Below are 121,896 nucleotides of genomic sequence, written 5' to 3'. Positions count from 1 at the left end.
TTACACCGCCTTTAATTATCAGCAGTGAAGGAATTAAAAACCTTTCAATTATTTAAACAAATTTTTGATGTTACTGGGTGATGTGTAAGTTCTGTTGAAAGGTTTTCTATTTAAAAAAAAAAACATAGCCACAAATACAGGTCTTGTATAAATAAAGATAAAATAACCATATGTACCTGTTAATATTTGAATATCTGTATGACACGGATTCTCGATCAATATCACTATTATGTGAAATATATTCTACATACTTACACAGATTAAATTTCGTCTATATAATTACCTGTAAATAATTACACATGCTTCGCTATGTTTTCTTTATTTATTAAAACCTAGACTTTTTTCTTGTAAAAATTTCTCTATTGTGTATTGATTTCGAGGTGCCGTACGATTTCGGATTGACGTTAGCGCTCCGACAATCAGTGCACGCGGCCGGCTAGGCTAATCGGCTAGCCGTATATAGCGGCGCCCCAACGCACGTCCAGTTTTTGCGTCGCCTCGTTACGTCGGACGACGTACGCGGCTCGCTCTCGCGCAGCCTCGTCCTCCTCCTCTTCCTCTTCCTCCGCCTGCCGCTGGGGCTGATTGACAATAATAGCGACGCGTCCGTCTGGAGTTTCGTGTCAGCGGCGGGGGGGCACTTTTCAGAAGGGTAGCCGGTCCGTGGCGACTTGAGTGCGAGCGGCCTTCGCCGGGCGAGCGTGTAAATGAAGCAGAAATAAGAAAACCTCGCGTTGCTAAAGAGAAACTCGCCTTTTGCGGGGAGCTCGAGGGGGGAAAGGCTCGGTTCCGATGCTGAATTCTGTGGAAAAGCGACATCAATACAAAGATCCTATTACGTACTGGGCCGGTAAGAAAAATTGTGGGTGTGTTTTATTTTTTTTTCCCCAAAAGAAAATAAGCGAATAAACGGCATTTTAAAAAAGCAAATTCGGGTGATATAGACTTGCACCCGTAACGCCGCCTTTAAAAATAACGATTTGTAGCGGGGAAAGTTTGTAGCCGAAAAAAATGCAGACTTTTAGTGCTGGGCGTCAGCCCTACTGACCGCTTTGGAACCGGACCCCCGCCTGTTTAAAGGGACGATCCGCCGAAAAAACAATCCGAATCGTGCAGTCAAAGTTGGATCCATCTGTTGAGTGTTTTTAACTCAATGTGCGAGATCCCGACGGAGATCCCTTGGAAGGCTGCTGCGCCCTTAATTATGTGTCTATCGGCCCCTCTTGCATGTTGGGTTAAGTGGGCATCACTCGTTTACATATATTTGGCAACAAAACGGGGCGATTTTGTGCACCGCCTTATCGATGTGTTGATCTGAATTGTATTTTGATTTTTTTTTATATAAATTGCTTTAATTAAGTCGCAGAATTTCCTTCCCTCTCTGTCTCTCTGTCTAGCCGGACTGCAGAGATCCGACAGGGATTTCTTTTGTGTCCCGTCAACAGCAAGGTGCCAACGGATTTTCTCGACCCCCTTTTCCACCAAAGACTGATAAACGTGCCATTGTCCCCGTAACCCTTGTGGATTACAGATCGATCTGCCATATTTCTGGACCTTCACAACTTTTGACCCGAGTGAAGATTTTTAAAGCTGTTCTCGGACCATCCAGACGAGGAATCGCTGTGCAGGCGGTGTCACGGATCTACTCCACCTGCACAACTGCTAGCTGAGCATCTACCGCTGCTTGTCTGACTCCGCGGGGCGAAAAGCGGCATCATAGCCCGATTAAGCTGGTCTTACCGCCGCGCACTCGCCCGTAAATGACCACCGGCAGAAATAATCGCATCATGATGGAAGGTGTAGGCGCAAGAGTGGTCAGGGGCCCGGACTGGAAATGGGGGAAGCAGGACGGGGGAGAGGGCCACGTCGGCACGGTGCGGAGCTTCGAGAGCCCCGAGGAGGTGGTGGTGGTGTGGGACAACGGCACCGCGGCCAACTACCGCTGCTCCGGCGCCTACGATGTGCGGATTTACGACAGCGCGCCGACCGGTGGGTAAAATCCCCGACACCGCGAGTGCTACTAAGCCGTCAATTTAATGTAAGATCCACCGGATCCGATCTTATTTTATGATTCAAATTATTTTGCGCAAGGTAGTTACATAAAGTAAACGGAGAGGAAAGTTTCAAGTCACTTTCTGTCTGGAATTCAGTCGAATGTCGAAAATACAACTTACGGGTGGAAGAAATGAAACACACAAGGGCCATGTCTGGCTGTGACAAACGAAACTTGGGCAGATGTCGCTGAAATGAAATATCTATTCATGTTCAGGTGAAACTGTTCTGTTTGCGTTAGAAATATCTTTGAGTAGACTACGTTCTTATAATATACAGCGATAATTTTTGATCAAGTTGTAATATTCATGTATCTTTATGCCGTTTTGATGTTTGGAAGGACATTACATTTTTAGTTTTTGATGTAACATCCCAAATTTATCACCCCACCATCGGCAGATAGGCTAAGTAGGCCTTATTATCTCAAATTTTCTTTAAATGCTGAGTGAAATCAGGCTAAAGCACTATGTTGGTACAAAAAATGATCACTTTAATAATTATGTAATGTCAATGATGTGAAATGATCTTTGTTTCCCCAAACTGTCAGTTTTACATTATTTGTGCATATAATAAAACACACTGTGATGTTTGTTTTTTTTTTTTTTTCCTTTTGGTAAGTTTTAGTACCGCACCAGTCGGCATCAGAGAGACCCCCTAACAGAAGCATTCATTTGGTTTTGCTATTATTTCTGCTGATATTTAGGCAAAATCCAAGTCTCTTTCCGCCGTCTGTCGTGTGCTGGTGTACAAGATGCCAAGGGTGTTGTTTCAGAGGCAGACAAAGCGTTGTTTTTGCTAGTTTCCGGATCTGTGCCAGATGCTGGTTCGCTCTGACCGCAGTGTCACTGGTTTAAACCACTTCCTCCCACTATGCCCGCTGTGGCTCTTTTGGCTCTGACCCTGCCGCGTTCTGTTCCTCTCTGACGTGATTGTTGTATCTCTTCTCCCCTTCCTGCATCTGAAGTCTCTGCCTGGGGATGAAACTTCTCTGTAGTCCGTTTAGTAGTGGCTGAGTTTTGGTCGCCGTTATGAGGCATTCAGAATGAGTTCCAACATAACGGTGACGGTGACGATTGCCTGCTCTGAAAATACTTCTGGCTCAAAATGCTTCTCAGTAATGGAGACTGAGACCAGGTCCACTGTGCAATAGCTGGGCAGCTAGTCCTGTGCTAATGGCTAATCCCAAGCCAACAGGCAGAGAGGCAACTTTGCCACTTAGCATTTACGCTATAGAGTGTAGTACTCCTGTGCTATGCCACCACCAACCACCTCGGGGCGCTCTTCCCACTCCTCATCAACTGCTTGATCGTTACTTGCAGCCTCCCTCAATTCCAGCTGTTCTTAGAGTTCCAGTCTGTTACTACGGTCCTGAACAAATCGGATGTAATTTTTATTTTTAGTTTTTTTGTTTTTGTTTTTATCCTGGGTGGTTCCTTTTTTCCTCAGTTGTCTTACCTATTAGCAATATTAATGCTGAGAGTTCGGAAGTTTTGCAGCATGCTTCTTTCTGAATCGTGGTGCTCTGCTGGTCGCTGCCTGTCATCCCTTTCACCTCGACACAGGATCCCCCTCTTCCATGCCGACGTTACCGCGGTGCTGGATTTTTGTGGCCTGGCCCTTTAAGGTGCACCCCGCTCACCTGCTTCAGCTTGCCTTTACTCGTGCAAAAATGCGATGCTGTCAGCCTGGCCGTCGGTGGTCCTTGGCTATCGTCTAAATTAAGTAACGCGGTGGTCGGTTTGTGCATTTTTGCTTCACTCCCCAGCTTCCGTCAGATATTTCTCCTGTCCAGATGTTGGAATCTCTCTCACCTCTGAAGTACAGACGCTCCTCTACTTACGAACTTTCAAACATACGAACGAATAGGACTACAAGTTGGGCTCCCGTTTCCTGTCCGCAACATTATTTTTTTTTTGCGTGCCAATTCCGCCTAGTACGCCTTCCGGCCTCTACTCCCGCCGCGCAGCAGCGTAGCGTGCGTACTCCCAGCATCCTAGTTCTTAGTACTTGCGTATATCCTTAAAATGATGTTGAATAACGCCTTCCGAACATTTGAAGTTACGAACGGCCGTTCGGAACGTGACTCGTTCGTAAGCAGAGGAGCATTTGTACAGTGCAAAGAAATGTCATGCAGCTCTCCTACCATGTAATTAGCTAAAGGTACAGTAGTAGTTCCGCTTTGCCTAATATTCAGCTCTCCCTGCTATTAAAGCAGCTGTTTTCACCCGCCACTGAGCTGTTACTGCCAAAAGTGTAATGTGAGGGGCCCGTTTTGGGCCAGAGAAGTGCACATAAAAGTAAAATAAGTGGGTGCACACATGAGGTCCTGAAATCAGCAAGGCGGCTTGCAGCCTTCTTCCTCCCCCCTTCCTCCTCCCCCCCCACCGGTGCAGGAAAAATGCAGACTGGCGCTTCTGGGTACTTTTAAACGCTGGACTAAATGTTTTGAATCAAGTGAAGGAGATAAGGACAGAGCCTAAAAATAAAGGTGCATGGCAAATACCAGTCATGCTGGATCTGTGGAAATTTCTGTTTTTTTTCTCATTAGCTTCACTGTCTCCCACCCACGCCCCCCTCCGCTGGTCCTCACCTCATGTTTTTGGATGGGCATGCAATGCTCTAACCCTTCTGCCCCCCCATTCCCCACCTCAGGCATCAAGCACGACGGGACCATGTGTGATACCTGCCGCCAGCAGCCAATCATCGGCATCCGCTGGAAGTGTGCAGAGTGCACCAACTACGACCTGTGCACCACCTGTTACCACGGGGACAAGCACCACCTTCGCCACAGGTTCTACCGCATCACGACGCCGGGAAGCGAGAGGTCAGTCCCGTGCCCCCGCCGCTCTGCGTCTGAGTCCGGCGGTGCTGTTCTATGTTGGCACTCCCCTTAATCCTTTGTCGTTCTGGGTCACTGTGGAATCACGGATGTGTGTTAATCCCCTATCATCTTGGAAAACAAGAGAGCCCAGTACTCCAGGAGTGGTTATGGCTGCCTGCAGGGACCACAGAGATGCTTTAGTAATTAATTAGGATCTCAAGTACTGTTCTTGTGACCGGAACCTGTTTGGCTCTCTGTTTTAGTGCTGAGCTCTGTTTTTCCTGGTCCTGTTTTGTCAGTAGACCCGGTTTCGGGCTATAATGACCACACCTCTGTGTACTTGGATTAGGGGATTATGTGTTAGAATGGGAGGCGTGTGACTGAGCTCGCGAGACGAGTCCCGCCCCTCCCTGCGGCTGCGGAGGGGCCGGTCAACTGTCGCCAGGCAACATCCTGCCTGTGTCTGGCGGCCTCTAGCTGTTTGCTGGAGTGCGTAATTCCGCGGAGAAGAGGCCATTTCCTGCCCCAGTGCCGCTGGCATTGCGTAACGAGGACGAGACTGGCGCTCTGTGTTCTCTGAAGTGTAGCCCCCCCCCCCAGAGCCTGTATTATCTGTATCTCACTGTGGGGGCAGTAGATTCTGGAGGATTGAGCTGCCTGTGGCTCCAGGGAGAGTCTCAGTGGTGCTGGGCTTCTGTTAATTGGTGGGAAAGGGGATGTATTTCAGAGTGCCTGGACTGGGGCTTTTCTGTAACTGTAGATATGAACCAGTAGACTGCGACAGAGCTGACTGTCCTTAGGGCAGACAGTACACATTGCTGCAATTTCTTTACATGCTTAATGCTATTAATATCAGTATTTCATCATGGTCAGTGGTGGGTAGTTCAGGTCCAGGGAGTAAAAATCCAGACCAAGATTTTGTTTCAACCAACCAGTTGAATACTCTGTGACTGACACTTTTTATTTAAACTGGTTGGTTGAAACAAAATCTTGGTCTGGACTTGAATTTACCCACCTCTGTTCATGGTTCATATTAATACCACTTTATGAGTCTTGGATCTGATGATTCTAGTACTTCAGCTGTGTTGTCGGTGTGATGTGGATTAACTCAGATCTAGAGTGAATCTCAAATGCCCTGCTGGGGTGTTTTTGCTGTGTGGACCCAAGCAGTGGCATGTTGGTTACTGTGAAAACGGTCATTGTTATTGCTATTTCCTGTTTTGTCAATTGACCAAAAATAACTTTTTTGTAGTGCTTGGTCTTTTTTTTCCGGAGCTGTTGTGACGGAATGTGTATCAGGGAGATGCTCAATATGAATCTAAGTGTTTTTAATCGTAAGGTTTGATTAATGTTGTTTATTGACGAGTGATGGAACAGCAGTGATTTGGAGTGAAAAGGGAGAGTGATTAACCTGGCTGTTAATAAGATCTTGAATAGAAGCGGAGAAGGATGCCGGTTACGGAATGCAGGCCTCACATTGGTGTTTATGACGGATTTCCCGCACTGACCTGGACGTCTGCTGTTTACATGTAAATATAGACGGATCCATCCGTCAGCTTTCTGTTTGCGCAACACTGCTAATGCTACAGCGTAAGTGTGAAATCATCCATAGCCCTGCGGACGCCTGGGCTGTCGTGGTGTTGAACTGCAAATCCCCCCTCCCTCGGCATAAAATAAAAAACCAACCCTCCCCGGTGACAATAGACCAGAGCAGCAGCTGGTCACCTCACGCCGGCTGCGGCCGTGGGTCTTTGTGGGCCGTTGGTCTTTGTGGGATGACAAATAAAGAGCAGCCCACACGAGCCCCTGGATAATGGCCTCTGAGGGTATTTCCTCGCCCAGCATGCCTGCCTGGGGGCTGGGGGTATCAGAAGCAGACCCAGCTGCCCCGTTTGCCGCATGGGTTTCAGGGGGCTGTGGAGGGAACAGCAGCATAAGATTTTTTTTCCTTGAATCATTTGTTCAGAAGTTACTGCAAGGATCCTCCCCAATAAATTTTAACCGCTCTGCTCCCATCTGCAGAGTCCAGTGTTCAATGCAGAGTGTGTGTCCCTGTACCAGGAACTAGGTCTGGCTCTGAGGAATGTTAGCCTGAAAGCAGCACTAGGTTTCGTTGTCTTGAACCTCTTCTCTTCTGGTGTTCACTATGCACAGTTGCCTCGAACCTCTTCTCTTCTGGTGCTCCCCATGCACATCTGCAGATCTAACGCAACTTTTGAGAAGCCTTTCGATCGAAAAGTTCTGCTTCCCGAGTTGCTGCCAGATATTCTTGGCTGGTTCCAAACGTTGTAAGAAATGGGTCGTCTTCCCTAGCAGATGTGTGGGAAATGCAGCAGAAGCTGCAGTGTGGTCTGTACATGCGCCGATCCGGGCAGAATCCCAAACTCTCTGCTCACCACTGTCACGAAATGCTCCTACTGCATTACTATTTCCAACACCTTTTTATTACGGTTAAATGAAATCCCGACCCAGTGGGCCTAATTAATAATAGACTTTCCAAACGTGTTTCCTGTAAGATTCCCCTCTTGCCCAGTTCCCAGAGTACAGTGATGAAAGGGGTCTAAAGACATTAAGAGTGAATTGGAAGTGGAATCTGGGCTGTATTCCAGACATTCTGAAAAGGGTTTACTGGTTCTTCAAAATGCGTTTGAGTTTCTGTAGGTAAATGTGCTTCTTTATCCTGAATGTTGCACTGCAACACATGCATTGAAGTAGGTTTTCACCTTTAACTGCGGAGGAGAGACTAAGTTCGGTGTTACGGAGCAGGTCGCCTTGGTAGGGGATCGAGTCATGCAGCTGTACACTGTGGAGCGTGCTCAGTGATTGCTGAAGAATTTGCTGATGGATCATTAAATACAGAAAACAAATTACTCAAATTCACTTAAACCCAAAGGTTTACATGAAGTCGTTTTGGTTGTGGTCTCTGTCACACATCGCTAGGTTGCTTCATAGTGCTCTGCTTGTCCGTGCCCATGTCTGTCAAATAAATGTATGTTTCGGGGAATCATCTCCATGTCACCATTGAGGAATGTAGCCTTTGACTCTTCAGCAGTTAATTTGGCGGCAGTTCCTGGACTCTAGGACTGTTATACTTGATCTGGTCTTTTAAGCTCTCATACTATGATAGAAAAGGAAAAGGGGAGAGAGAGAGTAGCATCTCCGGAGTGGAGGAGATGGGCGTGGTTGACTGATGGAGAGGCTAGTTCACTGAGGATAGAGTCCACGTCCCAAATCACACCTTCCATCAGTCATTGTTGATGTCATCCTTTCATTTGCAGTTGCTCCAGTTGCTCCAGTTGCTCTGTGATGGTAGCAATAAGTCTAGGCCTAAAAGCAATGAAACAGCCAAACTTGTCATGCGTTGCATGGGTGTTCACACCTGGATGCAGATGTTTTTGAATGAATAGGCAGACATTACCAATGTTATGGACACCTAGTCTACAGTTTTATCCCAATCTGCATATATTTAATCTTTTTCTACAGCTGTATCTTGTACTGGGCCTGTCTTTGTAGGTGCCATGCTCTTTGCTGTCGTTTGAAACTTTCTTGCCTATTGCTCATCGTTTATTTGGAAAGCCGGGATGCCACTTTGGAAGATGGCGCTCTCTTGCTAAACCTGAATCCTTCGGGGTTCCTGTGTTTCAACAGGGTTCTGCTGGAGTCCAGGAGGAAGTCCAAGAAGATCACAGCGCGAGGTATCTTCGCAGGAGGCCGTGTGGTGAGAGGTGTGGATTGGCAGTGGGAAGACCAAGATGGCGGCAATGGGAGAAGGGGCAAGGTACGTGTTCCGTGTTGCGGGATGGCTGGTGGAGATGTGCCGTGGTGCAGGATGGCTGGTGGAGATGTGCCGTGGTGCGGGATGGCTGGTGGAGATGTGCCGTGGTGCGGGATGGCTGGTGGAGATGTGCCGTGGTGCGGGATGGCTGGTGGAGATGTGCCGTGGTGCGGGATGGCTGGTGGAGATGTGCCGTGCATAAACGCAACCCAGCCTTTCGCTGAACAAAGGCTACAATTTGATCCTTTGTGTCGTGTCATCCCTTGTGGTTTCTGAACGTCAAGAAAGGCGTTTTTCAAGCTGCCCTGTTTTATCTGCATATTGTGTTGCTTGAAACTCGGTCAGCAGGGACACAATGGCCTGGAATGATCATTATCAGCATGTATGACTGGAGAGTCACATCACGTGTTTTTCAGGCAGTAGCCCTCTGCTGGTCTCGCTGGTTATTTATTTTTATTTATCCTTTATTTTACCAGGAAAGTTCCATTGAGATACGATATCTCTTCTTCCTGGTCAAGATGGCAGCAAATAAGAAAAGACAAAAGTTTCATATACATACATACATACATACAGAGATGATTAATAGGAACACAGACTAAAACGTATAGAAATACTCAAACTGTTTTGGGATCCAGCATCTTCAGTAGGAACTCGTACCTGTGGCTCTAAACTGTCAGAGGCCACAAATCTTGTGATTTTTTTTTTTTTTTTTTTTTTGGAGTGTAATATTTCTGGAAGTGTGGTGAAACGATGTGCACAGAAATATTTTTGTATCATTTTAAATATTAAATGTGAGTCAGAATCCTTTAATTCACCAAGTACAAAATGTACAAGGACTTTGTTTTGGTGGCAAGAGGTATGCAGTTGAATTAAAAGAGAGCAGGAACAGAAATGTGAAATAAACGTGCGTAAATAAATGTGTTAGAGGTGAGGCAGTGACTTGAGTGCAGGCCTGCAGCAGTTTGTGTGATCGGGCTCCTGTCTTGTCCGCACAGGTAACAGAGATCCAGGACTGGAGCGCCGCCAGTCCGCACAGCGCCGCCTACGTCCTGTGGGACAATGGAGCAAAGAACCTCTACAGAGTGGGCTTCGAGGGCATGGTGAGGAGGCCCGCGCCGGGGAGGGGCGGAGGGCAGGCCTTTGTCTCCAGTGAAAGAGCGGACCTTTCTGACCGGTGTGGGGCCCTTTGTGGCCGCCTCGTGGAGAGCGTGTGCAAGCAGCTGGATGGGGCGGCCTGGGGAATCCTGGGCCTCCCGCGCATAACAAAGGACATCTGCTCTCAGCCTCCGCCACACAAAGGGGAAGGAGCCAAGGAGGTCATGTGGGGGTGGGGGGGGGGGTACGCTGCGCTCTGATTGGTCGATGGGGAAGCTGGCTTCTTTTGAAAAGTGGCTATTCAGCGTGCTGCCGGAGGCTCTGTTGTGGTATCTTCTGGCACGAGGGCATTATTATTGGGGAGATGATTAACGTGGCGGGTGTGAGCGCAGGGAAAAAAAACACCCAGAGTCTGAGCTCGCAGGGCACCGGTTACGCCTCTGTGGGCCGGCAGTGACGAAGGCCGACATGTTAGCCAGAGTTAACAAGCAGGAAGCCTGCGGCATCACCGGCGGCGTCCCGTCCAATCAGGGTGTCCCTGGGTGGGTCAGGTGACTGCCCATCTGATACGGGCCCCACACATGTTCACACTTTGCCCTCTGTCTCTGCCTCCCCAGTCTGACTTGAAATGTGTCCAGGATGCCAAAGGGGGGAGTTTTTACAGAGACCACTGCCCTGTTCTGGGTGAGTATCGGCGCTGTCATCATCTGCCTCCCATGTCACGCATTTAAAAAATGAATCTGTGCCCATAACAAAACCTTTGTGTTGCTAGTGAGAGCAACTTTAGCTTGCTTCACTGGGATGCTCAGTGCAGTAGCACAGGTCAGCCACTAGAGGTCAGCTCCTGACAGTTGAAACCTTTAATTACCGTATTTTAGTACGCATGTAGATTTTCACTGGAGGTTATACATAATATGTATATTTAGCCAAATATAGAACTTGATATTTAAAAGTCATTGAGCTTAATTACCTTAAATAAGTTAATGGTCTAACTGGTAGGTTTGCGATATGAGTGAGATTTTTAGCCTCTATTGCACCATGTACTGCATCACTGACCCGAAACGCATTACTAGGTATTTTAAAGAGGCCACAGTTATGCCTGAGGCATTATGGGAAGGTGTACACTGGCCTGGAACCATTTTTCAGTGTTTATTTCTGCTATTGGGCTGCAGCGTGTTCCAGATATGTATCTGAGCAGCACTGAGCCCTCGTCTCTGAGAAACCTCAGACGTGACGTACTCCCCTCTCAAGCTGCCACGTGGTCGTCGTTACGATCCGGACATTCTGCCTTTTCCGTCAGGACCCCCGATTGTAAAAGGCTTCACTCCCATATGTCGTTAGTCTTCATGATTTTTGAATCCAGTTGGTCCTTTTCGTCTCATGCTCCGTAAGCTGATTTTTGCCCCAGTAGTCAGTTTTTTTTCTTCTTCCTTTTCTGGAATTGCCACCCCCCCCCCCCCCACACACACACACTAACTGATAGGGTCCTTTGCTCTCACCCCACCAGGTGAGCAAAACGGTAACCGGAACCCGGGTGGGCTGCAGATCAGCGACCTGGTGAACATTGACCTGGACCTAGAGATCGTGCAGTCGCTGCAGCACGGCCACGGCGGCTGGACTGACGGCATGTTCGAGACCCTCACCACCACCGGCACCGTCTGCGGCATCGACGAGGACCACGACATCGTGGTGCAGTACCCCAGCGGAAACCGGTGAGACTTTCCCCATTCCTGTGATTGCGCTGATGAGGGCCTTGTTTTACGCTGTTCTGAAATCCAAGTTCTGTAAAGGACACTGCGGCTTCTGTGCTCAGTTCTGCCCTCTGCTGGTGAGGAGTGGAATGACACCCTTCATGTTTATCCTTTGAAAAGAGGGGAGTATGGAGCAGGTAAAGATGTCAATCAATCCCTTCCCCCAAAGCACATCTTATAATCTCCGATACAGAGAGTCTACGAACTCGTAACCTTGGTTACAAGACTTTGGACCTTTTTTGTCAAGGTTTAGCACGTAGACCCCACCAGAACCATTTAAATACACGTTAACCCTCACCCGGCACTTCTGAGCAAGCACACGCACGTGTCCTCTGTTGACCTCTGGTCTCACAGCTGGCGCGAGGTCGCCGGGCGGCCTCCGTGCCGGCATTCTGAGGGCCGAGGCTGCCATGAGGTCAGGAATGGGCGGCTGTTCCGGCAGCATTCCTTTGAATTAGACCATCCATCAGTGTCCCCTGGGGTCCAGGCGGCAGCTGGCTTCAAAGCCACATGGACGTCGGCTGCCCGCCAACCCCCCCCCCCCCTCGTTGGGGAAACTTTGCGCTAAAGTGCTACTTAAAGGACAGACCCCCCCAGCCCCAAACAATGGGGGCGCGAAGGTCCGGCTGCCAGTCTGTCGTTCGCTCGGCGGGGTGCCTTTGTCCTGCGGAGGCCTGTCACTCTCTGTGGGCAGCCCCTCCAAGGCCAGCTGCTGCGGAGGTCTGCAGAGAAAGTACCGGAAGCTCCGCTTGCTTAACCCAAAGACCCCGGGCTGGGAACCAAACTTTGTGACTTTTTAAATTCAGTCACTTCTGTAAGGTTCAGGCCTAGTGATGGAGCACCAGCCTTTACTTAACTAGTGGCAAGTTAGGGGCATCTTAAAAACAAATATCACTTTGGTAATATGATTTAACCCTGGTTGCATCGTCGGTGGTGGTGTTTATCACTACTCAAACCACGCATCTGCCCCCTGATGGCCATAAACGGTCACTACACTAATTATGAAAGGAACACATTTCTTATTTAGATGCTGAAGTAGTTACCAGCTATGGTCAGCTATGATGGTTGTTTAGAGATCAGGAGAACATAAAAAGAAATAAAGTATTTTGTATAATATACTAGAACAGCACGACATTAGAAAATTTCTAAGTATTGCAATGTGATTTTGTTGTAATACATAATGGGGTAATTATAAAACAAAAAAGGAGTTCAACATGAATTTTTCAAAAACTCTAGGAGTGATTTTAAACGGCAAGGATGAAAATGATTACGATTGTCTCGGAGAACACATGCAGCGTTCGTGCAACGTTGCAGAGGTAAACTTGAAACTGATTTTTAAACATATGCTAGATAATCTTGAAAAGGAATAATTTAAATTGCAAAACTTGATAACCTATGATAGAGTAAAAACATTTTTAGCAAATCTCTCTTAAACTCCCTGCACTATAATAAGAAAAACCATGACTGGCAAAGTAAGAATTGCACAGCACAACATGCGACGTTGGTATTAATATCTCACACCGGCCAGCCATATAATATACTACAGCCATTGTTGAAATTCGGAACAAAATACCCTGCCTCGCGCTGTGATGTCATTCAGCGCCGGTACCGTTTTTTTATGCCAGTTGAAAACCAAGACCTTGAAGTACCGTAGTTTTGGTGCTCTTGAACTACAGAAAATAAGGTAGCTGCTGAGGTGGAAAAGCACCCTTTAAAGAGAATGCAGAATTATGGGATGCCTGAGACTCTCTGGGGAGAAGTAGGAGCGCTTGTTTTGATCCAGCTGATGTAATACAATGCAGAAGAAGCGTTGTACTTTCGAAATGAGATGGCATAGGGGTGTGAATCGAGAGGTTTTTTTTTTACGGTTAATGGTGCAGCCCTACTCCAAAGAGTCTTTTCTGGAGCCCCACTCAAAAAGTCAAACCGCCCCAATGTATCTTACCGTGTCCGTGGGCCTCGTGTGCACCTATAGGTGGACGTTCAACCCGGCTGTGCTGACCAAGGCCAATGTGGTGCGCAGCGGCGACTCGGCAGTGGGGGCCGAGGGCGGCAGCTCCCAGTTCATGGTGGGCGACCTGGTGCAGATCTGCTACGACATCGACCGCATCAAGCTGCTCCAGAGGGGCCACGGGGAGTGGGCCGAGGCCATGCTTCCGGTGAGTGGCTTCGAGCGTATCTCCAGTAGTGTGGTGGAAACGTTATGCACGATATCCGATCAACAACCCTCTGGCGCCCCCACCTGGCACCTCAGAGTACAACATCTGTCAGTGATTTCATTTCCTGGAAAGCGATCAATACTCTATCCTCATTCAGAGTGAATCTAATACTGTGCTGAAATCAATAATGCCCTCAACATAAAGCCAAACAAATGCTATGACTTCAGTGTATGTGCAATGCATACTCTGAGAAAGGGCTGCAATAAGCTGAATGTCCAACCAAGCACTTTCCCTGGGTTTAATTATTTTAGGGAGCAGATTCTTTTGCTGTTGACTTTGAATGAGACCCTTTTTGGGCTTTGAGAGCGTGCTTCATGGGCAAATGGAAGTGGCTGCTTGTGTTGAAGAGCTTGGCATCAGTGTAATGGTGAGATCTAGTATAACGACGCAGTGTGACGGAACCCAGTTGAGTATCGTCTCAGGAAATGACTGCGTAGAGTATGTATTTATCCATTTTTCCTTTAGAAATGGTTATTCTAAAGGAGGGCAGGCTCTGTTTAATTCTGTCTGCTAGCCGTCTCTCCAAACCCAGACAGTTGTCCTCTTTCCAGGGTAGATCCTCTGCTTGAAAGTGGGTCTTTTTCCCTTGATAAAACATGCGAAAGTAACACGCTCTTCCTTCAAGCTGCTTTACGATGCTTTTAGCATGTTATGCTTTGAGACGTGCCCGGCTAGACCACCAGCAGCCCCGGTACAGGCCGCTGACCGCCCTGGCTGGCCTCTCTTCTTGCCACAGACCCTGGGCAAGGTGGGTCGCGTCCAGCAGATCTACTCCGACAACGACCTGAAGGTGGAGGTGTGTGGGACGTCTTGGACATACAATCCTGCCGCCGTCACCAAAGTGGCCCCCGCTGGTTCGGCTGTCAGCAACTCCTCCGGAGGTTCGTAGGCGCGTCTTCAAATCGGAAGGAGCGGTTCTTTACATTGGGGGGGATGGCCATGTCGGGTGACTTTTTTTTTTTTTTTTTTTCTTCCCCCCCCCCCCCCATTCCAGAGCGCTTGTCGCTGCTGCTGAAGAAGCTCTTCGAGACCCAGGAGTCGGGAGACATCAACGAGGAACTTGTGAAGGCAGCAGCCAACGGAGACCTGGCCAAGGTGGAGGACATCATGAGGAGGCCTGACGTAGATGTGAGTGTCTGACGCCGGGCCTTAGCGCCCCCTATGGGTGGGCCGCCGTGTTCGTTTTTGGTTAACGTAGTAGACAACGGAAAACCGAATATTTAGAAATCGTACATAACAGCTTTCATGAGGGCCCGTTCTCCCACATTGGTGTTTGAAGGACGCCCAGTCCACGCCTGCCTGTATCAATCGCAGGACTGGGGCATCCGTCTTATCGCACACGCGAGTGTCCTGCTGTTTGGCGCGGCCTGCCATCTCCGACCCGGGCCCCCTGGGGCTCGTTCCTGTGCCGCCCTCTGTGGGGTCTGGAGTCGAGCCAGGCCGCCCCACCCGCCCTTCGTCTGTCTCCCGCTCCGGCAGCGCTGTCAGCGGCCGGCGCTCCTCGACGTGGCGTCCCCGCTGGCACCGGGCCGCGAGCGGTACAAGGGCAGGTTGGCAGTCCAGCGCTCGGTCACATTTTGGCAGAGTTCCTCAGTCCTATCCCTTCGGATGCCACACGCCGTGATGTGCACTGTGCCTACCCACAAGGAGCATAAAAACCGCAGAATATAAACAAAAGGTTCTGATGATGGAGTACGCACGAGCGTCACCGGTCAGGCCTGCTTTCGAGTAGCCGGCGGTGGTGTATGAAAGGTTTGAAATAGTGAGCATAGTGTACAGTATATGTTGACTTACTGTAAATAACTTGTGCGTCCCTGAAGGCACACACTGCTGTTGATTACCTGATTCTGACCTTCAGCGCTCTTTGACTTTCAGGAATAGCAACTCTTTGGAGGTTTGGTAATTGCTTTCCATTCCTCCGATTATGATTATTAAATCATTCCTGGCCTCCGTATTGGGATTAACCTGTCTGTGACAGAGACCGCAAACCTGGGTGTGTTTCCCAGACCAGGAGAGTGTTTACTGCTGTTTACGTCTCGCATCAAACTCCTGTGGACTTGGGTCTGCCCCCCCCCCCCCCCTGGCCCCACCGCTGTTCATTCAGCCGCGGTGTTCTCTGACAAACAAGGCCTTATTAAGCAATACCGTGGTGTTGGGGAATCGGGGAGAAGCCGTGACTGTGGTGATGATGGCCAGGCACCGTTCTTTCGATGGGGCACCGAGGGGCAGGGGTGTTTGGCGGGGGGGGGGTGGGGGTTGGTTGACGAGGCCTGTGTTGGTTTGGAGAGGTCCTGTTCCAACGTGGGTGGCCAAGTTGCTGATTTAGAAATAAAATTCCTTAAAAATTAAATATCATTAAGGCGTGGGTTCCCAGAGCTTTTCACCATTATGCCAGTCGGGGGGGGGGGCAGCCCGTTTTACAGAAAGTGGGTGTGCAAGTCCTCCGCATGTCTCAAGAGAAAATCAGCAATGAAAATCAATAAAATTTACATGAAAAATCCCCCCCCCCAACCTCGCGGCATGCGTCGAGAGAGCCGTGGCGTGTTAAGGCCGCGGGGGCAGGGCGTACTGGGTGTCCCTGTTGAGTTTGTGATGGGCGAGTCTGGTGAAATGAAAGATGGGGGGGGAGCTCAGACTGCTCATTTCCCATATTCACCCCCCCATTCCCACACACTGTGTGCACACACTGCTAATGCGCAGTGACCTTTGCACGCCTCGTCCTGAGAGTGATTCTACACCTCGCTGATGTGCTCAGCTGCTCAGGGACGCGGCGAACGTCGCTAACAAAAAGCAAGAGGGCAGTTTGAAATGTCACGGCGCGCAGCAGAAATCTTACAGGACGATTCATTCGCCGGGGTAAACAGTCCCGTGCCAAGAGAGACGGCTCACATTTTTACGGTCAGGTGTGATCGCCCCGGATTACGTGGCCAAACCCTGCTTTCTGCCGGGGGAGGGGGGAATGAGCGCAGGTTCGTTTTTGTGTGATCGGCACGCCTGATCGCTAACCCCAATCACGTTTGACCCTACTCTGATGTGGGTTCCCATCTGTTACAGTCTAAACCATCATCCCCCATCTGCTGGCCCCCGCTTACCTTTGCGTAACCTTCCCTTTGCTACAAGGTTCATGAATATCCCCCCCCCACTCAGGTGAATGGGCAGTGTGCTGGTCACACAGCTATGCAGGCTGCCAGCCAGAACGGTCACGTGGATGTCCTGAAGCTGCTGCTGAAGTACAGCGTGGACCTGGAGGCTGAGGTATGAACCACCCCCCACCCCCCCCAGGTTTTGATCTCACCCATTCTCCCACTGGATCGACCCCCCCCCCCCCCCCACCCACCTCCTTTGAAAACCCGGCGAGAGCTATGCTAATGCGCTGTTTATTTAGCCCCCGCCATGCATAATTCAGAACACAAGTAAAGGAACGCCAGACAATATTGTTAAATATTGATTCAATTAAAGGTGAGGGGGGGGGGGGGCTCTTTAAAGGCGCAGCGCCGGAAGTCGGACCAAGCTGCCGCATCTGCCGTGTGACCCGGGCAGGAAGCTGGCAGAAGACAGTCTGTTAGCGTGAACACGCAATTAGCTCGTAACGCTCACAATTATTATTCTACAATTAAATTTCTTTTTGGCGTAGCTTTTGTATTGCCAGTAGGCTGTGGGATTGTGCTGCCTGTGCACTGCCCCAAAGAGCATCTGCCTTATCGTTATCGCACTTACATCTTCCGAACCTTCAGTTTAACGGTACCAGGGTTAACCTATAAGGAAATATTTTCGTAAACTGAAGTAAGATGAGCAGGGATAGACATGACTGGTACGCATGTATGCATTCACCTTTAGAAACGATACGCGCAACAATCGATTGTTTGTAACAGTGTACATGCGTATTTATTATGTGCATTTGTGCTGATATGACAAGAAAATACCTTTCATTTTGACCTCTATACCGCAAATGAAGTAGTTAGCATATAGAGATTACAATGCATTATTTTGTTTTCATATCAGTGCAAATGCACATAAAATAAATACGCATTTACACTGTTACCACAATCGATTGTCGCAGGTATCATTTTTAAAGGTGAATGCGTACAAGCGTACCAGTCATGTCCATCCCAGATAATAAGCAAAAATACATCAGTACATCCAAAAACTATAACTCCACGAAATATTAGTTAAACAAAACTGGAATAAAAACCAACGTCAAATACTTTCCGCTACCATTTTTAAGTAGTATTTAGCCATATTAATGATTTATCTTAAAGTACCATCAATGGCAGCTGGATCAGATTTTGCCCATTTTGAGGACATAATGCTGCATGTTCATGGAACACAGCTCCTCAACTTTCAGTCTATGCCTAGAAATAAAATAACTAAAACATAAACTGCAGATAAAACATATGAAAAATAAACAACTTTAAAAATGAATAAAACAATTGGGCTCCTGCAGTTAACGCTGCTTGGACCCTAAATAGACTGGATGTCAAATGAAAATTTTAAATATATAAAAAAAAGCTAAAAGATCCTAAGTATAATAACACTAAACACTAGAAGATTAGAATGAAAGCAGTTTGGATGATTTTACTCTAAGTAGCATTTATGCTGCTGCCTTTGAGTCCAAGAAGACTGGTGTCCAGTTCCCCTCTGTCTCCTTCGGCGTGTTATGGTGGCGAGCGGTTAGGCTTTCATACACATCGTCGTGGTTCTGGTCCCTTTCCAGGATAAGGATGGTGACCGCGCCGTGCACCACGCAGCCTTTGGGGACGAGGGCTCCGTCATCGAGGTCCTGCAGCGGGGAGGCGCCGACCTGAATGCTCGCAACAAGCGGCGTCAGACTCCACTGCACATCGCCGTCAACAAGGGCCACCTGCAGGTGGTCAAGACGTTGCTGGACCTGGGCTGCCACCCGAGCCTCCAGGTGGGTCTCCCTGGATCACCCCAAAGCGTCCCCAACTCCTGGGACAGCTTATCCGTATCTGAGACATGGAGCCGATAAGTGACATCACCTCTGGGGGCTGCTTCTCCATGCCCCCCCGTGGTCTCTTGCCCTCTTTGTGATTGTCCAGATTGTCCTATGTCAGATTGGAGCTCCAGCTTAGGTTATGTCGCTCCATTAAAACAAAACAATAACAACACAGGGTTTTGCCTCAAGGCTTGTTGAGATCTCCAAGTTTTCCCCCTTCTTGAACCGGCTAGATTCGTTTGGTAGGCATACCTGTCACGGCGCGTCGCCATTTGGTTCGTGGGTTGTACCGTTCCTCATTTGATCATTGTTTGGTCCACATCCTTTTGTCTGCCCGACGGCAGCCCTACCGAGTAGAGTCCTGATGTCAAGCTCTTAAGTGTTCTTAAGGTCTTAAATTCAGTTTTCTCCATAATTATTTGGACAATGACACAATTTTCATAATTTTTGCTCTACATCACCGCAACGATTTTGAAGTTAAGCGATCAAAATGAGATTGAGGTGTGGACTTTCACTTTTAATTCAAGGGGTTTAACAAAAAAATCGCATCAGCTGTTTAGGAATTGCAGCCATTATTTATGCATAATCCCTCCCATTCTCAGGGGTTCAAAAGTAATTGGACAAACGAACAATATAATAACTATAATGATAAATTTTAATACTTGGTTGAATCCTTTGCTGTCAATGACGCCCTGAAGTCTGGAATCCATGCACACCACCAAATGCTGGTTTTTCTCCCTAGTTCCGCCTTGCCAGCCCTTAACTCCAGCTGTCTTCAGTTGCTACTTGGTCGTCTTTCTTTCTTCAGTTTTGCCTTCAGCGAGTGGAGTGCATGCTTAATTTAGCTTTGGTCAGGTGACAGATTCTGCCACTAAAGAATGTTAAACTTCTTTGCCATGTACAGCTCTTGGGTTGCTTTCGTTTTCTGTTTTGGGTCGTCGTCGTCGTCCTATCAGTATAGGACGAATCTTTTGCCGAATCTGAGCAGGTAGTCGAGCGTAATACGCTTCGGAATTCATCCTGGTGCTTCTGTCAGCAGTCATATCAATAAACACTAGTGTCCCACCGCCGTTGGCAGCCACACATGCCATGTCTTGTCATAACACTGCCTCTGCCATGTTTTATACATGATGTGGTCTGCTTTGGATCACAAGCTGTTCCTTCCCTCCTTCATATTCTTTTCATATGTGCAATGAATTTCCCTACAGACCTGAGCTAGCATTTCGAGGTGTTTGGCCTTCATATTCTTCAAGCTTCCCAGTGTTTAGCACTTTGTAGAACGGCTGCCATTAATGACTATTTCCCTATGGATTAATCTGTCGACTATTTTACAGATTGGTCGATTTAATCTGAACGATTCATTTCCCTCCATCAAATCAAATAGACCCTTTTAAGTTAATTTTATTTTGACAACAACAAACTGTACGTTATTGCGGGGCTTCAGATAATGGACGCCGGTTTTTCAGCTCTATTCGGACATCGTTTTCGCCCACAATCCGATAAGCAAATTAGTAGTGTGCCTAAAATACTAATGGGATGCATACCATGATGCCCAGCAGTTCGTAATCGGTAAAAATTCTGCGTATCCTTATGCTTGTTAAACTCTGCTAGCGGAACATGCCACATGCTACTTGGTAAATCATGGAAGAGACGAGCACTTAAAGAAGTGTTGATAAAGAAGACAAAAAGATGGTGGTGCTGTTACTTTGTCTGATTAAAGTCCGTTTTTGTTTTGTAAATATAGTTTTCGTTTCAGGTCACGAATTATTTTCTTTTATTTGGTGTCCGTTTTCGTTTCAGTTTGTTTACGATAACACTGGTCCCAACAAGTCCAATGTGCATGAACACACACTGGCACCATCAATCCATGTAGAATAAGCCCAGATTTTCGCCTAAACCTTTTCTCAAACACTTATTTAATGGAGAATCTAAGGTAGCAGGCAGACTTTATGGCTTTAATACTGAGTGTATTTAGCAGCTGCAAGAACAAAAGATATAAAGAAGCTCTCTATGCTAATGGTAATAAATATGATGGACAGCACTTAATGGAGGTTTTGCTTATTCTGGCGGTCCGGAGTAGCACCTGTGTTCCCTTCAGGCGCTCGTTCGTAGCACTAGTGCAGCCACGGTACGCCAGCGACCTTTGCGCAGTGTAAATCCACCTTTTGTTTTGTGTTAGTTTGAACTATTACCATAATTACGTAGTGATATTAAAGAAACTTTTGTTATCAACTGAAGCATTTTAGAAATCATAATGGTAATTTCATTCAAATAATAATAAAAAAATAAAGCTGCGTCGATTTTTAAAATACTGACGTTGACGCATTTTCAGCGTCGACGTCATCGACTACGCCGATTAATCACGGCAGCCCTATTTTGTAGTAAGCCCTCTGTATTTTAATTTACTTTTGTGAAGTCTTCTCTTGACTGTCGACCAGTAAAGTGTGTTCCTTCCTTTTAAGAATGCAACAGCTGCTCTTTCTGGTCTGTTTTTGTTTTGTTTCCTCAGCCTAACAATGGGCTGCTTTACTGGTGTTGACGGTCCTTTGGCCCTCATACTGGGAGTTCACAGCAGCAGCTTCCAAATGCAAATTGAAAGTCCATACTGTTTACCTCTTTAATTGTTAATAAAATTACCAGGGAACAGCTTACACTCGGTCATGAGACAGTCAGTCAATGGTCCAATTTCGTTTGAGACCCTAAAAATGAGTGGATTTTGTATGCAAATGGCTATAACTTCTAAACGACTGATACAATATTTTTGTTAAACCCCTTGAATTAAAAGTGAAAATCTACATTTCAGTCCATATCCGTCTCCTTTCAAATCAACTGTGGTGGTATACAAATTATGAAAATTGTGTCACTGTCCAAAGCTGTAGTATTTCCATCCTATTTCTCATGTTTTGCTGCCATGTTACGTTGATGGTGGTTCAGTAATGAGTGTTAAGGCTGCAGGGGAGGCTGGACTAGAAGAGAATCCCTGGCAGTCCTGTGTGGGCATCATTGTCTTATGACGGGTCTTGGGTTTGGCGCGGTGGCTCTGTGCCACGGTGCTTCCGGATTCGGAGGATGAGCACAGGAGAGCCAGGAAATCCGTTGTCGCATAGCAGTCGTGTTCAGGGAAAGAGCGTCCTCGCTCGTTTGGGCATGTGGCGGGAAGGGGAAGTGGCGGAGGGGTACCCTGGGTTCCTGACTCGCTGCTGCCCCCCTCAGGATTCTGAAGGAGACACACCGCTCCACGACGCCATCAGCAAGAAGAGGGATGACATGCTGTCGGTCTTGCTGGAGGCGGGCGCTGATGTCACCATCACCAACAACAATGGCTTCAATGCGCTGCACCATGCCGCTCTCCGCGGGAACCCCAGGTACCAGCACCTTCTATGTTTGAGCTTTTGTTTTGCGGTCTGTCTTGGGTGGTCTTGACCCTGCTTAGGCGATTTGGCAAACGGTGTTGAGAGTTTTGAACTATGCTGCACATTTTAACTGTTCAATTATTGGTTCCCCGCTAGTGGAGTGGTCAGTCGATTTGGGGTTGTTACCCGCTGTTGCGTCGGTGTGTGATTAACATGGTCTGGGATTGACTGGGTTGCTCTGATGTGTACCTAAATCAATGGGTTTGAGCGGAGGAATCGGTCCAAGGTGAACTGGAGTCACAAATGCGTTGTTGCTCTCTGGCTGCCTGCAGTGGAAGTTGGGAGCTGTCTCAAGGCCTCAGTTAAAAACAACCTGATTATCCTCTGATAATCAGATTTTTAATACCCACTGTCTTGTCTGTTTTGTTTCTGGAAAGATGATGGGGGCATGGCCTGTGAGCTGATGGGGGAGCCCACATAACATAAGCTTGGGATGGTTCTAAACTGTCAATTAGCTTCACTCGTGATTCAACTTCTCACTGGAGAATTTGAGGGTTTTCCAAGGTCTCGTTGCTGCAAACGCTCAATCTGTTACCCACACGCATATGTGCTGTTCTGGGCAGTGGAGTCAGATCTGGTGTCCTTGATAGCAGTTATTTTTGGCGCATCTTCAGATGGATTAATCGGGTCTGCCAGGCCCGGGCAAACGCTTGGGATGATGATGATTGCTGATCACGTGATTATCTGAGTTTACATTGCTCGTTTTTATTTGAGCCCTGCATTACGCGAGTGATCTGCGCTATGCGGCGCTATGCAGGCCGACATGGGTCACTGGTCTTGTGGTTCCGGGTTCCCTTGGCTGCAGGAAAGCAGAATCGGCGCCGCGGTTCTGTCTGTCACCGGGGCTTCAGTGCGGAAAGGGTTAACTAGTACGCCGAGGTGAACGGTGCTCCCCGTATGACAGCTGCAGGCTGTGCCGCTAATCTGGATGTTTCTGCTCCGATGTGGTCTTTCTATGGCCACGGAAGCCATTGCTTGGAAAACACTGTCAGGTTTGCAGTGTCTGCAGTCTCCGTGGGTCTGATGGCTCCATGCAGTGCTGGGCTTTGGCAGTGCTGACCTCTGAATCACTGCTGTTATATCACCATTCATAAGCTCCCCATGCCCCGCAGTCTCCAGCAATATCCCTCCCGCCCTGTCTCGGTTCTGTCTTGTTACCCGGGTAAGGTCCTCCTTCCCGCTCAGTGTGGAGGTGTCAGTCCTCGGCGTTGCAGCGGTGCCACCCCCTCATCATGCACAAACAAAACCCCCTCGTCATCTCCGCAGGAATGCTGGGAGAGGTATTAACCTGGCCTGAGTTTGCCTCGTGCTGATTGGATGAGAGAGTAGATCTCTGGGTATGAGAGCCTGTAGATCTGCAGGGGTGGGGAATAGCTTTTGCTCTTGGTATAGGGCCTTCTATAAGCTGCAGACTCTAACCTTTAAACTACAGATCTGGCTGGTCATGTATTGGTCAGTCGCTGGATTTACTGTAACCCCTGCCTGGGTGGCTGGTTGTGTATTAGTCAGTTGTTGGTTTTGCTCTGACCCCTGCCTGTGTAGCAGTCTGTTCTGTCCTCGGGCGGATGGCGTTAATTGGGGCTGATGTGGAGATGAATGTCTGTCTGCAGCTCAGCCGGTCACCTCACTGTGTCTCCGTGCTGCGTGAGCCAGGCGCAGTGACTGTAGCCTCGCCCCCGGTATATATGAGTGAGGAATGAGTGGCCTCTGGTCAGGGTAGCAGGGCGCTAATTGCTTCTAGTGAGCTTTTCACGCTGCTCCCAGCTGAAGAGCATGCTGGGAATGTGAGCCCGCCCTGTAACATCCACTAAGGGAAAGGAGTGACTATTGGGCTTTGTAAGCGCAAATGAAATCAAATCTGTACCATCTGGTAGTTTGCCGGGTGTTGTTCCACGTGGCATCTAGCGCCATCCAAGACCCGAGGCAGCACGCTGTTGCTGTGGGCCGGTCGAGCATGCGTGTAGGAGAGCGTCACACGGGCCGAGTACCTCCTGGATCTGCTCATCCACTTAGGCACTCCCCCCTACCTCTCCACAGCCCCTAGACATCCCGTTTCACTGTACAGTTCGGTTGCTCAACTGCTTGCTTTTGATCTTGAATATTAAGTGTCAAAATATGTAAAGGAATAAACTCGGTGCGAGTCAAGGAGCTTAGCCTGTGTGCGTGTGCGTGTGCGTGTGCGTGGTCGCAGGATCGACTTCCGGGTTAGCAGCCATGTGACTAAGCTCCGGCCTGTCCTCTGAACATGGCCCAACTGGACTGTGTGCAGACTTCTGCTGCCCCTTGGTTGGGGGAAGTATCTCCGTAGAGATTGTCACCTCATGCTGTCCCGTGCTGCCGTCTGTGCGTGACGCCGAGTCACGGCGCCGCCGCCCAGGTCCAGGTGTGCGGCCTGCGACCCGCTTAATGCGGCCGCCGCCTCTGCAGCATGATTGCTGCTGCCTGTACTGACTGGGCTGCTGCAGCTTTCCCATGTACCTCGGCGGGACTCTTCCAGCACACAGCTAAGAAATCAGCCGCTGTAATCTGATGACTCGCTTGGAGTTCTGCTAACATCACACCCCCCCCCCCCCCCCCCCCCAACTCCCTGCCTGTTTGGTAGCTGCTATATCATATTTCCATAGTGAGGCTTTGCGGGGGGGTGGGTCTAGTTTAAGGCAGCCCCGATCATCACCTGTCCCAGAAGATCCCGTACCCTCACTCTACGCGTCCGTCCGTGCTGCCTTTCCAAGGGTCATGCATACTGTGACGCAGATGCCCCCCCCCCCCCCGCTAATGCTGTCCTTACTGCCTTTATGAGCTTTTATTTTTATCCCCCGTACTGCCAACAGCTTGTCATGCTGTCACGAGCCCCCCCCCCCCCCCCCCGAGTCCTGACCAGTGTATACGGTTTCTGAGCCCCCCCCCCCCCGTCCCCCATTCATAAACTGCTTATTTCAGCTAGTTTATATTAAGCATGCGATTGGCATTAACACAGGACAGGGGACACGGTTGTGAGTTTTTCAGTCCATCCATCTTTATTCATGGCGAGGTCCCGAGTGGGGCAGTGGGCTGATGCGGGTGGGCCCTGCCTCTGCAGAAAGCCGGCCTTCGTCAGCCCCGTTTCCCGGGGACTGGGCCGTGGGACAGCAGGATTATGGCAGGAGCAAGTAGGTGCCTCGATGCGGGGTGCTGGAGTTCCCCGGGAGGAGCCGGAGGAAGATGGCTGTCGACGGCCGGTTTCCGTGGTGATCAATGCGCAGCTACAGCTGGTTGAAGGGGACCAAATCCATCGAAAAGGTGATTTGGTTCCATTTTACCAGCTTTAGCAAAGCATTGCGCATCGCTGGTCTCTGGGCCCCCTGCCACATGGGGGGGCGCAGCGTGGGGTTCCCTCCATTACTCCCCCCAGGAGAATGCAGAGTGGAGGAGCAGGCTGAGATGGGGGGGGGGGGGCATTAATCTCATCTTTACTGAACCATCTCTTTGTAGAAAAGCTGCTCCCCTGCAGAATGCATGTGCTGCAGACCTTTACCGTCCGAAGGTGCACGGTCGCCCCCCCCCTCCCCGGCCCTCCACCCACTCTCCAGCCTGCCTCCGCCTCTCGCGCATTCATCCACCTTCTGTCGTACGGGCAGCACAGTCGCCGCATGAGTAAAGGCACGTTGATAAATGTCGCAGGGCACTCGTGGTTTTCTCGAGCCCTAGAGTAGAGGGGACGTCTCTGGGTGTGATCGATAGCAAGCCGTCGCTGGGGGGGGGAGCGGAGCAGCGGGCATGAGGTGGCATCTGGTGTGCCCCCAACCCCCTTCCTGTACACCACTGTTTATGGGCCGTTCCCCAGTATCCCCTCTGCTCACTACAGTGCGGCTGGAAACCCCTGTTTGAGGCGGTGAAGGAACAACTCTGCTGCGGAGGACATTAACGCTTGCGGGGGATATTTTTAAGACACCCCCCCCCGCCCCCAGACATGCACACTCACAAACGCGCGCACACACACCCACAGCCATTGGTGGAAGGGCCAGCTTGTCAGCTGTTGGAGGATGTTAGTGTTTCTGGATTCCTTCCCCCCCCCCATCCATGATGGGAAAGCAGGAGGGGGATGAAAGTGGGTCGGGGGCAACAGGACAACAGAGCTTCTTTTTTTTCTTTTTTTTTTTTGGATAATATAAGCATCTGTTGTACTTGACATTCTGGCTGCATGCGGGGTGCATAGGTGGGCTCTCAGATTAAGCCAAGCCCCCCCCCCCACTTCCAAGGACAAATTGCGTGAGGAACATGAGTGGAAGTGTCTATGTGGCCCTGGCTGACAGGTGTCCCTCTCCGCAGACCCCCAGTGGCCCCTCTGCGCTACAGCCAAATGAGGCCACCCTCCATATTCCTTAGCGTAAACTGAACAGCGCCGTGTCGAGATGTGGGGTGCAGTCGAATGGGGGTCAGCTACATGTGAAGCCGCCTCTGCCTGTTTTACTGGCCAATTTTTGCTTTTCTGCTTCTTTATTCCAGGTCTTTGACTTATTTATTAATATTTTTTAAAATTTATTCTTGCCAGTGCAGGATCGCCCGCTTTAAAATTCTGCCCCCGCAGCCTCGGGTTTGATAAGTTTGTGTTCAAACAGCCGGTTTCATTGTAAACACGGGGATTCCGGTAAACGGGCGGCATTTAAATTAGGCGCAGTGAAAAGGTGGAAGCGGAACGGGCCTGAGTCTGAATCTTAAGCAAATAGCCATGCAATAAGGACATGCCCCCACACCCTGACACTGCACGCGCAACATGGTCAAGTTGGCGCGCGGGGTCGCTCTGCGTCCCGTATACTCATATCCTTACTCTTAAAGTAGCAAAAGCATGCGGAACTTTGCGTGGAATTATTGAGGTTTAGTGGAAAGGCGAGAGAGGCAAAGGCAGGAATGTTTGCAGTCACATTCGTGGCCCAACGACAAACAGCTAACGATCACCCTGACCGCCCTGCACCACCGTCCTCCCCCCTCCCCCCACTGGCTTCCGAACAAGCCTCTGCATTGTCCATATTCCCGATTGTTCCGACCTGTCATTCTACAGTTTGCGGCATGTCAAAGGAAAATAATGACGAGGTAGTTTTAGGAGTCGGGGTGGGACACAGTGGCCAGAGTTGAGGGTTAGTTGGGGGGGGGGTGGAGGATTGAAATGTCAGCCGTATGATACAATATTGTGGAACAGCCGGTGCTTTTAATAGCTCACTTTCCTCTGGAAGCTTCTGTAGAACAAGTGGACAGCTAATCAACGCGGCTACCCAAAAGAAAGCCTTTTCTGCTCTCCTGTCTCCTGTAAAAGAGCATTGAAAACCCTTTAGCGGAATGCACTGCAGTTAGGGTGTGATTAGTTAGCAGGAAACCCGCGATAACCTGCAAGTTGTAGTCGTTAGTGAAAAACCAGCCTTTATGCAGTAGTTCTAAGCTGACCTTGATTTTAGTTGCTATTTTGTGAGAGTGCTTTGGCGATCTCACCAGCTCCTTCCATGCTCGCATGCGTACACTCTGACTAGCGCTGCTGCCCGAATCCTGCGAGCGAATGGCGTCGGCTAGTTCTCACCCGCAACATGAAGCATCGCAACTTTCCCCGGCTTCCGTCCCAACAATCCGGGTCGACACCCCCTCACCTCCCCCGCTGCGGCTCCACGTCGACCACACGCCGGCTGCAGATCCCCCCCCCCCCCACCCCCCGCCATCCATGAAGTACGACATCGACACTTGCTCTGTTCAGACCTTAAATAGCAATGCTGTCCTGCGCAGAGGATCTGGACCTGACCAGAAATACATACTTCTTTACATTCCATAGCTGTCATATGTCCATATGGGTACATAAAGAAGTATGTACGTCAAGTAGGCATGGCTGCCGGCTCCAACATGCTTTACGTTTACAAGGCTGTTCTCTGAACCCTCGACTCAGGGTGACTTTTAGCTGAGGGTTTCCCCCTATCCAGAGACGCTAAGAATTTCTCCATGCACGTTCACTTAGTCGAAGTCCATACCATGCACCTTTTTCCATTCGCCCCAGCTTTTTCTCCAAGGAGAAACCCTTGTCCTCTACAGTCTTGCTTGTGGTGTCCTGGGAATAGGAGCATCCTTCAGGCCGAATGGCATCAAAAGGAACCAGTACTTCTCTCTCCCTTGCACTCGCGCTCTCTCTCTCTCTCTCTCTCTCTCTCATTCTCTCTCTCTCTCTCTCTGCACTTTTGCCCACTCCATCGGCAACATGTCAAAATGCTGATGTCCTTTTGGGGTGGGGGGTGGAGTGATTGTACAGGAACAGGAAGCCATTGTGACGAGGCCAGTGGTCACGTGAGAGGGAGTATCCACTGAGCGCTCCTGAATCGAACCTGTTTCTCCCTCCCCTTCTCTTTCCTTCCTCTTTCTCCATAGTTTGGTAACTGCAGGTGTTTATTTTGAGGCCAGACGTCTCGTCCCGGCTGCAGCTGATCAATGACTATTTGCATGGCGACGTGAAATATTCAGTTGGTCTCTAATGAATCTTTACCCCCTCGCCACACATTCCACAAGTCGACACTGCTTCCCCCCCACCCCCCTCCTCCCCCCCACCCCCCTCCTCCCCCCCACCCTGCTTTTCAACGTGATACCAGGCCCAGAGCCTGGGGGGTGGGGGTGAAGGAGATGGAAACGCACTTGCTATTCTAGGCACTTGTGAAGATCCCGGATAATGTTGTTATGAGTGAAAGACTCCAATATTTCTGCAACGGGTCGGTTCGGAGCAAAGAAGTCGAGTGACGGGTTGCACATAGAGGGCATATATATATATATATATTTTTTAAATCGCCACACTTAAAAGGATTGTTCCAGAATGCATCGTGGAGCTCCCTGTGATTATGAGCGTGATATTCTGATGGAGAGTCGGTCTGAGAGGGAAGGACACAAACCGTCTGTGGCACCTTCTGCCGTAGAGCGAGCAGCGCCGTGCTTGGGGTCCTGGACTCGCTCCTGCCACACGCATACCCACCAGGTCCCAGTGGATGCACTGGAGGAAACTGGGTTACTACCCCAGTGCCGAGGGTTCACCGTTGACACACATCCCTGGCCCCGCCCAGGCTTCATGCACCACGACGGCAGTCCGAGTTAAACTCCCCTCCCCCATCCAAACTCACGTCCCGCCGTAATTCCTGTGAGTCCTCGTCTGGCTCCAGTGTGTAGCAGACGGACAAGGCTGAAGCAGTCCCCCTCGCAAACAGGTCAGCTTCAAACTGGCACGGTGCTCAGATCACCGTCAAGACTGTAGCCTTGTCAGCAGGGATTGGCAGCGGGTGAGGGGGGGAGCACGTGGCACTGAGCTTCCTGACACAAAAAAGAAGTCGCATTCCTTCAAATAGAGGGTCGTGGGTATTCCGTGTCCCTGTTTGGGCGAGTTACCAACCCGGTTGCTGGGTAGTAAGTCCAGTGTAGCGGTGAGCTAACGTCACCCCAGGCGTTTCGTAGGCATGGTCTAACCCCGAGCGACGCCTTCAAACTTTCCCATCCCTCCACCTGCTTTCCTTTTGATTTTTCCCTGCCTCCATGATCTCCCCCCACCTTTCTTCCCCGGCACCGTGGGGGGTGGGGAGGGCATTGAGGAGAGAAACACGAATCCCAAGCAGAACAGTAAAATCCACTCACCGCTCTTCCGCGCCTCTATCGCAGTGGAACGAGGAACCGCGTCCGAGGGGCGTTTGCCGTGGAGCTGCCGGCGCCGGTTGTGGTGTCCCCGCCTCCCGAGCGAGCGGCCGCCCCCCTCTCCCCCCCCCCCCCCCGCCTCCTTGTCAGTCGCCTGAGCAGCGGCCGGCCCCTAACCCCCGTGGACAGGAGCGCCGCGATGACCTACAGAGCGCTCCAGCTGCTGCAGCCCGGGTGTTACCGGCGCTACGCCTGACTCGCTGAATCAGCTCCTCTCTCTGCGAGGGGCGGCGGGGCTGGGGGAGGCGGAGGAGGGGGTGGGGAGTGTAAGGGATGGTTCGGAGGGGAAGAAGCTCACTCGCGCCTTACCTCGAGAAGGGGAAAGGCATCGCATAGATGGAGCCGCTAAGTAAGACTGGGTAGGGGGGTGCAGAGGGCGCAGCCTCCGTTAGCCTCCTCGTCTGCGCTCTCTAAGCTGAATCGTGGAGCTTCTGCTCTCTCCGCTCTGGGGAAAAATCTGCAACGCCTAACCCCCCCCCCCCCCCCACTCTCTTCTTCCCCCCCCCCCCCCCCCCCCCCTCATCCCTCACCTCACACGTGCATGCTCAAAGGAGTATATCTTCCATGAGAATCCCTCAGTCTTTAGCACTGGAGCTAAAACCCAGTTCTATGTGCTACTCTTTCGCGATCTTTTGGCCTAGCATAGCCGCAGTCCCGACCGGAGAGATGCTGCGTGTAATTACTTGCTCCCCCAGATTTTTCGACGCCATCCGACGGTGACGCAGTTGAGGAAATGAAGTTTCTCTCAGCCGCAAACTTGTAATTGGGAGTGGGGGTGAGGGGACGTCAAGCCGAAAAGACACGAAAAGCGTCAACGTCTCCTTTTCATTCTCCAGGCGTCGGATGTGTAGTTGCCGGCTTTTCCCCACGCCGAATCTCTCGTCCTCCGCGTTCGGTTTTATCCCGTTATATTTGTTTTTGTTTCTGTAGATTGATTGGAGGAGGGTGTTAATAATAAAGTCGCGTGAAGAAGCGGTAGCTCCAGGTGGGGATGCGGCAGGTAGCCAACGACGGGTACCGTCATCTGCGAGTCATCTCAAGAAGGATCATCTCAAGATTAGTCCTCATGGCTCACACCTGCCCCGCCCCCCAAGGGGAGGAGGTCAAAGGGCATGGGAGGTGGAGGTGGTTTCGAATCTCCACTTCCTCTTCACGCACAGGCTGCTTCTCCATCCCGGTAACCAAGCGCTAAACTGTTAGCTCTTTATAGGCGCTGGAGCATGCCAGGCGCTCTGCTGCAGGCCGCCCCGCCACCGCCGCCGCCGCAGCCGCCGCTCGCCTCCCTGACCATATTTAGTCAACCCCTGCAAAAAATAGTCCCCCCAGCTGTCGGAGGGCCATGGGCTCTGGGACGCTTCAGTCCTCCCCTCTGCTCGCCATTTTTTTTTTTTTATAATTCTTTTACACCCCTTTTTCCCCCCCCCCTCCTCCGTGGCTCACCTCACTGCCTTCGGAGCTATTTATAGATCCACCAAATAAAGTGGTCTCTCATGTTTCCACTTATATTTCCCTGATTCTTCTCTCCTCCCATCTCTCTCTCTCTGTGCTTGCTTGCTCGAGCCGCCCCCCCCCCTCCCCCCCCCCCCCCTCATTTAAATGGAGCTGGAGAGCTGCATATGGTAGAGCTCGCTGCTGTTCAACACTATACTTAGAAACACTGCGGAGTGGGGGTGGGGGGGGGGGGGATAAACTGCTAGTACTGGTGCAAAGTCAGTAGGGTACCAGCGAGCTGCAAAAAAAAACACACACACAGACACATGAAATCCCTGTGCTGCTGTAGACACTAACCTGGTTTGATGATTGGGTGTGAAAGATAAGAGTGCCCCCTGCAGGCTGGTGGTGCGCTGCAAGTTATCACTGTACTGGCAGAGTCAAAGTCCAGGTTGCGGTTTTAGTGCAGTGGATGATTCATGTCCCTGGCCTTAGCCCCTCCCATTATGATCTTTTTTTTATTTTTTTTTTTATTTTAAACCCGGACACACACTCACACACACTCTCCTTAAAGCTCATCTCGCGTGTGAAACATGGTCTGTGTTATGTTGGAGTTCCGGGTGTGGGTGCAGCACCCCCCCCCTCCCCCCCCATGAGGGGTGTCCTTCAATGTCCTTTTCTTGGAGCCCATGATGTCGCATCCCACGCGATGCAGTGTTTGTCTTGGAGTCAGGGGCGCTCGTGCCATTCACCCAACCCCCACCCCCCCCCCGTCCACACTTCAGCTCTTATTCATTAGCCGTGTCCTCATTCGACTTGCTGCTCCCTTACACATTTTAAGCACCTTGACGAAGGGCAAGACAGCAGGACTCCCAGGGACCCAAACCGCCAACTTTTGGGTTACAAGATCGACTTCCTAGCTTGGCGCCGCCCCTGAGCGTCTCCTCAACGCCGTAGCGCCATCGGCTGCAGGCTTCTTTGAGAAGCAGCAGTGATTTGCCCCCCCACCCCCACCCCACACACACACACTGCAGTAAGGATTTTTTATAGAGCACTGGAGCATTGTACAAATTGGAATTTTAATTAAGTTTTATCATGCCGTTTTGATTTGCGGCCAGTGCTGGGTTTACTCTGTAGAATCTCACCTATGGCATTTATTGTTGACATCCTTGTGTCTGCCCTGTAGAAAAGTCTGCTTTTCCCCAGCATACGTCCACCATAAAACCTATTTTTTTTTTTCTTTTGATTGCTTATTTAATTTTTTAGCGCAAAAAAAAACATTGTTCGGTTCGTATGCGTTCACCCAGGATTGTCTAACAGCTGCATCATGCCGTGCATGCGTGCATGCATGCATATCTGTATGCATCTTCCGTATGCACGTTCTGCGTGCGCTTACCCTTGACTCTCTGTGGAGTACCTCGGCATTTCCCTGCTCCCTGCTAGAGTTGCGTCCCGCACACCTTGCAGCATGCGCCCACGGAGAGAAGGCTGCATTAATCTGCTAGAAGTGCATTGGGCCACAAGGTGCTGTAGCACGGTTCGACAACAGAAGTTTGATGTGTGCTCTGGGGTTTTTCCCCTGCTGTCCCCTATTTAACCTTGCTCTGTTTTTATTACTTTAAGTAATGAACGCCTGCCTGCCATAGAATCACGGACATTTTCATGAGTTATGGGCCTGATGACTCAGAGGCAGATCGCTGGAGTTTGCCATCTCACACATTTGGCTTTTTTTTTTTTTTTTTTTTTTTTTAGTGGAATGAAAAGTGGAACTTTTGCAAGAGACGTTACAAATAGGATGTCTGCCGACTGAGGGTTTTGTTAACCTCGAAGCCTTTGGCTTCATGCTTAGGAACGGCACAGCTTCACACACTGCATTTATTTATTGCAGTGGGGAGGCCCCCCAGCCCCCCGGACCTGGACGGCTACAGTCATTTTGCCGCAGATGCGAGTTTTTCTTGCGGGGGGTGTGTCCTCGGTGAGGGGCTGCAACCTCTCGTCACGGTAGCCATTCGCTGGACCGATCTAATTGGTTAAAATCAATGCATGAGATTTTTTTCCCCCCTCTCATGATTGGCCAACTTTATTCAAAGTACAGTCATCAGAAAACTGCTTTGCATTACATTCATTCCATACCCGCATTTATATGTTTAAAGTGCTGACAGACCTGTCGTCTGTCTTTCAGCTTTTCTGAGGTCTGAAACGTTTCGTAAACGAGAAATTGGTAACTGAGGAAAAAGTCCAGAAATTACTGCAGTTAATCCATAAATGCTAACACAGTGGAATTGTTACTGTACTTTGATTACACTACAACATGCTTCATTTTGGGCTAATTATTTGTTGAAATTAATTAACCAGGACTAATCCCCATGCCTGTTTACTCAGTTGGCCCTATTTAACTGATTATGTATCTTGTTAAACTAGCAACGGTTAGCATAAAAATAGCCCTGGATCGTCGCCCAAATACTAAATTGTATTTCCTCGTCTCACTGCCCTGCAAGCCCACATACTGCAGTACGGTGTCATGTGACTGGGTATTAGCAGTGCTAGCGGCCGTATGCGAACTCGTACTTGACTGAGATGTATTTTTTTGGCTGGACTCTGGGGTGTCTTCAGGCTGCGCTGGCCTACGTGCCTCCTAGCTGCTACATAGTCATTTTGGGTGGGGTATCCTGCAGTCCGGGGAATACCTTGACGACGTCGCAGTTGGCACAGAGCGCTGGGAGCAGAGCTGCCCTTAAGTGTGACCCCTAGTCCGTCGCTCCCCCAGGTTTTCCCCATGTTTGGTTGCCCTCAGAGGAACCTCCAGGTTTTCCCCATGTTTGGTTGCCCTCAGAGGAACCTCCAGGTTTTCCCCATGTTTGGTTGCCCTCAGAGGAACCTCCAGGTTTTCCCCATGTTTGGTTGCCCTCAGAGGAACCTCCAGGTTTTCCCCATGTTTGGTTGCCCTCAGGCAGTCCAGGCAGATTGGATGTATTATGAAAGGCATCACTTTCCCATAAAGCTGTGGGGCAAAGGACACCAAAGAAAATTAAACGTGAAACAGCCTCGAGCTCAGGGGAGGAAGTGGACAAAATCCCTTTAAATGCCTTAACCGTGTTTCTGGATCTACTCCGAGTGCCACCTTGGGCCGGGGCGGATTACAGACTATTGGGTCTGTTTTCCGATGTTCCTGTGGTTTTTTGGGGGCGGCCGTATACAGACGTTTCATTGCAGCGTCCGACAGAAGACCGAAGAGCACTGGAAGCTTGGCTGAGGGTGCATATTTACAGAACGGCTGCTTTTGGGTTTAAATCCCTAAAGCCTCTCTCGCTGCAGAAATACGCCAAAGAGAATCCATAATGTACGGCCCAGCTTCTGGCTGCTCATGTACATGCCGCTTCTGATCCTATTGCTTTACCGGAAACGGTGCCATCATTGTGGCGCCGTTAAGTACTAATAAAGATGGCCCTTTTTTGGAGTCTCACATTCCCACATTCCACCGTTCTGCAGATGAAACAGAGGAATAAATGATTAAAGTTGATGGTGGGTGGGGCTGGGCTTGAATTAAAAATCTGCTCGGGTGTTTGGGGCCCCCTACGATAAATTCTGCTGGCCCACAAACCCTTCGGCCCACTGGAAAATGCCCGGTATGCCAGATGGCCGGCCCAAGCCTGATGGCAAGGGTGGGGTGCAATTTTGAGCCCCAACTCATCGACTGCAAGTCTCACCTCTGTAGACACGTCACTTCTACCTCGGCCTTTGGGGACCGGAAGGGGCACTGTGGCCTGCTGTCTTCATTAGCTGCCGGGAACGAGCCTTCAGGCTGATGACGATACCAAGGTTGGAGGCAGGGTGACCCCAGCCCGCTCTTCCAAGTAATCATTTGTTAACTGTCTGTTTGTGCGCGTGATGGATGCGTACTGGTTCCGGGAATCCTTTGAAAGTGTAGATCTGCGAGCCTGGTATTGATTCGGTCATCATAGCGTTGTCCTGCTCGTCACGGGTGATTTGTTACGGTTTAACGGTATAGGAAATGTGGTCGGCGCTCGAAATACACTGATGCGCCACAGTGTGAGGAGGGCGGGGCCACGCTCGATGCGAACCCCTTCCGGGCCGGCTGTGTCTGCATGGATCGTGCCGGGTCACTGTTGGAGCTGATACGTTGGTGGTTCTTCCAGTTATTGTGGCGTTTTCCTCCGCACAAAGCTTGGGAGCGGGCGGGCCTTCCACTCGCGGACCTGTGAAGTCTCCTCCATTAAGCACGCTCTCGCTTAAGTGTCCCTGTGTTCTCATAAAAAAAAAAAAAAGAAAATTATTACAATAATACCCCAGAAAAGGGAGGAGCTTCTGCAAGGGGGAGGGGAGAAGAGTGCGGGTGGCACAGACTGTGACTGGACCAGAAAGCCTTTTTAAAGATTACCATGCTCTCCCCAGACAGTCATGCAGTCACTCTTATTCTATATGTGTATTTTGTGGAGGTGCTATAGATGTAGCGTGTACTTGCTACTTGTATTTCCCACTATTTTATTTACATTATTATGCTGCTGAAAAATGTCTTCGAATCATATTACACATCATATAGGATTTCAGGTAACACTCTTAAGCAGCTTAATCTGCTGTCTTAGGGTGTATTTTTCCCCCCCCCCATGCACACGGGCCTGTAGTTCTTATTGTTTTGCTAATGCCGCAGCGAGGTCAGCTGAGGCGTTCACCGGCACAGAACCCCTCCCCCCAGTTCACGAATAGCCCCGCCTTCCTGTGCCGCATTGGCTGTCCCCTGTCCAGCTCCATGACAGAAACCAATGAGGAAGCATGGACTCAAGGTCGGTCCTCTTCAGGCCCTCGGTGCGCCGTCCACCAGCCGTTCCGAAACTCAGATTACATTTCAACTCCTGTTTTATATGTAATTTTTTTTTTTTAATTGCACTCACTAGGCTAACTCCAGAACCGATAATAGCCGGGAGGCGAGATGTGTGGAACCTTGCAGGATTTTTGTGATCAGCTTGTCATTCTGTCAGCGTCTCGTGATTAAAAAACATTAGCGTAGCCGAGCACAGCCGAATGGAGCTTTCGGCCGCGCTTCTGACGCCTGATGTAGCTTTTTGCCCGACGCACGCGTACGTGATCTCGAAACACTGCGCCAGTGGCGCAGTAGTATCTCAACCGGGAGTTCAGTAGAGGGCAGTTGCCATTTTTATTGCGTCTTTTAAGCAGGTGTACAAAACGTCGTTTAAGGAGGGGGAAAAAAATGTGTAGTCAGCGAGCACGCAGGTATTGAATCTGAAGGTCGAGCTAAAATGCGGGTGGGTGGCCTGATCTGGGGCCTGGGTGGCTCTAACAAGCGTTGGCTTCTCGCCAGGTTCCTGATGGGTTCCCAGGGGGTGCAGGCACTGTGCCGGGGACTTCATCTCCAGACTGAGCTGTTGTCCGGGGGGGCGGGGGTCCAGGTGGTCCGGGTGTCTCCACATGACAGCCGGTGACGGGTGACAGTTGGAGGCTTCGCCGTACCCCTGCCGTGCTCTCTCACTCTTCCCTCTCTTCTTCCGAGTGCTAACGGCACCCTAGCCCTGGGTGGAGCTCTGCAGACTCGACCCGTTGTGTGAGGGAAACCTGGTAACCAGCTCTTGGTGATTATAATCCCTAGCTACAGTTTCTCATGGGGGTCCCTCACTGCCTCCTGAGACAGCCAATGGGCCGTGACGGATCAGGGTCAGCAGAGCCCCGGTTTGCAACGGCACGAGGAGACGACCAGCGCAGCTCTTAGAATCAGAGTCCGTCCCGGAAAACGATCCCCGCATCGCCGCGCCCACGTTGCCGCCGTGATGAATAGTCAGTCAGATTAAGCGACGTAGCAGGTAATCGATCAGCACGATAAAGGGCTTGGGAGCTAATGGATATGTTTTGTTGTGGCACGGCCTAATCTATCATTCAGTTCTCCACACCTTATTTATTCCTTCTTTCGCAGCAATAAATTGTCTGTCAGGTTAGCGTAGGTAAGCTAGCTCTTAAAGGAGCAGCGCGTCCTGCATTCGGCTGTCAGAAAAGCAGCGTAGAGGCTCCTCTATTCTTAGGTGTCAAGTTGGTCAAATTAAATGAGCACCCTCTGGTCACTCACCAGTGTTTCACTGTTTTTTGGAAGCACAAGCAATCCCGCTCCCCCCAATTCACTTTGAGATTCAAGAGCACATGCATAGCGGGCTTCTTGATTTAATTGTGCACATGGATCCACGACTGTGGGCCACCGCTTGAAGCAGAAAATGGGCCCTGGGGGGTGATTTGCAGAGGCCTCGCGTAGCCCTTTTAATCGTCTGCTCCGTCGGTAATGGAGAATGACAAATGGCCAGCTTTTATTGGCTGGAGATTAACTTTAGCGGGAAAGCGAGTGTGTGTGCTGGTCTGCCCCATTTTTAACAAGCCCCAACACAGCTCTCACTAACTCGGGATCTCAAAGAGCAACACGTAGCCAACTAACAGCAAAAAGCCTAAATTGGCGGGAAAGCCTGCTTGTTATATCTGTGCCGCGTTTTGATTGGCAGTTTAGCATGCTATGGTCGTCTAGAGGGATTCTAGAGTGTTGCTTCCGCTGTGCAAACGTTGGGGAGTGAAAAGCAGAGACATATTTAAAACTCAGTGTGCCACATGACTCTGAAAGAGCGTGGCCACATGATGCGACAGAACCCCAATTCACAAGACAAACATTTCAGTAAGCCTTGTGATGTCTGGGAAAACCTAAGCTGATGACAAATGTAGCTTCTGCACACTGGAAAACAGCTGGGTGCATACTTGAGTACCTTTGAGACTATCTTCGGTAGTGGTGCACCGATGTGGAAACTTTGGTTGATACCAATATTTTTGTCTAATATCACCAATACCGATACCCAGCTAAGCTCCACAAATCTGTAGTGAGATATGTCAGTGAAGTTACTTCTTCAGATCCCGTGAATATATGTAGCAACCACAACATATAACGCAGCCAGTGAGACGTCAGTGTTTGTAGGGCCTGCTCTGGTGACTAGCGAGATTCTCAGTGGTGAATGAGCCAACAAAATCCCTCGTCCTTCATTGTGGAAAATGGATGGTCATCCAAGGCAGTTATCTCCGTTTTTAGTAATCATCACTGCTAACTTTGAATATCGACTCAAATCTTAATATGAGTTTGCGATATTGACCAAAACTGACACATCAGGCTGATGTTTTGATTTTTGACAACCATTGGCCAATAAATTCCCAGAATAAAGCAGGTGTGAGCTCTCTGACCTTATTTGGGTAGGGAGTCGTACTTGCACACAATGGCGGTATTGTTTTAGCTCCAGCCCCGAGTGTTTGACTCCAGTAACCTTGCACGTGACGGTACCGTTGGGATGATACTTAGGTCATGGGTGCCGACAATGTGTGGCTCACTGATTGGGAACAGCATCAGTCCGCGTTGGTGTCATTCTCTGAGAGGGAACCTCCCCCATGCATGTCCGGTGTACACTGGCTTCCTGTAACCCTGTCTCATTTGCTTTGTTTGCGGGGGGGGGGGATGCGTGCAGTGTGCTGGGTGCATACAGGCAGGAGAGCTTAGTTCGACAGCTTTGGTCTGACGTCATTCCCCTGGTAGGGGCTCCTGCTGTTAGCCGAACCCACCGCTGCTGGAACATTCCCCGGAGACAGCTGGAAAGTGTTCTTCCTGGGAACGACAGGTGCAGCTGTGGTCGGGGGGGGGGTCCATCACTGGGTGTGCATACCTGTAGCCAGCTTATTGGACTGGTTAGGACTCCTGCTTTGTTTTCCATCAGCCTACATGGGTTTTAGAAAGTTTCTGAAATTATTTTTCGTATTCAAGTTTTTTCTTAGTACCGTCACAAGAAGTGTGCCCGAAGAATAGAAACTTAAGAATGTGTTGTTTTTGCTGACAGGAAAGGGCACACTCAAAGCCAAGAACACCTGTGACACAATGGAACAATTAGTCGTGTAAATGATGCAAACGGCAAACGTTCACCGCGAGCTGCCATGCTCACAAGTCATTCTCTTGCAAGACAAGATCTCTTGAGAGGAATCTAAGGGATTCATCAAAGGTTTAGGAATTTGACTGCTATTCAAGTCCTTGCTCTTTAAATTCCACTCAAAAGCTGGACGGTTGTAGAGCTCAGACTTGAAGGCTAGGAGCCAAGGGCTGCTTTGGAGAACACTGCAGTCTCAATGTGCATCAGCCTTATTCTCTAGCCCACTATTCCCTACCCCTTCTTCCTGGCCCTCTTTCATCCCTCCCTCTCTTTCTCCCTGTCCCCCGTCAACCATTTAGAAGTTCAGTTGCTCAAAGATGCATAAGGCTTTCAAGCGACAGACAAAACGAAGCAATGTATCAATCTGTCAAGGGAAAGTGTTTAAGTCCAGAGCTTCCCTCTCAGTGTCATTCGGTTCCTGAGTCACGCGCAGTCACGGTCATCCACTGAAATACACGTGTACACACACACACACACACACACGCACACACACGCGCTCTGTGGTGAAATGTTCTTCCAGGCTAGTTACAGAAATCTAAAAACAAATCGCAGCCTATTTGTTGGTGATGCAACACCCACCCCCAGTGACCCTGTTTTGAGGTTCAGTTCAGGATATATTCTCCTCAGACCTGTGAACATGAGAACCTTGAGAGCCGGCGATAGATACAGTGTGATCCCGAACATCAGATCCCGGACAGGTGTCTGGATGCCGGGTCCTGCTCGTAATGTTTGTTGAAAGGCGTTGCTGGGAAAGCTGCCTTTAGATCAGCTGCTGCGAGCGAAAATAACCCGAGTGGCCAAAGAATGGGAGGGGCCACCGTGACACCGTTTGCCTGCAGTCTGTGGCTGGTACCAAAAAACCCAAATGCAAATAAAACTCAAAGAACAATCATTACAAATTAAAAGAAGCTTTTTTTTGCGATGTCCATGCCAAATTCAGAAGTTCTTAGACATGGATTCAATCCAAGTGTTTCTGGTATATTCCTCACGAGAGGCTTTGCTGCAGTGGTACTCTGTGAAGAGCTTGCTAGTGAAAGATCTGGCTGTATAATGTGGTAAAAATTGCTGACTTGGGTTGTCCTAAGGACTACATGTGAAGCATTACTCATTATAATGGATTTGTTGCATCCATTGTGGGTTTGTTATGATGAAGTGAATGATATTGAGGTGGTTGACATTACTAAAAAGTGTGGTCAGAGCTGGTTTATAATGACCAGTCAGTAAGCGAGTTGAACTCGTCTGCGTTGACGAGTCCCGTCACCTAAGCGGCCAACATTGAATCTCGTGATTCGGCTCCGCAAAATGACGTTCCTCTCTCTGACTCTTTGCATGCTATAGGTTTCTTCCATTATTTAATTCTAGGCATTGTTTTAATGCCGTCTCTAAGATCTGTGATATCTCTCTTTATGGAGGGACTAGGCTTTAATTCACTGGAACAGGATGCTAACGTCGATAAGGTTGCTGAGGAAGAAGGATAAGTGCTTTGTTGTAATTCATTAAAAGATAAGCAATCTCGAGCAAGTTTAAATAACTTGCGTGATCCTGACAGGCTCTGCCGAGTGCTACCCTTGAGGCCAGCGGTGCTGGCGTGGTCCCATCGCCATGTATGTTGTGATGCCTTCAGGTCATATCTTGTCCTTAAGTGTCAATCGTCAGCTGCTTTTTTTTTTTTTGTTTTTTAAAGGAATGAGACTCTGCATTGAAATCTGGGTCTGTCTGTGACAAATTTTCAATTTTATGTCAATTCTCAGTATGATTGTTAGACGGTTTGTTGACCTTAGAAACACTGCCTTGCTCTGGTTGACCACGCCAGATGTGAATGCTTGTTAAGCTCAACTCATCTGGAGCTGTGTTGGTCTGGGGTCTTATCCACGGTGGGGGTGCTGGCCAACATAGGTCCCGTGTCTGTTGTGTGGTCCCGTGGTTTCTAAAGCCTCTCGGTCTCCTTCCTGCAGGGGCCCCAAGCAGCTCTCTGATCTCTAGCTAAGCACCTGCTGAATGTGCCCGTTGTGTTGCGTTGTCTCTCTGCGGGGGAGCCTAACCCCCTCTCCTGCCTTCAAAAGGCCCGCCCGCAGGCTGTTGTGTTGGATTTATGCCTCGCCTTTAAGTAATTTCTCCACTGCGAATGTCTGCATTTTAGAGAGGTGGTGCAAAGTGTATATAAGCTGGCAAACCTGACGAATTTGATTTAGGTTCGGTTCCCAGAATCTCCGGTCTAGTAATTAGCACATGTACCCAAATCGCCTAGTTACGGGAAGTCGGACTTGATGATAGTGGTGCTGATCACATGACAACTTTTTAAGTCCGTCTGATTGCACTGTAGTACTGTGTCACCACGCTCTGAAGTGGTGCGCTCCTGCTTTACTGGCTAAATTCCTGTTTATCCCGTTTGCAGAACAAGTCAGGAAAGCAAGCACGGGCACCTAATTTAAACATCTCCTTCCAGTCTGGCATGTTTTCCGACAGGAATTTGGGGTTCGTCCAGGACACCAATCAAAGGACAAGCAGAAACAAACCAGGGGCTACGACACCCAATCCGAAGCTGTACATCTCATTACATGGCGCGGACCAAACGGTGGCAATAGCCCAATGGATGAGCTATACTTTGCTTTGGGGTCCTGTCTCTGCTCTGGAATGCCAGCTCTCGGCTGGTGCTCTGCTTTGTCTGGGGTGGGGTGGGGGGGGCACATAGGTTGCCCCTTTCAAGGGCACGTTTTAGGCTTTATGTCATACCTTTGCAGCACTGCGGTGTGCTACTTTATGCCAAAACCTCAAAAGAGGTAAATTTTACTTTTGACCCCCCCCTTCAAAATCAGGGCATTCAGCAATTTCTTTAGTGCAGCAATAATGGTAGATCGTGGAGATAAATGTGATTTACAGCCGCCCAGCGGGCTAGTGGCCCCCGGGGGCTATACAGAACAGATGACGTTAGGAGCAGAACTCCGCTTTATCTACAAGCAGACAAGCGGTTATTAATTCTCATGTTATTCATGTATTTAACAAAGCAGTTATTTATTGCGCGTTCCTTGCTGCAGATGGGTTAACTGCTTGTTCAGCAGGCGCTGGCTTATTAGGGATCCTCCGTTTGGTATAAGTTCTGATTCTCGCTAAACCTCTGCGATCGTTTAATCATCCTAGTAGTGCCACCGCGCATATCTCCCAATTCGGCAGCGCTGTGCTTGTTGGGTGTTGCGATTTCAGCCACGCTGTCACTGGCCACCTGCCGTCAGCATTTGTCAGTATGTCAGAAAAGCCAGTTGACGTGTCTGAGGTTGCCCGTCCAAGGAACTGGGTGTTCTATGGGGGCAGTGGCGGAGCGGGGAGGCCAGGGATCAGGGGCCCAAGCCTTGAGGTCCGTCCCAGAAGATATTTCCTGATGTGTCACGTATTTACTGCCAAATAATGAACAAACCAATAAGGCAGAGAGGGACTGAGGTGCATTGCAAGCCAGAGGGCCAGCTTGGCAGTGATTGCCCAGTGAACGGGCCAGCAGAGGTCGCCGCCATGAAGCTATTAAAAGGATATCAGTGCCGTGGAGCAAATCTCTCTTGTGGTCGTGGCTAAGTCCGTAAAAATGTGTCCCGGGGGCCCGGCCTGTTTCTGTGGTAACGACTCTGTGGTTCAGTCCAGCCCTTAACTGCTTCCAGCGTGCGCATCCCCCAGTTTATTCAGATTTACTAAAACCTAGTTTGGCTCAATTTGAATCCAGAAAAGTGTCTATAGAAGGCGAAGGGTGCCGCACTCCGGCACAGTTCAGTACGGTAAGGGGAGGACAGTCCACGTTTTTGCTTCCTCTCAGCTCCCAGCGCACCTGTACCAGATATTCGGTGTTTCTGATTGGCTGGGAGCTGCGAGGGAGCAAAAATGTGGACAGTCCGGGGTTGGGAAACATTGCTGTAGCCAACATGAGTGACTGACAGCATAATTTGCACATGAAGATGGATAGCCAGGTTCGATGTCAGTCTCGGGAACTGTACGCGAGGGATCGAGCAGCTCCGACATGAACCGGGCCTGTTTTAGCACCGTACGTTCAGGCTCTGTGACACCATTCCGAGGTCAATCGCACATGCAAGCCGTGCTTTTATAGGTACCGTATGCCCTGGGTTGGAAGACGCCAGGAGTGGTGAGGTCCAGAAAGCAGCTCTTATTTGAGCGGCAGATTGTCTTCAAGCTGATTCGAACCCACGCAGCTGCTGGGGGGGCGGAGTCTCAGAGTCCTGTTACAGCTACCCATGCAAAAATATAAAGCACAGCCATGTCGACAAGACCTCTGTCTTTGCGCCGGGAATGAAACATTTAAGGAAAGTGGCGAAGGGGGGGGAGAATAATATGTAGGTCACCCAGAAGGGACGGGATATTAATACACCGCGCCATTGAGCCCCTCCCCCATCATCAAGGCACTCTGCCGTGAGGGAGGAGGGCCTAATGCCTAGTAAATTAAGGTTAATTTTTACGCAAGGGGGTGGCAGATCTTCCACGAAAAGAGGTGCCAGGTGTTGGTCTGAGCCAAGAGCCAAAGACCGTCCCCAGAAAATGGGTGCCCAGAGTTGGGGGGTGTATATTGGGGCCCCAGAAGGAGGCTTCCAGTCACGGCCGCCCCGTGAAACTGGCTGTTTGCTCCTATATACCGGATAACCATCAGTTCCTCTCCATTAGCTCATGTTTGTTTATCGGCAACCTCATGAGCGCCACTGTGGTGAAGGTTGTAGGGGTGCTGGCTCGAGCGATAACGAATGCTGGCTGAAACTTTGGGGGGGTGCAGTCGGGTAACGGCTAATTCAGCCGGCAGCCGATCGGTAAGGCGATGACAGAGAGTCAAAGGTGACTGTGGCGTGTCCCAGTAAAATGTGCACTCTGCCATGAGCAGGGCAGGACCCTAGACCCTCGTTATTGGGATGCAGCCTAGTCTGCGTAAACGCCCAGAATGCACGGTGTATGCTTTTTGTTTTTTTGTTGCAGTGTGTCTTGTGTTCCTGAGACGTATTTCAGTGGAGACCGCAGTTTGATGCCTGATATGCTTTAACTTTGCAATCCCCTGATAGTTAGTGTGTTTAACCAGTCCTGACTAAAGCCCTCATAGTATTCCATAGATGGAGACGCAGTGGGTGGGGTGTGATGCTTTTCACCATTGTCCAATCACAGAAAGCCTCATTTACATAAGTCAACCTCTCTTCCTCCCCGCTTTCTGTTTTTGGTCGTGACCTGGCAAAATGCAGGCTAAAATCTGTGCGGTCTTACGTACCAACGCTAAACGGCCCGTCGCAAATTGTAGGTAATAAATGACTGTCAGTCGTGAGTCTGGCAGCCCCACAAATCACCAGGTTTTCCCGGCTAACTCGGGAGGACATGCCGTAAGCGGGCGCCAGGGAAGAGCCCGGCTCTGTCAGGAGGAGTGAGACGGTGGTGGCCGGAGCGAGAGTCCCGCAGGAGAATTAGCATATCCGCATCCCCGCGCTGTAGGCTCCGTCGCATGCTGGCTGCACATACAGGACGTTCCTCAAATGTGGATGCTTCCCACGTTCAAGTCCTCTGCGGTCGTGCGTCTGGAGGTTTTCCCCGCAGTCGTTTCCGGAGCCGTGCAGCCGCCGTGGCCGTAGCCCTGACGCCGGTGCCGATGTCACGGCCGGTGTAATAGCTGGCATGTAGCCGGCCTGCCGATGCCGCCTCACTGGCTGCTGTTTTGCCGGTTCCCGTCGGACCTCTGGGCAGCATGAATATTGATATTCACTCCCCCTGCTGCCCTCTTTGTCATAAAACACGTAAAAAAAGAAATGTCGTTCCGAATCAACCTTCAGGATAACAGCCCCCTCCCCTGCCTTTCTCGCTGCAGCATGGGTGATGGTAGTATCCGGGCGGGGGGCGTGGTACCCTGTGAGCACCGATGGGCCCCACTGGCCGGCCGGCCTGTGCTCCTTGGGGACCCCGTCTCGCACACAGGGTGACCCAGTTCCATCCCCCTCTCCCCCCCTCTCTCTCTCTCTCCTTCTCCTGCTCTCTCTATCTGCTCCCGTCCTTTTCATTCTCCTCCAGCGTTCCGAGTCCAGCTGTCAGAGATGCCACTGTAGAAAACCACCGTTTTTTTTTTTTTTCTCCCTCCCGATGTATCTACCCGCTGCCCCCGAAATCTACGAACACCGTGTGAATAATTAAGCACCTCAGTGGGCAGGTTGGTGCAGAGGGGCTTGTGCCCCCCCCCCCCCCCCCCGCCCAGATAAGACGTGTTGGCCGGCGTGTGACAGACAGGGGTGGCCGCCTGTCATACCCTCCCGGGTGCGGCGCAACCTGCAATGCAGCAGCGTTAATATGCGAGCCTCCCATGCTACCCGGCATGCGAGGATTCTGGGAATCGGGGGGGTCATGTGATGGGAATCGGGGGGGTCCGCTTGGCGGGTCGCGTTCAGTACGGGCGAGACATCCCAGGAGACTTCTTTGGACGGCATGTCCATCCAGATCCAGCTATTGCCTCCTGTCAAAGGGGCGGAGTTTAGCGGGGTGAGGCTCATACTGAGATGATCCAATCGTGACGTTCGATTGGTGCTGGGGAAGGTTTTCTGGTGTCGACACGCCTTCAGCAGGGTTAGGGTGCTGTCTTGTGGGTGGGATTGGGCTCGGTGGGGTTCCAGGTGAGCGGTTGCCTAAAGCAAAGACCGTGACCAATTGAGGGATCTTCCTCTCTCCCTCTCCTCCTCCTCCTCACGCTCGCACACGTTCTCGCTCTCCACGCTTTGGTTTTTCCGCTGGTCGCTGTCCTGTATCCCTTTTCGTTTTTATTCCTAGGTGTTCGTTTGGCTCGACCCAAAAGCGGAAAGCACAGCTGACAGCTCGCTACAGTCACATACAGCTGGTGCCCCCCCCCCCCCCCCTCGCTCTCAATGTCACCCGCCGTTACCTGTCACCCGCCGTTACCTGTCACCCGCCGCTGCGCGTCTTCGCTCCACTCGCTCACCTGTGCCGCCTGCTGTCGCTGTCTTGACCTCCGCACCACCCCCCCCCCCCCACCCAAAACCACCAGCAGTTCCTGCAGGGCAGTCTGTATCCGCAGTGTCGTTGCTGGTGAAGAGTGGGGGCAGGGTTGACCTTGGTCACGCCCCCGTTGTTGGCCGGGGGGGGGGGGGGGGTAAATCTCACATGGCTTTCACCCCGCCTCTGAGGACACGTGGGCGTAATGGCTCACCTAGGAAAGATTTATCGTTTTAATTAAATGGCCAATTAGACGGTGAGTGGATGGAGGAATTAAGGGGGGGGGCGGTGGCATCACAGAGGGGGCACAGCCACTCGCCCTTTTATCACCCTGATGGGGCAGGGCCTTGATGGGGGGGTGGGGGGCAGTGGCGTTGCCGTGGCAGCACTAACTCTCCCGTTGTCTCATGGGTCGGATGATCAGACCAGCTCCTCCGTCCAGGACCAACTCCCACACTGACAGCTCTCTCCCTCCCTCTCTCTCTCTCTCTCTCTCTCTCAGCGCTATGCGTGTCCTGCTCTCCAAGCTGCCGCGGCCCTGGATCGTGGACGAGAAGAAGGACGACGGTTACACGGCGCTGCACCTAGCGGCCCTCAACAACCACGTGGAGGTGGCTGAGCTGCTGGTGCACCAGGTGGGGCTCGCACCGCTCGCACCGCACGCACCTGCAGCTCCACAGATCTGGCCCCTCTCCCACACCTCCAGCGCTGTGCTGAATCTCTAATGTAGAAATGCTGCAGCAGAGTAGCATCAACCCCCCCCCCCCCACCCCCATCCCATCCCTCTGCTTCCATTTCCTAGGAACGCTGAGTGACAGATTTGCCGATGCTGGGGGGGCGCTGTTCCGCACTCCCCGGGTCTCCAGCCGTCCTTTCCCCATCAGCTGTCTAACTCCCAACGGGAGGAATCAGTCATGTTATTTCACACCAGTCCTGGTTTGATTCATTAATTCTTTGCCCCCCCTTCACCCCCCCCTCCCCCACCATGCTATCATTCCTCTGCCAGTCGGAAGTTCCCGGGTGAGGAGCCATCACCCTCCCCCGCCCTGACCCGAGTTATAAACTGTCTGTCGCTCTCTTTTTGCTCACACTGGTACTGGTCCGGTCCCGTCTGCAGGGCCTGTGACCCTCTTTCAGTTCCCAATCAGAGTTACCAGGGCGCAAAGCACTGGACTGCCAGTACACACACACACACACACACACACACACACGGGGCTCTCCCACACCTTCCCACACACAGTCACACACAGTCGAACATGCTCGCGCTTCAGGCTCCCGCTGGACCGATGTCTCCCAGCTCCCGTTCTGCGCAGAGATCGCGAATCCGGTCCTAGGCGCTCTACCGCTCCCGTGAGACCACGCTGCATCCTTCCTGTTTTTATTTTAAAGGCTGATTTTAGCCGCCCCTGCATCATGCCCGACCCGCGCGTGCCTCAGTGGCGCCGCCATGAGAACCGATGTCACCCTAACCATGTGCGGTTCCCCTGCAGGGCAGCGCCAGCCTGGACATTCAGAACGTCAACCAGCAGACCGCCCTGCACTTGGCAGTGGAGCGACAGCACACCCAGATCGTCAGGGTAAGCTCCCTCGGACCCCCAGCGTTTAATTGAAGATGCTATCTAGTTATCGTCTTATCTATCTCTCCCTGCTCGCTTCTGCAAAGGGGGGGTTGGGGAGGGGGGAGGAGAGGGCACAGGGTTAATTCGGAATCTCTGCACTCCCGCAATGGAATTAGCCCCGCAGATGAAACTGGTGCAGTGCCAGAGAAAATGTTATCCAAAGGGGAAGGCAGTGGAGCCCAGCAGGAAGTCACAGAGAGGTTACCCAGCTGGCGCCATCTTCTGGACGTGAAGGGAACTGCACCTCCCTACCCCTCAGAGGACGGGGCAATATCTCTGTGGCGTCCTGGCATTAGGGAGAGAGGGAGTGCTGTCCTCATGGGTGGAGATTGTCCTCACTGCTCCTCGTGTCGGCGGGTCGTATGAGGGGAGGTGCTCAGGTCGCTGAGCGTGGCCGCAGTGAGGTGTATGCATGTGTGTGCGCTCCTGAATACACTCCACCACGCTGTCCTTCCGGGAGTTTGCCGGAGTCAGGGCTGACTCGTCTCCTTGAGGATCCAGGGGGGCGCTGTCGGGCAAGGCATCCCAGCATGCACCACTGGCGAGTGGGCGGTGCAGTTGCATGCGCGCATCCTTCCGTCCCCGTGGTAACGGTGCAGGCGCAGCTCGGGGTCGGATGCCTTGGCTCTTAACCCCTGCTGCTTCGGGGAGGCTGGCTTCTGCTTCGCTCTGACGTCCGGGTGTTTGGGGGGCGGCCTAAGTGATGCTCGTACAGCGCGTTTAATCCGATCCCCGGCTGAAGGTGGTTCCGGCGCGCGTCTCTGTCTGTCTATTCTGTCTGTCGTCGTGTATTAAGTTGCCATGCCCAGCGCTCAGCACGGAGTGTGGAGACCTGTGCATTCTAGCATGTGCTTTCTTTTCTGTAAATGTAACAAATATATATTATTTTTGTTTGTCTTTAGTCTTTCTAAGGAACTTCTGTCTGCATTGTAAGTAAACTTGAACGCAGTGTTGGGGAAGTTACACAAGTAATCCATTAGACAGTTCAGGTCCAGAAAGTACAAATCCAGACCAAGGTTTTGTTTAAACCAACCAGTTGAGTATAAAGAGTCACAATCACAGAGTACTCAACTGGTTGGTTAAAACAAAACCTTGGTCTGGATTTTTACTTTCTGGATCCGAACTGTCTTTAATGGATTACTTTTGTGAGTGATGTCCCCATCACTGGTTAAAAAAATGGTTTTCTGTGAGTAAACTTGAGAAATGCACCTGTACTCAGAGCTCTGGAGCAGAGTGGCAGAACCCAAAACGCAGAATAGTCACGTTAGAAATGCAACCTGCTTGCTCCGGAGGCCACTGACGTGGTTCTTCAGCGGTTCCTGGTAAATCCCAGGAGAAGCACGTGTTTGAGGACGGAAGCGCTTCCCGAGCGGAGCGTGGGAGTCGGACGGCTCCCCGCCCAGCGCCGTGTCTCAAGCCCCCGTCTCTGTCCCCCAGCTGCTGGTACGGGCCGAGGCCAAGCTGGATGTCCAGGACAAGGACGGGGACACGCCGTTGCATGAAGCCCTGCGCCACCACACACTGTCCCAGCTGCGGCAGCTGCAGGACATGCAGGACGTCAGCAAGGTGGAGCCCTGGGAGCCGTCGAAGAACACGGTGAGCCCTCCCACCGAAACCCCCCCTGTCGAAAACTACCTATGGGCACCTCCCTGTTTCTCCTCGACGTCTCCTTCACTTCCTCGTCCGCCCTTGAACACCTTCTCCATCTCATGGTGTCCATACCACCATCCCTGCCATTTAGGAATCTGCCAGGGGGTGGGGCTTCATCACCGTGGAAACCTAATCCTGTCCCCCGTGTCTCCGCTCCCCTTCTCCTTTGCAGCTGATTATGGGTCTGGGCACCCAGGGGGCTGAGAAGAAGAGCGCCGCCTCGATCGCCTGCTTCCTGGCCGCCAACGGCGCCGATCTCACCATCCGTAACAAGAAGGGTCAGTCACCGCTGGACCTGTGCCCCGACCCGAGCCTCTGCAAGGCTCTGGCCAAGTGCCACAAGGAAAAGAGCAGGTAAGAGGCTCCGCCATCTCACACCGGGCTCCTCCATCCAGCCAGGCTCGCGGCGTCTAACCATCTGGCCCAGAGGGCAGTCGCGTCTTAGAATGCTTGATGCGGGCAGCCATGTTTTAGCGGTCACATGATCCCCTCTAGCGGCTGAGGTTGTCGGCTAGCCACCCCGCTATCCACAGCCAGGAATAGTGGCACGTTCTTCCGAGTTGGCATGACGGGGCCAGTGCCGCAGCCCACAGGAAACCCGCCACGCTAAAGACCAGTCGGCACTCGAGTGCCACGTCGTCTCGCCGGGGGAGGACCGGACCCCGAGCTCAGAGACGATTAGCGGGGACGAGTATCAGCGGATGGAGGCCCTTTTCCGCTCGCTTGCCTCCCTGCTTCTCTCCCCTTACATCCCGTGGCTTCTGCCCAGCCACTGCCAGCATTATCTGCAGCTACATCAGCCAGAGAGCCCTCTCAGGACCGCCGCCAACCTCGCCGTTTATTGCCGTTATTACAATTACGAATCATGATTCCGCTCGTTAGAGCGCGGTCTGTGCCCGAACGACAGATCTCGAGCCGCTTGTTAGGCATTCCCAGCCCTCCGATTTTATATAATCTGTCGCCTGATTTGCCTAATTAAGGTGACGAGTCGATTAGTGGGATCCACAAACCTAGTGGTGCAATTAGAACAAATATGTAGAACGAGCAGCGTGCCGTCTGTAGCGTCCAGGAGAACCGTTTTTTGTGTAACTGGGGATTTCTGTTGTATACCCTTAATCAAAGGTTACAGGGCCATTTATTTCCTTGTAGTTAAGAATGTGTGCAAAAATATCATAGGAATACATCTCGTAGGAATAAATCTCCTGGATTAATATTCAGTTGAGGTGGGTGTTCTTTAATATATATTTTAGCCATTCACCTAGTTTTTAATGCAAGTCAGGGAGTGTGGCAAAGTAAACTTAAAGTGAACATAATTTGCCGATTCTCCACCACAACCACTTTCCGCTTCTTCCCTGATGCCTCCCCCTAGTGGCCAGGTGGGGTCGCGCAGCCCGTCACTAAACAGCACCTGCGAGACACTGGAGGAGTGCATGGTGTGCTCGGACATGAAGCGCGACACACTGTTCGGGCCCTGCGGCCACATCGCCACCTGCTCGCTCTGCTCGCCGCGCGTCAAGAAGTGCCTCATCTGCAAGGAGCAGGTCCAGTCTCGCACCAAGGTATGGCAACCCGATGTCTGTCTGTGTGTCTGTCTGTGGGTTCTGTCGTGTGTCAGACATCTTCAGCGTGTGTTTGTGTATTTGCTGTATTGTGCAGAAGTTATACAAAGTGATGCTTAAACCATCTTCGTGTTGGTGTATTGATGATGAGCCATCAAAGTGTGTTAGCTTAGCCATTTCAAGACCCTTCCTAAATTCACGCCACTTTTTGCAGCAACCACCTAATTAAAAAAGTGTTTTTTTTGACACAACCTCTTGCACACCTCGTATGGCTAATCGATACCTCATTGACATTTTAAACTAGTTGAGTTAAATAAGCAAGCTGAGTTTCATAATGTGACATACATGGAATGATCGGGTGCTTCTGAAGAGAAGTTTGGGAACTGATGTGGTGTTCATCTAGCCATCCAATAGATCAAAGTAATGTTTTTTATGTTATTGTTCATTTGTTCTAGTGCTGAATTACGTTTTTTTTCTGAACAGATATACACGTACTACCCAGATAAATAGCTTCAAACATTTTTTTGTGGGAGTTACTTTTTGTGAATGACTTTTTTTTTGTCTGTTTATACAGGTCTACATGAATTAAGAGTATCATGTATTGATTACTTCTGCTGACAGACCGATATGTGATTGTGTGCGTTATTGTAATTTACGTGATTGGCCGGCGCGTGTATCAGCGCGTAACGTAACGTAACGTGACGTAACGTGCTGTGTCGGCAGATCGAGGAGTGCGTGGTCTGCTCGGATAAGAAGGCGGCCGTTCTCTTTCAGCCCTGTGGCCACATGTGTGCCTGTGAGAGTAAGTATGATGATGTACCCTCCCCTACCCCCCACGTTTTTGTGCTGCCCCACCCTATCTGTGTGCGCTGTTCTTATCCCACATCTGTCTAATAGACGTTCCGGCACCTCGACGAGTGCCACCTCACTCGCTGTCCCACAAGGCGGTGGCCCATCCTTCTCACCCGGCTCCGCGCAGTGCCAGCGGGCACACCTGGCAACCGCGCTGCGTCCTGTGTGTGTCACCCAGGCCGTTTACTGCAAGTTTGTTTTGCAAGCGCTGAATAATATTCTGCTGTTTCAGCTTCAGCTCTAGTGTCCTTTTTTTATTGTCAGATAGTTAAGTGGAGCCGATTCTGAACAGAGAACATGCACGGCGCACGTGGTGGGATTAGGTCTGCCAAGCAGGTGTGCGTTTCATTAGCGCAGCGTTTGTCACCGTGGTCCTCGGAGACCCACAGGCCGTCCATGTTTTTGCTCCCTCCCAGCTCCCTTGGTAGACAGTACACAGGATTTAGGAGGGAGCAAAAATGTGGCCTGTCTGCGGATCCCTGAAGACAAGATTGGGAAACACTGCGCTAGGGACTTCCTCATGCTGCTCTCTTCATTTGACAGTTTCCCAGTCGATTCTCTATTCCTGATGAGCCCTGTCTTCAGATACTCCACCCTCTCACCTGGGCCTTGATTCCCACTAACTGGACTGTCTTCGTTTCTGGTTGGAGGCTGTGGTGGCCTTTCCGGCCTATAGGAAGCCTTTTAAATGACTTGCTTCCCAGTCAACCAATCGGTGTCATCACATGAGGGCAGTCTCCATTTTAAATATTTTGTATGTCTCCACCCAATAAAAGAAAAACCAACAGTGGCTGTCATGTTTGGAGCCAGCTCTGACCTCTCGACATAGGTTAATTTGTTTGTGTACTCATTCCACAGCATGTTTCTAGGAAATAAACCTAGGGCAAGTATTCGGCTGGCCGAAGATAAATCTGTTTAATGTTGCATATCGACCTTTAGCAGCCAGTGCATATCTTCGAAGATGAACTCTGTGTTAAGGAGTCAGCTCCAGGGCAGATGAATGTTCACCAGAGTAGTCTAGCTCAAGTGCTTGCATACGGTACAGCAGACAGCTGAGTCCTCATGGCCAACCATGACCAAGTGAGCTAATGTTCTTGGGTTCTTTTGTAATGGAGTTGGCAGCCAGTGACGTGCAGCGGGATCCTGCCTCAAAAGGAATTGTTGCACTTGATGGTGCACCTGCTATGTTACCTGCTATGGTACCTGCTATGGTACCTGCTATGGTACCTGCTATGGTACCTGCTATGGTACCTGCTATGTTACCTGCTATGTTACCTGCTATGGTACCTGCTATGGTACCTGCTATGGTACCTGCTATGTTACCTGCTACTTGACAGAAATCAGCCCTCAGCACTTCAGCACTCTCCACCCGTATGGAAAGCAGTGCCCTCTGTAACTGACGGCAAATCTATTGCCTTTCCTCACCTGGGAAAATATGCATCTTTTGATCGTTGGACATCGTTACTTGTCTCTTCGTTGTCTGTGTTCTCTATAGGCTCAGTTGTCGAATATATTTTACATGCTCTGTGATCTGACTTACTCTGCCACGTGTTGCGCGATTGGCTGACCCGGCCTGCCACGTGTCGCGCGACTGGCTGACGCTCTCTGTTGCGTGTGGCCCACAGACTGCGCCAGCCTGATGAAGAAGTGCGTGCAGTGTCGTGCCGTAGTGGAACGCCGCACGCCTTTCGTTCTGTGCTGCGGAGGGAAAGGTATGGAGGAGCAGGCCGCTGATGAAGACATTAGTGAGTGAACCTTCCACATGCGCCCTTTACATTCCACCCTCTTCTGTGTATCTGCCCCCTCATTGCACAGCACTTCTCTTGTTATATAGGGTTTGGAGGAATATCACAGTTCTACTGCAATCACTGAAATGTATTTATAGGTCTGTCTGTCTGGAATAAGATCCAAATAAATCAGTACTTCAGGCACACACCTAACCCTAGTTATTGTGCTTTACAAAATCTAAAATACTGGTAAATCATTAGTTTATCCACTTTTATCCACATGCAGATTCAGAGTTGAAGATTATTCTCTAACCCAAACACTGTGGCGAAAAGCTTGTTTAATTGTTTTGATTTATTTTGGGTTTCATTTAATTTTTTTTTCAATGTTTTACGGCTTGGCTTTTCATTTCAGCTGTAACTTCAGGCCTAACCCCTTTTCTCCTGTGATTTCTCTTTAAAAGGGAAGCTGTTGTACGTTCTATCTCTCTCTCTCTCTCTCTTTCTCACACACACACACGTAACCGTGTCCGGTCTGGAACTCGGTCTCCAGTGTTGCCTCCTACAGGCGCGTGATGCTTAACTAAGACGGAGTGCATTCCCGCGCCACGTAAACATGCATCTCATCTGAAACGATGACCTAAGCCACGCAGCGTGTATTAAAAATACCACAGTTTGCGCTGAAAAAAGTCAGGAGCTGATTTGCTGTCTAAGCTTTTCACCACTCTTAGCAGAAGTAATGTATTTGTCCAGTGAGTTTGCTTGTCACAGCAGGAAGTGCCCCCAGCAGCTAGAGGGCGCTATACCTACAGTATCCTTGTGCTTATTGAATGTTATGTCTTTCCCTTTAAGGTATGCACAGGTGAAACATCAGACAGCTTCATTCCATATAAATCAATACTAGTCTATTAACATAAATCGCAACATATCACATTATGCTATAGGAGAATAATTCTGTAATTAAACAACATCTTGGTATTCTTTTAATAGCACAGGGCTGAAGTTTTTACTGTCTCGTGATGCTCTGCGGCCCTGCACTCCTCCATGTTGTCGTGGGTGTTTCCTAGCTCCTGCCGCTGCTCTCTTCTGCCTCCTGGTGGTAAAGCTAGCACACGTCCGGGGAGTTGGCCATCCATCACTCGTGCCGTGTTGCAGTCGGGGCACCACAAGTGTCCCGAGCTCTGTCAGGAATCCAGCTGCTTTTTAACTACTGACGGCCCTTTAAATCCTCCGCCATCTCCTGCTCTCCTCTTTGCTCTAATCGAACCCGAGCCCTCTTCCTCTGCTGAATCCTTTCCGAGCCGCCTCGTCAGCCAGACCTCGGCGAGCTGCAGGGTGGGGGCGGAGTCTGTGGTGTGGAGGCGGGGCTCCTGACCCATGCTGGCATGCTGACGTAACTCTGTAATTGGTTGATTCCCAGCAGGGGGTTCTAGCTCATTGGCAGGGAGCTCGCAGGACCTGCTCCAGCCCAACAATCTGGCCCTGAGTTGGTGTAAGTATTCCCCCTCCCCTGGGCAGAATTTTCCCTGGCCTGGGGGTTTCCAAGACCCCTGCCTTCTATACACACATGTATGCTCTTCCTTGCTTTGCAGGTGAACGTCATTATTTACAAGCACAGTCACAGTTTATTTTTCCAAAACTGTATTTCTTTTGCGCATATGGTCGAGGTTGTGTCTAGATTTTGGACCAGAGGGCTAGATTCAGGAATCTCAGGATGGGCGCTGTTGGGTTTGCGGGTGACGGTCACCGAATCCGTCGGACTCGCACGCGTATCTAAGGTGTCAGTCGGCCTGTGGTTCTGCAGGCACCTGGGCTTGAGAGCCCCAAGTCATCCAACGGCTGATCCTCCTTGGCCGTTGTAGGGGGGAAGGGGTTTAAAATCTCTGGCGGGTGACACTCTGGTCCCAACTCCAGTCTAACAGGCGTCTTCACCCTCCCCCCAGCCAGCGGAAACATCGCTGCCCTGCAGAGAGACAAGGACAACACCAACGTCAACGCAGACGTGCAGAAGCTGCAGCAGCAGCTGCAGGACATCAAAGAGCAGGTAGGCAGGGCAGTGGCTCACGTACAGAAGCAACCGGAAGATCGAGCTTCGTACTCTGGTTGGGGGGGGGGGGGGGGTCGCTAACATGCAGCATCAGTCCATTCAGAGGGTTTAAAATACCTGAATGTGGAATTGCGAGTGCTTTGCGTTTGTGTTTAACGTTCGGAAAAAAATACTAATGACGCTAAATCTAGTGTAAATAAAAAGGTGGGTCCTCTGTGATATTAGTATACTTTAGCAGCCGCTTTTATCCAGAACAGTTTAGAATTTATGCACTTTTATATTACTATTAAAGTAAATATTTTTCCTGGTGAATTTTGAGTTCCGTCAGTCTGCGGCCATCTTGTATGGTGATTCTGACCGTCTCCCCCCCCAGACCATGTGCCCGGTGTGTCTGGACCGGCTGAAGAACATGATCTTCATGTGCGGCCACGGCACCTGTCAGCTGTGCGGGGACCGAATGAGCGAGTGCCCCATCTGCCGGAAGGCCATCGAACGCCGCATCCTGCTGTATTAGAGCGCCACCTCCTAGCCCTCGTCGTCCCGTTCCCTCCCCTCTCCACTGCTAACTGAAAACGAATACGTAAAAACGAACAACCTTCGAGTGTTACGGAGCCGAAAAGCGCTCGGGAGTTCGGAAGTTTCTCTGAGCGTCTCGCTCATGTTAAGTGTTGTCCAGCAGGGGGAGCCGCTGAGCAGGAGAAGCGAGAGTCCCGCTAATATTTCCGTGTATTTGGCGGCCGGCCTCCGCTCCCTTCCGACGGATGCCAGTGTGGGCTTTGCTGTAGACGACCTCTTATCGCAAGGTCATTGTTTCATTTTATTTTTTCGTTATATATTGTTATATATATTCTCTCCGATGGGAACGTTTAATTCGTAGTCAGCCATTCTCTGAGATTCCCCTCCTGTAGCTGCTGTAGTGAGTAAGCCTTCCAGTCCCCGCTTGCTATCGTTAAAGTGCACTCTGGCCGTAGCTATAAAACAAGGGACGATGTAACGCCACTAACGCAGAGTTTCAGGGCACTAATAGACGCCAGCATGAAAAGGGGAACAGGAGGGGAGATTGAGAATGAATCCGACGGCAGACCCCCTTGGGCCTGATATCACATTGGAATACGTTTCCTTGGGCTGGTTGAACCACATGCCTGCCCCCCCCCCCCCCCCCCCCTTAACTGCGGCAAGTGGTCGAATTGATCTTACAGTGCATTCGGGTCACGGTGCTTGAAGTCCACCTCGAGTGCTGATAAGGGGTTGATAGGGTGGCCCGATTGCCCGGGCAGCAGTTTATCGTACCGTTGCCGTGCCCAGATTACCCAAACGCGGGCCCAGTGCGACACAGTAAGGCCTGCCCGCAGAATCTGCACGTGTCTTCACCAGATTTGTTTTTTCACCCCCAGTATTAGTGTTGTGAGCAGTTAGTCACTGAAAGGGATCGATGTTCTCAAACACTGCGGTCACGGGCGGTGGAAAAAGTGTATATGTACATCTTACGGCTGCCATTCTCCAGTAGTATTCACTGCACGAGTGTTTGCACACGGCTACTTGCAGGAAATGGGTGCTTTGTCCGTCTCTCCTGTTAGTCTGAATGACTGTAGTCTTGAAAACGTAACATTTAACACTGTGCTTTTCTTGCAGAAACCGAGCTGTTTCCGCCTTGCTGCTGTCGATACGCTTACTGCCCTTTTAGCACTAAACGTGGCTTTATTTTATTTTACTGTTTTCCTCCCCCAAGTTCTCAGATTAGCTTGTTCTGGCCTGTCTGTGCTACTCGAGTGAGGGCCAGCCATCTCTCAGCATGATTTGAGTTCTCCCTCAACGGCCTTGTTGCTGTAATGACACCAGTCACCGGGGATGAGTTTATGGTCAGTGGGAAGTTCTGTCCTTGTCCTGTAGGCGGAGCCGGTGATCACCGTCTCAGCTTGGCTAACGTTTGCTTCATTGGCCACGTGCGTTGACCTCTTTGTTCGTCTTGTCCGGTCATGTTAACACGTTAAGCTAAGAAGCACTAATGTACTTTAACAGTAATGTTTGTGTTGTACTTCAGTTATTTGATGCCTTTTTTAAACTATCTACAGAATGCACATTGTTTTCAACCTTGGAAGGTCTTAGTAGAATTAATTTTCCCCTGTTGTTTTTTATTATTATTATTATTATTATTATTATAATTATTATTATTCCCATTTGTGCTTGTGAGGCGCTGCTGATCTTGTACACGCTGTCCATTCTGTATTGCTACATGCTTTTAAATGAGATCGAAATAAAAGATCCCTGCAACCCTGTGGCTATGAGAACAAACCATGTGGCTCCCTGGAGTCTTGCCTGGGGGGGGGAGGGGGGGAGTGGACCCGGTGGCGGCGTCACCTCGTCCTTGTGAGTGTTAGAGGCGGGGAGGTCAGGGCTGTAGGGTGAGCCGCCCCCCCCCCCCCCCTGCCGGGGAGGGACGGATACTTAGCATTTTGTTGTTTCTGCCCTGTCGTTTCACACCTCCAGAGCGAACGGGGTCTTTTCAGACCTCGACTTTTAAACACTTGACTTCAAATAACAAGCCCAAAATGTATGGTAATGGAAGCCGGAAGGACAGTAGAGGCGGCTTCTGACCTTATAAAGTTGAATTTCCACTACATTTACACACCTTCGTTCAGCTCATGTAAATATCATACCTTCTTGAACCACCTCCTCTGACCGCGTCTCCTGCTGGTGGGCCCTCTGCCTCCATTCCCCGGCCCTGCCTCCATTCCCCGGCCCTGCCTCAATGCCAGTGAGCTCCCCACCACAACTTTTATTGAAGAGCTCAGCAGTGGAAGGAGCCAAGCAAATCCTTAAAAAAAATACTTTTAGGGTCCCCGGTTCGTGAAGGTTATCTCTCTGCAGCCCAGCTCCCCGATCCGCCGCCGCGGCCCTACAGCCCTGCCGTCCATCACTCTGGGTGACAGCCTCCCCTCACTCGGGGTCCTGGAGACGACACTATCTCTCCCTCCCCCCTTCTCAGCCGGCAGGCCCTGCCTGTTTGTTTTCGGGGTCCTGCGGGTCGTTACGGCTGCTTTCGGTGTCGGCGGAGATCTGGGGCTCCCGCTGTGAGATCGCTGCGGAGCAGAGGGACGCTGACTTTGACCCAAACCTCAACCTGCTCTCCTTAGCTTCAACTTTTGGACCTTTATTGTACTTCAAAGAATCTTTTTTTTTTTTTTTTCGTTTTTGTCCTTCCTGCTACTCTGACGTCTTTAAACATGATGAAGAAAAGCTCTATAAAGGGGAAGAACGTAGCGCAACCTTGTGTGTCGTCGTTTTTACTGTTCAGCCATTTATACCTTATGATATTTGGTAAGAATCTTTTTAAGTGTCAGTTTTGGCAGTTGAGTTCCAGCAAGGTAAGATGTAAGGGCATGAGCACCAGCGCCACCAAGAGGAAGCATGCGGTGTCCCCATTGGAGAAGGCAGGGACACGTCCAATAATGAGCCACTCCGAATCCATATCATGCAGGGATTGGCCGTTCATAGCACATGACCTGAAATGTACGGTTTCCGTAGCAGAAGCAATGCAAGGAAAATGAAATTGATGGAAATGACGACGTATGAGAGGAGTTTGTTATTCCATTAAGGGCCGCAGGCTGTTTAGCTTAAGTCAGATAATTAGATATTTCGGTGCTCTGATGTAGTTTTTATTTTGGTGAGAGCGGCTAATTCCTGCTACAAAGAGCGGGAGAATGAATCACTGCTGGGTGAATCTAACACTGGATCTGGTCCATCCATCCCAGAGAAACGGTCACTGTGATCACCGCAGGGTCCATTCTCAGGGATCATGGAGCCTCTTGTCTGTAAAGTGTCAATGAGGCCTCAGGTCTCTCTCTCTCTCTCTCTCGGCGTGTGTATCTGTACATGTGTGTCCCTGCATGCGTGTGTGTACCTACTTTACTGCAAGCAGGCCAAAGGTCTCCTCACCTGGGCATGGAGAAGGAGAGCTGAGCGTGGAGTTTGGCCCCAAACAGCCACCCCGCCTAGACCCTAAAGCTGTAAAGCCGCCATGTCTGGCCCCGCCCTGCACTAACCCCCACGACAGTACAATGACCCCCCCGCCCCCCCGATTGCTTTATTGGTGTCAATCGGGACAAAGTCCCGGCCATCTCCTCACATTTGACTGAGGCTGGGGCAAAGGAAGCCAGTTTCGCGTTGGGGAGGGCAGTGGGGGGGGGGGGGCAAACATGGCGAGCCTTGATATCCAAGCCCCCCCCCCCCCCCCGCGTCAGTAACTAGCTTCTTTGGAATATTGAATTTGCGTACAGCAAACACTTGCCTAACAGACTTGTTGGCCTTAGGCCGACTCCTCCTTATCACCGTATGCTCTTTGTGTTTCGAGACGGAGAGCAAGACCGTCGGAGGGACTTTTCTTTGAAATGCGGACAATTTTGATGGATTGTGGGGAGGGTTTAAGGTATTTATGAAATGACTCCACCGTTGTTAATGGTTCCAAGAGCAAATAAAGATGGTAAAGCTGAGTTTGGTGCTGGCGCGTTCTCACGGAGGGCACTGCCGTCCTGAGGAGCTCGACATCTGTGGTTGGTTATTGCTAATTAGTTTTGGCTCATCTCACTAATCCAAGGACGTAACTTTGGATGAAGTCCCCCCCCCCCCCTTCCATCATAACAATATGGTTATTTGGGGGCAGTTATATTGGCTGGTTCCCCCCCATCCACCACCCATAATTTACTTCCATGACTTAATCCGATACAATGTAGCCTCAATGTTGTCTACTTTCTGTGAAGACCGTGAACATTTTTGACCATTCGGCTCTCGGGTCTGTCACCGACCCCAAGGCGGAACCTGGGAGATCGTGTCCCTCACAGGGGACGCCGTATATGTTGGTGACGTTAATGTGGCGCACACACAACTTTATCGTTCCCTAATATTTAGTAGTTGTTTGTTTCTCGGTGGCTCGGAATGTTCCGGCGTAATCTCCCATAACGCCACGAGTTTGCAGCGAGCCGACGCCGTATCGGTCAGACCCGACGGCTTTTCGGCGAGAGGATCGCAGCCTTCGCTCCAGGGTTCCGATTGGCCAGCCGGGTAGCTTATCGGCGCGGCAGTGATTCCGCGACCGCGTGCTCGGCCTGCAAGCCTACGGCGACGTTTACAGCGTAAATGTTATCGTACAGATGACACTTTAAACTGCCTTTATCAATATATAGTTATTCAAGGTTTATGAGTTTTGATAAAATGCTACTTGCTAAGTGAGGTAATTGCCAGACCCCTCTCCCCCCCCCCCCCCCCCAAAAAAAAAAAAAAAACACTTATTGCAGCCTGTGAGCCTGAAAGAGGTCTCACTCAAGAGTGGCCAGAAAAAAAGTGAACCCCCTCCCCACTCACTTGGGGAAGTTGACATATAAATAGCTGTAGTATGATTGGCAAAATCTTATCAGCGTATTACCTTTAAAACTGTTGGTTATCATAATTGCCTATTTAATAATCCAGTGAACTTCTCCAAAACTCAGCCTTTTGCTTAGGCAGTGAACTTCTCAATTATTCTCACCCCCCCCCCCCCCCCCCAAAAAAAATCTTGTCATGTTATGCACCCGCATCTTCCACTGTCCCATCCTTATCCCGTAATCTGTCCAGAGATATCAGTAACGAGTACTGCGCTAATAATTTTGTCCATTCTAAATGCTGGGGGGGGGGTGATATTGTCTGTTTTTTGTATTTATACATGTTCATAATATTATATCAACAGAGAAAAAACAGAAGACAGAACTGAACTGTCATTTGCTTCCTCCTCGATACGCTTGTTTGACTTATTTGACTACGTAAAAATTTAACCAGACTTTTTAATATGTTGTCGTTTTGAAGAGACTCTTTCTTTGCTCTTAAAATGTGTGTCCGTAACCCGGGGCGGGGGCATGGGTGTGTTTTGTGGAGTAGGTGCCGAAACCTGGCTCGTAAACGTAAAATGCGTTTCCGGTGGGTCATGGGTTTGAGCGGCCTTGTCCCAGCATGCTCTGGGGTCGCGGCCCGCAGCGAGCCGCCGGTATCCCTGCGCCGCGGCGCTGTTGCACGCCTGTGGACCCCTGCCGTATTTGCTTGCTCTGTTGATTCGGGGTGCAGACTCAGGGCCGTTGAGAGCAGATAAAGAGGTTAGACATTAACTTTCTGCTGGGCCGCTGAGGCCTACAGAAACGGCCCTGGCAGCTCTGGACTCTGGAGTATTGATTTTATCCCCAGCGCCCAACCCCCTGTCGCTTTTCCACCTCCTTTGTAAGGTCTGTATCCCCCCCCCCCTCCAGATAGGGTGCTGGCATTCCGGTAGTTTCCCTAAGTGGCTGACATGCGTCAGGGGTTTGGTGCGTACTGGGCCGTACTCGCCAGGTGGGCGCGCCGTGCCCCAAACCTCTCGGGCCTCGTCTCTTAGGTAGAGAACATCATCCATGTTGTTGACTTCGGCCGGAAGTTTCGATCTGCTTAATTTGCCTCTGCTAGACTTTATCTGTCTGTATTGCTGCTCTGATTAACTCACATCGGCTTCAGTTGCCGTTATCTTAAAGTAATCAGTGCTATGTTATGAAATAATGTTTTGATAGAGGATGTAATCCTTTATAAACAGTCAAGAGTGGTTCAGAAAAAATAAAAAATTATTCTAATCCATTTAAGACTGAAAGCTGGTGTGAGGGGACTTAATTGTTTAACTGTTTTTTTGTTTTTTTCCTTCTCCGTTGCTGTGTATTGTGGGATCCGGGAGCCTCGTTCTTTCCATCCCTTGGGAACGGCCCACCTGGCATCCCAGCAGCCCCTGGCGCGCCCCCCTCTGCACTGCGCTAGAAAAGCCTGACCTCACGATCTCTGGGCGCCACGTGTCCTGTACAGCGGCCGATGCGAGCGCTATGCGGACGGGGGCAGCGTGTGGCTCAGCAGGTTCAGAGACTGTGCCGGAAGGTCACTGGTTCAAATCCCGCGGCTGTTGTAAAATGTGGGACCCCCCGGGTATATCCCTTAGCCCCTGTTTGCTGGGCCTGTTTCTCAGTTGTACCTGGCTTTGGATAGATGTGTCTGCAACATAAATGAAAAGCAAGCAGGACGTGTGAATGGTGGCCTCAGTATCGTTCTGTTTACTTAAATACTCAAATCCTTGAAGTTGCGCTGTATGACAATGCAAGTTATTTTGAGCTAATGTGTTTACCTTACCGGTCAGTACTATGGGCATGTCTCTCTCTGGTGATTTCCAGAAGTAATTTTTCCGTTTTGTCGCTACTGGTGGTTCACTTGAGAATGTGTAGAAACCTTTGCAATGCTGTCAGTGCTGTGGGCCGATTCGTCTGTCCATGCAGGAGATTCTCTGTCAAGAGCGGTGAGGAATAACCCAGACTGCAGTGTCGGAGCCTTCGCTAGGGAGGGACTGTCAGAACATCCAATCCCAGGCACAAGGCCTGAAGAAACTCGAGTGGTGATAAGTTCAGCTCCCGCTGCATTAGAACCCATCATCTGGTCTTGACTACGAGTCTGCCCCCCCCTCCCCACGTGAGAGGTGAAGATTGAGCCATAATGTAAAGCAGGTCCTTGTGGGGGGGGGGGGTGTGTGAGAGACAATGACGTGATGAAGGGATGGGGGGGGGGGGATTGGTCCAGGGACGGCCAGAGACAGCTGCCCCGCAGGGGGTCGGTCCCTTGCTACCCCAGGTGACGTTTACATAAGCCCGGCGCGGCAGAGATGGCTGGGGGGCGTCGGCTAGCGGGGAGACGCGGGGCATCTGACGCCGACGCCCCCCCCAGCCAAGCCGGCTGGCCGCTTCTCCTTTGATCATGTGACTTTCAGGGCCTGATTAGACCACGTCACTTTAGCCTCTCAGCAGACTTAGCTTCTGGACCCTTGGCTATTCGGTCTCAACCCACAGTGGGGGCGGCGATTCCCCCCCCCCTGACCCACCAGTTTGAGAAACACTGCTGTGGATGGTAGCATCGGGCCTCGCGGATACTGTCGCTAACACGTTAGCATGTGGCAGACGCTGGGAGAAGCAGCCGTCCGCCACAGGGCCCGGCTGGGTGTTTCCACACAGGGCCGCATGGGCACTAATCCCCAAATAATATCCTATAAAAAAGCCATTCGTCTGTCCGGCGGCGGACCTAGGCCGCCTATGCGTGTCAGGGTGGGGGCGGGGCCCGCCGCTGTGTACACACCCCCATCTGCCAGGTGTGTCCTCGACACCGTGTCCCGCTGCGCTGCGATTACGCCCAGGTCACATGGCAAATAGCGCGTGGAAAAAAATAAACAGAAAAGCACATTTTGAGCGAACTAAACGTGAATAACAATTCTCTTAAGACGAAAAGCAATATATATGTAGGAATGACAACATTTGCTGGTGGGGGGGGGGTGCATCATCTCAGGGTTAAGCTCACCTACGCTCCAATCCTCCTGGCTCTCTGTAATCAGTAATAAAAAGTAAAGGGGGGGGGGGGGGCGCGACTATGGGGGTTTTGGGATCTGGCAAACGTGTCTGTCAAGGATGGCGCCCCTTTCGCCGGGGGAGGCAAGGCCACAAATGTGTGGCGGTGGGGGGGGGGCGGTGGTGTACGTGGCCCACAATCCTGTCCTGACCTTGAGCCGACGCGCTAACAGCACAGGGCTTCATTTACAGCTCTGGAGGGGCTGCAGACCCCCCCCCCCCCCCCCCCCGGCTCTCCGCACTTCCATCCTTCATGGTGTCTTGTTCGTTAACTCATTTTTAAAAGATCTCCGAGGAGCCAACAAACGATATTGAAAAAGAAGGTGGCTTTTTAAACAGCAGCTGCCGCCTCATCGAAGTACGTTTATTATCGTGTCATTTAAAGGGGGGAAAAAAGAGATATTTCAGTGAGGCCCGAATGAAGGGAATCTGGGGACAGGCAATCTGTGCCATTAAAAGGAGGCATGAAACTGTCCTGCATGGATTGTTAAAAATTCACACAAATATTTACTACCAATAAGTTATACAGGATTAGAAAAATGAAAGAAATCTTGTATCTTGGAGCAAAGGCCTGTAATTAATGATTACCTACCTCTGTGTTTAATTGTCCTGAGTGTTTTCAGGCAAACAGACTCCTAGGTGTGACTGATAAGAAGCAAATTACAGCTGCGTCTCATTTGAATACGTGGCCCCGCCCTCCTTTGTGTGGCGGTGCGGTGCTGTTGCCGGGGTGTTGGGGGTGTGGCTGGGGGGTAAGGTGTTAACCATTAACGTGGCGGTATAACCACATTACTGATTGTTCTTGCGAACTGGACCCGGCCCAGGTGCCCACTCTCTCTCTAGTGAGAACGTGCCGGTCTGGACCCAGCGATACCACAGACACACACACACGATTTTGCCTCTTTCATCCCCCCTGTGTGTGGACCGGCCTTACCAGGTAGCCCATACACCATGAGTCACGCCCATCTCACACCCCCACCCCCGGCCCCCCTCAGCCCCTGACGGCTTGTTCTGCGTCGCCTGGTGTCACTGTGGTCACTGATGCTGAGGGCTGGTCTGTTAGCCATCCCTCCAAGCAAAGCAGCTGAGGTCACCTGGACCACAAGTCTTTCTACGCGCTGTGGATAGAAACTCCCTATGTGATAATATGCAGTGCAGCCTCCTCTGTGTGATATTATGCACTGCAGCTACCTCTATGTGATGATATGCACTGCAGTGCAGCCCTCTGTGATATTACACAGTGCAGACTCCTCTGTGTGATGGTATGCACTGCAGGCCCCTCTGTGTGATAGTATGCACTGCAGATTCCTCTGTGCGATATTTTGCAGCGCACCCCCCTTGTGATATTATGCAGTGCAGCCTCCTCTGTGTGATGATATGCACTGCAGGCCCGTCTGTGTAATATTATGCACTGCCGGCCCCTCTGTGTGATATGCTGTGCACCCCCCCCCCCAACCTGTGATGATGTGCACTGCAGCACCTGTGAAGTAGGCAGAAGGACTATAGACATTGATATAATCAATAGTCAGTATAACCCAGTGATGTTTGGACTGCAATGCAAAGGTTTGATCACAAGGCTGGACAGCAGAACTGAATTGCCATCATTATTATATTTTAACAGTTTAACTCCAAGGCACTTGTGATGGACACATAGTGATGGATGACGTCACTGGACACCGGAACCGCAAATGGCCACTCCAAGGGTGGGATCACATGGGGCAGAGCTTCAGTGAGCTTCTCTCTGGGGTTATTCGTATATATCGGCAAGGTGGGGTGGGGGGAGGAGGGGAATGCTCCGCAAGCGTCGGAGCGAGAAATGGGGCAGATAAGAAGGGATTTGGGGGGGACGTGTGTCGACGATCAGGTGTGTTTGAGCCGTGGTGGAAGGCAGGAGGAGATCCGGAGGGCCTGACTGATCTGAGATCAGATATGGGACGAATAAAAAAAAAAAAAAAGTACATCTTGAATGTATTGCAAAAATCGGGAATGAATTGGTTGAACTCCGTTTCACATTAAAACTATGAGCCATTCCTGCCTGTTTGTATGAGAAGCAGAACATGTCTGTTTCATTCCACCTCTAGAACATCTAGTCACATTAGCTGACAAGCTCGGAAGTTAAACCCGATTGTGTGATGGTTATGAAACAGTGATGTAGTTCGGTTTGGGGTGTACAGTGCTCCTGGTATTATGGCTTGTGGAGAAAACAGCTCAATGGAAAACTCCTCTTGTGTCAAGACTGTTACAACTGTGCCTCATTCATCTGCTACCTGGGCTGTTTAATCCACCTGCCAACGTTCCACTTTGGCAAAATATGTGCTACAAACCAGTCTGATGTGACTCAGATTCTGGGGCCAAGCAGGCGGTCCTAAGGTGACCCAGGCGGGTTGCCGTCGTCGGCAACTCGATCGGAAAACAATCCGTCAAGGGGAACTGGAGGGTACAAGCTGTTTTCTTTTCGTCCTTAAGTCACGTTTTTTTTTTTTATATAGTAGAAGCAAAGCACCAATGTCACACTCCCGCCATGGGTAAACAGCAGCCGGGCAAACACAAAGGAGCCTACCATGGTACGACCTGGTACTGCACATCGGCCCTGACGCTCTGTGGGAGAATGAGTGTGACTCGACTACCCTATGAGGAAAACAAAAGGAGCCAGATTCCCGAAAGGAACGACTTCTGCCCCCCCAGTTCTATGGTCACAGGACGTTCTGAGTGTCCATAACTGATACCCAGAGGTGGTAAATTCAGGTTCCGAAAGTACAAATCAGACCAAAAAGATTTCATTTCAACCAACCTGTTGAGAACAGTCAGAGTCAGAGTCACGGAGTACTCAACAGGTTGGCTGAACAGAGTCTTGGCTTGGATTTGTACTTTCTATCTCTGCAGATGCCCGATGACCTGCAGCTGTGATGATTCAGTTATGATTTCCTCTGTGGCCCTACAGGGTTGTGGGTTCGATTCAAGGCTCCTGCTCTCTCTGTGTGTTTCTTCCGGTGATCACGTGGGTCTATAGACCTCGGGCGAAGAGGCGTCCCTGCTTTGCCTGTAGCCTGTTCTTGTGTCTGTGTGTGTTTTAGCCCTGTGACAGACAGGTGTCCCATCCAAAGTGTCCCCTTCTCTGAGCCCTTGAGACTCCCGGCTCACCGAGGCCCTGATAAGTCGTCATGGGAAACGGATGGAATACTAGCACTTGTCCTAATGCTGTAAGGTCTCAGTCATCTCAGATACATAATATTTGGGCATGATAGCAGAGGGGAAGTGCCCCCCCCCCCCACCAGCCTCGAGCCTGGCAGCAAATCAAATGCTGAGTCCTCTGGAGGCACTTGGGGGGGGGAGGTGACCTTGCTGGTCATCCCGTTACTTTCCCCGTTTAATCAAGTGCCCTTTGTTAACCAGAGGACGGGGGGGGAGGACTTGTTAGTAATAATGAAATCTGCCAAATATCTACAAGATGATATGGAATTGTGGTATTTGACCTTTACTAGTCTCCAAGGAGGAGACCGGCAGGACAAAGGTAGCAGAACACGCGTATGTGGAGATGGCCGCCTGGACCGTGGCCGTAGATGTTGCAGGTACGTCCCAAACGGGGAAAATCCATCCATCTTCCTCCAACTGCTTATCACATGCAGGGTCATAATAATAAATAACAATACAGATGATTTATGTAGTTTTTACCAGAACAAGCACTGCGCTGTTCCGCTGAGACTCGGCTGTGCCTCGGAGCCGGAGACACGAGAGTGAGTTTGCCGTTACTCCCCCGTGCCCCAGCGGGCGGGGTCTCTCCTCTGTGTGCCTCTATTGTAATCGTGCTCCCTCCACCTGCCTACCCCCCCCCCACAAAAAAAAAAAAAAGAAAAACATGCAGGCCTTGGAAGACAGCTGACCGCCCCTGGGTATCAAAGGCTACAGCATCTGCGAAGCCCTGCAGGTTCCCCCCCCCATCCCCACCCGCCCCCCCCACACACCTATCAGTGACGTCACTGGTGCCAAGGCTGCTGCAGCCATTAGGGCTCCCAAACAGCTGAGTCAGGCATAGAAAGTCACAAGATGTACCAGAGGCCTGACCTTCTTCAAACTTCTGTGAGACTAAACATGGTGACGGCGGCACACTATGGGCGCCCCCCCCCCCCTCCCCCCATGAGCCCGATGTGGGAACTTGTTCCGAAGACGAGGCGCCAGACGTCCGCCTTCCACCTCTGACGCGAAAACGAAAGGAAAGGAAGCAGGCGGCAGAACAAGCGGACCTCCCTGCCGCTCCCGGTGACGGATGGGGAATCGAACGCCGAGGAAACCATTCGATAGTGATTCTTTCATAGTCGCAGTCATGATTTCACCTTTTTTTTTCCTGCACATGCATTCCAGAGCTGAAAGAGAAATGGGCCGGGCATTACAGGAACATGGGGGGGCGTGAGAGAACCAAACGTGGTTATCAGAGGTGTTTGCACTCCTTAAACATTACAGCACGGAGATGGAAAAAAAAACATTACAGCACAGACCTCACATCGGCGTTACACAGCGCCGAGCTACATTAAGGCCGGTACTCGGTACGGCACAGACCTCACATCGGCGTTACACAGCGCCGAGCTACATTAAGGCCGGTACTCGGTACGGCACAGACCTCACATCGGCGTTACACAGCGCCGAGCTACATTAAGGCCGGTACTCGGTACGGCACAGACCTCACATCGGCGTTACACAGCGCCGAGCTACATTAAGGCCGGTACTCGGTACGGCACAGACCTCACATAGGCGTTACACAGCGCCGAGCTACATTAAGGCTGGTACTTGGTACGGCACAATGTATTATGATGACTGCTTTTAGTGTTACCTAAATGATTCATTTTTAAGAGTCAACAATAGAACAATATGCATCAATTTAGCATTTTCACATGTTTTCTGGGTTGTAAAGGTTTCAGTGAGTCATCTAAATTTGCCTTCCATAAGGAAATGATGAACAATCAGAGGCGTAGGAAAAAAGACCTGGCAAAGGCATTTAGTCAGAGAGAGTCGACTACACCATTAGCTTCTCGATGGACAGGGGAGTGCAGGCCTGGGGGGGGGTGTCGATGGGTATGTAGCAGAGGAGGGAACAAGTCATTGACTTTCAAGTCTCAAGTCAAGATAGTCTAACATCAAGTCCCAAGTCCTAAGGTACAAGTCCTAAACAAGTCTGAATTAATCCCTTTTTTTCTAATTTAATGCCACAACAAAGCTAAATAGAATATATATGGTTTCTCCCAAAGCCCAGGTCCTTGCTTGAAAGACATGGGTTTGTACAGACACTCCTCTACTTACGAACTTTCAAACATACGAACGAAGGGGACTGTAAGTCCAAATTGTGTTCCTTGGGCTCCCGTTTCCTGTCCGCAACATCAATTTTTTTTCCTGCGCACCAATTCCGCCTCGTACGTCTTCTGGCCGCTACTCCCGCCGCGCAGCAGCGTAGCGTGCGTACTCCCAGCATCCATGTTCTTTGTACTTGCGTAAACCCTTAAAATGATGTTGAATAACGACTTACGAACATTTCAAGTTACGAACGGCCGTTCAGAACGTATCTCGTTCGCAGGCGTCTGTATTATGAGACCAGACACTTCACATCATGTTTCTGCTACCGATGGCAGCCATTAGAAATGGGAAAATTCTTTTGGGAAGATTCTACGCATTAAAATCGAGGCACCCGTTATTAAAGTACTTTTCGCCTGGCGTAATTGTTTTCAAGTTCGTTCAAATTCTCATACTTATTTACGCATAGATTGATGGTTAAACTTTATCCACACGTCATCATCTAGCAGCCTATCCCGATCAGGGTCACAGAGACGTTATTGATTAAATGGAATATCTGGCTGTAAATTCAAAGGAAAATGAAACATAATGACAGACATAATGGTAATCCATTGCAGTGGAAGGTATTTGGGCTGAACAGCCTCAAGCAGACGATTCCCTGTGACGCAGCTGTAAAGCACGTAATACGGAGGCTGAACTCGAAAGACTCCTGGGGAGATGGGAAAAGGCTTTAGCGTGCCATGTTTCATTTGCTGTTCTGTCAGGAGTCACCTACACAGGGCTTGCCCTGTCTTCCTGTATCAGGAGATGTGTGGTTCTGCCAGTTATGGAGCTGGGGCCCATGTCCAGAAGGTTGTGTGTTCGAATCCCGCACCTGGCAGAGTAATCATACTACTGCAAGGCCCTTAATCCTAACTAGTCCCTGACCCCAAATTGCCCTCACTTTAGACAAAAGCCTGTACTAAATAAATGAATGTGTGTGTATATGCTGGCAGATGTTTGTCACGTGTGTCGTAACACGCACCACTCATTACCAAAAAATTCCCAGTGACCCCCAAGTGTGATGAGCACTGGTTTAATCACTGAACATGCCCAGCATAAATGCGTGGATGTTTGGGGCAGGTTGGTGGGTGAGGATGTCAGTCCCAGTCTGTCGGAGACTCTTTGACGCCAGCAGCCACACCTTCCCGCTGGTGTGGCCCAGGAACCGGGGGGAGGGGGGGGGCATCGACCATGAGGATGGCAAAGGTTGCTTTTACACCTGCTGGCCCAAGTTTAATCATCCACTTCTTCGAGTCACACAGACACCAAGAGCTACCCTGTTATCGTGGTGCCTGGCGGAACGCCGTGTCACACGGAAAAGCCCAGCCGCTCGATAGGTGTCGGCGGAGTTTATCAAACGTGGGAAGTGACCTCCGTGATCCCCCGTGACGACAAGTGGCTATATGACATTCACAGGAAAGCAGCAAATTCTGATCATTTTCATTTTCGTATTATCTCACCGACTGATGTCATAGCTCAAGACGTAACCGTGCATTTGTAGTCAGATGGGTATGGATTGTTGTTATTAGACGACAATGTTTTCTCGAGGGACATATGTCCTGAAATTTAAATGATGATGATGTTTAAAGACATCATTGCTCACGTTATTCCTGAAAGGTCTCGCTTCTGCAGCGGATATTCCAGGATCGGGCCAGTGGGAGCCCAGTGCGACATCTGGGCAGCGGCGAATGGGCAGCGATCTCTCTGCCCACCGTGACACTTAAAGACCACCCCCCCCAATATATCATAACCCCAGCCCCCAGGGTTTAATCCGTCCAGACGCACTTACACATATTTCTGCTTTATGAGGCTGTAAATTTCAACTTGTGGGAGGAACAGGAAGGCGAGGGGCAAAGACTGATGCGCAGATTTAACTAAACCCAGGGGTAGCCGGGAGCCCGCAGGACAAAGACCTGACAGAGGATAGGCCGTCTCAAGGCCTTTGTTATCATCCAGCGCTACATTTTCGCCCTGGGGACCGTGCTAATGCAGACGCAGATGGTGCTAGGGGGCGCTGTGTATCTCAGTGGGTAAGGATGCTCTGTCTGTGAGTGGAAGGTTGCTGGCTCAAATCCCCTGATCAGCAGCGCTTATTCGCCGTCGAGTCCTGCAACAAAATCCTTAACGCTCCAGTTGTCGGCCCTGCTTTCTTAAAAACATGTCACTTAGGATAAACATATCTTAAATAAATAAAATGTAAAGCCCCCAATGTACCTTTCGAAGCAGAGTAAGGCGATTCTCCGCAAATACTGAGAGACACTAGCCTGACTTCCTGTACCTGTTGCCTGGGAGACCTTCCCAGCCCCCGCAGTTTTCAGAGGAAGGCAGCACAGCCATTTGCCATCCCTATAAACCCCCCCAGTGGCCAAACAGGTGAGGTCTCAGTAAATCAGGTAAGCCTGCGTTCATTCAGTGTGCTCCCTTTATGTTGGCCCCTCCCAGTGACATAACTGCCAGTGATAATGGACGCGAGACCTAGCTAGCTAGTTGCCGATATCAAAAGGAAACGTGAATTACCTTTAAAACGTAGTCCTAATGCTGTCACAGATACCGTTTTAGCATTCGCATAGAAATCTGAGCAAATCTTTATAGATTAATAACTGATGCCAGCATTTATGATAGACACCCTTAGTCAGAGTTATCACCGACAGGTATTTATTGAAGTTCTGATAAAATGCTTATCAAGGGTGCATCGACGAGTTCTAGGTCCATGCCATTCATTTTTACGCCTCTTCGAGCATCGTCTTACGATTTCGTTACGAAGACGTTGCTGTTTTTTTTTCTTTTGCAATTTGTAATCGTGTGATCCCAAAGGATCTGTTTGATCATAAATAATCCACTGGTTCACCGAATGACAGGCGGTTAAAATCTCTGCCTGCACAGCGCACACTGTCATTTCATATTTTTCGTTTCAGCCGTTATTTGGATTTAATAAAATATTTGTAGCTTGGATTTGCAGGTTCTTGAATCATCAATTAAATGTAATTGCTTATTGATATTGTATTTAGTTGTAATACCGTTAAATTTCATGGGTTTTGTTAAGCACGCTCTAAGGAAATATACACTACTTCGTCATGTAAAGGTTACCCGAACCCCGCGTCATTTGTCTCAACGTAGATATACGTGGAACTGCTATATAAAACCTATTGGATCGGGTAAATGCCGAGTGTAAATGAAAGCGACGATGCTGGCTTGTCTTTAGAGTCAAATGAAAGATTTCCCGCAAGGTCAAGCCTGCTGAATTTCAGTGAGATAAAAACCTCTTTCAATAAAACTCTTGTTTTCGTAATACAATTTAGGCCTACTGTTTGTGGTTTTTTTCTATTTCAGTGAAAACAAAAATATAAAACGCATGATTGTGAATCAGTGACTTTTAAATGTCTATATGCCACAGTTTTCATTCCAGCAGCGGGACCGAAAGAGCGAGCAGGACAAACGGCGTTTATTGTTAATTATTGAACGCGGCAAGGCCAGCGAGTCTGAGCTGACTGTCGTTTAGCTACATTTAGCTTTCAAATTTAATTTCTTTGTATATCATATCTAAGTGAAAATGCAAAATCCCATATTATAAGCATACTAACCGCTTATAAATAAGCCCCGCAATATATTTTGCTTGTATTTAACGAAGTCTTGTCAGAAAAGCACCCTTTTACATTTGCTTTAAAACTTAAATTAAAGTATCGTCACATCAGTAAGCGGTAATTCATATTTCGTTTTGGGTGAATTATAACAGAAACTTGCATTTTACAACGTAATAATAATTATTATTATTAATAATAATAATTTGTCATTAGTCTGCAGTACTAAATGTATGCCGAATTTTTTTTTCTACTATGGAACAAATATTAAAGTGATGTAGGCCTACATGTATTTTGTTAAAAAAAATAGTATTACGCAGCTTCGCAGCAATAATAATAATAATAATAATAATAATAATAATAATAATAATAATAATAGCATTGCATGGAAACAAAGTCTAATGCTGTCTTTGTATGTAGCCCTATTTATATTCCTCAGAAGGAGACCATATTTAATTTGTTTACGCACGGGGGTAGGGTTTCACGTTTGGGAAAGTGTAGCTTTTAAAAGTATTCACGTTGTCTGGTTCCCCTCAAAGCGGTACACGAGGTCTTAATCATCGGTGTCTGGCTACTCAGGGAATTAAAGGTTTGAACTCAGAAGATCTGAAACATTTGCGGGTCTCGAACTTAATCAAGGTTGTTTGACTGCAACCATAAAGCGGGCGAAGGGGCAGAACTACATAAATCACATTCAAAGAAGATCCACTTTAATAATGGCAGTAAATAAGAGCGTCCAGGAATCTAAAAGCCAGTGTACAAGGGTTTTATGACACGTACGTTTAACTATTTTAAAATGTTCGTTAAATTGCCGCCATCTTTGCTTTGCGAAAGCGCGCTAATACTGCTCATTCTCTTTTACTGCAAGTAAAAGCTTTTTACTTTTATTTCGCCGAAAGATTAAACATTTTCGATGTTCACGAAATCGAAGTTCTATACGAAATGTACATTAAAGTTCTTTTTTTATCAATCAGTTTGTGAAAGTGCGTCCTGTTATTTTGCCAATAATTGCGAATCCGTGATTTAAAATCATAAATTTAATTCACGGACAGAGATCGGGCTGATCAAACAGGCCTCCCAGTTAGGCGTCATTGTCAAAATGGAGATTGGCGTCAGTACTCAGACATTACTTACTGATTCGATCCTGTCAATCACAAATCCATATTCGAGTATAAACCTGTGAGCCTCTAACGCTCGACGTTATTATTATTATTATTATTATTGTTGTTGTTATTATTTATGAACAACAATAATTATTATTATAATAATAATAGTTTAAAGAACGTGACTAAAGGAGATCTAAAGTATGTAAAAGAGACTAAAAGATCATTTAGCCTAATGAAATATATTAATTGTTAGATAAATTAATATTTAGGTTTTTTTTGCATTACTAATTATTTGTTTATTAATCAAATACTTTCACTTAATGAGACTTAGCCTACATCAAGAAATATTCATGCAAATTGGATGTGAGACAGTACCTATAATACGGCAACACCTGAATGATCTGTCGGTCTGCATACGCTGTTGTATCTGCATTTAAATTGCATCAAACGGCGTTCATTGTGCTCCACGAGATGGTTAAGTTTACCTGCGTGGAAGAATGGACAGCTAACACACCAGTACAAACCAAAAGGCATTTGAGTAAGCGCTGAAAATAGTCCAGCTTCTGCTTTATAGATTTTAAACTTACAGTTTGCAAGACCGTAGAGTATGACAGTTGACCAACCGACACGAAGAAGGTTAAAATATCCATCTGCGATATTAGCCTTTACTTTCAAACGGACTTTAAATAAGAGTAGCCAGTGCATCACAGAGTGACAGCATAGGTAGGAACCTATTTATATAACGTCGTATATTCGGTGGTTCAGTCTTTTAATAAGCTCTTCTGCAAATATTCTATCTTATCTTAAACCGAACAGCGAAACAGCCTAATTTCTAACACTGGGTGCTGTATAATCGGAAATCCATTTCTGGCATTTCAGTATCACAAAATGCGACTCGGGGAGATAATCATTATCAACTTTGTACATATAGGGCAGTGACATTCGGTGGCTGTGCATGTAGATGCTATTATGTAATGAAAGAGATAGGAGAAATCGTTAGGCCTGTCTTAGGCGTTTCGGTTATTTTGTTGCATGAAAAATACAGTTCTACAATTTTACAGCAAATGTTAAATCATCCTTTATATAATAATACCTATTCATTGAATAATCATTCAAATGTTTACTTGAATCTTGTCAAATGAACATCACACTAACAGCCACCATATTTCATGCATTTTTCCATTTTAATTTCGATTAATTACATTTACTATAAGCATATGGTGATAAGCATAGTTAATTGTGCAAGTGATATTGTTTGGTTTTTTTTTTCTTCCGCACTTTTGCAAACTTTGTCTTTATCCAAACAAACACTTTTTTAAATTTTGAGCGCTACTGAGCAATTATTAATGCTTTTGTATAGTAATATACACATGTCGTTGATGTGTGTAATTCGATGTTCACTGAAAAAACACTATTTCTGTTTATATATATATATATATATATAAAATCATAATATTGTGATGATTATCGCCACTCTTTCCCTTTTATCATTTCTGTAATTGCTACTGTATATCGACGGCTATAGGCCTATTCGGTACCTAAAAATTATTTTATTTATGATGTTTTGCATCCATAAGGATGGATGAGGAATTATAAAAATCACTGTTGTTATTAAAACGAACAACGTATGGCCATTTAAAAACAAAAGAAAAACATTTATAACAATTAGTTCTTTATTTTAAATGACAACCAATAAACGCGTATCGTAATATACATATGCATAGGCTAGTATCGGTAAACTGAAGAAAATTCCGTGTGAAACTAGATCCGCATGTTTACAAATAAAGGTGCCGAAGCAAAGACACAGTTCTGGTCCAAAAATATCTGGATTTCACTTATCCCGTGGATGAACCCCTGCCTGGGTGACTCATTCCTCCTTCCCTGGTTATCTGCTCTGTCGGTGCCAGTCCAGACCGTTCCTGGTTAATGTGAAGATAGCGGGCTGGGAGACAGTGCGGCTCCTTCACTCCGAGCCATTCTTTAACAGTTTTTGTCAAAGAGACACGCCGAACGAAAACACCTCGTTTGTCTCACGGGACAGTGGATGGACAGTGACGCCCGGCCCGTGTATTCCGGACCTACTACAAAAAATAAATTAAATTACATAAAATACACATAGGAATTGTTTATCTGTAACACTGTGTGAATGTTATGTTAGCAAAATATACCATACACGCAATTTCAATGACAACAGAACCTCGCCGATAGTTCATTAATCACTGTATTATTAATGTCATACAATACCCATTAAATGTATCATTAAATAGAAACAAAAGTAGCTTGGAATTAAACTCTTTTTAAATCTTCCTAAGCTTTGGGACCAAAGGCGAAATTGTTCCCATTAGAAATGTCTCAGTCATTCAACTTTTATCTTGTGAATTAGATTATGCCTCTTCTTAAAATGTAAAAGATGGGCCCGTTTAAACCACAATCGCATTGGGAAAAAGGCAAACATCTTGCAAATATTAGCCTCCCGAATCCGAGTCTCTGCTCGGTAATACGGCTAAACTCCGTGACCTGCAGTTTACCCCTAAATGCAGTTATTACGGGACGCACTCCAGTTTGTTTAATAGCCTAAGTGCATGGAGAACAAAGAACAATTCGGTTTTACTCTGCGCAGAGAGGTACGAAATCCAACTTTCCTAAGAGACTGAAAGGGGCGACCGCCGATGGCTTCGCCATGAATAATTTAATTGACACCTCGTCTCTGTTGATCACTTCTGAGTGTAACGCATATTCTAGGTGAATGAATTAGCACCGCGTTCAAAGTCAATACCTTCAAAATACACGCTTCACGCTGAGAGTTGTTGATTCCATGGGTAGAGACCCTTTAAAGTGCTCAGCTTAGGTAAACGAATTAGCGGCACCGTCTTGATTAACATAACGAACCCAAAGAAAGCAAACCCTTTCAGAGTCAACGAATGAATAAGTAAATAAACAATAGAAAAACGACGGAGATTAAATCATAGTTTGATATTAAACTGCATTAAAGCGAAAGGTTTGAAGGCCTTGGCGAAAGTAAATGCTAATTTATATTATTTCGGTAATTATAATCGCATCGTTTATCAAATTCCTTTGCTTCACGTAAATTTTTAATTCTTAATCCTTTTAAAAACGGCGGAATCATTTTATTTGTGTATTTATGTACTCAGAATAAGAGGGCTATACAGGCATATATATGTATGTATATATAGGAATCAGGAAAAGGCTAATATTGTATTATTGTTTGACTTTAATTCTATCCATATTTTATAAATATTGGTTTTGTCTGGAAATTTTGTCACTATCAGGGAGTCGGGTGTTAACATCAGTTTTAGCGCCCGGCCGGCACCCAAAGGCGCCGTTTATACGTAATACAACAGCCAAATCTGTTGTTTTCGCTAAATAACAAAACAACATTATTTTTATGTATAGGTCTATGTAGTTAAAATCCACAGTTGCTATGGTATTTTGTATGCTTTTTAAAGTGCATATATATATTTTTTTACAAATACACTGGCCTATATGTGTGCATGGCGAGGGCCTAATTTATTGTTTTCTGTAATATTAGCATATCTGTGGTTAAGCGAATACGGTTATTTGCAGCCCGGGTACTCTAAATTCCATAATACTTTGGTCCGCAGTTTAACAATGAGAGTTTTTAAAAATGTATCTCCCGTTTCAGACATTTTTAGTGCTGATCGGACCTCGCTCTGCTTTTTCCTTTGATTGATCGCCCAGGCTAGCACCCCCGTCAAGCTGATGTGTTTGCTCAACTTGAATCCAATCAGGGGCCGGCTTGCAGTTTCTAACTGCAGCTACAAGAGGCGCCTCCTCTCTTAAACTCAGTCACGACGGCAGCCGGCCTTTCATTCCGTATCCTCGCGAAGACCAGCTACATCTAAGGGTGGAAATACTTCAAGCAGCCGCTGATGGCACACAACCAATAGGTCTGATGTAGTTTTCTTCTGCACTTCGCTTTTGGTTACGTTTTTTTCCCCTCTTTACGGGTGAAACATCTGGTTTCCTTGACCGCTTAACGAGCCAGCTGCGAAAAAAGCTAAATCATTTCGGGTATTGTTTTGTCACCGTTATCCTGCCTCTCGCTCTTATCTGTTGTGGGTCTTATCACGTGGTTATCTATTTGCTGCAAAGACATATGACATTTTGTTTCCTATCTATACCGCGTTGTGGGTTTTTTGGTAATTATGATGAACCTATCTCAAGAGGGGGGACGGGACTTAAGGCGAAGTTATTCCGCTGGAGATACTTCCAGCGCGGTGTAGTGCGGTGTCACGCCTGTCGGATTCTTGATGAGTTTCAGCGTAGCAAGAAGAGTGTTATCTAAAACTTGTGTATTACGTACGTCGCCGAAAGCAGTTTTATTTTAATAAATCTGCGGGGATAATCATCTTCAAAAGATGAAAGTAAAGCATAGCTTGGCGGGGAACTTAGAAGTTCCTGGGTACGTACAGCTCCAGAAGGTGAGTTTGTCATTGGGCACTAAATCGAAGTGACTGCGGACAGAAACTCGCATTAGCTATACGCGGAGAATGACATTTTGATTGTGATTATTATATGCTTTTAGTGTCATTTTGCTATTATTATTTTTTTTTGTCTGTTTTTTTTTAATTCGGCAAAACATCCGAACTTTTTCATTTTTTTCCCCCAACCTTTTCAGTTCATTAGGGTTTTGCCATATGTGTGACAATGTCTTTTCTAAGAGCGCTCTTTTTATAGTCGGATCTAGGTGATCGGTGTGTTCATCTCTCTCTATCGTGCCATCCGCAGGGTTTTGCTTTCCGATTTCCTGAACCCCAGTGTATAAACCGGTTCCTGAATGGACCTGGGAGAAAACAGCTGGTCAATGGTTAAGCGCGAAGTCTCCAGCAGCCCAGCGTCCCCGGCTGAGCAGAGCTACCTGCACGGTGACAGGAGGGACCGGCACGCCTCGGAGGACCTGAGGTCATCGACGCCAGTTCATCTGGACACCGTGGGAAACCGACGCCCCGAGGGCAGGTCCCTACACTCCTACGTTCACTTCGGACATCCCGGCAACACCCTGCCCGGCTCGGAGGACATTACGCTCTTCACGGATTTAGACCAGGCGAACAAACTCATCATCTCCAGCGCCGGCCACAAGGGTGGTTTAATTGTCGACCCCAGCGACATGTATCAAACGCTCGCCATTGCGGCAGCCCAGACTCAGGTGGGATACGACGCTCCTGCGGCCAGCTACATGCACTCCACCCCCGCGTCCCCGGTGTACGTACCGACGTCCCGGGTGGGACCGATGATGTCCAGCCTGCCTTACATGCAGGGAACCGGGGCATCGCAAACCAGTCACGCGGTCACCAATCACTCAGTCTGGTCTCAACCCGCCCCAGAAAGCCCGTCTTACAGCACCGGGAGCCCGCACGCATCCAACCGGTTTCCCTACTCTCCCAGTCCGCCCATGAACAATGGGACTTCCAGAGACAGCAGCTACGGTAATCATCTGAATGTGAACGGCAGAGACCAGTACAGCCTTACGCGACCTCTCAATGGATCCTACCCCAGCCCATATTCGCCCTACGTGGCGCCGCAGCTGTCCACGGCTTGGCCGGGAGGGCCGTTTGACAGCACGATGCTCCACACTCTGCCCAGCCGGCCGCCGTTACCGATCCGAGGGCCCGGTACTGGTAAGATAACATTCATTTGTAAATTAATGTCATTTTTCCATTGCCGTTGATGCAACATTAAGTGCGTGCTTGTGTCCAATTTGAACAGCAAACAATGTGATTCTTTTTCTTAGTTAAGTTTAAGGAACTGATTACAGAGATGACTGATTATTAAATGAAGAGCCGCCATAAGATGCACTAAATCCATTCGAGTCTGAGAAGGCTTATGAATATTTTGGAGTTAAAATCTGTCCATTCTTCATGTTTTTAGCGGTCTCCCAAAAAAAATGAGTGAAACTGCCAGAGCAAATCCATTACCAGTAGCCGAACTAATTGTTAGTGTTTTACTTCCAGTCAAATAACCGCGAAATTTGTCCCTGGGGCCTTATTCCGCACGCGAGCGATAGCTCAGTTCATAGCTAATGTCTCGCCCAGTCAGCTTCAGGTGCCCCATTAATCTAACTGGCGTATTTACAGACTCGAGTGCTCTTTTTAGAACCACACTTACTGTAAAATCTACTACCGAAGAGACGACCCTTTACTTATGAAATCTGCTCCGCTGCTCTGCTCAAATGAATGTTCATTATTCATTAGGAAAATAAGCCATAATTGTATGGCTGTCAACGAAAATAGTTAGCAACGAAAGTACTGTATAATGTTCATGCATTCGGGCTATGTTTATAAAACATACAGTTATAGACAAAGTTTATTCTAGTTAATTTGTTTTTATTAAACGATACGTTATACAGTAATTGCATATCCAGTGGAAAATGTGATTATCTGAAAATATAAATATATATAAAATACTGGACATTGAATTGTATGCTATATAAAATATATAAAAATCCCCAGAAACTTAAATAATTGTTTGCAATTGCAAAATATTTGGCCAAACATAAACCCACAACATACAATGTGTCGAGTCAAGATAAATATTATTTTTTTTTATCTTATTTTATATATTTTAATCCAAATTGTTTTTAAGGCGCTATATAAACACCTATAGAAAAATATTACATAGTCTTAATTTACGGTTGTCTTCTCATTGCTTTTTACTTTGAAAACAAACAAACCTTTTTTCCCTAATTTTAGAAGTTAGTAGAAAGATCATATATGTAAAATATATAGGCCTACACACTTCTAAAAATATAAAACGTATTTTAAATATTGATAAGCGTAAGAACAGTCTGGTTGTGGATGGGGTTGATTATTTTAAGGTAATCACTATTTTCAAAATGTCACGGTAGTTAGTTTAGTTTCCGGGAAAAAACAATCCGAAAATTTGTAGCTTTCGGAAATAGCTTAATTAAACAACGGATGTAGAATAGCAACAATTTCCCCTGTTTAATGCCAAATAGCAATATTGAGATGAAAATCACAGGTCCTTTTGTATGCATATTTCCATGTTGGATAAATAATTGTTCTGCTATGGTCGGTGCGGATGTCATCATTTGGTTGCTCCCTTCTCCGAACCGCAGACATGCTGGACGACCTCGGAGAGAGCCGGGAATGTGTGAACTGCGGATCCATCTCCACGCCGCTCTGGAGGCGCGACGGAACCGGCCACTTCCTCTGCAACGCTTGCGGGCTGTACAGCAAAATGAACGGGCTCAGCCGACCGCTAATTAAACCGCAGAAGAGGATGGTAAATACATTTTACGTGAGCTCCTTTTCATCCATTGGGAGCTGTGTCGTTAAACAAACTACTTAGCCTACCTGAAGTGCGCTAATTACTTTTCTTTGGTTCCAAACGAAGGTGCTCTTGATTAATTAGCCGCATAGGAAACCGATTGCTCATCTGCGACCTTCAGTAGGCCGCACTAATAATCAGTCATCTCAAGGGATACCATTAACTATTATTTTGCACTGTTTTATGATGCAGAACAAAAAGACGAGTTTGGGTCAGTGATGGAGAATTATAGACCCACGCAACCCAGCAATGACAAACGAATCAAGACTTTCTTTACGTCTGAATTTCATGAAATCTCTGTAATTCTATTACAGATAATTTAGAAATTACTCTGATATATCTATAAAAAATCTATTACTTGGCCAAAATCGAGCGCTATATAACGAATAATTAGTGCGAAAACACGTCAGGCGCTTAAGTGCACAAGCGAGGCACTCAGACATTAACACCCTAAGTCACTTAACTGCAGTAATAAGCATCTGAAATAAACACGGGATCGAATACAAATAGGACCAAACAGGCGGTTCTTTACTTACAGCTGTAACGATGTTTACTGAATGAATGACGAGTGATGTTGCTTTGCAAGTACTTATTTTTAAATAATACGTAATAGATCTGTTTAAAGACACGAGTCGTGAGATCACTTGGATGTTTAATTTCGGCATAGTTTAACGCTTGTGCTGCCATGCCTGGGCGCTTCTGAAATATGAACTTGTTTTGTTTGGCGCAGCCTGTAGGGCTCGGTGCTTGGCCGGTGTTATATGATGAGTTTGATTAATTTTGCGTCTCTGCCTTTAGTCCTCATCGAGACGAATCGGGCTGTCCTGCGCCAACTGCCAGACCAGCACTACGACGCTGTGGCGCAGAAACGCGGACGGAGAGCCGGTGTGCAATGCCTGCGGGCTTTACACCAAACTACACGGAGTGAGTACCCAAGCAAGTTTTATACAATCACTGGGGTATTGTTTTAATGCTACAAACTTATTCGTTTTTAAAATTAATTTCTTCTGACAGTGGTTAGCACTTGTCGTCTCACACCTCTGGGACCTGGGTTCGAGTCTCCGCCTGGGTTACATGTGTGTGGAGTTTGCATGTTTTCCCCGTGTCATCGTGGAGTTTCCTCCGGGTACTGCGGTTTCCCCCCACAGCCCAAAAACATGCTGAGGTTAATTGGAGTTACCAAATTGCCCATAGGTGTGCATGTGTGAGTGACTGGTGTGTGACTGTGCCATGCGATGGGTTGGCCCCCCATCCTGGGTTGTTCCCTGCCTTGCGCCCGTAGGCTCCGGACCCCCCGCAACCCTGAATAGGATGAGCGTTTACAGAAAATGGATGGATGGATGGAATTTCTTCTGATGTTATTTTATTTTATCAGCCAATACAGTTAAATTCTCCGTTCCAAAGACGCGGCCATTCGCCTGTAATTTGGATTTGAGATCGAAAAAGTCTGAGGCTTATAAAGAAACTATAAAATACTTTCGGCAACATTTCACTTAATTGTTCAGTTTTCCGTTTTTAGTGTATTTTATTAACTGTAGGCCTAATCATTAATAAAAATGTGAATCGCATAATTTTCGCGCGCTAAGACATAACTGAAGATATATAAACGGTGCTACAAGCACTAATTAATTACTTTTATAGAGAAACCGGTGAACCTGTTTAGGCCTAAATGTATTTAAGCAGTTATTTTGCGTATGCAGACATTTCCTATGTTTTCATATAAACAATAAAAAATTAGGAGCTGTCATCTGAAACAGAGACGTTATGCTGATGATTGATCATTGTGGTTATAATAGGTGCCCAGACCACTCGCTATGAAGAAAGAGGGAATTCAGACTAGAAAACGGAAACCCAAAACCCTGAACAAGACCAAAGGATCCTCCGGTACGTGCGATCTTATCGACCACGTTAAAATGTATGGGTTGTAATTCGGGGTTTTCTACAAATTTATTTATTTATTTATGTTGTTTCATCACCATAGGAAACACGAATTCCGTGCCCATGACTCCAACCTCCACGTCTTCATCCAACTCCGAAGACTGCGGGAAAAACGGCTCGTCACCTGCGCAGGTGTCGGTGTCCGCGGTAGGTCCCAATAAAATATCCGATTCACGGTATAAATCGTCTAAGAAAAGCCCAAAGTAGCACAAATATCTAGCGAGAAAAAAAATACACATACACATAGTGTAATCTTCTTCAACGAGATGGGGGTGCTTTTTGTTTTTGAAGGTTTTTACTATCGCCCAATAGGTTCGGCTTTTTAATTTAAAATATACGCCACCGTAATTACGGATAACGTAATAATATTTTCCGCAAAAACATCCCTCCTTTCATCACGCAGCATGTGGCTAAAACATTGTGGTCACGTAATGTAAACACTGCAGTTAAAAAAGTTTCAGCGCAGCATTAGAGGAGAAATGAAACGAAATTTTGCACTTTGCTTAAATGCACCGGAGGACGTCTGGAGGAGGCCAAAATGTCAGCTTGTGATTTATTAGCCGTTTTAATGTGCCTCTCTGTTTTGATTAGATTAGTTTTCCTGCAGCGTCCGACTCTGACACGGAGGGGGGGTGGCTGCAAGACCAAATTTAATAACTTATAACTGTTATTCAGTCATTGCAATAGTTTAGATTGTTAGATGTTAACAGATTATGTTATTCCAAACTATTTGTGTTCCCGAGCATTTAAGGACTTTTAAATCCTTTAATTCCAGTGTCTCAAGGTGAAAATCGTTTATGACATTTTCTACTCGCGGTGGAGAAAAGTGTTTATGGGCCGATGGTCATCCCAGTGTTCACACTCTAATAGCGATGTCAGTAATCATTTAGCAGTTATGGTTGTAGTGTATGACAAGAGTAAATGTTCTTACTAATTGCCTTCACGGGAATTTAGTTTTGACTTAGAGGTTATTAGCGACTTCGATCCCAGAATGCTTTGCTGGAGGCGTCAAACATGCTGTCTGGGTCATGTTTTGCTGACCAACCTCTGAATGCTCAGGGTGGACTCCGGCTGCTTTGATCTGCCTGTTTTTTTTTTTTGTATCCAAAATATTTAAGAATATACTGGATTAAAAAAATTATGAAAAGGGGGGTTTTCAGATCAGCTCACTGACGGGCCATTTTTTAAAATTTGTGTGATTGCAGGTTAACTCCACCACAATGGCCAGTCAGGGGGAGGGCGCTGGCTCTGGCAGCTCCATGGGCAAATACACTGTGCCAGACGGCCTGTATCCCGGGGTTGGCCTGACCTCCACGGCTGACGTGGCGTCCTCCGTACGCGGTGAATCCTGGTGTCCTTTGGCCCTGGCCTGATCCCGGACTCCGTCAAAGGGACGACCCCCCCGGCTACACTCTGTAGGTGCATTTCTGCCCTCACATTGGGATTTCTCTTTTCCGCCATAAAAAGTCCGAAGAGGAGCTTGACGACAACATCGTAAATGAACACCCCCACCCCACCCCCCACCCTGTTCCCCTTTGGCACACCCCACCTGTTATCCGAACTGTGGGACAGGGTCACCTGGAGAATGAAACTTTGAATGCCTTTGAAAGTTGCAATATTTAATGCCCTTTCCCCTCACTCTCCGACCTTTTCAAACATATTTTTATTAATCTGTGGCTGGTACAAGCTTTGGACTTATCTTTCTGTTGGCAAAAAAAGTCACATGGGCATTTTTTAATTGGCTAAAGGCATAGATATAGATATGGACACTGTTAATTGGATTCCTAAAAAGGGGAAAAAAACGACATCATTCTCCCAAAACTTCAGCGCCTTCCTCAGCAACTGGAATAGACGATGACCTACTACAAAATCCTTCCTGAATCAAAGCTGAAATATTTATTAATCTTTCAATGTTAGAAAAATATAATGTTTGTTAATAAAGATGTGATAATAGCACAGAATAAATCTTTAATTGGTATTGCGTGCCGTTTTAAATTTAAATTCCTTTCTGCATATCCTTGATGCCATTTTCCTTGTCCTGGAGCAGCAATCTTTTCCGGAAATTTTTACTTTTATTTAAAATAGATTTTGTGGTTTTATACAGGGTAAAAATATATTGACGTCATCATATTTTTTGAAGTGCAATTATTGCTTTCTGTTGTGGCAATCAGTGTTAAATCAAGAATTTCAGATTTAACGGCAAATTGCGCGATTAGTGTAAAATGTGTGACATGACGGTACTTCCCAAGATTGTTTAATCTGATTTTTGAAGGTCCACATTTAAAGTTCATAGAATTTACTTAGGAAAAACAACAAGGAATAAAACATCTTTCAAACTATGGCTGGCAAGATTCACTAGATCAAATTGCACTGGTGAAAACGGCAAACTTTTGTTACAAGGTTACATGCAAAATAAGAAAGAGCACTGTGGCAATATTTCATAGAAATGCATAAAACTTTGCTACCTAACTGACGAATGTAAATACTCCACAAACAGTTATATCTCATGTTTTCAAGATACATTTAATCTTTTATCTGTTAAAATAACAGATGTATGTATAGAGTGATTAAAGCTTCACTTTTGTCTTTCTGTTTAAAAAATGCTATTGCCTTCTTATTTGTTAAGTAAAGCTAATTAAAAAAATAATGACACTTTCCCAATACAAAATTTTTGTTTTGGTTGCAGCGTCACTGGTTTTGAGAGAATGAAGCAGTCCTTCCTTGATACCTTGCTTTAGGCGGGGTTTATGATGCTACAGCGAGAGTACATTGGGAGTACTGCGGGAGTACTGCAGGAGTACTGCAGGAGTACACTGCATCGAAAAAATCTCCACGCCCCTGTTAAAAGCGCCAGTTTTTGTGATGCAAAAAATGAATCCAAGACAAATCAGATTTTTTTCCTACCTTTTTCAAGTGAAACGCGTTTTGGAGATTAACCTGTCTGCATAGGTGTGCACATTGTTTTGGTCTGGGTTGGAGGCCCAATATAATATGGTTTCATGGGGCCCAAAATCTCTAGCGGGACCCATTGCACATCCTTATATTAATTCTACGTTGAAGCACCTTCTGTTTGTAATACAGCACTCAGTATTTTTGGTGTGAATGTATAAACTTAGGACATATTAGCTTGGCAATTTTATTCCACTCTTCCTTGCAAAACAGCACCAGACCCATCAAACTTTTCATTTAATTTCATTTCTTTTTTTAAGTTAAGCAGGGGTCTTTAGTTCACAGCCCTCTTCAAATCATTCCACAGGTTTTCAGTAGGATTTACGTCTGGGTTTAACAGGGCGTGCATACTATTCAGATCTGCTGAAGTTGATGAGATGGGAATTTTAGAGTCAGTGTGGAAAATGGGACTTCCCATTGGCCGGCTACGGAACAGAGGCTTTGCGGAGAGTATCTGTGTATCACCACGTCTGTCCTGATCAAAGCTTTCAGCTGGCAGTGTCACAGTGAGAATTACTCAAGACAGAAGCATTAGTGAAAATTATCAGCGCACTCGCAAAACCAGAAACAAGGATGATGCACAGATCAGCAGTGGCCCTTACTGCTAAAATTTTGTGTGAGATCTAAGGACCTGAAGTTTTTCCTATTAGCTATATATGGCAAGAGTGTGGACTATTGGAGACCTTGATCTTGCATGGTAATCCAGTTCAATTCGAATGATCTGTGGACTGAGATTCCATGAACCAAACTCCATTTAATGTTAATGACGTTGCATACTAATGTGGCTCGTATTTATTTAAGGCTGTGTAAAGAAAGAATGAGGTTTGGCCCGAAATTCATCATTGATTTTCAGCGTAAAGCTGGACTTTGAGACAGGGCAGCAGAACGACATCAGAGTCACACAGAAGTTAATTGCGTAGCAGAAACTACTTTATCACTCTGATTCTAGAGGTGATAATTCAACGCTATCTTAACATCGAAGTTGTTTATGTTTCTTATAGTTATTGTAGAGAAAAACATAATAATCAATTTGCGACTAAACCTACATACAAAAATAGACAGTTTTTGGTTGTAATCTGCAAACGTATATGTAGTTAAGGTTTAACTGAAAATTAATTTCGATTTGGCGTTCACCGTCTGCTTCTGAAAGATATGACTGATCTAACCAGCAGTGAATGTGACTATTTGGATTTTAGAGTGACGTGCAACGTGTTTTATGCAGTTTTGAATTCTACATGTGTTTGTGTCTGAGTGTGTGTGTGTGTATATATACAGTATATATATATATACACACACACACACGTATGTATGTATACTGTTTATAAATGTATATATACATAGGCAGATATACACACTGTTATTATATTGTATTGCTTTATTTATTTATGTTCACACCAGAGTGCGAAAGTTAATTTTTCTGGGGCATTGTTTATACGTAACTCCACGTTAAGACACCCCTCTCCCTGTTTTCTTGGAACCCGATGGGTTCACTCCCCCCGCCCCCACCAAAGGTTAGCCTCAGGTAGGCCCTCCCCTGAACACCGCCACCCCGAACCCCCCCGCCCCCACCTGCCGTGAGCTTTACCCGGCTCCGGACTGACCCCCGCTGCCCGTGGCGCGTCCCGCTGATGAAGATGGATGACCTCATCGTCTTATCTGCCCGTGGCGTCAGACGAATTACTGAGGCGATTTTTTTTTTTTGTTTTTTTTCTTACACGTGAGGCTTCTCTGGGTGTAAACACTGCCTGTCTTCACATGTGTACTGGAAATGTCTTTATCTACATATAAGTACACGCATTAATATTTGTGTATGTGATTGTGCACGGTGTCGGGAAGTAGAAGTGAATACCCGTGAGCGTCGGCCGTAAGTTTACGCAACCTCAGCTTCTGGAGCCTTCCGTGACTCCCACACCAGTCTGGACACACCCAGTCAGACGGCACATTGACCTTCGACCCCATGACGTGGCCCGGTTTCGACGTGCTGCTATGGCGTACCCCGGCCCTCAGGCCTCCGTCAGAGTGCTGCCCCAGGATCAGGGACCCTTTGCGTCCCTCTAGGTTCCTGGTTCGGGCCCCAGGACCGCAGAGGAGCTCTCAGTCTAATAACCCTCAGAGGTGCTGTGGTGCCAAGTCTCCCAGATCTACAGGGCGACGTGCGTATCAGGCACTGGCAGGATCCGCACGCAGCGGGCGAGACAAATTACACACCGCCTTTTAAATATTTAAGAACCACCTTAGTGTGCAAACCAGAACTGGCACAAATATTTATGGGCTGGAGAATTTATGAAGAGGCCAAAGCATTGTATTGTTTCTGTGGTATCCATGGTACCAGGAGAAAAGTGCTACAAACATGACACCATCGGAGACCCTAATTTGTTACTCTCTGAAGCCTGAATAACGGTTAAAGACGTTCTGCTATCTATCTATCTATCTATCTATCTATCTATCTATCTATCTATCTATCTATCTGTCTATCTGTCTGTCTGTCTGTCTGTCTGTCTGTCTGTCTGTCTGTCTGTCTGTCTGACCTTGGTTATATGTAGATACACTTTTTCTATACATCTATATGTTTTTCTATACATATAGGCATAGAAATAGATATGCTGATAGATGGGTTGGTAGATATTGTTTTGCAGAATCTGTGCTGGTCTTTTCCAGCCCAAAGTGAAAAGGAGCCACCCGGCGGGACGTGGACCTGCCTGCACACACGTGTGTGAGTGTAGGTGAGAGTGTAGGTGTGAGTGTAGGTGTGAGTGTAGGTTCCCTCCCTTCTTCAAAGTTGCACCAAGTCTGTGCAAACGTGCTCACGTGTCCTGTTTATACATGGCTCTCAGTGGTCGTGCACGCAGGCCGCAGCAGGAGGGACAGCAGGAGTGGGGGAGCCGCGTAATGATGAGGTACTTCCTGCTGCATCTGTAGGATGGGACACTCTTACCCATAAGCCCCGGGCTGGTTGAGTGGCTGGGCGTGATCAGGGCTCCCAGCAGGGCCGGCAGCGGCTGTTTCCACAGCGGCTCTTGTGGGCCGACGCGACGGCTGCAGGAAGAGATGGGATCTCTGACTGGGCCTCCTGGGAATCCGCGAGCCGTTAGCTGCTTTTCATCATTGGGCGCTCGGAAAACCGGCTCTTTTCCTGACTCCTCTGGCGCATCCGTGCTGAATCAGTGTGCAGACCAATAGGACACCGGGGGAGGATTAACTTATCTGGGGGCAGGTGGAAAGACGCCATCTGCAATGTGGAAAGGACCCCTGCCGAGGACCCGGCTGGGGTGACCTCCAAGCTGCCTGTGCCCAGCAGGGCCTCTTGGCTCCCCATCCCCGTCATTGTGCAATGGAACATCCCTACCACACCGTCATCCGCGAGGAAGAGTTCATGTGGGAGTTTCCATTCCCCTCATTTCTGGAAGAACAGAGACTTGGCAGGATAAACAGCAATGTGCTATAAAACACCTCCCCGGCTCCCATCTCTCCTCAGTCTCTCCCATACCTTTGTACCCTTCCATTAAGGCATGGAAATACTGCATTTTCTTTATATTGCCCTCATTGCACACTTGCCACATACACACACTTACAAAGCTGAATGCAATTCAGCCTGTTCTCTCTGCATCTGGGATTCTCACTCTGATGGTGATATGCAAAGGTATTCGACAGCCTCCGTTTTGATGTTGTCCTGATACCTTTTGCCGGTAATTTCCACATGCTTTGTCTGAGATGTCATTGCTTCCGTCTTTCAAGTAAAATAAGATTCTGCTTTGTTATTTTAGGGTTCTAACTGCAACATAAACACATGTGTGTCATAAAGTCAACCCTAACCATAATCCTAGCCTTAATAGTGAGTGTCAGACTAACTTAAATCCAGCCAAAAATTTAATTCAATATATGGCTAGCCCTAATGGTAACCCTAACCTTATCCATAATCCTAGTAGCAACTGCACCCTGCCAACCCAACTTAAAATCCTAGCCCATAATGACTGACCCAAGCCAAAACCTTAACCCTAGTGCTAAGTAAACAGACACCTGAACACATTAGTTGTAGATTAAGAACACGCGCTCCTAACAAATTTAGCCCTTCTTTTCAACAGCGAATCAGCAAACACGCTGCACTGAATTCCTGAAATTTACTCATGAAATGAGACACGAAATGAGTAAGTTTCAGGCAGCCGGTGAGTCTTTCATTTCTCCAAGCGTGGCTTCTTTTGTTTGATTGGTGACTATCATTTTCCCTGTAAACATTAGCTAAAATAACAGGAGTGTTTCCTGTTTGAAACCACACCTTAACCTCCCCTGCCTCTTCATCCTGACCAGAACACTTTGCTGTCTCTGTCTATCTGTGTTGTACTGGCTGGACATGAATCCAATTTTTATACAGTAAAATAGTGGGATAAATGTATATAATATATATTTCCAGCTATGAATAATCATACATGGTATTGTGTGAACTGGCATCCATTCTAGACGGCTTCTGTCATACTTTGCTGTCCTGAGTTTTTTTTATATAAAATACTCAGAATACAGGGTTGTGGTTGCAAACCTGGACAGAGAAAACCTGAGTAGGGCCTAAGAAAACTTTTTTATTTATATATATAATTCAAGCCTCGTCACCGGGGTCATATGGGTCCAAATATGGAAATTTCATCGCCAAACTATCGTCATTTTAACTGTGAGTCTCCAAGCATTTATTAAAAAAAAAAAGAAAGTGAACACAAGTTAACTTCTGAATCGCTTAACGCAGTCAGGGAGAATCCAAGCCTTTTAATGGGTTCAGCCTGGGGTCATGGAGATCTTCCCTCTCTTCCAGTTCCACGGTCAGCGCCACTCGGAGGCGCGCTTAGCGCCGCTGGGCCTGGGAAAGGCAGCGTCGGGCCAAGAGCTGGACGTCCAGGCGCATTTCTGTCAGACTTCAGGCTTTTAAAAACAACACAGTCGCTGAACTTGCCGGAGCCGCTTTTTAAATAAATTACTTGTAAATCGATAAATGGTGCCAAGTGAAGGAGGGGGTGAATTCTGAAGGCAAATGCATTCCAGACTTGACCCCCCCACACCCTGGATGCCCGGGGTTCTGCTACGCCATGTCCATGCCAAGTAACAGGGGTCACATCCATTTTTAAAAGCATGGTTAATGCAGTGACATCACTACGACGCCAAGGTAACGCTATGACATCGCCATGGTGATGGGATGATGTAGCTCATGTCTCTGGGCCTCAAGATAAGCCAGTTCTATGTATTTTGGGCTTCATCACGACGTCTCTCACAGTAACACCAGTAAGGCTATTACCAGGGTTGCCAGCTCTCACGCGTCTGGCGTGACACTCACGCTTTCAGACACGCACGCTCACGCGAGGAATCTCATGGCAAATCTATATTATTCCATTATAAACCTAAAATTAACTACATCACATGGTATTAAAACTATTACATACATGCAAGTGCGTGTGCAGACTTGTCTCGGACTGAAAATCTCACCGCAGCCAGCTGACCAAACTTGGCAACCCTACTATTATAGACTGTTCAGAAGTTATAATATGCTGTGTGCATTTTGACCGAAGTTGTTTTTATTTTTCAAATATCCCCCTTTGTCCTGATCAGCAGCAATAATGGGTGGTGTGGTGGGTGGGGGCAGGCAAACAGGAAGTGAGCAGGGAGGGGAAGAAGCAGGTTGTGTGATGCCCTGCAGAGCGCTGTATCGGGTGGGGGGGCGGGGGACGTTGGGAGGGGTTGGATCTGTGTGTCAGTGCCCGGTATCAGCACTGTGGCTCCAAGGCGGCGCTGGTGGGGGCTCGTGCTGGGGAGAGGTCAAGTACAGGTTTCCCAGTCAGCTCCTTGCTGAGGAGGCGGGGGGAGTTAGCTGATGTCAGTCCCGGCCCCAGTGCCATGGTATGTCTGCATAAACAATGGCGGGCCTCCGGGGGCCCCAACGGCAATTTGTTTTAATTGAGGGTTCCTGACCGCGGCGGCCTTTGACGATGCAGCAGGTGTAAACGGACAGTAGGAGGCGCAGTCGTTAATGAATCCCACTGACGACCGGCATCTACGGTTACATTTGGACTTTATTCGCCCGTGTGAATCTTGTAAACATTGCCTGAGAATATTATCTACTGTTCTACCACACATATATTGTTCATTTCTTTTTATCTCACAGTTTTGTTGCGATATCCATAAAATGCTATTGATTATTTCCAATTTTACTAGCTTATGCTTTTATAACTTTGACCTTTTATTCTATTTGTTTATTTAACTTTTATTTACTTAGATTTAATAATTTCAATGATCTGTATGTTAGTTGCTTTGGTTTTATTTTATTTTCATATGTGAATCACTTTGAGCTACATTCCATGTATGAAAAGTGCTATATAAATGATTATTATTTATGTGTAATGTCACGCTAATTGTCTAACGCGCTGTTGATATCTGCCTGAGTTTGATGCCAGGGACACTGCTGGTTTAAGCTTATGGGCCGACAGCACATCCCACCCGCCACAGCCAGCACATCCCACCCGCCACAGCCAGCACATCCCACCCAGCCAGCACATCCCACCCGCCACAGCCAGCACATCCCACCCAGCCAGCACATCCCACCCGCCACAGCCAGCACATCCCACCCGCCACAGCCAGCACATCCCACCCAGCCAGCACATCCCACCCGCCACAGCCAGCACATCCCACTCGCCACAGCCGTGTCATCATTAAAATGATTCTGAAGAAGCCACAAAGCAAACTACCGTTATCTGCCAACAGGAAGTGCTTTAATCTGGGTTCCTTTTGTTACGATATCTCGCTTCATGATGAGTGACTCTCCCGCGGTTGTGGGCGGGGGGGGATCTCCACTCAGCAAATAAGTTCCACGCTGGAGCACTGTTATAACCACACGGCTGCGTAACATGTGACCTGGACTAATAAGGGTTAATGTGTCAAGGGCCGCACCACAGCGGCGACATGAACTATGGAGTATTAAGCTTTTCTAACAAGAGTGCTGGATTTACGTTTGGTGGATTTATAGGGATCTGCCGGGTAACACTTCCTTTTATTGTTTCGGGAAGAAAAACAGCCGATCCCAATGAACAGCAAGCACTTTTTCCCGTGTGTCTTATTTTTCTTGGTGGGGCGGGGGGGGGGGGCCGGGGGGGGGAGATTGGGGGTTGTGAAAATATGCAAAATGGAAGATGAGGGGCATTGTTAAGAAGGAGCCATGTCGATCAGACCCCAGCCTCGGATGTCGCTGTTCCCCCGCGGTCCGCAGTGCCGCGGAGTCGAGCCGAGCCGACAACAGGATATCTCTGCTGGCGATGTTGCTGCGTTTGCCGTTTTCCCCGACGGGACACACAATGGGGGCCGCGGGCGTCTCACAGGAAGGCCTTGGCCTCGCGTATCTGTGCTCCAGGGGCGGCGTCGCTCGTCCTCGGCCTCTTCACAGCAGAAGGAGCGATTCCTCGGGGTCCTTCAATAAAAACAGTGACCCCCCCCCCCCCCCACCCGCTGCGGCGACATGGGTGGGTTTGTACGGCCGCCCGTCCGTGGCGTCCAATTAATTACCGACGTGCCTATAAAGTTTCCTGTTTTCCTGTCACCCTTAATTGACCTAATCTATCCCCACACTCTAGCACAGAGGAAACATCTAGAAATAGTTTCCCGATTTCAACACGTCCAATTATTTTGCGGCCAGATTGCATCGCGCCGTGTTGATGTGACGGTCAGCAGTGTTTGATCATGGGGGGGGCGGTTGCGTCCGCCACGACTTCCTGTTTCCAGGGGCAATATTGTGGGAACCGTGAGTGGGCGGGGCTGGCGGCGGAGGGAACGGAAGACGTCATGCTTAGCTACTACGTGCCGGGAGTCAGACTCATCGCACAAGCGGCTCCTCTATGTTTGGGCGCCGAGACCAGCTTATTGGGTCAGTGAACCTTACACTCGCAAATAAAACTCATCCCTTGTGCTCAATGGTATTTGGTCCTGATAAGACTGAGGACCTTTTTGTTAGCTTACCGTGTTGCTGATTCGTCTATATTTTACCCGTCGCCTCCTAATGATTGAGATTCAGTAGCCTGACTCACACTTTTCAACCGTGCCCCCCCCCCCCCCGCTTTGTCAGATGACCCATTCCCCCCACCCCCCCAGGTTTATTTATACCATCCACCTCTCCCTTTGTGCTCTGTGTACGTTTGTTTTTTTTCCGTAGCCAAAGGGAGTGAAAAATGAGATTTTGAGAGTGACGGCAAACGGCGGCGTGGCCACGGTCGGGCCGCGTTTGTACCTGTCAGCGCGATTCACCTCTGTCCTTTTCACCTGTGAACTGAAACTCACCCCTGGCCTCGCCCTTACCCCCACCCCCCCCCCCAAGGGTGGAATTGCGTCAGAGACGGATTCAGAGGTAAACTCTCCTCTCGTCTCCAGGTTCCTACTCTGCCCTACAGCCAAATTCCACACCAACTCTCGCCCATTGCTCCAGAAGGTTTTCTCTGGTCTGTGTGTTGGGCTAAAGGGACTGTCACACTCACAAGCGGGTGGGGGTGAATTCCGATCCATGCTGCGCCGTTCCACGCCGTTTTAATCACAGCGCCACACCCTGCCTGCGCGGAAGGCGGGACAGGGCCGTGACAGCACTCTCAATCGATATAAAACCCGCGCCTCATGAACATAACACCGTCTGGCTTAAAATGTGGGCTTGTCGAGATTTACATGGGAATTGTAGTCCTTTAAGAACAGTGTGACTACAAAATGAAATCACTTTTCCACTTCTCCCTGGCCTCATATGGATGCCTCAAATGTATATTTTTATTATCATTATTTGATTGAAAACTTTGGGCTTCGACATCCTGTGTTACACCGCGGTTGATAATATCGCAACATCAATGCAGTTGCAAAGTGGCCAAAATGATTATTAATTGCAGTTACATTATGAGTCACCTCCTTGTTTATCCCACTGGAATGTTTTGGTTCTCCTTGTTTCTACTGAGAGTTACTGTATTTTGTCTGATCTTTGCCCATAAATTTTTATTAGGGGCAGTGGAGGGGTGAGGGTAGGAATGAGGAAGTGGGGGGGGGGGGGGTTTGGAGGGTAGGGGATGGGTGTCTGACATCATAACAGTCGACGCCCCCCCACCCCCCTCGTGGTCTTACGGTCTGCTGGCCACCCCGCCCCCCCCCCCGCCTATCACATTGCTAACATTTATTTAACCCTTTTCTCCGGAGCGCGTACCCTACCGGCTCGGGAGGTGGGGGGGGTCACCCTCTAAGCCCGAATCTCGCTTCCTTCACATCGCGGCCAATCAGTCAGGGTGTCAGGATTTATTGGACCCCCCCCCCCGGCCCTCAGCCCACTCAAAACACAAGCATGAGGGAGGGGCCTACCTGGAAATTCATATATATATAATTTTGCGTACCTACAAAGTGCTGGGCCCCTGAACTTGCCAGGGTCTCCATGTGCCCCCCCCACATACACCAGTATCCCCAGTCTTTAGCTGGACTCCGCCTACCCTCAGCCAACAACATGCTTACCAGACAGTCTGGCCCGATTTCCCCGAACCCCAGTGATGTCCGGTCTCAAGAGTGCCACCCCCGGGCGGGGGGGGGGGGGGGGAGCAGAGGAGGCTCGGATCTGCTTGTCTGCCCTTGCCCTGCCCTCTCCAGAACCTTCCGCAGTGTAGGCTCCCACATCTTTCGCGTCTCTGCTGGGATCTCTCCCTGATTTATTATTCCCAGGAAGAGCCGTGTGGGCTGTGTGGAAAGACAGCGGCATCTTGGATTAGGCTCCTGTTTTGCAATGAGCTGGTTTGCCATGAGCTGGTTTGCCGTTTCCTCTGCACATTTGGAGATCTGACGCAGGACTGGGCGGGATTGGCCGCCCCGGCCTAAGTGGGCTGTGTGCTTTGAGACCCGCGTCGGCTGATTTTAATCTTCAAAGCAGCGTCTGGTTGTTGCTACTGCTGCTCTGCATGAGCAAGACATAGACAGGCCTTCTGCACCACAACAGACTGGCCTGCCCCAGACTGTCCGAATCCCAGCTGTATGGCTCCTATGCTGTCTGGCCCCTAGACTGTGCAGTCCCTAGGCTGTCTGGCCCCTAGACTGTGCAGCCCCTAGGCTGTCTGAATCCACAATGTTGTTTGGCCCCTGAGCTGTTTGGCCCCTGAGCTGTCTGGCCCCCAAGCTGTCTGGCCCCCAAGCTGTCTGGCCTCCACTCTGTCTGGTCTCCACTCTGTCTGGCCCCTAAGCTGTCTGGTCCCTAGGCTGTCTGGCCCCTAAGCTGTCTGGCCTCCACTCTGTGTGGTCCCTAAGCTGTCTGGCCCCTAAGCTGTCTGGTCCCTAGGCTGTCTGGCCCCTAAGCTGTCTGGCCCCTAAGCTGTCTGGTCCCTAGGCTGTCTGGCCCCTAAGCTGTCTGGCCTCCACTCTGTCTGGTCCCTAGGCTGTCTGGTCCCTAGGCTGTCTGGTCCCTAGGCTGTCTGGCCCCCAGCAGATTTCCATGATGACTGCAGAATCATAACTGGTTATATCCATGTATTTAATTTAGTTTAGGGTCCACTGCTAGAATACAGCCTAGCTGGCTCTGGTTGGGAGCCGAATTGTACATCACTCTGTTTACACGTCATGGGCAATGACTCTAGTTGGTAATTAGTGAAGGAGTCCAGGGATTCAGGCCTAATCTGGCAGCCCTAACCTCTACACCAGCACCTACAGGTCAGCGCAGGTAGCTGTCCAGCTCCCAGTTTGCTGCGTAGCGGCCTGGTTCAGCTCTGCCTGGTAGGAGCCATCACTCCCTCTCTGGCAGGCTGAGGAGTCTGTTTAAAATTAGCCCCTATTCTTCTCATCCGCATGGAGGGTGCCTGGCACGCTCAGCGTCCCCCCCCCCGGACCAAAAGGGCCCTCCCGGGTGGGAGGGGAGGGGCCGCTGTGACTGAGTGTGAAGGACACACTGGCAAATACCCTCGCAACTCTCCCCAGTATGGATTCCTGTCGTTACAGCCAGGATAGGGTGGGGGTCGTTCAGATGCAGATCTTTCCCTCCCCACTACCCGCCAGCCCCCAAATACCGGCCCGACGGCCATCATTCAATTAATTAGCGAGGTGTTTACAGACGTAAGTGTGACCTGTAAATACAGTCTGTGTGGTCTGAGAGGTTTATTTCTGGTACCATCTGCAGGGTGGCAGGAACATCAGCAGGAGCGAGTCAGTCTGCCAAGCCGAGGCGAGGCGGCGGCCACTTAGCAAGGTTTATTGCCCAAGATGTACGAGAACTTGGCCATTAAAAACATTTCGCTGCGTTTAAGGTGTCTGACAGGCGGTTAAATACTGATCAGACGCCTGGTACAAAGTGCGGCCCGGTAATTAGTGGGAGGCAGCGTGGAGATGACAGGCAGGCTGCGGTAGGTCTCTGGCAGGGCTGTCCGAACAGAACGTGCTGGAAGGAGCTGCAAGGCGAGCGCTCCCACTGCTGATTCCCGAATGCGACGCTGCATTCTGTTCGATCCGGGGGTTTTCCTGTTGGGCGCAGCCTGCTCTTCTGGATCTATCCTGACTCCATGGGCTGCCGACCGGCCCCGACTCGCTGCCCCTTCGCTCACACGTTAGCCGACAGTGACGCCTTTGTTCAGCCGCGTCACACGGGGTGGTGGGGGAGGGGGTGCTGCCAATGCAGGTGATGCCCCACCCCCTCACCTGAAACTCAACTCACCTTCCCAGTCTCCACTGGGGATTAAATATTAAATCGCAGCTAAATAAACGTTGAATAAACGGAAGCAATAACTCAGCCCTGTCAAGAGACGACATATTGCGCTCAGTACGGACTCCCGCAGACCTGTTGGCCGATATCCACACTCTGTCGATGTCGGAAATGAGGAAACCAGGAAAGATGGGGCTATTGGTGTGAAAGGGCAAGTGAAACACAGTTACTCTCTAGAAGTCAGTATAACACAGCGAGGACTTCTGTGTGTCTTCGTGTCCCCACAATGTGATAAAAACCTGTTATTTTGACGTTTCCCCACAAGGGGAAATTCAATTTCATAAAAAACTGTGATTGCAATCAAAAATCTAAAAATGCTAAAAGACTGTATTTTGTTTGGTTACTTATGGTTAATGTTAGGGCTGGGTTGGGGTTAAGGCCGTCATTTTTGGGATACACACTCACACATACAGGCAGTTCTTGACTGATGTAAGTAATCCGTTCCACAAACTCTTGCACGAGGCAATTGTTACAAAAGCCAAATTTACCCCAAAAAGCACTGGTAATATGTACTAAATGACACACATTAAATAAATAAAAATAAAGTTTAAACACTGTATTTTCACTGCAAATGTACTTACAGGTGTGTGTCACCTTTTTGCATTAGCGTTTACGTAAAGTCTGCGCATGTCGGATATTTTTGCTTTTGCATATCGTCCGGTTTTACGTAACTTGCTTTATCGCAAATGGAGAGTCGCCTGATCTTCACTGTGGCTGCAGACCCTCATTCTTTTGGATTCATGCAGGTTTCTTCTTGCAGCCCAAAAACATGCGATTTGGCAAATCAGTGCCTCTGAATTAGTGTGTTACCTTGAACGTGTCTCCTGGGACAAGGTTCACCCTCTGCTAGATAAAAGCTATAAGGATGCATTATATTGTACTTAATATATACTTTCTATAACTGGATGGATTTACTGCAGTCTTCATTAATCTGTGTAGAAACCTTGATGATACGCCCGGAAAATTATTTATTTGTTTGTTTATTTTTTTTTTTATTAAGCAGCGGACATGTTAATGGAAATGTTTTTTGCGGACAATCTACCAAAGATCTACTGCCGTGAAATCAAGCATGAAGCGAATATCAGTTTCTGCTGTGTTTTCTTTACTGAGTCACGCTTTTTCAAAGCTGCAGAAGTATCTGCAGTCTGTTGCACAACCGAAGACGGCGTATTTACCGTGCAGTGGCGTCAAGCGTATGTGGCATGATGTATGATGTATGATGCAGTTGTGCGTTCCGTGGTGTTTCGGAGTGTGGTCGCAGACCTTGAGGTCATTTGTTCGGATTCCGTGTGCGTGGAATTCTCTGCGTGTGTGCATGTCTTTCCCCCGGATACTGCGGTTTCCTTCCACAATCCAAAGACATGCTCTTGGTGAATGGCGTTCCCTATGTTGCCCTTATGTTGCCCTTATGTTGCCCTTGGCATGCTTGCGTGTGGCCCAAGAAGCACCGGCTTCCTGTTGGGGTTGTGGCCTTCGCTTCCTCCCCTTAGTGTCGCACTCACAGTGACTCTGTACTGGATCAGCACTTATGGAAACTGGATTGCTCTAAATCACCAGTTACGCATACACTTTCCCACCAGATTTCATGCTTAAATGTGGCTCTTTTTCTATGAATTTAATTTTCGAATATAAACAGATTATATTACGACATCTTGGAAACGTACATTTTTTGGATATAAGAGTTTTCCTATGAGACATATAAAAATGTGTCCTAAATAATCTTTTGGTGTGGAAACTTTAATAATCAGGGCTTCTGGAGGAGGGTTCTGACGTGCTTTGTTGGTGTAGCTCTTCACACGGGTGTTTTTCTGCAGATTAAAACACAGCTTTCCCACAAGAAGGCCAAAATCGATATTGGGGTCGAGAGTGGATGGAATGCCCTGTCCATATGAGGCACAGAAGCTGTCACAGAACAGATATCCCCTTAGAGGAAGACGTAAATATCACATGGACAGAAACTGTGTTTCCATATAAGTTCAGTCCAGTGGCTTTGCTCCCCAGTAAGGCTCTCACCTAGCAGTCCCTTCCAACCCCTGCGCGTCGGACAGCTGGGGCTCAGACACGTCACCCCTCCACCCACCCCCCACTGCCCCCACTGCGACCACTGCGACCAAACTCGGCGCTGACCCCGTCTCCTCCGTGAAGCTGTGATGTCATTGCGTTGAGAGGATGCCCCGCCCCCTTACTCCCACTCTGAGTGCCTTCTCGTCATGAGAAAGCTCCACAAAATCATCCGTCACCAGGCGTGGGCGTCCGTGCGACTGCTTGGGACCTGGCAAGCCCCCTTAAGCCCAGTTTTGGGAAGGCTGCTATACGAACTGACCTCTGCAGAAGCGTGACTGAACTTGCGTGAACACGAAACAAACATGAAGCATAATTACATACCCTAAACGTCCTGTATGTTGTTATTAAACTGAACCTTAAAGGACGATCAGCGCTAATGGCGACATTCACAGTAGGAAATGAATAGTGAGGCGAGTTATAGAGACACTTTATCACTTAAATAACAGCAGATAATCTCCGCAGGTCTGGCTTTTCTGGAACGGTCCAGAGGATTAAAGGTATACAGTAGAAGGAGCAGGCCTGCTCGTTTGCCAGCGGCTAATGACTGCTCTGTTTTTAATCATAGCCCCTTGTCAAAGATCCCCTACAGCATCGCCTGAAATAACACCAACGTGTAGATATTCAGGCGCTTTTCCCATAATGCATTACCCTCAGCCAGCCGTGCTCTGCGTAACGTTGCAAAACGCTGATTAAGGCAGCGCTAATTGTTTGGAGTGTTTTAGACTTCCCTGGCTAAATGTTTTGCCTTTTATGATTCTGTTTAATCTCCATGAAACACACATGCTAGACACTGTCATGCTTGTTATCCCTCTGCCGCACTCTTCCTGAAGCATGCACACATTTATGACAGCTTGACATGTTTCATCCATCCATCCATCCATCCATCCATCCATCCATAATTTATATTGATGCTATTTCTTGGAAATTTTAAAAAATGTAAAATCATCACAGTCATAATAGTCATAGTAATGGCATGCGGCCGTTTTGCCAGCAGGATTTCTGTAGAAATACATTTTATTTTCGGATGCTTTATTTTAGAAAATGCTCTCCTCTCTGACTAATTCGCAGGGAATGCGCTCAGCCAAAGGGAGGCTGTCTTAGAACGAAGTCAGGAGTTCAGCGCTGCAGCTAACGGAGCCTCCGCACACGGCCGGAACGCTGCGTTTTCACGGTAGATGAGGGCACCGTGATCGAGGAAGTGGTGTCTTTGGAGAACCTTACAAGCCAACTGCGACAATTTAACAGAAATCCTCTGCTGCTTGGTTGAGGAATCCACTGTTTTCTTCCCGATAGTTTTCATTTTTTTTTTGAGAGCACAATGTTTGATACCTGAAAATAATATCTGCCAGTCCAGTTCTCGTAATGTTTGACATCGGAGTGCAAGCTACTTATTTTAAAATGATTTTTAACAATTTTAATTCTCACAATATTACTGTATATACAGTTTTTACTATATGAATGTATGGGCCAAGATGGATCTAAATGGAGGTGGAGTGATCCCATGATGTCTTATAAAATAATAATATTTGAATTAAATGTTATTAGCTATATATTGATATTATTAAGTCAATGTTGACTCCTGGCCACGATATAGACATTCCTCCAGAACCTTCCCCAGTGACATACTGATTTTTGTGATGACTGATAAATTGAATAAAAAAAATCTAAATAAAATTGACCGTTCACTTTGGATACGGTGTTTGCCTAAGAATGTCATTTTAGGTAATCGTTATAGGATTTTATGACGTAACTTTCACAAAGACTTTGTAGTCCAAACAAAGTGATCTAGCTGCATCTACGCAATGTGGATTTTAATAGTCTTCTTATAGTACTGCGACGAGGCAAAAACGGAGTCGGCCATAATCTGTAGGGAAATCTGATGTCTTGAACCACAATTTAGATTTGAGTAGCAGATGGGTACGGAGCACAGGGCATTATGGCATGTCAGAGGATGAGGGCTACGTGTGTCTGTATGCTCAGGGATGGCTGGAAATGCCGTATAAGCATCCAATGGCCTAAAAGGACCAGATTAAATACGTTGCCCTATTTACAGATGTCTTTTGATGTCATTAATAGCGAAATTTGGGCAAAAGCTGGGGATTCAGGGGGATTTCATCCTCCTTTGTTCTGGGGGTCTCTCGGCATCGTTGCCGAGTTCTCGGCCGCTCTTTCCAGCACTGCATTCCACGCATTCCTTGGGCTTCTCCCAGGCGCTGCTAGTGGACGCTCACGCAGGACTCTCGAACTGCCAGTGGACGCTGACGCAGGACTCTCGAACTGCCAGTGGACGCTGAGGCAGGACTCTCGAACTGTCAGTGGACGCTGAGGCAGGACTCTCGAACTGTCAGTGGACGCTCACGCAGGACTCTCGAACTGTCAGTGGACGCTCACACAGGTCTCTCGAACTGTCAGTGGACGCTCACGCAGGACTCTCGAACTGTCAGTGGACGCTCACGCAGGACTCTCGAACTGCCAGTGGACACTCACGCAGGTCTCTCGAACTGTCAGTGGACGCTCACGCAGGACTCTCGAACTGCCAGTGGACACTCACGCAGGTCTCTCGAACTGCCAGTGGACGCTCACGCAGGACTCTCGAACTGCCAGTGGACGCTCACGCAGGACTCTCGAACTGCCAGTGGACGCTCACACAGGTCTCTTGAACTGTCAGTGGACACTCACGCAGGTCTCTCAAACTGCAACTGGATGCAGGTCTGTTGAACTGCCAGTGCCTGCTCACGCTGATCTCTCGAACTGCCAGTGGACGCTCACGCAGGTCTCTCGAACTGCCAGTGGACACTCACACAGGTCTCTCAAACTGCCAGTGGATGCTCACGTAGGTCTCTCGAACTGCCAGTGGACGCTCACACAGGTCTCCTGAACTGCCAGTGGACGCTCACGCAGGTCTCTCGAACTGCCAGTGGACGCTCACGCAGGTCTCTCGAACTGCCAGTGGACGCTCACGCAGGTCTCCTGAACTGCCAGTGGATGCTCATGCAGGTCTCTCGAACTGCCAGTGGACGCTCACGCAGGTCTTTTGAACTGCCAGTGGACGCTCACGCAGGTCTCCTGAACTGCCAGTGGACGCTCACACATGTCTCTCGAGCTGCCGATCCCCGTTTGCGGGAATATGTACCACCAGTTGGTGCTTCTCATCTGGCCTGTAGTGTAGAACCTCACCCCTCATGCCCCCCCCCCCCCACCTCATGGTCCCAACCCTACCCCACCAAACCCAAGAATCCATTATGACTGACACCTTCTCGAACCACCACCTGTGCTTCTGCTGTGTGTGCGTGAGAGTGACAGAGGCAGGCCTGGGGTGGGGCGGGGAGGGAGGGTTGGTCTGATGGCTTGTGGAGCTGTGGATTGCCTTTAAAACCCCATCGAGTCTGTGAAACATCAGTCAGGTGCCTACGAGAAGCTTTTCCGCTTCACATACATCCAACTGCCCTTGTTGTTCAATCCCCTTAAATCATGCGCCTGAGTTTTATGCCGCTTTTCCTCCAGTTCACCATTGGCTTAGTAACGCAGATCTTCATGTACGTGAATGACACCTTGCCATTCTACCTCTTTTAATGACTGTGGGGGGGGGGGTGTCAAGATAAGGTTCCTATGACTCCAAGTGAAGTTCAACTCGGATGCCTCACAAAATTAGTGTTTGGAGAGAAAGAGATGGGTCACGCCTAAAGGAGGAGTAATAGAAGGAACATCTTTAAAGGCACGTTCTGGTAAAGCATGACGTGTCCCCAGGTGCGGCTCCTACATCCTTCCAGGTGCTTAAAATGTCTTCATTATGTGATGCAGTACAATTTATTTTATAGGAGATGCTTTTATCCAAAGCTCCTTCTATTTTGAGAAAGTAGGGCCAGACAGTCCCAACATTAAAGCCACTCTGCTACCCTTGGGATTCGAGCCAGCAACCTTCCTGTCACAGGCATGGAACCTAACCTGCAGAGCCACACACCAGGCCTAGGTAGGCTGGTACTGTGGTCCCCAAAACCTGTAAGGTTTCCATGTTCCTTCCCAGCATGCCTTGCGATGTCCCGGCATTCCGGATGTTTCCATGATGCCTTGCGCTTCTTGGTGTGGTCCTGAAGCTGATTGCAACCCGGCGTCAGGTTAGCGGTGCTGGAAAACGATCGAGTGGACGGTGCAGCTCTAACATCATGGCAGTGGAAGCGAGGTCGTGAGGTCGCGGGCGTGTCAAGTAGCGACGCAGTGCGGAGGGGCGTTCCCCGGCTCCGTTCGGGACCGGTTTGGGACAGAACCAACACAGGGGTCAGATGGGTATACTGGGGGCGGATAATATCAGGAAAACCATCCAATAGAAGCTGCCTAAAAATTAACGGGTCAAATAAAACACAATAAAAATTATGAAGAACTGATCTGTTTATTGCGTGATCCCAGTTAAATGATATGTAGACACCCCATAATAACCAGCTAATGATACACAATGGAGAAATATATGAGGGTCAACATAATATGTAAAACTAGACAATAAAATAAATCACAAAAGTTAGTGGGGAAACTTTGGGAAAGAGATAAGAATCCTGTGGCGTTTTAAGGAGGGGGGGGGGGGTCAGAATGAGGCTTATGGCCGTCGGGCAGATGGGATGTAGCTGTCAGTGTAGCTTAAATGAGGTCTGGGGGCTTAAATCCTGCGAGCCCATCATGCTGCCGGTGATATATATGTAGCTATGGGTAATGTATTCATATAATAGTGATGTGTCGTTTTACTGTAATAATTGGCCAATCAGATAACTGCGTTAAATTGCTGGTGATTTCTGGCTGAGGGATTGGCAGGTGACCGTCATTGCTGTGAGAGATGCTTCCTTACGAACTGTCGCCTGGCTAAACCCCAATCCCCCCCCCATTTGTATCGAACCCCTACCCCTACGTCGGACTAGGCTGTCCGCCCTGAACCTCTCACCCCATCCTGATTTATTCACCTCACTGAAGCCACCTTATCAACTGGCCCCCATCTGCAGTCATCAGGAGAATCCCCCCCCCCCCTCTTCTTCTTTTTTGGAGTGGAGGGGATGGAATTAGGAAGTGCTCATGATTTAATCAAAGGGTAAATGGCCTTGTGTAGGGTTAGGAGCCGGATCCGGTTCATCAAGCCCAACTTCTTGGGCATGTCCATCACAGCGAGCATCGTTTATAGAAGCCAGGTTCGCAGTTCCAATTTCCAGATCATTCTCCCTGTCCATTAATCTCTGCCCCATCCTTCCTGAGAGATTGTAAATCATTCGCGAGGAGTTCCTGGGTCTTTGGGACTGACGTTGCCCCTCTGCTGCCCCCTGGTGATGAAACGCGACCTGGGCTTTACCGTCTGGAGCACCTCCGCTGATCTCCGTTCCTGGGCCGTGCAGCAGTATGAGGGGAGCGGCTGGGTGAGATTTCAGAGCCACAAGCAGCCTGAAGGACCTGCTGCCGTCTGCTTTTCGATGTTGTGTTTCTCACGAATTTAAACAATGCAGCATTTCATAGACAAATGATGCTTTCAACCTATGGATCCAGTGGAATTAGGCGTTCTATGTCTATTTAAACCCTTTTCATCCCATTTATTAAAAACCACTGTTTACTATCCTCCATTTGTACATCTGAATATTTTACAGTGTTATTCTGAAGGCAGAACCCATTTCTAAAAAGGATAATGTCCCGTTGCTGAATGCAGATGAATGTGTATACACACACACACACACAGATTTTATATATATATATAATTACACATACATACATACAGTGGTGTGAAAAACGACATATTAAATCATACTTTACAATATATAAACATTAAATTATATCCAGGTACATAAGATGCTTAAATTTCTAGTCATTTGTACACAAATAGCTGTTTATTGCCCAGAAAGAAAGTGTAACTTTTTTTTATTTGACTGTCAACTTATTTGTTTGTTTGTTTTTGTTTATATAGGCATACAATTAATTTTTAATGTTATCCATCCACACATTTTCTGTGACTGCCTATCCAGTACGGGGCCGCAACAGGAGGGGCCAATATTAATGACACTTGGCAAAGGAATTTCCTTTTAGTTGCTGCCCATTAGTGCGCACTCGCGAAACAGATAATCTAACTTTCGCTCTGAGAAACCTCCTTTAACGCTGGAGCAAAAATGCCTTTCTACTTCAAAGTGGAGCAAAACTAATTTCGCAGCCTCAGAGAGCCGAAACGACGCGGGACTTAGACTCTGCTTTGGCTCAAACGCCCTTTAATTCGCGTGTTGTTTTAACGCCCTACCCCTGCAGGGATCTGATGACAAACCGGTCTTAACCCGGGGGCATCCGAGATCGGGGAAAACGTTGCCGCTGCCTCTTAGCGCGTAGGAGGCTCGTTGTGAAAGAGTAGATGAGGAGGCTGAGGATTATGAATAACTGCGGTGAAATACGGCCCCCAGGGCCTGCGGGCCTGCCGCAGTGAATCACACCAAGTACGCCGTGCACGTGAAAAGCGGGAAAGAGTGACCTTGCGAAGGCCCGACTCTGCTCGTTATCACGCCGATCTTTCGTCCGCTTCTTTTGAGAAATGAAAGCGGAGTTTCGCTCGAGGAGGGCGGCGCCTCCTCGTGTGTTCGTGCCACTCGGCGAAGGAGCGGGGGAAAGTGAAAAAGGTGACCACCGTTAGTACGGTTTAATCGGGCCTTCTCGTGTCTAATCGCACGAGGTGTACGGACCACGGCCAGCCCTGATAAGTGCGTGCCCTATCTCAAGTGGCCGTCTCGCTCCTTATACATTAACTCACCTGGAAAGTGCAGAAGGTGCTCTCCTACTCTCCTACTCTCCTACTCTCCTACCCTCCTACCCTCCTACCCTCCTGTCAGGTGAATAAATATTTGTCGTTTCACTGTGACTTTTTCCCTTTTTTTTTTGGTGATTTCCTTTTTTTTTTTTTCCCCCCCATTTGCGTTTCTTACAAACTCTGAGCAAATGCTCTTGGGGTGGAGCAGAGCCGGCATCGCTCACCATGACCTTTCGTGGAAGATCTCAAAGGTCTTTGAAGTTCAGACTGCTGCAAACACCGTTTGTCTATAAGCAGTACCCGAACGGGACCACAGTCTAGTAACAGCGTGGCTCAGCTCACTTAGGTCAGCTTGGTAATGGAGTTGCTGGATCTGGAGAGCAACAGTGACGTAAAGCTGAAGAGAAGCTTATTTACTGGTCACACAGTGTGTATCATGATTTACTGTGTGCTAATTCCCGCTAGCATGTCCGTGAGAATCACCGTGTTATGGTAGCATCTAGTGCTAGTGGAATTAGCAGTTGCTTGTGTAAATTTGCATTGCGAATCCATTCTATTTAGGTGTTCTATAGCACTTTTTAAGTAAGAGGTTAGAAATGATCAAGTTCCTAGTTATTGGGAATGCATCAATACATTGAAACGTGTAATATTACTAATAATGAACAATATATAGAATATATAGAAGATTCTCCTTCTGATGATCTATGCACAGACCACCAGTATCTCCATGCATTTCGATCAGATGCTGGTGACACAACCAGTTCGGTTTGGTTACGCATCTGGCTTTGTTAGTATTTCAGTACTTATTTGTGATCACTAATATGCAACGTATTATTTTCAAAATAGTGATTAGTGATTTTGTGGAAGAGATGGGGGTGTGAAAAGGGTCAACTATCGGAGAGGCCGGTGTTGCAGTCCCTGGTAACACAATTTTTCTTACCCCCCCCCCCCCGGTCTCAGGATCCAATCAATCATCCATAAATAAAAATTCCCCTTTCCCTCACAACAGGAGACAATACACCAAATTTGAGGGTCAGATACACGTTTTTGCAGAACTGAAAAAGCAGATCATCAGACGCAAACGTCACTTTATGAATCTCATCTAACTATAAATCGTTCTCAGCGGCGAGCCACCGTTCCCACTGGTGAGTGTCCGTGTTTGGCACGTGGGACCCCAGACTCCATAACAGCTACTGGGTGTAGCTGCTGTGGGATTCAACATGCTACTGATGGATGACTGAAGGAGCGTTCATACGGGGCCAAGGAGAGGAAGGCAGGGCGTACTGGGAGAGCTGGGAAAAAAGGGGAAGGATCTGTGCATGAAAACAGCACGAATTTTTTCACTAAAATTAGGGAAATAGTTATTGACTGTATCATAAATTTTGGTCTGACGGTGGGTGAAGCTGAGAGCACGCTGTCCTCAAACTGTGATGCCAGTACTGAGACGCCTATTGTGAGAACTTTCTGGAACGCAACGTCTCATTCCTTCAACATACCAGAAAGCTGTAATTCTAAGTTTTGTCTCAGTCAAATTAGCGAAAAAGCTAATTTTACTCTTCAGATTATGATTGAACATGTGGTCGTTTGTGACTGTGATGGAAAACTGCCTGTCAGTCAGATAAGTAACCAGCATGTGTCTCTGACTGCGGGGCTTTCCTACGCCTTCTCACACGGCACAATAGCACGCGTTATGTTCTACGACAGCGCTTCCCAATCCGGTCCTGCAGACAGTCCACGTTTCTGCTCCCTCCCAGCTCCCTTCCCAGCAAAAATGTGGACTGTGTGGCAGGGAACTGGGAGGAGGCCAAAACATGGACCATCTGTAGGTCCCCGAGAACCAGTTTGGGATACACTGTTCTAGAAAATACCATGCAAGGTGTTCAGGAAAGTGTACTATTTTACCCTGATGGAACTATTTGTCTAACATGAATGGAATTTACAACATTTTTACTTTACATTTCTTGTGTAAGTCCCAAAGGTGTCTTGCAAATTGAACTCACCCTAAAATGACCAGATCTGCCTGAATTTCAAAAGATACACAAGAATATTGCACCTGTCAGTGTTTTTTTTTTTTTTTTACAAACTCATATTCAAAATCAGTTTCAGAAATCATCTTGCCCTCAAATCTTTTAAAGAAAATCAGAAACTGACGATGGCTCCTCGCATAAGAATTAACATTAACGTCCGCCGTAGCCACCTTTAGCTGTAATCACAGCTCTAAGTATTTTGGGGTGAGTAGCCGCCCGATTTTCAACAGTGAAGAGTACATTTCCAAAACTCACTCATTCCATTTTGTTGTTTTTGAGATGAAACCACTAATATCCTGAAGTCAGGCTTCCTTATCATATGTTAAAGTATCGGGAACCAAAACTCACTCAGTCCTCATGTAATCCAATGAAGAACTTTCGTTATATTTCCAAAACTCACAAGAAGAGCACAGAAATCCTCTTGAAAACCTTTCCTGTGGACTCAGTGAGCTTTGGAAGTTTGCTCTTGAATTGCTTTTTAATTTGAATTGAATTTAAAGATTGGCTGGGCAGAATATTCCTCACTTAAATCCGGGGATAAATACCTGACTGACTGCAACTGAAATTTGGTCCCTTGTGGCTCTGTGGACCAGCCAGAAAGTGTGAATGAATGTCATTGCTCAGGTCCCCAGTGGCAGCTCTGCCCTCGATATTAACTTCGGCGACACTGCATTGTTCTGCGGCACTAATTTGCACTTCCTCCTTTCCTGTTTCTCACCGGGCTCGAGCGCCGGTTTGAGACGTGATCCCCCCCGCCGTCTCCCACAGTCTAGTCTCGGCCCACTGGAGGCTCACGCTGCGGGCCGGACCATTTCTGTGTGCAGGGGGAGCCGCAGATGAAAGTTTTCCCGCTTCGCCCTCCAAGCCCTATACTCATCATACCACTATTTACCATCCCCTCCCAAAACATCAGTGTGGCCCCTCCCAAAACAGGCTCCCCACCCCAGGCTCTCATGCAGCATCGCTGAAACTCTGACCGCCCCCCTTCCCAGTTGTACAGGGCCAAATATTCTAAATATATCCCTTAAAAACCCCAATTAGCCTCACATCAAAGCACTGATATTTCCAGCTCCATCCTGGCATTTCAGCCCATGCCAATTCTTTCATCTATTCCCCAGGCCTCGGGAGGGCCCCTGCCCCACCCCCACAGCCATCAGCAGGAAGTCCCTACCAACGCCCAGGGCCACAGCCAACCGTGTGCCAGGCACTCAGCTCCCCAGCCTATGGAAATAACCTCTAATGTTTGACAGGTACCTTGTAGACCAGGGTTCTTCAACTCCGGACCTCGATTCCAAATCCAGGCCGTGTTTTCAGTTCTCCCAGGTAGTTGTTTAATAATTACTGATTCTGATTGGTCGGAGGCTTCACACCTGACTGACAGGTAAAGGAAGGCTGGAAAACCAGTTGAATAACCCTGTTGTAGACCACTGTGAGGTCCAGCATGCACACCACATAGGTCACGTTTTGCTGTTGCCGATTGTTGACGGTGCTTTAGTGAATAAACTCCTGTTTCAGTTCACCATATAAACAAGTGGCTTGGCTTCCCCCAATAGTTACCAGATGCAAGTTACTACAGGTGAGCCAGAGGTTATTGCTCTTGTGGCTCGACACCTTATAAAACGAGATATGCAAATCTGATGAATTATCAGTGACTAACCCCATTGATTCATGGCTCCTAATTTAAACACTTGCTGTTTATTACCTCTGATGGCTGACAGGCATCTGGCATTAAGGAGGCGGGGGACAAGATGCTGAGTGAGGAGAGTGGAGGGGGGAGCAGATCCGGAGAAAAGCTCCGAAATGCGGGAAAAACTAACAGGGAGCCGGGGAGTCGAGTTACACAGGGTTCGGGAATTGCGCTGCGAGTCGTATCTGGCTGTGCGCCGCACCAACTCGAAAAGAGGAAATTAGTTCAAATAAACAGTCCGGACTCTGTGCTGGAAGCCCTTTTTCTGCCATTGCTATTATTCCGACGGTAATTTATCCACGCTGAAGGGTGACAGGTCAACGCTGTCGCGCCGAGATTTCGAGAGGAGCGACTGGGCTGTACATTTGTCAGAGTTATGTTTCCTTGGGTGGATGTCAGTACCGTGGATAAACAGAGAACATTTGAGTTTACAGAGTACTGCAAAATGGATACTTTAGCTTAGAGAGTACTGCGGAATGGATACTTAATTATCAGAGTACTGCAGAATTCACAGTTTAGTTTAGACAGTACTGTGGAATGGATACTTTAGCTTACAGACTACTGCATAGTGGATACTCAATTTACAGATTACTGCATAGTGGATACTTAATTTATAGAGTACTGCGGAATGGACACTTTAGTTTAGAGAGTACTGTGGAATGGATACTTTAGCTTACAGACTACTGCATAGTCGATACTCAATTTACAGATTACTGCATAGTGGATACTTAATTTACAGAGTACTGCAGAATGGACACTTTAGTTTAGAGAGTACTGTGGAATGGATACTTTAGCTTACAGACTACTGCATAGTGGATACTCAATTTACAGAGTACTGCATAGTGGATACTTAATTTACAGAGTACTGCATAGTGGATACTTAATTTACAGAATGCTGCAGAATGGACACCTTAGCTTACAGAGTACTGCAGAATAAACCCTATAACTTAGAGGGTACAGCAGGGTGGACATTATAGTTCACAGTATACTGCAGAATGGAAGCCAGCTGTTGTTTTAGAGGCTTGTGGTGTTGGATTCAAACTGATCTTGCACAATTTAAAAACCTGATGGTCTGACTTGTTTCCCAGAATCCTCATGCTGAATTCCCACCCATGTTTTTCCCACAATGCATTTCCTCCCCATGACCAGGGGGAAATTAAGAGTTGAAACGAAAAAAGGAGTGAAAACACGTTACTGCCGGATTTTAGAGGATGTGCGCGTGGTGAGGTGTCCACATTGCTGTAACAGCCGGCTTCCCTGGCCCATGTGCCAGAGAGCACTGTAGAAGGTACCGGAGCCCCAGGCCATGGCCCTGCCGGGCCTGTCCTGTGTGCTGGGGCCTCCTGGGGGTGGGGGGGCACCGCTTTGCTGGTCGTTGCCCTCAGTCTGACAGGACCTGGTCAGTGTCCCACTGTAGAAGGTCACGGCCTGGCCCAAGCGCACACATATCTCCGGCATGTCTGTGTGGCAGCCCAGTTTGTCTCCCTGGTAGCCCTGGGCTCATTTCCCAGAAGCCCGTGCGTGTGTGTTTGTACTTATTACATTGTGGGGACCAGATTTCCTCACAACATATAAAAATCTAACTTGTTACCTTGTGGGGACATTATTTTTCAAAGATGCAATTAAAAAAAAAAACACCCAAAAGCAAACAAAAGCTAAAAATGTGAAAAGTGTTATATTTTGTTTGGTTACTTTTGGTTAAGGTGAGGGCTGGCTAGGGATTCAGGGTGCTGTGATTGGAATTAGGGATTTTCCAATAGAAATGAATGGAAGGTCCCCATTTAGATAGGTACGCCAACGTGTGTGTGTGTGTGGGGAAGATTACAGGCAGGGTTGTGGCATGTGCGGTGGATTACTGTGTTTGATTGCCTATGTGTGTGAGTGTGTGAGTGTGTGTGTGTGTGTGTGTGTGTGTGTGTGTGTGTGTGTGTGTGTGTGAGTGTGTGTGTGTCTGTGTGTGTGTCTGTGTGAGTGTGTGTGTGAGTGTGTGTGTGAGTGTCCTTTCTCGCAATAGAGAAGGGTGGGAGGGGCGATGATCATCGGGATCCTGCCAACTCACAGAGCCAATGGAAAAACAAAAGCCATGGAAATGGGAGCCCCCTCTTCTGGATTTACCCCCATCATCTTTCACCCCCGCCTCCATCACTCCCCCCCTCTTTATTCCCCCAAGTCGCACCCATGTCCCAATCCTGTCTGCGTGCGGGGGCATGTCCCAAAGCTCACTCGCGTGTAACTAACATGTGGGACAGACTGCGACTCCTGGCTTTATTTAGTCATCATAGACCTCCTCTCTGGGAGGAGGTCAGTGGATTCCAATGACCTAATTCAAAGCAGAATACTCAAAATCTATGTTCTCTCATGTTCTCCATTTTGTTCCTCCCCTCAGATCTATGACTGCTTGTCCCTGGAGCAGAGCAAAAAAAAATTCATCGGAAATCGCTTGGATGCGATTCTGAAATCGTCGGGGAAAGTCTCATTGGACTTTTGGTCTCGCCGCTAGATCGCAGGAGTTCCCCGACTCCCGAGAAGTACGGGTAATCATTAAGGTGTGATTTATAACAAAAAGGTACTTGTAACGACCTTTTAAAGCTACATAGGATGGTCAGAGATGTCAAACGGCTGTGATTTATCGAGGAAAGCTGTTTAACGTGTTTCGAAGCCGTCGGTGGGAGGGATGTTATTCATGGAGACGAGGACAAGAGAGATTCAGCTGCGGTCAAACGGCATCAGTCTCTCAGATGTTTCTCCTCATCATGTCACACAAGGAGTGCAGACTTTTACCTTTCAACAGACAGCACAAAGGCGATCTGAGTGTTTTAGCAATGCTAAATACAGTTTAGCTAAAAACATGTGCATTGTAAGGAATGTACGTATTCCCCAAAAGAGCAAATCAGCCTATTTTGACAAGAAATAACAAATATAAATGTTTTCATTTTTCATTTGCAGTCATGGCCTATTGTCCTTGTTATGGCTTTAGTCTTCCCCAAATCTTGAGCTGCCTACATTGATTTTTATTAAACTTAGTCTCATGATAGAAGTGGTGGTGCTTTATGGGAAAGCTTTGGTTGAACTGCAAATCAGAATTTGGCTTAGAGGAATGACACAAACCAGTGAATATATTAGTGTTAATACCACATGTTATGCTAAAGGAATGATAACCCAGTTTAAACTATTTGACAAAATGGCTTGACCAAGATTTGTAGTTAATGTTTCATTGAGTATTTCAATGTTAGCTAAGATTTGAGCCCTGTTGTTGGATTTAAGAGAAAAATGAGGTCAGTCTAAGTTTTTGTGGCTCTGACGCATCAGATCAGTATTTATTTCCCCAACAGACATCGAGTGGCGTCTGCTGGCGACCATTTCGAGATGCGGCGGGAACCATTCCTAGCTTTGTGAAAGGCAGGTGTCTGAAAGGGGGAGGAGTCAGTCCATCAGTCCAGGCCTGTCATCTACTGACTTTCTGGGTTGGGTTCCAGCACGGGCGATTCTAGGATTTCTTTAAGGTGGGGGGCATAAGAGTAGCCATAAATCATACAGGGGGCCATTCTTATCATTAGCCAATTGTGAATCATTAAGTGGTGGGGGTGGGGAAGTCTCAGGGCCAATCAGCTTTCAGCTGCAGCCACTGTCCCTGTGGTCCCACCCCTGCATTTAGCTCTGGGTTCCAGGGAGATGGAGCTCCACCAGTAGCATAGCTTGAAGATGGCCGAGTTCCTCTTTCATCGCCCAGGACCCTCTCATTTGACTTCGCTATACAGTTAAGACCATTTCACCGCAAGTCATGCTGATTAAACCTGCTTCATTGATTCCTTTGCATTTATGAAACTGTTTAATTTAATAATTAGTTGGAAGGATGCTGATGATGTCATCTGTTTTGTTTCATCTTTGAGGGTATGTCACCTGAAATACTAAATTTAGCAGAGGATTTTATCTAAAGAAACATACAGTTGAAAGAACCTAGTCAGACAATCCCTAGGGGGACTAGGGCCATGCACAGAGGCCCAACAGAGAAACTACACTGTTGGCCATGGGATTTGAACTGAAAACCTTCTGATTAGAGATATAGCACCCTAACCCACTGAACCACACACCTGCCTCTTCAGCACAGACCAAAACACTAGAAAACTCAAACTGCTTTTATCATACCGGCCCCTAGGCCTGATTTTTTCCCGAAGTCTTTCGTCCTTCTTCGTCCGAATCCCTCGTTACGTCTCCGAGAGGGAGACACTCCTGTGGTCCTTGTGTGTTTTGGAGGACTAGCTCTGCAGCGGAACGCGCCACTTAGGGTCAACCCTGGAAGCCGAGCTTCCTTCTTCAGCCCGTACTGGAGAGTTAAACGGCGCGGTGGCGTATCGCCTTACTGCCGGCCTTTTGGGGAACGGGGGTCTTTAAGGCCTCGCGAACTCCCGACAGCAGTGCCACCGCAGGGGGGCATTTTAAGGCAAAGCCGGGAGAACCATCGAGTTCTACACGCCCATCTGTCCAGAGGAAGGTTTTCCGAAGACATTCAGAGGAGAGAGGTTCAGGTGAAGTTTATTTTTAAGCCCTTTTTTGAGGCCCGTGGAAACTCAAGTTGAGCCTTGAAATGCCATGTTGCCAACGAAATGCAAATAGATGCAAACTTCTATGTTTATTTCTGCTGTTGTGCTTATTTATTTTCATGAAAACCAGGCCAAACTTAAGTGAGATAGTGTGCCAAATGTCATGTCCTCTCAAATATCATTTTGGCAAATAGCAGGGAGCCCAGGGATTTGTGCGTCTGTCTTCAGTCTGATATGAATTATTCTCAATTTAGTGCTGCCTGAGGAATGACTTTTTTTTCTTCCATGAAAAATGGTTTCAACCTGACTGGAGAAAGTATTTTATTTATCTATTTTTCTAAACGGGTAGTTTAGAATTACTGGGCTGGAGTTCTAATGAAATATCAGCCTTCTGAAATGAGTGTTAGTGTAACACGGAGAATCTCAGATGCTACGCGTTCCAGTGACCAAATGATCGTAAACAGTACAGTATGTAACAGTAACCATTTGTCACCTAAATGGTATGGAGGATATACCCACAGAAAACCACAACATATGTCTGTCTGTCCATCCATCCATCTTCCAACTGCTTACCGAACACAAGTTGTAGTAGTGCATATTAATTATTATAATTATTGTTTGTCTCTTATGATACTTGTTTATGCTTAAGGTCCTGTTTGTATATCGATCCTTTCTCTGAGATCATTTCCCGCATCTACCAAACATAGATAGTTTTGATGTGGACAGGTTCCACACACAGTCACAGTGTTTACCGCCACTCAAACCACACGTTTCCGTGGGGCCCTCCAAAACAAATCAACCCATTCGTTTATGTAGGAGATGCTGAAACAGCATTCTGCTAACCTGCTAGCTAGTTATGATCTTCTGACTCTCCTCGCTAACTATTCCATAGAAACACCTGAGGGAGGCCGCCGTTCCATATGAACATTCTACAAGCCCTTTTCTCTTCCTCTAAAGTCTTTCTGTAGTAACGGCTCAATTTCTTTTCTCTGTGTAGCTGAACGTCATCCAGAACCGCACATCTGAAAACCCTCCCACTGTTACCCCAAAGGAAATACATTCAACTGTTTGTGTACCTCTTCCTGAGGACTTCAGGAACGGTCTGAAACTAGCCCTGGTCACACTGCACACTGCTTTACACAATGCCCAGTGTCACCACAGGTAAATCCAGTGCAACATTACTGTGTAATGCAGCTGCTGAGAGAACTGCTATTGCATGGGAAACCTTTTAATATACAATATTCAAAATGTGTGTTTTAAAGCCTTTTGTTTGAATTTGCTTGAGGCTCCCTAAGGTTCTGTCCAGGCTACTTGTTGGCCTTGGTCTTCAGTCATAGCTAAAGGAAGAGTTTGAGGAGCCAGTATGAGAGAGCTCACTTGCTATCATTCTATCAACTGTAGATGGTTAAACTGCCAAAACTATATGTCTCTAAACCATGTAGGATCACTATTTGTAATATAGTTCAATTTAGAAGACCTAGGATTATGAAAAAGTATTGGTGTTTCTAATATTTGTTTACTGGTGTCCAATTCAGGTAAACTGGAGAAGCATACCTTCCTTGAAGCCTGAAGATTTGACTAACTGTACTGTAAGGTGATAGGAGCTAACGGCAGGCCCAGTCAACCTAATAAACAACCACCTATTCCGTCCTCTACAGAGGGGGCAGCAACTTGGCAAACCGCTGGACAGGACTGGCTCTACTTTCTCAGGGGGATTTACTAAGGTGGCCACCACCAAGAAAACTGGTAATTGTTTCACTTCTTTTACAATGCAGGTAATAGTGGGGGGTCTTAACCATCTGCGAATTCGGCCTATTGGACTTTGGCAGATCACCAAAGTGCATCTTGGGTAAAATGCCATTTTTGAGGTATTGTGTACTTGTGTCTTATGTATTCAATTCGGAGCATTTTCCTTTCACTTGTTTCCTTTTCTAATTGGTAAAATTGGTACGATTGTGTTGTGTGAAACGCTGCAATAAAAAGTCCCACGATGGGAAAGGTAGTAAAATTAATCACGCGGCAAGTTTTTTTTTTTTTTTTTAAAGATTTCCTACCTGGGAAAAAAAGGCCATCGGATGGTCCGGGCTGCAGGGGTGAGATGCGAAATCATCGCTTTCGCCAAGATATCTCCGTTTATATATACACGTTTGCCCTCAACATTTTCAGAAAGGTCTTAGCTGATCGGGATGTTTACAAACAGGAACGTGTTGGTATGTCGTGTACAGAGATCCAGCCCCCAGCTTTCACAAAACGTCACTGTCAGCAAGCCGCAGGAGATAGGGACCAGAAAAACTGCACATTTAAGAGCCCACATTGAAAGAGTCATTGGAAATGTTTGCCAGAAGTATAAAATCTTAACAGGAATGATACAGTTAAACCAGATGCTTCCACGTGAAGCCGAAAACGCCACATTTTTGGATAACATTGTCACTTCCTGTTGTGCATTGACAAACCAATGTTCAATAGTTCTAACTATAGTTCAGAACTGCATTGTTTACTGATGAATCTCCTGTATAGAAATGAACTTCCGTGTCAGTACAGTATTAGGCTTTTACTCCACTAGTTAATATTAAACCAAAAAACTAAGTATTTAGTCAAATAAAGGAACTGAATAGTTCTTCTAACATTGTGTCCACCTACAGTTAATAAATGCATTGCGTGGTGATGTTATATGCTGCTTGTCACTTTTAATTCTGTCGTGCATTTTAGAATTGCTTTTGTCTCAGTGTTGCATAAACGATAAAGTGTGCAGAATGACATTATTCACAAATGTGTTCTTGACTGTTCTTATTAGCAGTGCAATCGCCAAACTACATATGGAAACCAAATGACGTTCTCACAAATGTCCGTGGGCTTCACGGTATTTCTAATCATGGAGCTGTTCACAGGGGTTCGCAGTTACACAGTAAACATGACTGGTTCTGTCTATGCACAAGGCTGGAGGTGGCATTTGGGGTCAGCACTCCAGCATGGATAATTTGTCCAAATAATTTTTGTCTCTGGTGTCCTTGCTTTTCCCTGTAGGGGATCCTATATATATATGTATGACTATCATCTCTCTCTCTCTCACACACACACACATATGTATATATATATACATACACGCCTGTACACTTTTTCATGACTTTGTCTGGCCCCCCAGTACCACTGCTCCCATTCTTTGTGGGGGAGGGGCGACCTGTAGCCCCTCCCTCCGCAGGAGGACCCCAGTGGGGGTAGAGAGCTAGAAGCATTCTCACAGCACTCCACTGACCTCGACTGCTGTGTTTGCTTTGGAGCAGGAGTCGAGATTCCTTGGGGGGGGGGGGGGGGGGAGACGAGAGGAGGAGGAGGAAGAGGGAGAGAGGAGGACCTGCCGTTATTTACGGTCTGAGGCACCCCCCCCTGAGGCCGGCTGGGTCTGGCTCCACCCCTCTCGCCGTGCCTGCAGGTGCCTGGCACAGCCGGCGAGGCCAGAAAACTCAGCGAAGATCAGCCACGATCAGCAGCTACAACCCCCGCACTGCTTAGCAATGTGGGAGGGGGGGGGGGGGCTGGATCTTAGGGTGTTCATCACGGTCAGGACCACGGAACAGCCCCCTGGGGAGCTCTGATTAGGGGCTAAGTGTAGCCAAGGCTTTTGGTTGCAGTGTGTCAGAAAGCCCGAACATGGGACGTGTGTGTGCGCGTGTGTGTGTGTGTGTGCGCGTGTGTGTGTGCGCGTGTGTGTGTGTGTGCGTGCGCGTGTGTGCGACTGTGTGTATACATGTCTGTGTGTGAGTGTGCTTTTATATGATAACCTCTATTTTATACAAGTCTGTGAATGCAAACGACTAAAATTGCCAAAGGTCTTGTATTTTGTTTGGTTACTTATGGTTAAGGTTAGGAGTTAAGGTTGTCATAGTTGGGATTAGGGTTATACCCACAGAAATGAATGGAAAGTCTCCATAAAGATACAAATAGCAACTCTGTGTGTGTGTGTGTATGCATGTGCATGTCTGTCTGCATGCACATTGCATGTGTGTGTGCCTGTGGAATTCAGATCCCAAGATCATCGTGTTTTCCAAATATCCTCAAATTCTGTTCTGTAGACGGTTCTCCATAAATGAGAACATCCTTGGCCGAACAACTTAACCTCATTTGGTGCGTCGATCAAAAAAAAACAAAAAAACAACAACCTTTCTTCCTCCCCCCTCGCTATGTACGTTCTGTTTCACAAAACTGAACTTTCCAGTTTGACGTTCTCAGCCCGAGTGGTGACAGGCTCTGCTTGTTACGAATCTTCCCAGAATATTAAATTAGCTGCGCTTGGCGTTCATTAGGAACAGTCATTGGTGAATAAGAGTGGATGATGTCAGGGTCGTTCAGCTGGAGAGAGACTCCCACTTGGCAGCGAGCTGGGTCCTGGTGCCTCAGTGTGGAGACGGCACGTCGAGGCAATGCATCGCAGGTCAGGGCCTCCCGTGCACCGTGTTCTGGTCTTCATAGTGGTCATGCGAGGTTGAAGGGCGAAGAGAAGCCAGGGGGGGTCATTACTGATGGTACAGTCCAGCCACCAGGTTCACCAAGTACTGTCCAGCTGTGCCCCCCCCCCACGGCTCATCCCGATGGGAGATTCCGAAGAAGACCTTTGCCCGGCACATAAATATTTATCCTCACAGCTGGCTTTCTTTCCAGCGTGCTTTTGCTAACGGCCAGTCACATTCGCAGACTTGCACGCGTTCGGCTACGTCGCAACACCGCTTAAAGAACGGAGACAGATGGGCAGCTTCAGAAGGTGGGGGAGGGGGGGGGAATTCAGGGAATTCCGTACATGCGGTTCTGGTTCCTGTTCGGGCCGCCGAGGAGGGTGGGAGTGGGCCTAGCGCGTGGCGTCACGGGGCCTGTGTTGGGCCCGGATTAGCGGAAGAAATCAAGTCAGCTCATTGACGCTCACATCTAAACGTTCTAAGCCACCGTTCTGCGTCCGAGAGTCTGTCGTCAAGGATATGCCGTGTTTAGGTACCCAAATAAAACCGGGCCGTGATGAAGGGCTCACTTCACCTCGATGATAGATCTGTGTTTTGAGTTCAAGGAGAGGCGAGTGCAATTGTCCAAATAATAGCACGCTTTTTTAGAGGCATGCAAAACAATTACAAACACCTAAATCACCACACTGCAGAAGCAGAAAAAAATACATACAAATGAACATCTCTAAAGGCCTGTTAAACAGAGCATATTTTATCCTTCTGTGTTTGGATAGTGTTGGGAGGCAGGAGAGTGGGGGGGCATCATCCGGGGAATCTGACTTATGCTCAAAATAGGAAAACTGATCGAATCCTTTCACTTTTTTTGGCCAGAAATGTAACGCTCATCACTGCACTGCCAAAAAACAGACAAAGAGAGAGACAGCTGTGTCTTACTCAGGGAACCGCAGTTCAACTGACATCAGCAGTAACCCTAATGCAACCGTATGTGTCATGGATTAATGGTTTAACTTTAGAGTAAACGCTTTAAGTTTGGAATTAAAAATCATTGCTTTAATTAGATTATCCAGTGTTAAGCCTTGATCACGTTTCTGCTGTGATTACCATGACATTGTGCAAAATCGTGCTTCTTGTTTATGCCAAACAGAAGCATAAAATGTGCAGGCCAGGCTCTGCCCAATCCGCGGTATTTCCAGAATGTTCCGTAAGTTTCTTATGATCATTAGTATTGTGTAGTAATGAGGAATTCCTTGGTTTCTTCTGCCTCATGCCACAAAAAAAAGCTGATAAAGATCTAAAATCAACGATTCATATCCATTCACCAAGAGGGAGATTTATCTCAGAAATTCACTGCTAGCTACTTTTTTGGAACTCACTTTGATATGTTGTGAAAGCAGCGTAGGTTTGTCAGATGTCTGCGGATGGGCCTTCACATGCTGCTGATAATGTTTTTACAGTGTGGTTATGAGTCACTGATCACGAAATCGTAACACACACAGCAACAGGGGGCAACCTCTCCAGCAGGCCTGAAATCCCAGTAAAAACCCCAAAACAGCAGACCAGTATAAGCAGCTGTCCAGTCACCTTATAAGGACGGTCCATAAACTCCAAGCCCTTGAATAAAGGCTATGAGTTCCCCGGAATTCTCAAGCTAACTTGTCAATCAGATGCACAGTACCAGCACCCTGGAATGTACCACCGGGTTGGGGGGAATTATAACACAAGGAGTTGTTACCCCTGGGCTGTACCACAGGGAGTGAGCGGGGGTGGTCTGATCCTCCTCTTTCCCATCTTCATCTACCAAATATACTGTCCCAGTCCTCCACAACTATACTTGCCGTTGAACCTCAGCTGCTCAATAGCACGACTGCATAACTCTTCCCAGCTCCCCCCCGCCTCTCCTTTCTAAATCTGCTCCCACCTAAATGAATACAAATTAGTGTTTTCTTTCTTAGCTAGACAGCAAAGAATGTTATCCCAAGTCCAACTTTTTTTTTTCCAAGGAGCAATATTGTCTTAAAGAAAAATAAATGCACGAAATTCTTGAGGATGCAATCAGAGTGTGATAAAATTGCTGCTAATGTTTCAGATCGCTGGACCCGAGGACGGAATCGTGGCTTGATGGATTCAGTCCAGCCTGGATCTGACATTTTTACGAGGGGGTAGTGCTCCGATTGCCTCCAAAAGTCCCAATTCTCTCACTCACCAAAACAAGGGGAGAAAAAAACACAAACACACTTTGTCTCTTTAGTTTAGTGTGGGAAACATGTTAAATTTCCTTAGAAGGAGTATTTCCATCCATTTTAACAAAAGGAAAAAAAAAAAAAGTTTTTCAGAGAAATTAAGGCAGGTAATTTCTTTAGTGAAGAAGGATGACATGTTTTGTTCAATTAATATATCATTCTTAAACCAGATTTATACTCTATAATGCTTAGAGGGGCATGGGGGGGAATGTAT

At 48.2% G+C, this 121,896-nt stretch overlaps 2 protein-coding genes and 1 long non-coding RNA gene across 9 annotated transcripts; 2 read left to right on the top strand and 1 right to left on the bottom strand.

Moving 5' to 3' along the window:
• Window positions 1–463: 463 nt before the first annotated feature.
• On the top strand, window positions 464–57,861 carry mib1 (MIB E3 ubiquitin protein ligase 1). Of its 5 annotated transcripts, none has more exons than XM_023815585.2 (23): window positions 465–850; window positions 1,398–1,989; window positions 4,705–4,876; window positions 8,522–8,651; window positions 9,644–9,748; window positions 10,361–10,427; window positions 11,251–11,455; window positions 13,470–13,653; window positions 14,450–14,594; window positions 14,708–14,841; window positions 16,861–16,968; window positions 18,428–18,625; window positions 21,884–22,035; window positions 46,621–46,753; window positions 47,609–47,695; window positions 49,175–49,333; window positions 49,560–49,741; window positions 50,757–50,946; window positions 51,670–51,748; window positions 53,424–53,543; window positions 54,943–55,014; window positions 55,466–55,566; window positions 55,943–57,861. In XM_023815585.2, the coding sequence occupies exons 2-23, from the start codon at window positions 1,761–1,763 to the stop codon at window positions 56,081–56,083; spliced, it is 3,093 nt and encodes a 1,030-aa protein (XP_023671353.1). In that variant the 5' UTR covers window positions 465–850; window positions 1,398–1,760; the 3' UTR covers window positions 56,084–57,861. The 5 variants fall into 5 exon arrangements, with proteins under 5 accessions (XP_072567275.1, XP_023671353.1, XP_023671354.1 ...); XM_023815586.2 differs by having other exon boundaries at window positions 465–862; XM_072711174.1 differs by having other exon boundaries at window positions 464–1,989; window positions 53,424–53,510.
• Window positions 28,836–29,811, bottom strand: LOC140588824 (uncharacterized). The gene is made up of 2 exons (XR_011990024.1): window positions 29,704–29,811; window positions 28,836–29,385 (listed from the first exon to the last, which is right to left on the bottom strand). It is a non-coding gene; the product is annotated as an uncharacterized lncRNA (long non-coding RNA).
• A 19,912-nt stretch (window positions 57,862–77,773) lies between the features above and the next one.
• On the top strand, window positions 77,774–85,930 carry gata6 (GATA binding protein 6). 3 transcript variants are annotated; one of them, XM_023815509.2, is made up of 7 exons: window positions 77,774–77,924; window positions 78,766–79,655; window positions 81,113–81,279; window positions 82,123–82,248; window positions 83,121–83,208; window positions 83,306–83,409; window positions 84,468–85,930. In XM_023815509.2, exons 2-7 carry the CDS (start codon window positions 78,815–78,817, stop codon window positions 84,633–84,635), a joined length of 1,494 nt encoding a protein of 497 aa, XP_023671277.1. In that variant the 5' UTR covers window positions 77,774–77,924; window positions 78,766–78,814; the 3' UTR covers window positions 84,636–85,930. The 3 variants fall into 3 exon arrangements, with proteins under 3 accessions (XP_023671277.1, XP_023671274.1, XP_023671275.1); XM_023815506.2 differs by having other exon boundaries at window positions 81,113–81,294; XM_023815507.2 differs by lacking the exon at window positions 77,774–77,924 and adding an exon at window positions 77,981–78,458 and having other exon boundaries at window positions 81,113–81,294.
• The last annotated feature ends 35,966 nt before the right edge of the window (window positions 85,931–121,896 follow it).

This window comes from Paramormyrops kingsleyae, chromosome 4 (assembly GCF_048594095.1).
Source record: "Paramormyrops kingsleyae isolate MSU_618 chromosome 4, PKINGS_0.4, whole genome shotgun sequence".
In the NCBI taxonomy this organism is placed as follows: Eukaryota; Metazoa; Chordata; class Actinopteri; order Osteoglossiformes; family Mormyridae; genus Paramormyrops; species Paramormyrops kingsleyae.
Note: the sequence above shows the minus strand (reverse complement) of the source record. Positions and strands in the feature narration are given on the sequence as shown.

Coding starts and splice junctions, on each gene's coding strand:
- gata6 (XM_023815506.2), top strand. CDS start 78,815: ATGGACCTGGGAGAAAACAGCTGGTCAATGGTTAAGCGCGAAGTCTCC. Junction 81,295..82,122: donor GGATGGTAAATACATTTTAC/GTGAGCTCCTTT, acceptor CTCTGCCTTTAG/TCCTCATCGAGACGAATCGG. Junction 83,209..83,305: donor CAAGACCAAAGGATCCTCCG/GTACGTGCGATC, acceptor TCATCACCATAG/GAAACACGAATTCCGTGCCC.
- mib1 (XM_023815585.2), top strand. CDS start 1,761: ATGACCACCGGCAGAAATAATCGCATCATGATGGAAGGTGTAGGCGCA. Junction 14,842..16,860: donor TGAGGAGGCCTGACGTAGAT/GTGAGTGTCTGA, acceptor CCCCCCACTCAG/GTGAATGGGCAGTGTGCTGG. Junction 50,947..51,669: donor AGGTCCAGTCTCGCACCAAG/GTATGGCAACCC, acceptor CTGTGTCGGCAG/ATCGAGGAGTGCGTGGTCTG.